Source organism: Phocoena phocoena, chromosome 16 (genome assembly GCF_963924675.1).
Source record: "Phocoena phocoena chromosome 16, mPhoPho1.1, whole genome shotgun sequence".
NCBI lineage: Eukaryota > Metazoa > Chordata > Mammalia > Artiodactyla > Phocoenidae > Phocoena > Phocoena phocoena.
Window position 1 is genome coordinate 32,363,980 of NC_089234.1, and position 130,063 is coordinate 32,494,042.

General features: G+C 37.9%; 1 protein-coding gene and 2 non-coding genes across 3 annotated transcripts; 1 reads left to right on the top strand and 2 right to left on the bottom strand.

The window, feature by feature from the left end:
- Positions 1-8,042: 8,042 nt before the first annotated feature.
- On the bottom strand, positions 8,043-102,130 carry TBC1D12 (TBC1 domain family member 12). Its single transcript, XM_065894192.1, has 13 exons — positions 101,064-102,130; positions 53,540-53,663; positions 33,376-33,491; positions 28,082-28,164; positions 27,618-27,735; positions 26,297-26,403; positions 20,075-20,155; positions 17,372-17,460; positions 16,401-16,472; positions 13,457-13,585; positions 13,088-13,197; positions 10,695-10,953; positions 8,043-9,930 (listed from the first exon to the last, which is right to left on the bottom strand). Exons 1-13 carry the CDS (start codon positions 102,002-102,004, stop codon positions 9,862-9,864), a joined length of 2,298 nt encoding a protein of 765 aa, XP_065750264.1. The 5' UTR covers positions 102,005-102,130; the 3' UTR covers positions 8,043-9,861.
- Positions 28,782-28,854, bottom strand: TRNAA-CGC (transfer RNA alanine (anticodon CGC)). Its single transcript has one exon. It is a non-coding gene; the product is annotated as a tRNA-Ala (tRNA).
- An 8,172-nt stretch (positions 102,131-110,302) lies between the features above and the next one.
- Positions 110,303-110,409, top strand: LOC136136754 (U6 spliceosomal RNA). The gene has a single exon (XR_010656689.1). It is a non-coding gene; the product is annotated as a U6 spliceosomal RNA (small nuclear RNA).
- Positions 110,410-130,063: the final 19,654 nt, after the last annotated feature.

Below are 130,063 nucleotides of genomic sequence, written 5' to 3' on the forward strand. Positions count from 1 at the left end.
GCAGTATCTGCTCTACAGACTTCGATGATCAACTCAAGGCCAACAACTTCCCTTCTGATTCCTCAGAGATCAAATGGGGAAGATTTATCCAAACACACGTGGGATGGAATTCAAGGCAATTTCATCTCATTCTCAAAGGACAGGAATCTCATCTAATATCTTAGCCCCACACTTGACACGAGTTGCACTGGGTGTTTCCGGACATGTTTGCCACTGTGCAGACCTCGAGAGTGGCTATGAAAAGTTTTGTTCATTCACTTTAAGGGTATACATTTAAATGTCATCTGGGTACCTGTAACTTTTCTAGGTGCTGTACAGCAGTGAACCAGGCAAAAGGATTCCTGTTGATATGGAACTCACCTTCCAGGAGTTGAGACAACTACATATATGTGAGAAATTCTCTGCAAAATATTAGAACAGAGTGGTGTGAGAGTAACTGGGTAGTTAGTTTAGACTGGGTAATCAGGTATCTGAGGAAGTGACAGACTTTTAAGCTGAGAACCAAATGTCAAGCAGCCAGCTAGTCCAGGGGAAGAATGGGCCAAGCAGAAGCTACAGCTAGGGCAAAGAGAATAAGGCAGGAATAAGCTTGGGTATGTTTTGAGTATCAGAAAAAGACCAGTATGATTGAAGCAGAGTTGACAAGAGGGTGTGGCACAAAAAATCAGAGGTAGACTGTCCAGATGAGCCACAAAATGCCGTCTTCTAGATTTCTTAATGGCTTCACCATCCACCCAATCAAAGAAGTGAAACAAAACAGTCAAAAAACAAAACCACTGCTCCCTCTTGCTTATATGGCCCCACTTCCTGCCTACCTCACAAAGTAAACAATGGCTACGAGACAGAACTCCCCTTCCAGACTCCCAACACCAAACTTACAAACCTACCTGCATCTGACACCTTTTCCACTTTCTCTCATGATATGCTCTGGATCCATCTCCCTGCAGCCTATTCAGGAACCTTAGATTATACATTACCCCATTTACTCTTTATTTCTTAAACCTCTACTGAATATTTTTCATTAGTACTTAAATACTTGAACACACACCAAAGTAACAAAGGAAATCAATGATTATGCATGGTCAAATTTAATGGACATCTCTCAGTCATCTCAACCTCATTGACACCTGACACTATTGATCACTTCTTTATGGAAACACATTTGGCCCTTGTTTTTTCTGACCCCCACACTCTCCTGATATTCCTATTTCTGACGTCTACTAGTTCATTCTCCTCTAGCCAATCTCTAAGTGTTGAACTTCTGAGTGAACCAGAAATGATCTGAGTTTCTAATTGTATAAGCTAATAAAAATATTTTAAATGAAAGGTAAGTTCACTAGGAATGGTCCAAAATAAAAACAATCTGATCATCCATATCTATCATGTGTAGTGCCAAGCGCTATTTTGGGCACTAGCAATTTGGAGGTAATAAAAGACAAGACAATCTTTCTGAACTCAGAGTTTACATTGTAGTGGAAACAATAGACAACTACATAAAATAATGTTAGCTAGTGGTAAGTAATAGATAACTGTAAAGAAATATGAAGTACGGTAAGGTCATGATACTGACAGAGGATGGGTAGAGAACAGTCTGACTCTGAGTAAACAGACATTAAGTAGAGACCTAAATGAGAAGATAATATAAACCATATGAAGACTTAGGCAAAGAATATTTCCAAAGGAAAAGTAAGAGTAAAAGCCCTTAGGTAGATAGGAAATTGGGAGATTGAGAAATTAGATCCACAGTGAAGTTAATAAGGTTGAGTGGCAGTTGAAATTGTAGAGATAGAGACTAGAATAAATAGGAACTTGTAATAAAAATTTGGATTTTTATTATGAGGAATGTCACTAGAGGGTCCTGACTAAGGAATAATAGGATTTGATTCACATGTTTAGAAGATCATAAAACATGCAGTCTAATTAAAAGTGTGATGAGAATTGTTTACTTTTTCAACGGCTCACGTAAGTGGCTTTAAAAATCAAATCAGAACTATTACCACTAAGTTATGACAAATTTACTGCATACACAATTTATTTAAAATCACTTGGTATAAATTAAGAATAAAACAAACCCTATCATTCAAACACTTTCCAATTTATTTTCACACTTTAAAGCCCAAACACAGGCATTCAAAGCATTTTACAATCTACAAAAGTTTTAATCAAGTTAATACTTCCCTTTCAAAGTTTTTTAAGAATATAGAAGCTAAAATTAAAAGCCTTGGGATTTATTTGATAATCAGAATACATCATGTACTTACAATATTGATTATCAATACTGCTTAGACCAAAAACATTTGAGGCTTCACTTTCTGCTTTTATACCATTTTGTATAGTGTTGTACATGAAGATGAAAAATGAGAACAAACGTATATACCCCATTGTTATCAATTTTATATACTCCTTCATGTCTATATTAATCATTTACACTTTTATTACAAAAATGATTTTTTCAAATATATTGCAATAGTACATGTCATTTTTACCTTAAATAAAATAATGGAAGTACTGTTTACTTAAACGTTCAAAAAATGAAGCACTTTAAAAATTTATTAATTTTGGCTGCGTTGGGTCTTCGTTGAGGACGTGGGCTTTCTCTAGTTGCGGCGAGCGGGGGCTACTCTTCGTTGTGGTGCGCGGGCTTCTCATTGCGGTGGCTTCTCTTGTTGCGGAGCACGGGCTCTAGGCGTGCGGGCTTCGGTAGTTGTGGCACATGGGCTCAGTAGTTGTGGCTCGCAGGCTCTAGAGCACAGGCTCAGTAGTTGTGGCACACGGGCTTAGTTGCTCCGTGGCATGTGGGATCTTCCCAGACCAGGGCTCGAACCCGTGTCCCCTGCATTGGCAGGCGGATTCCTAACCACTGTGCCACCAGGGAAGCCCGCAATGCAATTTTCGTAAAGTCAAATTTCCTTCTTGGAGTATTTTAGAAAATAAACCCAACTCACATAATAAAATGTACAAAATAAAACCTCAATTGGAACCAAGAGATCAATATGAATGGTAGAATGTTTATAAAGAAATGCAGTTTTGCTAACTTCCCAAGCCTTGTAACTTTATGTAGCCTATCAAAATATTGAGGCAGTGCTTGGCACATAATCAGGGCTTACCGAGTGTTCCTGCATTCATTCAAAGTACGAAGTAGCTCACTTCTGCAATTACACTCTTAGTAAATAAGCAATGTTTTTTATTGAAGCATAGTTGATGTACAGTCTTGTGTTAGTTTCAGATGTACAACAAAATGATTCAGTTATATATATATATATGTATATATATATTCTTTTTCAGATTCTTTTCCATTATAGATTATTAAAAGATATTCACTATAGTTCCCCATGCTATACAGTAGGTCCTTGTTGTTTATCCATTTTACGTATAGTAGTATATATCTGTTAATCCCAAACTCCTAATTTATCCTCCTCCCTTCCCCCTTTGGTAACCATAAGTCTGTTTTCTATGTCTGTGAGTCTATTTCTGTTTTATAAATAAGTTAATTTGTATCACTTTTTTTAGATTCCACATATAAGTGATATTATATGTATTTGTCTTTCTCCTTCTGATTTATTTCACTTAGTATGATAATCTCTAGGTCCATCCATGTTGCTACAAATGGCATTATTTCATTCTTTTTTATGGCTAATATTCCATTGTATACATATTCCACATCTTCTTTATCCATTCATCTGTCGATGGACATTTAGGTTGCTTCCATGTCTTGGCCATTGTAAATAGTGCTGCTATGAACATTGGAGTGCATGTATCTTTTCAAATTGAAGTTTTCATCTTTTCTGAATATATGCCCAGGAGTGGGATTGCTGGATCACATGGTAATTCTATTTTTAGTTTTTTAAGGAACCTCCATATTGTTCTCCATAGCAGTTATATCAATTTACATTCCCATCAACAGTGTAGGAGGGTTCCCTCTTCTCCACACCTTCTCCAGTATTTAATATTTGTAGACTTTTTGATGATGGCCATTCACACCTCATTGTAGTTTTGATTTGCATTTCTAGCAAACAATATTTTTAAAGGGCAAGGCTATCTTCTCTCTCTGAAGTGGCTAATTTCCCCGAAATAAAAAAAAAATTATTTTTAAATCTTTTAAAAAATTATTTTTCATTTTTACATGTTGTAAAACAGTGAAGTCCAAATTAATGGTCTTACCACTGTAGGGAAGCAAAATTTGTCACCCCAAAATGTGTCTCTTTGGCATGAGGATTAATTTAGCCTGATTATTTTTAAGAAACAGAAGACTCAGGAAGCTTTTCTTGTTACTGACCCCTTTACTGCCAAAAAGAATTTTGACAGAGGGCCTGTTCTGGAATAGAGCTAAGAATATGGACTAGGTGAGGTGGGGAACACTCGGCAGGGCCTAGAGATCAGAGTCCACTCAGTGTACTGCAAGGCCCAGCAAACATCTGTGTACCAAACATTTGCTTTTCATCTCCACATGCATTGCCTCCCCCTTTGGAGTCTCAAATCACTACCCCCCACATCCCCTTTTGTTTTCAGCTGAAGACAGTATTTAAGGTGAGGGTTTCAGTCATTTTGGTGAGTTACTCAGTTTTCCTGGTTCTCTCCCACAATACATGTTATTAAACTCTTGTCTTCTCCTGTTAATCTGTTAATGTGTCTCACGTCAATTTTTTTTTTTTTCTCTCATGTCAATTTAATTCTTAAACCTGCCAGAAAAACTTAGAAGGGTAGAGGAAAATTTCTTCCTCCCTGACACTACATTTGGAAATTCATATTTTGGACACGCTTCGACAAAATCAAAATAATATGAATTCAATACAAAAATCACTTTCCCCCCCAGAGGTAAGACCTTGTTTTCTCACACTATATATGTCAGATAAACTATAAAACAATCATGGCAAATTAAAATCTGATTTTCCATTGCTACCTCACATGATTTTTGCCTTTTATACCAATCTCTGCTGTCTGAATATGCTCATGAAATACAAAATAATTTTACCTTATCCAAACAAAAATAGGAAATGAAAAATCATAGTAAACCATATGGCATTTTAAGACAAATTATTCCATGATTATATGCTTTAGTATTATACCCTCCAACAATGTATACTCTAAAAAGCTGACTGTTCTAGATAAAAATAGCCTTAGTTCCTAAGCTACAATGAAAGCTGTTATCCTAAAGTCAGAGGCTTTGAAAATCTCAATGCCCTTTTGCCAATGCTACCTAACTTTTGTAGAGTCAAAAAATATACTCAAAAAATATATATATACTCAAACCAAATCTGTTGCCTTTCTTTACAATAACAATGAAATATCAGAAAGGGAAAAGTAAACAAAAAAATCCCTTTTAAAATCTCATTAAATAAATAAAATAAAATACTTAGGAATAAACCTGACCAAGGAGGTAAAAGACATATGCTGAGAACTATAAAACATTGATAAAGGAAACTGAAGATGATCAAAGAAATGGAAAGATATCCCATGCTCTTGGATTGGAAGAATTCATATGGTTAAAATCGCCATACTACCCAAAGCAATCTACAGTTTTAATGAGATCCCTATCAAATTACCCATGACATTTTTCACAGACTGAGAACAAATAATCCTAAAATTTATATGGAACCATAAAAGACACAGAATTGCCAAAGCAATCCTGAGGAAAAAGAGCAAAGCTGCAGGCAAAGTCCCAGACTTCAGACAATACTACTAAGCTACAGTAATCAAAACAGCATGGTATTGGCACAAAAACATACACATGGATCAATGGAACAGAATAGAGAGCCCAGAAATAAACCCATACAACTATGGTCAATTAATCTTTGACAAAGGAAGCAAGAATATACGATGGAGAAAAGACAGCCTCTTCTTCAACAAGTGGCATTGGGAAAATTGGACAGCTGTATGCAAATCAATGAAGTTAGAACACACCCTCACACCATACACAAAAATAAACTCAAAATAGCTTGAATACTTAAATATAAGACATGATACCATAAAACTCCTAGAAAAGAACATAGGCAAAACATTCTCTGACATAAATGGTACCAATGTTTTCTTAGGTCTCCCAAGGCACTAGAAATAAAAGCAAAAATAAACAAATGGGACCTAATCAAAACTTATAAGCTTTAGCACAGCAAAGGAAACCATTACCAAAAGAAAAAGACAACCTACAGACCGGGAGAAGATATTTGCAAATGATTCGACCTACAAGGGCTTAATTTCCAAAATATACAAACATCTCATACAACTCAATAACAAAAAAACAAGCAACCAAACCAAAAAATGGGCAGAAGATCTAAAGAGACATTTCTCCAAAGAAGACATACAGATGGCCAAAAGGCACATGAAAAGATGCTCAACATCACTAATGATCAGAGAAATGCAAATCAAAACTACAATGAGGTATCACGTCACACCAGTCAGAATGGCCATCATCATCAAAAAGTCTACAAATAGGGGACTTCCCTGGCAGTCCCGTGGTTAAGAATCTGCACTTCCACTGCAGGGGAAACGGGTTCGATCCCTGGTTGGGGAACTAAGATCCCACATGCCACACGGTGTGGCCAAAAAAAAAAAAAAAGTCTACAAATTATAAAGGCTGGAGAGGGTGTGGAGAAAAGGGAACCCTCCTACACTGCTGGTGGGAATGTAAATTGGTACAGCCACTATGGAGAACAGTATGGAGGTTCCTTAAAAAACTAAAAAGAGTTACCACATGATCCAGCAATCCCACTCCTGGACACAGATCTGGAGAAAACTCTAATTTGAAAAGATACATGCACCTCAATGTTCATAGCAGCACTGTTCACAATAGCCAAGACATGGAAGCAACCTAAATGTCCATCAACATGTGAGTGGATAAAGACGTGGTATATATACACAGTGGCATACTACTCAGACATAAAAAAGAATGAAATAATGCCATTTGCAGCAACATGGATGGACCTAGAAATTATACTAAGTGAAGTAAGTCAGAAGGAGAAAGACAAATACTATATGATACCACTTATATGTGGAATCTAAAATATGACACAAATGAACTTATTTACAAAACAGAAACAGACTCACAGACATAGAGAACAGACTTGTGGTTACCAAAGAGGAAAAGCCAGGGGGTGGTGGGTGGGAATAAATTAGGAGTTTGGGATTAGCAGATATAAACTATATATAAAACAGATAAACAACAAGGACCTGCTGTATAGCACAGGGAACTATATTCAGTATCTTGTAACAAGCCATAATGGAAAAGAATATGAAAAATATATATATATGTATGTATAGCTGAATTGAATCACCTTGCTGTACACCAGAAACTAACAAACATTGTAAATCAACTATACTTCAATTAAAAAAAAATATATGGAGCTTCCCTGGTGGCACAGTGGTTGAGATCTGCCTGCCAATGCAGGGGACGTGGGTGCGTGCCCCAGTCTGGGAAGATCCCACATGCCGCGGAGCGACTGGGCCTGTGAGCCATGGCCGCTGAGCCTGCGCGTCCGGAGCCTGTGCTCCGCAACAGGAGAGGCCACAACAGTGAGAGGCCCGCGTACCGCAAAAAAAAAAAAATATATATGTATTTACTCAAACCAACAACATTATATGAAGGTCATCACTGCAAAAGAAATCAACAAAAACTATGACTATGTTCTCTGACTTTAGAAAACTATGCTAGTTGCTGGAGTCTTCCAGTAGCATTTAAATAATACAATGTAGACCTGTGCTAAAAGGACAATGAAGTGAGAAATACTGATTAAATAGACAAACAAATACAACACCATATTAAATTTCACATTATCTTGAGGCTTTTAGGAAAGTTATTTTTTAATTGAAGATATACTTTAACCAAAAAAACTGTCATACAACTGACCATGTGAATAATGAGTAACTCCATACTGCATGTATAAGAGGTTCAAGGGAAAAGACAGTAAAAATATTTTAGCTGCCAGTACTGTCAGTCTCAAGAGGCTAAAGGCCCAGTGCAACCCAGGAAGAGAAATTTGGCAAAAAAGTTTATCCCCTTTTTATCTCCACATATAGTTAAATATCCCCAAAATAATGAAGACTCATTTCAAGTAATTACTCTGCTTACGAGTTTTATTTACACAGTAACTGTTAATAGTGGTTTTTAATAAATTCCTTGTATTTACATTTTATATACACATTTATATTTGAAAGGTAAAGAAACTGTACAATAATAAAAATGAGAAAAAGAAATACAGTAACTTAGGTCCAACTCTGGAAACAAATACACAAAAGTAAGATTAAGTTTAGGCAGGGAGTATAACCTCAATGAGATTACTGCCAGGGGTTACATTCCCTCTATCAGGGCCACCAATACCAAGGAAGTAGTTACCAGAGTTAAAATGTCATTCTAAAACCTATTAAGACCCTGGGTACTCCCTCAATATTTTACTACACTACTAGTTTCCACTAAGCAAGCTCCTAGGAGAGGAGTTAACTTCTGAGGGTTCCATTAGTGGTCCCTAGGCTAGAATGACCCATGGGGTAAAAATACATAGGTACCGTCTGGTCCCATACTCCTAAAGAGGCAGGTGCTACACTAACAAGGTTCTCAGGCTCGTTAGTTTGAAGACTATATACCATTAACAGAAATAGTGTGCTTAAGTGTTGTTTCAAACAAAATTGCAACATAAAAGCACACTATAAATCTAATTATTAACCAAATACCATTTTATATAGATATCACTCATGATAGTCAAGTGATTTATTTTAGGTTTAAGAATTAAACATATTATAATAAATTTAATGTCAATTTACTGATAATTAATCATTCCTTTATCCTAATATCATCAAAGTTACTCATTAGAAAAAAATTAATTTTACCTTTTACTGTTATTTCCTTTGATTAGAAAATTATACACAGTGTTTTACAAGTCATGGACTTGGCTACATATTAAGATTTCCAATTTCAAACTGGAATTAACAGATTTTGTTCCTACAGTGAAAGAATTTTAACTAACAAATTTAAAGTCTTGCCAAGTAGCATTCTAATTAAGAACTCTCAAAATTCATGACTTTTTACTCTTAACCAGTGAAAAACCTCATTTATATTTATGGACTTACTCCCCCCAAAAAGCCTTCAGTCCATTAAAGTGCAAAGAAATTTCTTCTACCAGTCAGCTTTCTTAAATTACTAGATGAACAATTTCTTAGACTAGAAACAGAGAGGCGAAAATGCTCTGAGTGATAGGAATTCCTTGAGGAAATGAAACAATTTCCTTTCAAAAACAAATAGACATGGTACTGTGGAAAAACACCTACACAAATGCTAAACAATCTCCTACCAATATTTCTAGTTCCCAGATAACCTCAATTTGCCCCAACCTGTGAGTGAAGATAAACAACTTCAGTGACGTAAATAATTTACAATCAACGTTGCTTATTCTTGGTCTATAATATCTTCAAATGTGTGGAACTGGAGATAATATCTGTACTAAGGTGTTTATTTCAAATAGTATTTTGGAAGTTAAAGTAGTATTTAACAATCCTGTTCTGACCTCCAAAGTGCTAATTGTTATGCTCCTCCTTTATGCTAATTGTTAAAAAAGAAAAGATGTAAAAATTTGAACTGTCTCCAAAGGTGTTAAAAAAATTTATTGCATTAAACTGTTCACTCCAAATTACGGAGCATGAACTAGCCATTTAAACTTTTTTCTTTGTAAAATGGCTCTCCCTATAAAATACATTTTTATTAATACTGTCAATAGGTACTCATTTACTTCAGCCATGGAATTCAAAATCATCGGTTTTCCAAGTCTTGATTCTTAGCTTTCTTCAACATTTTCTTCCATGCTGTTTACATAGGAAACAAAATACTTTTATCAAAACATTTTTTTAATATTGCAATTAGTCTGTTAATTTTGAAGATTAGCTTTTCAGAGCTGGACTATTATTCTTGTCTCCTTCTTTAATATCCTTCATCACAGATGCAAAGACCTGGAAATTATATAAAGTAAACATTAATCCTCAAAATAACTACCACGCAGATTAAAGAGATTTTAAAAACTATAGTTTATTAACATGAAACAGCTTTAGTATACATAACTCTGTCCCCTGAAAGACTGCCATTCTCAAATCCTCGTTTGTTTCAACCCAATTTTATGATATATAGTTAGATTCCAGTTTTCATCACTTGCCAAATATTATAAAATTACTGTTAAGTAACAAAACATCCTCTGGACCAATATTCTTATATTTTCATTTTCATAAGCAATAAAACTTGAGAGCTTATAATGCCTACTGGCTATCATTCATGGAGCAAGTGTTAACACTATTTTTTATGTCATTTAACTTTCGACTGCCAATATATTTGCTTCCCTAACAAGATTAAGCATCTAAAAAGTCAGGATCATACATTACATTCTTTCTATTGCAAACCCTTAGTACACATCAGGTGTTTAAAACAACTGTTGTCTATCTGAAATACCAAGGTAATTATACAATTGCCCTGGCAAATACATGACTATTGTAGGCTGTACTTCACTAAACTCATAAAATATTACTGGACTTACATAAAAATAAAGCCATAGTCTGGAGAGGTGAAAGCAGAGCAATTCGTTTTTTTTTTCAAAATCAAAAATTATTTTTGTAAGTTTTAAAAAAATTTAAGCACTAATATTTGAGAAATACATGACTTTTTGTTTTTACAAGAAATAAACTGCTTTTATACATCTATTACAAGTAGGAAAATGTCACTCTACCTGAGTCCATTTTTTGGTACTATTCTGCATCTGGATGGCTGCAATACAGGTGAACAGCTTTTCTGATGTGATATCTTCTGGCAATTTAGTTAGAAACTGTGCTATATGAATAAAGTCCATCTGTAGGAGAATATCTTCATATAGTCGGAGGATTCCTAATCCAGTCCTAAATAAAAATTCCTCCCCATCTCTGCAAAATACATCCCAGACTCGACAGGCCAGATCAAGTGGTAGTGATTTGCTATATAGTGTGAAGATCCTAAAATTAGGGGAAAAAAGTCATTGGAATTTTTCATTCATTTATTCATTCACTCATTAAGTATCTCTATATAAAAAGAACAGTGCTTAATTAGGGTGAAAAAGGCAAATAAGATATGGCTCCTTCGCTCAAAGAACGTGAGTAGTTGGAAATGAAGTAATAAATAACAAAAGTATGTGAATTTACAACCTTACGTCGAGATATGGCCTAATACAAACTAGAGTGGCAGAATAACCTCATGGTTAAGGTTATGGGCTCTAAAATCAGAATACCTGAGTTTGAATCTTAGATTTGCAACTTATTGGTTGTGTTACCTTGAGTAAGATACTCATCCTTGCTGTGCCTCAGTTTCCTCATTAGTAAACAAAATAAAATTACCTAACTCTCAGAATTGTTTTGAAAATTAAAGGAGTTAATAAATGTAAAGTATTTAGAATAGTGCCAGGCACATAAGAAATGCTCAATACAAGTTACTTCATACTACTGTATGAGGATACCAAGTACCATCTTTTAGTAACCTAAATACAAAACCATAAAGTCTGACTTTCCTCTTTTCTCTTTCCACAAACATCCACTGTTTTGTTTTCCCTTCACCGAACTTTACTTACTACTTCTTTTGGAGCATGTATACCCTCCAATAGAATCACCAAAATGGTTTTTCACATCCTTTCTGATAATGTTTGATCATGTAAGTCTTTATCCAGTGGTACTCTGGGGTAGCACTCTGGTTGAGGAAGTAGGGAGAGTAGGTGCTAGAGAACTTCTCTTGATGTTGCCTTGGCAAAGAAGGTACACATTTTTACAGACTGTGTTTATCTGAGGTACTGCTGATGAAACGTGCGTGAACAAGGAAACTAAAGGCTCTCCCACTAAAAAATGAAAAAAATTCCTTTTAGCACTGCCACTCATTTATTCCTCTTTTTTCTTGCACCACTGATCCTGGGATTCATATGTTATAAGCTCAACAGAGGCAGTGAAACAAAAATCCGTGTCTACTTCTTAAGTTATAAACACATTTAATTGCATAACAAAAAACATACTCTTGGTATTACAGAGAATACTAATTCACTGTTCAAAATGAGAAAGGGTACCAGTACTGCCTAGGGAGTTTCTAGTATACAGTACTCAATCAGTATTAATTCCATCCTGCTCCCTTTATCAATTGTGATTCTGCTTTGCCTCATGTTCACAGTCCTTAAGAGGGACAGTTGAGGAGTTTTTACCCCCCTTCTTTTACAGATTTACATATTTGATCTTGGTCCCTTGGGTCTCATATTATAAAACCCTCTCCCCATGATCTTGGGTCCTACTCAACAGAATTCTAATGTTCCTAATGGGAATGGAAGAGAATATACTGAAAAATAACTTAGGTTTTTTTTAAAGCCTAAATAAAAGAAACCTCAAACAACTGGAAAGATACTTGATCAATGCCATTATTAATTTATTTTTCCATACTAAAACAATATCATTTATGTGAAACCCACTGATGTTTCATGATTAGGATTTAAGGTTTAAATATTTCACATGTACTCCTAACAGTCTATCTTACGATCAACTGCTCCATCTCTTGGGCAAAGTTCACCCGCCCTCTCTATAATCGATTTTACTGCTCACCAGAGTCCTAGGCAAAATTTCCAAGTTAAAACAGAAGAGCTAGAATTGTAAAGTTGAAAAAAGACATTAGCACCTAAATAAGGCATCATTACTCGGTCAGAAAGCTGGATACGGCCTTGGAAAAAAACAAAGCCCTCGATAAAGAAACACTATCATAACTATCATAAGCCCTTGGTGTTAAGAATATAAAAGGAACAGCAAGTAACTCTTTCTGAGAGCTTACTATGTACCAGGCATTGAATGAGATAATCCATGCAAAACACTCTCACTACAACTCAAGATATAGATATTATTATTCCCATTTTATAGTTAGGAAACTGAAACACAAACTGAGGGATTCTGATTTCAACCCAGAGTCCATGCTCTTAATCACATGCCCCTCCACAAAAATATGTGAGTTTCTCTACATGTAAGCGAAGAGCTTTTTACATGTATGGTACTGTGCATGAAATTTACTCTAGGCAAAAAGTTACACTTTGTTTCCTTTTAATAGTTATATTTTACATATGTTATGACTTACCAGTCTATCAAGTATATGTCTGGTGTAAGACTGTAAGATTTGAAATGAAGAAACAGTTTGGAGAGATTTTCTTCAAAAAATACTTCAAACGTTGCAAAATATCTCAACATCTAAAGACAGAAATTTCAACAAAATTATTTAAGAGTACACTCTAGAAATAGAGAAAATAAATCCTTAATAGTAATAGAAAATCTGGCTTAACATCTCTGAGTCTTTTCATCAAGCATTCATAAAACTATAATAATTCAATGAAAAGCTTATTTTAGATCAGATTATCTTAGTCTTCTAATTACTGTTTTTCACTCCAAAAGGGCATTCAGACTATAGAAACTGTCAAAGAAAAACACAATTCATTCCAAATGTCCATACCATGCTGTGATCCACACGAAAAAACGCTAACTGGCATGGCTTATTCAGGAGATTTGCAAATGCAATGAAGGCATCTGCCTCTTCCAAGTTGAGAATGAGAACTGCTGCTATGAAGGACATCCCTTGGACCTTCAAAGGGAAAAGAAATTAATCAAAATGTGCTTACAATAATAATTCTATACAGTTTATTTTATTGTATTCCTGAAAAATTACAAAGTGACATTACAAAGTAGAATTAACCAAGTTTTTAAATTTCTTTTTATTTTCCAACAAAGGTAAATATAGAGAACCATTAAAAATTATGAAATCTCCCTGAATTTTACTTTTCTTTCTTGCTCATGTGGTTTAAAAAGTATTAGGGAAAATTTTGGAAAAAAGAAAAAAGTATCAGCTTTTACTTGCTACAAAAGTCTATCTCAGTATTCTACCTAGTTTTCATTTTCTCTCAGTTTGAAGTATTTCAGAGTATAAAACTCACAAAATTTAATGAAAATTAGGTGACTGTCTCCATTGTTATAACACATCTGTCTGCGGTAGAAAGTGAAGAACTAGAAGTAAAGAGATCTATGAGAAGTGCCGCTGAAATTCCAAGAAAGAAGAGGCTGTGGGGGTTAGGATAGTGAGGCTGGATTCCCGGAAGAGCAGCTGGAAAAATGAGGAAAAACCATTCTAAGATGGAAAAGACACGTCAGCAGAGACAAAGAGGGCCAGCACAGTTGGAACAAACGATTTACAATGGGATTAATGGGAAAAATTAGAAAAAGTAGGATGCATTTACAAATTATGAAAGGTCTTCAGTAAAAGGCTAAGCTATACAGATGTTTGCTTGTGAGTTACGAGCAGCTATTGCACATTTTTTAGCAGATAAGTAATTGGGAACTGCTGTTGTAAAAATATTCATTCTTTCATTAAAAAAACAGTTTACAGAGCACTTCTGGTAGAGATTTGTATAACAGACTTACACAGAGAGACCAGGAGAATAAAAGAGCAATACAGATTGGTGTCCTTGGTTATTTTAAATATAACTGGAATGTGAACCATTACCAAATTTTTACAATATATACTGAAGAAATTCCACAGATAAAACTTCTGTGTGATTTATTTATAGATTATGTATTATCCATTAATGCAGTTAAAAACCTATTTTATCAAACCACATCATGAAATATGTATTCCAATATAGTTTATACTACTCTTATCACATATTATAAAACAAGTCTGATTTGACTGACTGGCTTGCCAGTGAGGCTTGCCATCACCAATTAGGTTCTAAGGTGGTCATTTTACATAAATCCAATGAGCCAATAAATCTGTGTATTCTGTAGAGTATTAACGAAGAACTCGTTCATATATTTTTCTTTAAATGGATGATGACATATATAAACTCATTATGGTGTTAAAATTCTACTGGCTACACTTTTTAAAAGAAGTATGAGTTTTATTTTAAAATATCCATATTTAACAAGTGCTAAAAATTAAATCCTTTACAATTAAACTTATAATGAAAAAATTTAAATGAATGTCAACTTTAAAATGTGAAGGGGTTACATAATGTCTTTACAGTTCTATTACAGAACACATGAGCAAGAGGGATTCTTTGTTCAAATTTTACTTCCTTCATAAGGACATATCCTTTAATACTACAAGCTATTCCATACCCAAACCTTCACTTCCCCTCAACCCCTGCCATACTTTTTCCATAGCACTTATCACCTTTTAATATAACATATGATTTACTTATTTGTTGTTATTTATTGTCTGTCTCCTCCTTCTAAATTATAAGCATCAAAAAGGGGGCTTCCCTGGTGGCATGGTGGTTGAGAGTCCGCCTGCCGATGCAGGGGACACAGGTATGTGCCCTGGTCCGGGAAGATTCCACATGCCGCGGAACGGCTGGGCCCGTGAGCCATGGCCTCTGAGCCTGCACATCCAGAGCCTGTGCTCCGCAACGGGAGAGGCCACAACACTGAGAGGCCCGCGTACCGCAAAAAAAAAAAAAAGGGGGAAGGATCTTTCTTTTGTTCACTAAGGTGAACAAAATGCCTAGAACAAAGCCTGGCATATAGCAATAAGCACACAATAAATATTTGTTAAGTGGATCAATAAACAAATATACAAATGAACATGCAACAAAATAGGATAAATTGTACCACACAGCCACCCTATTGTGAGATCTCTAAAATTCTTCTATTTTAAGACAAAGGCAAGAAGATGAAGGTTTAATGATTTCTAGTTAAACATGACAAATTGAACATACAGTTTTCTTTGTTCCCTCCCAAATCCAACTAAAATAACAGTAAATAAAAAGATAAGTATTAACTTAGGAGGATGAAAAGAATGGAAAATAATATAAACAGTAGATAAAAGATGTCAACAGCATTTTAGAAATTTTAATTTAACTAAATGGAGAATGTTGAAACTAAAATATGTGCAGAGGAGGAAGCCAATAAGCAGCAAGCCAATTCAGCCAACAAAATCTGGAAAGCTCAGGAAGTGAAGTTATCAGGTTCCTCTAAAATTGAAAGGTAGGGCTAAAACTAGGATTGGTTGAAAATCTGTGAAAGGAGCAAATCCCCTCCTCTATCCTGTATGGACAGGTATCCATCTACCTTTCCCTCAACCTTGCAGAACATAGGAGGTTTATCTCTGAAGGGACAGTCAGGAAAAGGAGAGTTAGGGAGAAGGGGAGAAGGCACCACAGCAGGAACAATAAATAAAAGTTTACAAATTGAATGGTAAAATCCCCAGCTGCTCTCCGAGAAAGCTGGCTATCAGTCTCATAAGCCTCTGGTAGGAGATGGGACGATTCCTCTCCGGGTAAGTTAATATGACCAAGAAAAAAAAACATAAAGATACAGACATTTGGGAGCTAATACAACATAAGATATGAGATAAGAGAGATAAAATGTTTATATTCAAAAAGCAGACTGAAACAAATACTTACATAACCAACATCAGGTCTGTAACATGTATATGCCCCTAATATACTATGTAAGACATCATGATATGGGCCACCCTTAGAGGAGAGAAAAATGAAATGTCAAGCTATACAAATAACTGTATCTAAGTTAATTCTCAAAAAACATGTTAATAAACTTTACATTTCCTAAATGACTAGTTTTAGTCAGTATACTTTATCACTCCGCAAAGATGTTTTCTAAAGTATGAATAAAAAATATTTAATTATGGAAAACCAAAAAAGCCACATAAACTCACTTGATGGATGGATACAAGCTATGCAGTTTGTGTGCAATTTTAAAGATGTCTAAATTTGGTACAATAAAATTATAATGAAAATAGATTCTTTCATTTGCTATAATACAGTTTCAGCAAGAGAAAACCATCAAGCTACACGAAATTAAGTTTATTAATAATTTTAATCTTAATGGTAAAATTTTTAATCTCATTTTATCAATATAAAGATAGAAGAATTCCATGAATAAAGACTTGAGTCATATAGACATATAAAATGTAATCATTTCTCTCCTCATAAAATATAAACAACTTCATAACAGCCTCTGCACAAAAAATAAACTGTTTCTTCCTATTTCAATAGTATTATAATTATGAAAAATTTTAAAGTTTTGGAACAAACTTCTTTATATCTTAACAATATACTAGGCAAAAATGTTAAAATTTAAATATTTTACAGAATAGAAAGTGAAACAAAGAAATTAACTTCAGTGAAAACTCATCAAGTACCTTTATGTGCTATGTCAACTGCAATGCATTCAAACAGTGGAATAAAATAACAGAAATGCCTTTACTCTTTTCCTACTAGTTTTACATTTTTTATATAAAGGTCTACAATTTTTACAGTTTTGCCTTTTAAAAAATAAGAGTTATGCATTTAGAGAATTTGTTCCCTTGGATTAAAAAAAAATTAATTGTTACAAGCTGGTTAGAAACCCTTACCTTCTGAAAGATGTAGAGAGATGGGAATGTACGGGATATGTCCAACTTAATTAATTCCAGACTGGCCTCCCGATCAGCAACAGATACACCTGCATTTGCCAGTTAGATAAAATTGAAATGATTACTTGACTATACCAAGTTCAATCTTACCAACACAGAATGATCACACAGCATATATGTTACTTAAGGAAAGTTAAAAGCTGAAAAATTAAGAAATTTAAAGAAATGCCATATAGCTTTTACTGGAACTTAGAGCCTCTAATATGAAGAAAGTATCTATACACTTATCAGAAAGTTTTATGGTGCAAGATTTCTGCTTCTGGGTTTCACAGAAGGTAGGGGTAGGCTACTGCTGCCACAATAACAACTAGGAAAAAGAATGAATTTCAAATACCACTTGTTTTAAAAAAGGCATAAGAGGGACTTCCCGGGCGGTCCAGTGGTTAGGACTCCATGTTCTCACTGCTGAGGGCCAGGAAAGCAGTCTAAAGGATTTAAATCCCAGAAAGAAGAGCCTTCCCTTTCCTAGGTGAGTGGATACCAGTGGCCATTTTTCTTTCTAGGGGCATCTGCCAAGTCTCAGAATGGGCTCAGGATTGAGCCTCCATAGACAAAGGTACTCTGCTTAGGGAAAGAGAAACCAGAAGAGCTTTTCATGGCCACATAAGACTGATGTGACAGGAAGGATCTGGAGGAGCCTGAATGTATATCTGGTTTTACCCTGTGGGACTTTTGCTGAGTGCTAGTGTAGTGCAGAAGGCCAGGCTGGAAAGACATAATGAAATAACTCATAAGCACATGGCCCTTGGGAGAATGTCTCATTGAAGAGGGGAGCCTGTAGTCAAAATAGGACAGTTCGTCCTATCAACAAATTTGAAACCCAAGATTAACTAAGTCTATCTAAAGCTGTAATCTTGCCCAACCTAGCTCAGTTACTGACTGAATTGAGGCGATAACCCAATGGCCTAACAGAAAAGAGCACAATTCCTCTGTGGAAACACCAGCTTCAATTTACACCTTTTTTATTTATAATAACTAACATACAATTTAAACTTTTAAGATATGCAAAGAATCAGGAAAATATGACGTATAATCAAGGGAAAAACCAGCCAATAGAAGCAGACCTGCAGATGATCCAGGAATGGAATTAAACAAGGATATTAACTGCTATAAATATGTTAAAGAAAATAGAGAAAATGAGTGAGGAAATGTGTGGGATGGAAAGATAATTTCCACAGAAAAATAGAATCTATAAAAAGAACCAGGTAGACATTCTAGAATTATAAAGTGTAATTTCTGAAATTAAAGATATATATTGGATAAATAGGATATATTTAATAGACTGGATATAAAAGAAGAGAGGATTCATGAACTTGATTACAAAAATCATCTAAACTGACGCGCAGAAAGAAAAAGAATTTTAATAAATAGTATAAGAGACTTATGGGACACTGTTAAATGGTCTAAGATACATGTAATTGAAGTCCTAGAAGGAGAGGAAAGATGAGGCAGAAGTAATATTTGAAAAGATAATGGCCAAAAAAGTTTAATGACAAACTACAAATTATAAACACACAGGAAATAAGAAATCAGTAATTTAAACAGAACAGTTTTTCTGATTGAAACAATTCTTCATTTACATTTAATTTCTACTAAAATACAACTTTTACCATTTATTAATCATGACAAAATGTCTCTGAAGTAAATGCTCATAATTTTAATTCCTACGCTTCCAATATTTCATAAAAGTGAGTTTAAAACTCAGGCTGAGGCCCTGCCAATTAAAACTTCTTACATCTTCTTCCTTGAACTTTTAGTTTCCCACAAATAGCTGACATAGCTAACAGGTCTTGGGATGATACTTACATGAACCTTTCTGCCAATCAAATCTTCTTTCTAACCTTGTTTAGTCAATTTTCCCCACCATACTGTTCACTTTTCTAAATTAGAAAAAAGAGTATTCAAGGAATTTAACAGAGTTGTTTACATACTCATAGAAAACGACTATGAGATATGCACCATTTCTCTACCCTAAACCATGCTCATTTTTAGAGTTTTACTTATAGGGAAGAGAAAAATTTGCCTTCTATGAAGTAGAAAGAAAAGTGACTGGCAGATAAACAGCTCCCCATTATTCAAGGACAAGAAATATTTAAATAAATTTACCTAAATTTAATAAACTATGATGACAGGAAAAAAAAGTGTTCCTGTTTTCACCAAAATGATTAGGAAAAAAACCTGATGAGAGTGGAGGGAAAGATGAAGTCTATGTGTGAATTAAATGAACAAAGGTTAAGGCACAATAAGAATTATAAATAATACATTAGGGAGTGAATGAAAGTCAGTGAGAGTCAGGGGAGACAACAGGTCACAAGTGAGGTGTGCAGATCATCTATCTTTAAGTTAAGAGTTGGCCTAAAAATACTGTATCCCATTAGTCTTACTGTTGTGATTAAATCCTGGACTCTGGGGTTCAACAACCTGGGTTTACATTACAGCTTCACTGTTCCCAAGTTAAATACTCTGAGCCTCAGTTTCCTCTTATATCATTCAGTATAATACCATCTACTTAAAGGGTTATAACAGTAAAGGAGATAATGTATGTGAAGAATTACTAGTTCCTGATACACTGTAAAAATCACACTAGTATCTCAGCAACTGGATTTTGAGAAATTTTTATTAACCACAACAAAAAAATCACACCTTCTACATCATTCTCTGAATTTGTTTCACTGAAGCTTTTCCACCGTTCCTTTGCTCTTGAGAGGAAGATTTCATAAAGTTCTGGGGGGAAAAAAGAACAAAAATTCATAAATAATAGGAAAGAAATTTATTCTCATATTTTCTATTTTTACTCTTACTTAAAAATAAAGAGAAAAAATCCTATTATAAGGTCAGATTTTTCTTATGTAGCCGGCATCAAAAATGTGGCAAATTGAAGTACTTGATTCTACCAAAACTATTCATTACTCAACCAGAAAGATAGCAAAGAAAATACTGCAGAGTGGTCATCCAAATAGCTACAATATAGAATGAATGTTAAGAGGCAGGAAGAGATGCTTCTGCTGAAGAAGTATCACTGTAGAATAGCAGAGACATGATTTTCTTGGAGTCAGTCAGATCTAGATTCAAATTCCAGCTCTGTCACTTACTACCTGTGGGACTTCAAGAAAGGTACTTGATCACTCTGGAACTTGGCTTTCTTCATCTGTAAACCGGAGAAAAACACCACCTACTCATGGGGTTACTGATGCTTAAATAAGATAATTTACATACACCTCCTGACACCTTATAGACCCTCAATAAATGCAAATGCTACTTCTTGCTTTCCTTCTCTCTTGAAACTGGTTTCTCCATTATGATATTGCTATCTAAGGCTACCTAAGCTATCCAAAGCTACCAAACTTCACAAATTTCTCCAGAAGGCCTACATACAAAAATCTCAACCCTTATCTTTTTACTTTAATTGCCAAATCACTTTTTGAGACTACCACTCTGTGCTTCCATATACAGCATCTCATTAAAACTTCAAGAATAAAAGAAATTGAAAAATTTTCTCAATTCTCAAATTTTAATTGTTTCTACTTTCTATTATAGATATTTAAAAATACATAAAAATAGTAAATTTCCATGACAAAACAGCAAAAAGTACTTCTTGCCCAAATACCAACGTTTATATATTGCCCAAAATACCAAGAACATTTTTTACTTCAATTAATCTTTTTTTAAAAATGTATTTAGGGAATTCCCTGGTGGTCCATTGGTTAGAACTTGGCACTTTCACTGCTGAGGGTGTGGGTTCGATCCCTTGTTGGGGAACTAAGATACCACAAGCTGCAGAGCACGGCCAAAAAATTTTTTTAAATTAAAATATAAAACTAAAAAATGTATTTGTTTTTAAAGGTAATATATGAATGTGATTTTCTAAAATATTCAAACAGTACAAAACAGTATAGAGTGAAAAATAAATTTCCTTCCCTCCAATGCACTTTCTGCTTACCAAATCTCTAAAGATAAAAATATGCAAACACAAGCATATACATATATATTTTCCTTTGAAATAAAGTGGCAACATATTACATGCATTGATTTGCATCTTGCTTTATCACACTGGAAGTTGGTCCACATTAGTAGAATAAATCTACTTTAGGTTTGTGGGTTTTTTTTTAACAACTGCACAGTATCCCAATGTATGACTGTACCATATTAAGTATACATAATACTGGGTTGGCCAAAAAGTGCCTTTGGTTTTTAAGTAAAAATAAAAGACACATTTTTCATTTTCATCAAGAACTCTATTGAACAATGTATTCACCCTTTTGTTCCACTACCTTTTGCCATTTTTCAGGCAACTTCATAATTCCATCTTCCCAAAACTTTTAATCTTTTTGAGCAAAGAACTGTTCCAGGTGCCTTTAACAGTCTTCCAGGGAATTGAAATTTTTTCCATTAAGAGAATTTTGTAAAGACCTAAATGGAAATCCGAAGGTACAATGTCTGGTGAATATGGACGATGAATCAGAACTTCCCAGCCAAGCTGTAACAGTTTTTGCCTGGTCATCAAAGAAACATGCGGTCTTGCATTAGCCTGATGGAAGACTATGCGTTTTCTGTTGACTAATTCTGGATGCTTTTTGTTGAGTACCACTTTCACTTGGTCTAATTGGGAGCAGTACTTGTTGGAGTTAATCATTTCGTTTTCCAGAAGAAGCACATAATGGAGGACTCCCTTCCAATCCCACCATATACACAACATCACCTTCTTTGGATGAAGACTGGCCTTTGGTGTGGTTGGTGATAGTTCATTTCACTTGCCCCATGATCTGTTCTACATTATTGTATGGTATCCACTTTTCATCGCCTGTCACAATTTGTTTTAAAGGGAACTTTATTATGTACGTATGTATGTATGGCTGGGTCTTCGTTGCTGTGGGGGCTTTCTTTAGTTGTGGAGAGTGGGGGCTACTCTTCATTGCGGTGCACGGGCTTCTCATTGCGGTGGCTTCTCTTGTTGCAGAGCATGGGCTTTAGTAGTTGTAGCTCGCAGGCTCTAGGGCGCAGGCTCAGTAGTTGTGGTGTACGGGCTTAGTTGCTTTGCAGCCTGTGGGATCTACCCGGACCAGGGCACGAACTTGTGTCCCATGCATTGGCAGGTGGATTCTTAACCACTGTGCCACCAGGGAAGCCCCACAATTTGTTTTAAAAACATAACATTTTCATTACGTTTCAGTAGAGAATCGCATGTGGAAATATGGTCAAGGTTTTTTTTTTTTAGCTTAACGTATGTGGAAACCAAACATCAAAGTGATTCACATAACCAAACTGGTGCAAATGATTTTCAACGCTTGATTTGGATTTTTTGAGTATGCTGGCTATCTTCCTCGTGGTATAACATTCAATTGTTCTCAATTAACGTCTCAATTTGATTGTTATCAACTTCAACTGGTCTACCTGACCGTGGAGCATCGTCCAGTGAGAAATCTCCAGCACGAAACTTCACAAACCACTTTTTTTTTTTTTTCACAAACCACTTTTGACACGTTCGATCAATCAAAGCACCTCCTCCATACACTGCACACATCTTTTTTTTGCCATTTCAGCTGCATTTTTACCTTTCTTGAAATAATAAAGCATAATATGCCGAAAATGTTGGGATTTTTCTTCCATCTTCAATATTAAAATGGCTACACAAAAATTCACCAATTTTGATGTCTTTTTTAAAATTCACGCTGATATGACAGCTGTCACATACAATCTAACAAAAGTGTTTTGAATGAAGTTAAAGACAACTAAGTGCTATGTGCCATCTTACAGATAAAAACAAAAGAATCTTTTGGCCAACCCAATATATATACTAACAAGAACCAGATCATTATAAAATTGCTGACTTTTACATTTCAAATAGACTATTACTATTCTGACCCTTTCTCCCTTCTGTTCACTTCTTGTTACTACTCATGGTTTGGAAAGAAGAACTTTAAAAAGAACAAAAAACTTAAAATTTCTATTATTTATGCCCATCTCCATCAATGTTTTAATATAAGATGTAGATATAATCTTCAAATTTAGATATATAATTTTTTTGCAGTTCTTAGACTGAGGTTTGCACTTTTTCATTTCAAACCGATTCCAAGCTAGGAATTCCAGTTTCACTGTTCTACTCAAACTTCAAAACTGTCTTGGGAAAAAAAGGCTCATGAAATAAATACATCACTTTTGGAAGTCACAAAATTGATCCAATAATAAAAATGTAGCAATGCATTTCCAAACATCAAAGGATATCTCTTCACGGAAGAGTTACAGTGCTCATCTATAATAAGATAACCTGCATCTCAGTTCAATTTCATGCTTGACTGGGCATGTCACACATTTTATTCTGTATGTACAAACGTAGAGCTTGAAGCAGACTAAAGAAGTATCTTGGATTTGAGCAGAGAATACTTTGAGATCAGTGTATGTTTCATTTTCTTGTTTTCTGACAGTAATGATACTGTATGCATTCTCAGTAAATTTCACTTTCACTATAATTTGATATTCATCATCACAAATCACTGTTAGAACACTCCTTTGAGATAGCTAATTATCTTATCCCCATTTACAGATGAAGAAAACTAAGACCTCTAGATGTTAAGTAATTTGCCCAAGGTCACAAACCTAATACAGAGTGGAACCAAGATTTGAACCACATTTGACTGACTTTAGAACCCCTATTCTTAGTTACTATTCTCTAATGGTTATAAATTTCATGATTAAGACAAATACAACAGGAAGAGAGTCAAACTATTAGAGCCCCTAAAATAAACAAAGTTATCAAAACTAAATTTACTTCTGCTGAAATTTAGCTTTCTTCCCACCACTAATGAAAAAGAAGAGAATGAGTACCCATTTCACTCCTGAATACATAACTGTTTAGTAGAGAGAAGCTAAAATGACTGAAAATAAATGACCCAGTTATTTTACAAACCTTACAAATTTCAAGCTTAAAAAATAACTTTCTTATTAGAGAATCACAAAAGATTAATACCAACTTAACCAATGTTTTAATGTCTAAGTTGTCAGGATACCTAAAAGTGTAAAGCCAAAGTTCTCAAAAAAAAACCAAAACTGCAAACAAAACTTCAAATAGTCACCAATACTTCTTCATCTCACCTATATGCAAAACTGATTCCTAAAACTTTAACCAATACAATACCTTTTTTAGGCTTAATTTAAAACTCAATTCTTGCCCTAAATTCTAATTTTTTAAAAAAATTCTAATTTTTTAATTAAAGAACATGTCAAGTTAAAATGACATGTTCATTATAGGATTTTTGTGAAAATCAATTTTATAAACTATACATGATCATGCTATTCAAAGTTGGCATCACTTTTAAGACTAAAGATAAACATTTAGATTTTTGTTATAAATTCTGTACAACTATATATAATGCTGATTGCTGTAATGAATATCCTTGTAGAAAAGCTTTTGAAACCAATCCTGATTATTTATTTACTTAAAGTGTTAGAACTGGAATAAATCCATCAAAGGTTATATTTTTGGATGCTTTTGGTAAATATTTCTAAATTATTTTCAGTCATCCTCCATGTGGGTAATTTTCATTAATTTTAATCACTTTTGAGGAGTAAAAAAAGACAGGTACCTTGATGTTGTGTTTTTTGTTTTTATTTTTTGGCTGCACTGCATGCATGTGGGATTTTAGTTCCCTGACCAGGGATTGAACCTGCACCCCATACACTGGAACCCTGGAGCCTTAACCACTGGACCGAAGTCCTGATATTGTTTTAACATATACATCTCTGATTTAGCAATCACTAGGAAAATGGTTAAATAAGTTATACTATAGCCAAACCGTGGAATACAGTGCAGCTACAGGACATATAAGTGCCCCTTTTATGCACTGATATCGAGGGATGTTCAGATGGTTTGTGGGAAAAAATAAAAGGAAGAAAAAGAGAAGGCTTAAAAATTATCATATGTAGATGTACACTTCTTTATGTGCATAGAAAAAAGATCTGGAAGAACATACACCAAATTGCTAAATGCTACCTAGAGTAGGATCAAGAGCAGAATTTTGGGTGGAAGAGGGGGACGAAACATGCAGTTTGTACTTTACTATTGCTTGACTGTTTTTCAATAAATATGTAAATAAAAAATTTTAAGTAACAATGTATTATTTACATTATTATATTAGAGTCCCTAAGTCTTTCTGTGGTACCTTTATCTGACATTATCATTATCACTCAGACCATTTATTATCTTTTATTACTAATTATTTTACCCTACTGATAATATCCTTATTGTATGTAATTTTTTTTAGTTCATCAAAACTACACTACATTCTACTCCTATCTACATTTTACTCCTATGCGTAAAGGTTTTAAGAAACTTAAGAAAATAAAAACAATGAGAATCTTACTTCTTTTTGTTTTTTAAACTTTAAAATTTTTAAATAAAAAAATTCAAAATGACTGGTTTGGGTAGAAAGATAGGAAAAGAAATTTCTAGCTTTCCCTCAATATATGGTTTTTAAAAAAGAGGAAACTTTTCCACAACTATTTTATTTTTCCTTGTATATGTTTATTCACCTATTGTTACCTAGACCCAGAAGTTTGTTTGTTTTTTTTTGACCCAGAAGTTTTTGAAGTTACCCACGGTTAAGATATTTAGATGTCAAGATTATTATTGATGGTTGTAAACTAAAGGAAAACCCACAAACCTTATTTATATAATATGAAATATAGTAACTTACTTATTAAATCTTACCAGGTTTTAGAAGGGGGTAGGGAATGAAGCATGCTCTTAAAATGACACATATGGTATATGGCCATATATGGCCTTTTCAAATGACCAATCTACTAATCTGCTTTGGAACGCTGAAGATGGCTGTTTGCATGTGTGGGAGTAACTGAATATAGAATACAAACCAGGAGTGATATTTAGTTCATTTCCTACAGCTAGACTCCAAACTTTCCCACGGACACTAGGGGGCAATCCCTGCCACCACAATTCTCGAACTCTTCTTGTACTACGCCTAGAATTAAAGGGGGAGAAAAAAGGAGAAAGTTACTTTTTATACCAAAAACACTAGTTGCATGATGGTTTATCTAGTCTATGACCAAGTGACTACAGAACACAGAGAGTTAAGTATGCGATGCACTCTTTTCTTGGGTTCATGTATGTAGGCAAAAAAAGCCAAAAAATATATAGTAATTTAAAGGGAACTGCCTTCTACAACTGCCACTTATACTAAGGATACAATGAGAGAATCAGAAACATGGGGACAATTATGAAAAAAGAAGATAAAAGGAACATAAAAACGCATTGCCAATTCAGTACCAAAAACAAAATCACAACATATTTACTATGGGTAAAGCCCTAGTCTTTGAAAGGCAGCATAGTCTACTGAAAGAAGTGTGCGCTTTAAAATCAGATAGACTTGAGTTCAAATCTGGTTAACCATTACTTGTACAACCCTGGGCAAATCACTTAACCTCTCTGACTTTGAGCTTCCCTGTAAGATAAATGGGAGTAAAGGTTATAAGAATCAAATGTGATTACTTGTATAAAGAGCCTAATATAGTATCTGTCACACTGTGACAATATTCAACAAATTCCCAATGCACATCCTACACTAGGCATTGCAGAAGACATCTCCTACCGTCCAGTCTAGAGGAAAAATAAGGTATGTGTAAAAATACTGTCAAAAAATAAAAGGCAAAGTAAGGCAAGAAGTGTATTAGTCTCCAAGTATAATGAGACATCACAGAAGGGAAAGATCATATATATCTTACCATCTTGATTATGAGAGAAGCATATTAGAAGCCACTTTAATAGTTAACATTTAATAAATGCATATTACAATGAAGGTACACATTTAACATTTTCTTTGCCAAAAAACCTGCTATTACATCAATAGTGCATCTTGCAATAGATGGTATGTTAGAATTAAGAAAATATGGTAACTGAGGAAATTAGAAGTTTCATGGATCAACTAACATTTCAGATGGGACTCAAATGATAGGTAAAATTCTGACAGGCACAGAGGGTGGTCAGTAAGGGAAGTAGGCATTAGAGACAGGGATTTACAAAAGCAAAGCACAGAGATAAGCATGAAAGTTTTCAAACATTGGTTAATAGTATAATTTAGCTAAAACATAAGATACACGCTGGAAGTCATAAAAATACAAAATCGGAAACGAGACCTTTGGAGACAGACTGAAATTCAGGAAAAGTCTGCTTACTTACATTACTTCCCAATTGGGTAGTATTTCATTGATCCAAATTACCATTGCACTTGCAATGTTTTCTTCCTGTTTAAATCGTTCTTTCATTATTTTTTTTCTTTTATGTGCTTCTTTAATTTCTGTTTTAAACAAGTAAAAATTATTTCAGGAATAGATTCATGAATAATATCTTCATTTATAAATTAAGATACTAGTAGTCCCAGGTTTATGACACAATTACAGAGTCTCTCATAGATAGTCTGCTGCCTTTTTCCTCATAATAGTTTTGTAAAAGTACTTATAGAAAAACTGTGATTCTAGAATGACATTTTATTTCTCTTTAAGAACAAATTTAGTTAGAAAAATAAGAAATCAGCATCATCTTAAAGACAGGCTTGGTCAATTTCACCATGTTCCATCCTACTGAAATTCATTTCCTTTTGATACCAATAAATTAAATATACCAATTGGAGTTAAATTTTATACCTCGTTTTTTAGCCTCAGCCACCATCTCATCATATTCTTGTCGGTGACGTAAAGCTTCTTCCACAGATTTGGCAGGAAGATTTCTGAGGAAAAACAAATTTTACGTCAACTTTTAAAAGACTAACTTAAGTTTATTGACTTCTTTTCTTTTTATAGCTGGATACAAAGAATTTCTAACCCAACCTTCACATTTCATACATTAAGAAAGTATAAAGGGCTTCCCTGGTGGCGCAGTGGTTGAGAGTCTGCCTGCCGATGCAGGGGACACGGGTTCGTGTCCCGGTCCGGGAAGATCCCACATGCCGCGGAGAGGCTGGGCCCGTGAGCCATGGCCACGGCCACTGAGCCTGCGCGTCCGGAGCCTGTGCTCCGCAACAGGAGAGGCCACAACAGTGAGAGGCCCAAGTACCACAAAAAAAAAAAAAAAGAAAAAGTATAAGGTTGAAAAGAACTCTGCATCTTAGAAAGGAATCAGAATCCAGGTTGCTAATATTTGTTATACATTTGTGTGTATATAAATTTATATAACATATATATTTGTTTATATATCATTTAAACATGTCCAATTTTAGCCAATAATCCTAGGTTATTTGTTAAACCCACTTACTATAGTTTTTTATTTTAGTCAACTTTTTTTTTTTTCAATATTTATTTATTTATTTGGCTGGGTCAGGTCTTAGTTGCAGCCTGAGGGATCTATTTCCCTGACCAGGGATCGAACCCAGGCCCCCTGCATTGCGAGTGCGGAGTCTTAACCACTGGACCACCAGGGAAATCCCTAGTCAACTTTTTTGAGGTATAATTTCACACAATAAAACGGACAAACATGTTTTAAGAGTACTGTTTGTTGAGTTTTGACAAATTTATATACCTGTGCAAACAACAGACCAATCAAGATATAGAATGTTCCTATCATTCCAGGAAGTTTCTTTTTGACCCCTTTACACTTAGTACTTACCTACCTCCTACCTTAAGCAATCACATATCTGATTTCTATCAATACAGATTAGTCACTTGCCTTTAAAGAATTTTGTATAGATTCTTTTGTGCCTGGCTTCTTTTGCTCAGCATATATATATATATATATATATATATATATATATATATATATATATATATATATATAGTTTTACGTTTTTATTGGAGTATAATTGCTTTACAATGGTATGTTAGTTTCTGCTTTATAACAAAGCGAATCAGTTATACATATACATATATCCCCATATCTCTTCCCTCTTGCGTCTCCCTCCCTCCCACCCTCCTTATCCCACCCTTCTAGCTGGTCACAAAGCACCGAGTTGATCTCCCTGTGCTATGCGACTGCTTCCCAATAGCTATCTATTTTACATTTGGTAGTGTATATATGTCCATATATACACTCTACCACTCTCTCACTTTGTCCCAGCTTACCCTTCCCCCTCCCCGTGTCCTTAAGTCCATTCTCTAGTAGGTCTGTGTCTTTATTCCTGTCTTGCCCCTAGGTTCTTCATGACTTTTTTTTTTTTTTCAGATTCCATATATACGTGTTAGCATATGGTATTTGTTTTTCTCTTTCTAACTTACTTCACTCTGTATGACAGACTCTAGGTCCATCCACCTCAGTACAAATAACTCAATTTCGTTTCTTTTTATGGCTCAGCATATTTTTGATATTCATCCACGCTGTTCTGTGTATTAGTAATGTATTCCTTTTAATTGGTGAATAATGTTCCATTTATCTATGTGGATGGACATTTAGATTGTTTCCAGTTAGGTGCTACTATGAATAAAAACTACTATAAATATTCATTTCAAGTGTGGCTATCTGCATTCATTTCTCTTGGTAAATACCTAAGAGCAGAATTCCTAGATCATAATGTAAGTGCAGGTATATTTTTATAACAAAAAATGCTTTCCACTTTACTAGAGATTTAAGATACCATTCTGAATAAAAACTTGATAATCAGTTACTTGTATACACCATATTTTGGTTTATAAACTAAATCACAGAGGCAGTGATTTAGATACATGACTATGCAAGAAGAAACACATTTGAATATTACCATATCCAAATATGTCATAATAAGGTCCAGTTTTTGGAATTAGATTTTTAAATTATTTTCAACAGGCTAGGTGGAAAAGGTATGTGACAAACTTTCAAATTATACATTCTACTTCTTCTCTTCTGGAGTTAGATTCCTCAGGTATGTTGTAGCAGGGAGGAATAAAGGTTAAGATTTCTGTTTCAGGCCATAATGGAATAAGAGAGATCAGGTTTATCCTCTTGTCTTAATTAATTAGAAAAATGAGTTAAATATATTAAACAACAGTTTTTAAGATAATTGGACAACAGGCAGCACAAGACAGTAGTCCTTATGAGAAAGGAAATAAACAAGGAAACCCTGCAAATGCCTGACCTAACAGCCTGTTTCCAGGTCTCAGTGGTAGGAGAGAGTGCCAAAACAGAGCCCACCAGTCTTGCTGAGTTGAGGAAATAGAGTTTGAAGTTGGGGAGTTCAGGACAGCCAGAATTTGCATAACAGAGTACCAGAGAGAAGGGAGCTGCAGAGGCTTTGCCTGAACACTGCCCTACGGACGCGTGTAATTAAACTATGGTGGCCAGGGAAAGAAACACAAGAAATAGGCAGAACAATCTCAAAATGAACTGGACTGACCCGTCAAAGTAGAAAGACCTCCTAAGAGACAGGGTATCAGATAGAGTCCTTAGGGTATTGCCTCAGTAGTGAGGATAAATTAGCCTTAAACTAAAGGCTGTTCTGGAAGCACCCTAACAATGCTTATATCAAAAGGATCAAACCAATTCCAAATAACTTAATTGCATACCAAACCAAAAAAATATTTAAAGGAATAAAAGAAAGTCCAATATCCAACCATGTAAAAATACAATAGCTGGTATCCAATAAAAATTACCAGGGATGCAAAGAAACAGGAAAATACAAACCATAATGAGAAAAGAAATCAATCAGCAGAAATGTCAGAGAACAGGATTATAAATCAAGGACGATAAAACTGCTGCTATAAATATACTCAAGAAGGTAGAAGAAAGCAGGAGCATGATAAGAGAAACTCAAGATCCAAATCAAATGCCTACAGATGAGAATTTCTAAAATGATAAATTCCAAAGATGGGACTGACAGCAAATTACATACTGCAGAAGAAAAAAATATAAGTGAACTTTAAGATATAATAATATAAAACTATACAAAATGAAATAGACAGAAAGAATACCCCCCCAAAACCACAAATGAGCTATGGGACATGGAAAAATATCAAGTAACATGTTTAATGGACATCTCAGAAGAAAGGAGGGAGGGCAGAACAAAAAACTGTTGAAGAAACGAAGGCTAAAATTTTTCCAAAATCGATACAAAACTATAAATGCACAGACACATTAAGCTCAATGAAACCCAAACAGATGGAACATGAGAAAACCATACCAAAGCAACCGTAATCTAATTTATGAAAATCACATAAAGGAAAGTCTTAAAAGCATTCAGAAAGTAAAAGAATTCACTGAAGGCTGAAGAAGTCAACATAGACATGAAAGAAAGGAAAAAGCCTTACTCTTAAAGGATTATGTAGGTGAGGGACCTCCCTGGTGGTCCAGTGGTAAAGAATCCGCCTTCCAGGAACTTCCCTGGTGGCGCAGTGGTTAAGAATCTGCCTGCCAATGCAGGGGACACGGGTTCGATCCCTGGTCTGGGAAGATCCCACAGGCCGCGGAGCAACTAAGCCTGTGTGCCACAACTATTCAAGCTCCCGCGCCTAGAGCCCATACTCTGCAACAAGAGAAGCCACTGCAATGAGAAACCCGCACACCACAATGAAGAGCAGCCCCGGCTCGCCTCAACTAGAGAAAGCTGGCACGCAGCAACAAAGACCCGATGCAGCCAAAAAAAAAAATATATATATATATATATATATAATATAAATATAAATAAATAAATAAATAAATATATATATATATAAAGAATCCACCTTCCAATGCAGGGGATACAGGTTCGATCCCTAGTCAGGGAATTAAGATTCCCCATGCCGCAGGGCAAGTAAGCCCGTGCACCACAACTAAAGAGCCCGCGCACTGCAACTACCAAGCCTGTGCTCTCTGGAGCTTGCATGCCACAATGAAGAACCTGCGTGCTGCAACAAAAGATCACACGTGCCGCAACTAAGACCTGATGTAGCTAAATAAATAAATATTTTTAAAAAGAATATATTCTTTTTTTTTGTTTGTTTTTTTTAAGAACATATTCTTAATAACAGTAAACCAACTGGTTGACAGTCAGTAGTTGCATGGCATAAAAGGCAAAAAGGACAGGGCTTCCCTGGTGGCGCAGTGGTTGAGAGTCCGCTGCCAATGCAGGGGACACGGGTTCGTGCCCCGGTCTGGGAAGATCCCACATGCCGTGGAGTAGCTGGGCCCGTGAGCCATGGCCGCTGAGCCTGTGCTCCGCAATGGGAGAGGCCACAACAGTGAGAGGCCCGCGTACCGCAAAAAAAAAAAAAAAAAAAAAAAAAAGGAAAAAAGGACAAATACATCATAAGTGCATATTAAATGTCAAGAAAAGAAAAATAACTGCTCTATCACGTGACGATAAGGCAGGGGGGTGTACTGGCAAAATAAATGAAAAGGATTAAGCAGTACAAACCTTCAGTTATATAATAAGCCACAACGATGTAATAAACAGCATAAGGAATATGGTCAATAATATTGCAATAACTTTATATTGGGAGGGTTGGTTACTGGATTTATTGTGATCATTTCACAATGTATGTAAATGTCAAATAGTTATGTAGTAGTATGAGTAGACAAAAATATACTTATGCAGCGACTTTTCCAATTTTCAGTTTGTATTATTAAATCTGTATCATTAAAGATATTATGCTATAATACAGAATACATACAATTCATACATTAATTTGGTAAAAAGATGAGGTAGACAAAAAAAGTCACTTTTTTTTCCCCTGAAACATAATACTGTACATCAACTATGTTTCAGTTAAAAAAAAAAAAGATAAGGCAGAGGAAGGTTGAAATAGGAACAGATATAAAACGCCAAGATTTTATGTTTCATACACTGGGTCATAGAGATTTCTAGAAAATATGCATAAAGCTTGGAGATCAATAATTTTTCCCTATTAGTGTTAGGATTCATCTCTGGGATTAAAAATAATTTTCCCTAACAAACCCATTTCTTTATCTAATTTCTTGGTATCTTTTAAATGAAATAATAATAAGAAAAATTAAAGTTTAAAATTCAAACAGTGTGCCTGATGATCACTAAAATACTTACGATGGTCGATCCTCAAGAATCAGGGCAGTGGTAGAGAGTGGCTCAAATTCAAAATTCTTTCTTCTTGAAGACTGAGGTGGTGGTTTACAGGTTCTCCCTGTTCGTGCTTCATATTCCTAGAGTAGACAAAAATATACATATGCAGCAACTAACTTTTCCAATTTGCAGTTTGCATTATTAAATCTGTATCATTAAAGATATTATGCTATAATAAGGTATACAATTCATACATTAATTTGGTAAAAAGATTAGGTAGACAAAAAAAGTCACTTTTTTCCCCCTGAAGCAATATAAACTATGAATTTATATTATATGTAAAGTATGAAAGTATGTTCAAAGAGGAGAAGATATAAATGTACTAGATTAATTAGGTAAGGTTTTAGAAAGATATTCCTGCTTACTTTCTATGATATCAGTTATCCAAGTCCAGCTTTTAATAATCTACAGCAGATAAGCCTACTTTCTAAACGTTCAGCCAAGATCAATGATGGAAATATTGACACAAGAAATAGGTAATCCTGTTGTAATGCTCTGAAGATCTCTCTCAAGGGTGACACTGAACCTCTAATCAAACACCGGTTTTTGATTTCAACCTACTCTGAATCTAACTACTATAAATCTACCTACTTACTCTAAATTGAAACAATAATTCACCAACATAACTTACCCAAAAATACAGCCAAAGACTGTCAAATACTTCACTAAAATTAAAAGACTATTACTACAGTATTTTTCTCATTCAATTGAATTGATAATTCTCTTAAAAGAAGTGAAGTTAATTTAACATGATATGTTTTTGGTGAACACATTTAAATTTCCACATTTGAGCATATTTTTCATAAATGTTCATAAGCTTCTGCTGAAATTTATTTCTAGAAATTTGCAAACGATCAGTAACAAGATTATGGCTTGTAATTTCCAGAACCCACATTTTCCCCTTTCTAAAAAAAAAAAAAAGTCAAGCTAGTGTGTGATCACCTCCAGATAACAAATATATTTGCCATGACATTCTCCAAGATTACTCAGTGATTTCATGAGTAGATATGCAAGCCTACTGGCTTCTAGAGAAGACATTAATTTAAATGAAGAAAATTAAATGCACTTAAAGTGGTCAAATGTTTCACTTACTAACTAGCAGCTTTCCTACCATGGCCTATAATTCTTTTATTAATATTATCTCTTCTAACTCAAAGACTGTTTCTCCCTACCGAATCTGACAGTTGCAAAATATGAACTGATGATTCCATCCCTCTTAAAAATCTGATAATCTTGTTGAAGATTCATCTTATTGATATCACATTTAAAAAGTTTATGTTGTCTTAGTCATTTTCTATAAACTTCAAGCTTACTTTATGGTTCCTGCCACTGTTTGTAATGGTTTGTACTATTGTTTTATAACTGTCTTTAGTTTTACATCTCCCTTTCCATCTAATAAATCTATGCTGTTAATCTGAGAGTTCCTTTGCATGACTGCATTGGAGTTTTAGAGACTTCTTTCTCAAATTATTTAGAACTGTGTATGTTCATTTTTATTAATTCCCATTTCAAAGAACTGCATAGTCTTTCAGTGTCAAAAGCCATGGGGTCACTCATTCCCTTTTCTCTTTCGAAATTTTCTTTCCTAATATCTAGGATATACATGTAATTATGATCAATGTTTCTTTTCTTTATTACAACTCAAGTATAACAAATCCACGTTCCTGCTAATGTTTTTCTTATTAAAAACCATAGAAGCTAAATACATATGAGGTTTGTTATCTTAAACAGCACTTTGTTTTCCTACAATGTGACCAGGTCTCACTGCCAGACAGAACGCGATGAATACTATCCAATAAAGCATGTTCCATGCAAACAAATGCCAGTACATGGACAGCAAAATAAAACTATATTTGCCAAATAACTTAAGGTGTTCTTCTAACATGATTAAAATTACAAATTATATTAGAAGTAGTAAAATATTAAATATCAGTATTTTCAAAATTAATCACAAAGTGATATCAAATACATTTAGGCAAATGTATCAGACTACAGGACTAATATTCCATATATTTAGCTAACTGTGGTCTCTGTTTGACCAAGAGGCTCACAGCACCAATCAGAGACTCCACTTCTCTACTACTCTCTCAGCTATGCCCTCCTCCATGTGTGGGCTTCATCTGGAGGTTGGCTTGCTGCTCAGAGAAATGACTGTAGCAAAGCCAGTTGTCACATCCTCATAGCATAACTTTCGAAGATCCTCTAGTTGCTCTTCCAATAATAACTCTCACAAAATACAAAGAAAGCATCCTTCCTGGAAGGTCCCAGGAAACACCCCATTCAACACGCAATCACAATGACCTGAAAAATAAGCTTTATCAATGAGTTAAAGTTAATTAGGGCCTATCCCTATAGGTGAGGAAAATCACATAATTCTTAGATGAGTCGAAGGCAATAGAAAACAGTGTTCAAGTTATTGATAAGTAGTTGATATACATAATAAGACTTCATTTAAAAATACAACCAAATAATATCTCATGGGAGAAATTCCTGAAGTCATTTTCACTTTAAATCCATGTGGGTCATGTCATAAAAATTCCCTGTATATTCCTTCCATAGAAGTTTAATAAAGAACAAAAAATTGAAAATTTTATAAGTTATAAAAAAACTTTACAATATTAAAAAGCAATTGGAAATATCATAGTCCAAGGAAATCAGTAAATAATGCTAGCTATAGCAAATCACTGTTTGAAAATATCACATCGATCTACCTCATTTCCTGCCAACAAAGGTCAGTTGTTGTTTGGCTGGTTTATTTCTTGGCCATGTCGCGCGGCAAGTGTGGTCTTAGTTTCCCAACCAGAGATTGAACCCAGGCCCTCGGCAGTGAAAGCGCATAGTATTAACCTCTGGACCGCCAGGGAATTCCAAAGGTCAGTTTTAACTGACTTATTTTCATAAGTTGTTGGGAGCTACCTACCAAAGGTTAAGAGGCATTTAGTTTTCCTTTTAACTTAGGGAACGTATTTTTATGGGGTATTGTAATGAAGCCTGTTTCTTTTTTTTTAAATATTTATTTATTTAGTTTTGGCTGTGTTGGCTCTTCGTTTCTGTGCGAGGGCTTTCTCTAGTTGTGGCAAGTGGGGGCCGCTCTTCATCGCGGTGCGCGGGCCTCTATCGCGGCCTCTCTTGTTGCGGAGCACAGGCTCCGGACGCGCAGGCCCAGCGGCCGTGGCTCACGGGCCCAGACGCTCCGCGGCACGTGGGATCCTCCCCGAGTGGGACACGAACCCGTGTCCCCTGCATCGGCAGGCGGACTCTCAACCACTGCGCCACCAGGGAAGCCCTGTTTCTTTTTTTAATTTAACTTATTCTTCATCTTCCACTCAAAATATTGTTCTATGGCATGTTTACTTTAACTGGGGTAACTAGAACAGAAGGTGAAACCAGCGCTAGGGGCAGGCTGGCAAATATCTGTAGGATAATTTATTCTAGCTACTGTAAGAAAATTTGAGTCAAACGGGCAATTAATTCTAAGTCTGATCAAAAGATGGTTGGCAATTGCTGTCATCTCCACAAGCATAAAGTAGAAAAAATTACTTACAATTCCAAGGCAAAGAAATACTGGATTCACATAAACGAAAAAGATGTTTTTCCTCAAAATAATCTCTTAGAAAAGAGAAAACACATTTGCTTAACAACATCTCATTTTATGGGTGCTTTCTCTCTATTAATTTGAACAGCAAAACACTATTTGGAGAAGGTGCATTACCCTGAAACTATCTCAGTCAACACTAGTTTGGAAGGTGACATTTTTTCTATAATTTAAAAAAATAAATTTATTTATTTTATTTATTTATTTTTGGCTGCATTGGGTCTTCGTTGTTGCGCACAGGCTTTCTCTAGTTGCGGCAAGTGGGGGCTACTCTTCGTTGTGCTGCGCGGGCTTCTCACTGCTATGACTTCTTGTTGCAGAGCATGGGCTCTAGGCGCATCGGCTTCAGTAGTTGTGGCACACGGGCTCACTAGTTGTGGCTTGCGGGCTCTAGAGCACAGGCTCAGTAGTGTGGTGCACGGGCTTGGTTGCTCCGTGGCATGTGGGATCTTCCCGGACCAGGGCTCGAACCCATGTCTCCTGTATTGGCAGGCAGATTCTTAACCACTGCGCCACCAGGGAGGCCCCTGGAAGGTGATTTTTTTTTAAATAGGTTTTTTTGTTGTGGCTTTGTTAAATTGGAGAAGGAAAGGAAGAAAATGGACATAAAGTAGTGAAGGATTCCCAGAGGTATAACCATTCAATTGCAAACTATCATAAAGAGCCTTTTAAACATTACCTTAAAGAACAATACAGGAAGAGATTAGGTTGTAGAGATCTCAATTTTATACTTATAGAATAAATAAAAGAAAAAATGTAATGCATCTGGAAACCTGTGGCTTGAGACAAAATTTTAGTAACAAGATAATACACTTAAAAAGCACTATATCTCCTGCAACTTTGACGCAAGTGAAGATGATGTGCTCTGGGGTTAAAGACCACAAAAGTGGTCAGTGATGCTGAACATACTGACATCAAAGATGTATGCAAACAGATCTGAATAAAAAGACACTATTTCTTAATATATTATTATATATGTGAATTGAATATGTAATTAGAAACAAGTAAGTATTTGGTTTTCATCTACATTCCTAAAACTAATATATACATGTTGGACAAAAAAAATTCTTCAGAAAGATAGGTAGATTCCCACTTGGTGGACTGGGTAATTCATACCAACTTTCTTGCTGAAAACCACCTCTGGGATCCCAAAGGGGCAACAAACAAGGTGAGCCTATCGATCACCCCATTATTATGCATGGGGGCAGTTCTGGACATCCAGTGCAGGAAGGGAAAACTTGAAGAAAGCCTGGCTGTTAGTTGGAATGGTCAAGGGGGGCCAGAATTTGTGGGCCAGAGTAGCAGAAAAGCACTCCATTGAGAAAGAGCTCCAGAAATCTGCACAGGAGTCCTCTTGAGTCTTTAGCTGAATACCAAACTGCACATGTGTAAGGCGAAACACTACAAGGCTGGGCAAAAAACAACTTCTGGGGAAAGAACAATTACTGTGGATGGTAAGCAAAACAGTTTCCAGAGCTCACCTACGGCTGAGAAGTATTCATATTCCCACCAAACAGAATGGAAAGTCTTCACTGAATACATAGGATATTCAGGAGAGACCTGAATGTTCAGACTCACCTGAAACTATGCAAGTCAGAAGACAATGGAAAAACCTTTAAATTGCTGGAAGAAAAAAAATAATAAAATAATGGGGGAAAAAGCCTGTTGATTTAGGATCCTATACCAAAAAAATATATCTATCTTTGAAAAATAAAAGCATAATAAAAATGTTTTCAGACAAACAAAACCTGAGAGAATCTGTTGTCAGTGGACCTGCTCTGTATTTTAAAGGAAATCTTTCAGGCAGAAAGAATACATCATATGAAAACATGAACCTACACAAAGAAATAAAAAGCACCAAAAATAATAAATATGGAAAACATTTTAGAAAAGACATAAATAAGAGACAAAAATATAAAAGTCATTTTTAAAAGGATATCTGACTACTTAAAGCAAAAATAATACCAGTGTATTGAAGGGCTTACAGCACAAAATCAGAAGGGAGAGAAAGACAGTATACTGTTGTAACGTTATTACATTATGCTCAAAGTGGTATAACATTATTTGAGCATAGATTGTGATAAAGATAAATATCATAAGCCCTACTGCAGCAGTTCTCAACAGTGTCCCAGAGATGGTTTCATGAGGTTTGCAAAGTCAAAACTATAGTCCTAATAGTGCTAATAGTTTGTCAATGTGTTGACATTAGCACTAATTTTGATAAAGCAATATTTTTTATTTTTTGCGGTACACGGGCCTCTCAGTGTTGTGGCCTCTCCCCTTGCGGAGCACAGGCTCCGGACGCGCAGGCTCAGCAGCCATGGCTCACGGGCCCAGCCGCTCCGCGGCATGTGGGATCTTCCCGGACTGGGGCGCGAACCCGTGTCCCCTGCATCGGCAGGCGGACTCTCAACCACTGCGCCACCAGGGAAACCCCTAAAGCAATATTGAATAAAACTGTTGATGCCCTAGCACAAATCAAGGCAGAGACACCAAACTGTACTACTAATCACTGTGTTCTTCATGACATGCACTCACAGTTTAAAAAAAAAGGGGGGGGGGAGGGGGGAAGGGATGGCCAATTTCACTTTTTAAGTGAATTAATAAATATTTCATCCTTTCAGTTTTAATTCTGGGTACAGTAGTAATTGACAAGACAATCCCCATAAACAAGAACTCTTTGAGATCCTTCATACCCAGAATCCAAAGCAGTTGTAAAAATAAAACGTTTGAGAACTGTTGGCCAAGAGCAACCACTGAAAAACTATAACAAAGGTATATTGAATAAGCTAACAGTGGAGATAAAATGGAGTACTAAAAAACTCATTTAATCCAAAAGAGGGCAGGAAATGAGATAAAAAGAAACAAAGACCAGATGGGACAATTTGAAAAGAAGTAGCAAGATAGTAAATTTAAAACAAGTCATACCAATAACTGACACTCCATTTAAAAAGAAGAGAGTATTAGACTGCCTACATAGACCCAAATATAAGCTACATACAAAAAAAAAACACTTTAAATATGAAGATGGATAAAAAGTAAATGGATAGAAGAATAAATATCATGTAAACACTAAGTGAAAGCAAGCTTCAGTGGCTAAATTAAAGTTAGACCAAAACTTCATAATAAGAACCATTACCAGAGCAAAAAAGACACTACGTTAATGGTAAAAAAGTCAATTCATTTAGAAGACATAAATATGAAGCTTCAAAACAAAAAGAGAAAAAAAAAAGCAAAAGGAGAAATAGCCAAGTAGATTATGGTGGACACTTTATTACTCCTCTCTCAGTAATTCACAGAACAAATAGAAAATCAGCAAAAGTATACAAGACTTGAACAACACTATCATCTAACATGACCTAATTGACATTTATACAACACTAACCCAACATCAGCAGAATGTACACATTCTTTTCAAGGACACAAGGAACATTCCCTAAGACAAGCTATATCTAGGACATAAAATAAGTCTCAATATATTGAAAAAGACTAAAATTTTATAATGTATACTGTATGAGCATAATGGAATTAAATTATAAATTATTTACAGAAACATCTGGGAAAATTCTAAAATATTTGAAAATTAAAACAACACACTTCCAAAGAATCATGACAAAAGAAATAAGAGAGAAAATATTTTGAATCGAATGAAAATTCTGAAACTTGTAAAATGCAGCTAAAGCATAGTTAGAGGGAAATGTATAGTTTAATCCACATATTAAAAAGACAAAGGGTCTAAAATCAATGATCCACCTTAAAAACTAGAAAAAACAAATTTGAACCAAGAGGAAAGTAAATAATAAAGACCAAAAATAAATGAGATAGAAACAGAGAAACAGGTAAAAATCAGTGAAACAAAAGAGGTATACGGTTTTTTTTTTTTGCGGTACGCGGGCCTCTCACTGTTGTGGCCTCTCCCATTGCGGAGCACAGGCTCCGGACGCGCAGGCTCAGCGCCCATGGCTCACGGGCCCAGCCGCTCCGCAGCACGTGGGATCTTCCCAGACCGGGGCACCAACCCATGTCCCCTGCATCGGCAGGCGGACTCTCAACCACTGTGCCACCAGGGAAGCCCCCTGAGGTATACGTTTTTAAAGATCAGTAAAACTGATAACTTCTGGCAAAACTGATCAAGAAAAAAGAATACACAATTTCTAAAATCAGGAATGTATGAGAGATAATCTGTATCCATATCACATAACCAGTAGACATTAAAAGGATAATAACAGATTATTAACAATTTTTTTCCAATAAATCCAACAACAGAGGTGAAATGTAAAAATCTCTTAAAAGACGTAAGTTAACCAAGTCTGACTCAAGAAAAAATAGAAACAAAAATAAACTCAAAATGGGTTAAAGACCTAAATGTAAGGCCAGATACTATAAAACTCTTGGAGGAAAACATAGGCAGAACACTCTATGACATAAATCACAGCAAGATCATTTTTGACCCACCTCCTAGAGAAATGGAAATAAAAACAAAAATAAACAAATGAGACCTAATGAAACTTAAAAGCTTTTGCACAGGAAGGAAAAGGAAACCATAAACAAGAGGAAAAGACTACCCTCAGAATGGGAGAAAATAATTTGCAAACGAAGCAACTGACAAAGGATTAATCTCCAAAATATACAAGCAGCCCATGCAGTTCAATATCAAAAAACAAACAACCCAATCCAAAAATGGGCAGAAGACCTAAATAGACATTTCTCCAAAGAAGACATACAGATGGCCAACAAACACATGAAAAGGTGCTCAACATCACTAAACATTAGAGAAATGCAAATCAAAACCACAATGAGGTATCACCTCACATGGGTCAGAATGGCCATCATCAACAAATCTAGAAACAATAAATGCTGGAGAGGGTGTAGAGAAAAGGGAACCCTCCTGCACTGTTGGTGGGAATGTAAATTGACAGCCACTATGGAGAACACTATGGAGGTTCCTTAAAAAACTAAAAATAGAACTACCATATGACCAAGCAATCGCACTCCTGGGCATATACCCTAAGAAAACCATAATTCAAAAAGATACAATGTTCATTGTAGCACAGTTTACAATAGCCAGGATATGGAAACAACCTAAATGTCCATCGACAGATGAATGGATAAAGAAGATGTGGCACATATACAATGGAATATTACTCAGCCATAAAAAGGAACAAAATTGAGTTACTTGTAGTGAGGTGGATGGACCTAGAGTCTGTCATACAGAGTGAAGTAAATCAGAAAGAGAAAAACAAATACCGTATGCTAATGCAGATATATGGAATCTAAAAAAAACAGTACTGATGAACCTAGTGGCAGGGCAGGAATAAAGACGCAGATGTAGAGAACAGACTTGAGGATGCAGGGGGGGAATGGGAAGCTGGGACGAAGTGATAGAGCAGCATTGACATATATACACTACCAAATGTGAAATGGATGGCTAGTGGGCAGATCAACTCGACACTTTGTGATGACCTAGAGGGCTGGCATAGGGAGGGTGGGAAGGAGGCTCAAGAGGGAGGGGATATGGGGATATATGTATACATATAGCTGATTCACTTTGTTCTATAGCAGAAACTAACACAACATTGTAAAGCAATTATACTCCAATCAAGATATGGGAAAAAAAGAAAAAACAGAAAATGTCATACCCCTATATCAATTAAAATATTAAGTTTATAATTAAAAAGCTATTCAACAATAAAAACGAAAGCCCCTGCATACTCGGTTTTTAAAAAATATTTATTTATTTGGCTACACCAGGTCTTAGTTGTGGCAGGCAGGAGCTTCGCTGTAGCATGCGTATCTTTTTTTTTTTTTAGGTGCAGCACGCGGGATCTTCAGGATCTTCATTGCAGCATGCGGGATCTACTTCCCTGATCAGGGATCGAAATTGGGCCCCCTGCATTAGGAGCGTGGAGTCTTAACCACTGGACCACCAGGGAAGTCTCCCCTGCATACCTGGTTTATGCCAGTAATTCTCAATAGGGGTAGACTTTGGCCCCAGGGAATATGTGGCAACATCTAGAGACATTTTTGGTTGCCACGACTGTGAGGGGATGCTACTGGCATCTACTGGGCAGAGGCCAGGGATGCTGCTAAATCCTTCACTGCACAGGAAAGGCCCCCAAGAACAAAAATTACAAGACCTAAAATATCAATAGCACTGAGGTTGAGAAATCTTGGCTTAGATAATTTCACTGTCAAGTTTCATCAAACATTTAAGGAAGAAAAAATACTAATTCTACACAGATTCTTTTAGAACGGAGACGAAGAAAAAAACTCTCAATTCATTCAATGATTTCAGCATTATCCCAATACCAAAATCAGACAAAGATATTAAAAGAAATTTACAGACCATTATCTCAAATGAAAATGGAAGCAAAAATCCTTAACAAAGTATTATCATTTCAACTTTTGTTTTCTGCTCCAGCACATAAGAAGCTTAAAAGCTGCCAACCCACTCCAATAAGTAAAAAGCTGAACAAACTAAAAAAATCAACAACTCTTCTTAGATTCCTCAGAGAAATGAGGTCACAGGGCAAACTGCTGCCCCAAAATTAGAGAAATAGACAGGTGGATATAGAGAATCACAACCTACCAGGGCAGAAACCTATGAAGAAACCTCTGTGGGAAGCAATGCCAGGGTAGGAAAACCTGAACTGTAATTGACAAATTGCTAGAGGCTCAATGTCCACAGGTCTGAGAGCTGAGACTCCAAGAGATCCCAGACCCACATACTTTTGCAAGTTTTACCTCCAGGAACTCTATCAGGTACTCACAGTGCATGTCAGAGAAAAATCTCCTTGTGCTTCCAGCAGTAGGAGGGGAAAAGGAACTTTTTTTAAAAAAAAGATTTAATTTTATTTATTTTTGGCTGCATTGGTCTTCATTGCTGCGTGTGGGCTTTCTCTAGTTGCAGCAAGCAACTAGAGAGAAAATGGAGTAGAAGCATATTTGAAGGAATGATAACCAGGAATTTCTATACATTAATGTCAACACCAATCCACAGATCATGAAGTTCAGAACACAAAATTTGGCAGGAAACATGCCCAAATAACTATATGTAGGCATAACATATTTAAACTGCAGAAAATCAAAGATTGAAAAAAAAATCTTGAAAGAAGCCAGAGGTGAAAAAAATTCCTTCCCTATACAAAAGCAAAGATAACAATTACATTCAACTTCTCAGAAACCATACAAGCAAGGAGAGAGTACAGAGAAATATTTAAAGTGTTGAGAGAAAAAATGCAAAACCCTCAAATTCTGTACCCTATGAAATTATCCTTCAAAAAAAAAAGAAGAAAAAAAGACTTTTCCAAACAAACAAAAAATTGAGAGAATTTGTTGCCAACAGATCTGCCTTGCAAGATCTATTAAAAGAAGCTCTTCAGAGAGAGGGAAAATGACACGTCAGAAACTTTTATCTACATCTAGAAAGAAAGAGCATCAGAAAGAAATACATGAAGGTAAAATAAAAATTTTATTTTTATTATTCTTAACTGATCCAACAGATAACAGTTTGTTCAAAATAATAATGATATATTCAGTTACATGTGTGTGTGTGTGTGTGTGTGTGAGAGCATGCTCATGTATAAGTGAAATGAATGACAGCAAAGACACAAGGGATGGAAGGAAGGAATATTTTGTTATTATAAAGTACTTGCACTACACAAGAAGTGGTAAATGTTATCAGCAAAGACACAAGGGATGGAAGGAAGGAATATTTTGTTATTATAAAGTACTTGCACTACACAAGAAGTGGTAAATGTTATTTTAAAGTGGGCTTAGATTAGCTGTAAATGCATATTACAAACTCTAGGATGGGGGGAGGAAGGGAAAGGAGAGAGGGAGAGGGAAAGCAGACACAAACTACAAATATCATAAATGAAAGAGGGGACCTCACTACAGATCTGATGTACGTTAAAGTAATATTATGAACAATCAGATGCCCATAAATTTGATAACTTAGATGAAATGGATAAATTCCTTAAAGACACAATCTGTTAAAACTCACAGAAGAAAGAGACAATCCGAACAGTCCTGTTATCTATTTAAAAAATTGAATCAACAATTATACCCCCAATAAAGCTGGAAAAAATGAAAGGAAGAAGGGAGAAAGGGAGGGAGAGAAGGAGGGAAGGAGGAAGGGAAAGAAGGAAGGAGGAAAGGAATTGTGTTGATGATTAATTACCTTCCAAAAGAGAAAGCAGTTTGGCTCAGATGGCTTCACCAGCGAATTTTAAGAAACATTTAAGGAAGAAATTATACCAATTCCCTATGATCTCTTCCAGAAGACAGAAGCAGAGGAATACTTCCTAATTTAATCAATGAAGCCAGCATTACCCTAATATTAAAACAGGCAAAGACATTAAAAGAAAACTACAGAACAATACCTCAGAAACATAGCTGCTAACATCCTCAATGAAATATTTGCAAATCGAATCAAATAATGTATAAAAAGGATTATAAACCATGACCAAGTGGGATTTATCCCATGTCTGCAAGGCTGGCTCAACATCTGACAATCAATTAATGTAATCCATCACATCAATAAGCTAAGAAAGAAAAATCACAAGACCATATCAATACAGAAAAAGCATTTGACAAAATTCAACTCATTCATGACAAAAACCCTCATTAAAGAAGGAATATAGGGGTACTTCTCAACTTGATAAAGCACATCTACAAAAAACCTATAGCTAATATTATATCTAATGGTGAGAAACTCTAAGTTTTCTAAGATCAGGAACAAGGCAAGGATGTCCCCTCCCACCACTACTTGTCAACATTGTATGGGAAGTCCTAGCTAATGCAACAAGACAAGGAAACACGAGGTATACTGATTGGAAAAGAAAACAATAAAACTGTTTTTGTTTTCAGATGCCATGGCTTGTCTGTGTAGAAAATCTGAAAGAACAGTCAAAAAAACTCCTGTAACTAATAAGCAATTACAGCAACGTTGCAGGATGTTAGGAAAGTCAATTGCTTTCCTATATACCAGCTATAAAAAATGGAATTTGAGGGCTTCCCTGGTGGCGCAGTGGTTGAGAGTCCACCTGCCGATGCAGAGGACATGGGTTCGTGCCCCGGTCCGGGAAGATCCCACATGCCGCGGAGCAGCTGGGCCCATGAGCCATGGCCGCTGAGCCTGTGCGTCTGTAGCCTGTGCTCCACAACGGGAGAGGCCACAACAGTGAGAGGCCCGTGTACCGCAAAAAAAAAAAAAAAAAAAAAATGGAATTTGAAATTTAAAACACATTAGTATTTCCATTAGCATCCCCCAAAATGAAATACTTAGATACAAATCTGACAAAATATATACAATATCTACATGAGGAAAATTACAAAACTCAGATAAAAGATACCAAAGAAGAACTAACTAAAGGAAGAGACAGTCCATGTTCATGGATAGGAAGAGTCAGGATTACCAAGATGTCAGTTCTTCCAAACTTGATCTACAAATTTAACACAATCCCAATCAAAATCCCAGCAAGTAACTTTGTGGATACTGACAAAGTGATTCTAAAGTTTATATGTAGAGACAAAAGACCCAGAATAGCAAACTCAGTATTGAAGAAGAAGAATAAAGTTGGAGGACTGACACTACCCGACTTCAAGACTTACTGTGAAGCTACAGTAATCAATACAGGGCAGTGTTGACAAAATACTAGACAAAGAAGTCAATGGAACAGAACAGACAGCCCAGAAACAGTTCCACATAAACACAGTCAACTGATCTTTGACAAAGGAGCAGAGGCAATAAAATGGAGCAAAGGTAGTCTTTTCAACAAATGGCGTGGAGCAAGTGGACATCCACATGCAAAAAAATGGATCTAGACATAGAACTTACACTCTTCACAGATATTAACTCAAAATGGATTATAGACCTAAATGTAAAACAAAAAAACTATAAAACTATAGAAGACAGGAGAAAACCTAGATTACTTTTGGTATGGTGATGACTTTATTTAGATACAACACCAAAGGCACAATCCATTAAAGAAATAATTGAGAAGCAGGGCTTGATAAAAATTAAAAACCTCTACTCTGTGAAAGACACTGTCAAGAGAATGAGAAGACCAGATATGGAATGGGAGGAAATACTTGCAAAAGATACATCTGATAAAGGACTGTTATACTAAATATACAAAGAACTCTTAAAACTCTATTGAGTTCTGTTTTTATTATTATAAGAAAATGAACGATCCAATTAAAAATGGCAAAAGATCAGAAAAGACCTCAGTAAATAACATACACAGATGACAAGTAAACATATGAAAATATGTTCTAGTTCATGTTCATTCACAATTGCAAATTAAAACAATCAGATATGACTACACACCTATTAAAATGGTCAAAATTCAAAACACTGACAGCACCAAATACTGGTGAAGATGTGGAACAACAGGAATGCTCATTCATCGCTGGTGGGAATGCAAAATGGTACAGTCACTTTGGAAGACAGTTTGGCTGTTTCTTACAAAATTAAAATACCATCTGATTCAGCAACCAGCCTCCTTGGTATTTACCCAAAAGAAATGAAAACTTACACCCACAAAAATACTTACAACAGATGTTTATAGCAGCTTTATTCACTGTTGATAAAACTTGGAAGTAACCAAGATGTACTTCAAATTGTTTTCTACATATGATGTTTCAAATATACATCCAGCACCCAAGCAAAGGTAACCAGGCACACACAGAGATAAAATAGCATCTGCTAACAAAAACTAGCGGAATCAATATTCAATATAAACAGACCTATAGAATTTCCAGACATTGGAATTATCAGACACAGGCTATAAAAACTATACTTACTATGTTTAAGGAGATAAAGGCCAAGCTTGAAATTTCAGCAGGGAACTGTAAACTGCAAAAAGTGATATAGCAGATTTGAAAAAGAAACAACCAGAAACACAAGAATTGAAAAACACAAAACTGACATTAAGAACTCAAGGTAAAGAGCTGAGGGATCTGTATTTTTAACACATTCCCTACATAATCCACTATGTTTGAGAACCAGAATCATAGACTACTACAATAAATCTTAATGTCCTTGTTTGCAAACCCACTCTTTTCTAATTTAACTTCTACAATGCCTCCAGAATTTTTCCAGTATATGAATTTGATGCCTCAGTGCCTTATTTCAAAGTATTTTGGTTAAAACCCAACTTTCTAACCTTGTGGCTAAGGACCTTCACCATCTACCCTACTTCCCTGAAATACTGACCTAAAATTGAGCTAAACAAGTCTGGTGCTTTCCTGCTTGTTCATTCAATTTTCTCTATCTGGAATGTCTTTCCCCATCTTGTCTACCTGGTGGACTCCTACTAGTATACTTCATAACACAGAAACTGCATGTCATCCTGAGCAGAATTAATCACTCTTTCATCTCTACTCTCATACTTTGGTTCACAACTGTATTGCAGCACTCACTACACTATATTAAAACCATATATGAACCTTCCCCCTCCTTCCTACAGTTATGCTAGAATAACTGAAAGGCTAGGACTTATATTTATCTATTTCCCAAGAACCTGAACCATGCTTATGGTATTATACACAGTCAATGTATGTTGAATAAATTACACATTCATTGAAATGAAAGCCAGACAATCTTTGAGAAGAATCTAGGATCAATTAAAGAATTTTGTCCTTCAAGTTCTACTAGAGAAAAGGTTTAGAGCTTGCTAACACGAGGTCACAGAGTAAGTCGGTCACAGAATGGTATCCTACCACATTCTGATGCCTTGGGCTCTGTATCTAAAGGGATTCACCAGAAAGAAGGTGTACTAGGAGGGAATGTGAGAAAAGATCAGTCTATCGGTTCAAACGGAGGGTGGCAGGAGTCTTTGAACAGCTTCTTGAAGTAAAATATGGAGTCTTGGGAGAAGAAAGACTAGAATAGGAGTTTCTCTTTTAAAGACAATGTAAAAGCCAAAATAGCCTAACGTGTATACAGAGTGACTCAACTTTTGAGTTTCAGTGGACAGTGAGAACACTCTTCCTAAAGGGGTTAGTGCTTTATTCTTTTTGTTTTCTTTACCTAATTTAACCTTCTTTCTTAAGGCTCACACTTCTCCCCTCTCCCCGAAGCACAGGCCCAGAGCTGTTATAAAGTCGTCTCTCAATCTCCAGACCACACAAATTAACATTTATGAAATAAATTTATTCATACATAGGAAAGACATAATAATTTATCATTAACTATAAATAAGGAACACACATGCGGCTAGAAAGGTAATTATTCACTACCTTTTCAAGGTGACAATACATTAGGTAAATAAAGGTGAAAAAACATGCAAGTGTGTTAACAGTTTTAAGGACTTATCAAAAACAAACTCTGAACATAGTCCAGCCCCTCCACAATTTAACAATGAAGGAAGTAGCTCATTTATTGCAGTGCTCACTCAAATTTTACACCAAAGGTATCCATATTTAAGCATAACTAAAACCAACAAACTGTTTTCAAGTATCCTAATGCTACATACACCAATAAAGTTAGTAACCAGAAAATTAAGCTCTACACTTGCAAAGTGTTATATATTTACTGCTCACAAAGCACGTGTATTCTAGTCCTTTCCACAGCGCTATTGTTCCTGAAGTTAACAATTCAAAATCAAAGGCTTAATTGAGCAGCGTGACCTATCCTACTTTTAGACAATTTGAAATGCTCAGATTAAGAAATCAGTTAGTGCCTTAAAACTTTTTTCCTTGCCTGCCAAAAGATATCTGAAAGTGATTCAACCACGCAACTAAAACATCACTCAGAAAGACGAGTGATGAAAAACATGAAATATCATCTAAGTACTCCAATCTAATTTCCTCATAATGAAAAAGATGCCAATATAAAAACAGTGCCAAACAAAAAAATCACTTTCTACTGAAAGACTGTCAGTTTGACATAAATAGAGTATACTCAATCTAGTATGCAATCATGTTACAATTATACATAACATGGTGCATTTGAAATAATTCTCACTTGCAGTTTGGAGGTCATAAGACAAACTATGTAGCTGTATTCCAACTTCAGCCTATTAATTTAGAAAAACCAAAAACTTAGGTCAATTGAACTACAATATAACTGAAATACTATTTATAATCAATAGATGCAATTTTTAACATGGCTCACCAACTGGTTCAAATGGCCACAAGCAGGAATTTCACACCTGCAAGAGAACACATGTGATAATCCTCATAAAATAATATTATGAATATTCATGTGAGTTGGGAATTGACTGTCAAGTTAAATGTCAAATTTGAGTTGGTCTGACTTTGTTATTACCCTAAAATGATGTTTATGTTTCTTTACTGTTAACATGGAAAGCACTAAAACTGATCAGACCTTTAATAAAATTTACAAGAATAAAACTTTAAAAAATATTTAACCTACAAGTATCTTTCACTATTGGACTTCATATCTCTGAAAAATCTACAGGTACAAAACACATAAAGTAAGGCAAAAAAAAATTTATATATAGTAATATTTTGTTCGTGGAAAAAAAATAACACCATATATGTAAAAACATACACACATGAAAATAATTGTGTTTTCCATACAAAAATTGAATTTTAAAAGGCCTAAAATTATGAAGGGAAAGTAAAATGAGACATATCGCCCTATGTTTTATATTTTATAGAGAACATAATCGTGTTATTTGTGCAATTAACAATAGAAGAAAAAGATGGTAAGTCAAACACTACTTTACTCTATAGTTTGGTTTATAATCTTATAGGTGTCTTTCTACTAGAAAAAAATTCTGGCTCCCAAACATATACTCATCCTTAAGAATATGGCAACTCCTTTCTGAATATTTGCTTAATAAAATAATTATCCTATAAAATACTACTACTCCTCTAATATTCTAACAAATTTTACTGTTTCGCCATTCAATAAGCAAGTGAGGCATCTTTAGGAAGGTCAAAGGAATCTTTTTTCCTTAGTACTTCTAGCACTGCCTTACCGTTTCAGGCAGTTTTACACTGGAATACTATCTTCATATTCTGTAGCCTTAACAGCTTAAGACCTTATCCTAAAACATGACAGATGTGTCTTAACACTCTTCACGGTTTTACTCTTAACATCATTTTAAATTTCTCATTCCAAACATATAACACACATTTGAAAGGAGTAGATAGATGGTCAAGGATCTCAAATGTAGTTTTATATTGATAATATTTTACAGAGTTTAGAAATCAGGGCTGTAAAAAAATGTTTTCAAGTGGGAACAGAAACAGAAAGTTATAACTTTACCATTACCAATAAAAGAAAATCATGCCCACTTTTAAAATGACAATTGCAGTGAAGAGAACAGCAAAGTGAGACAAATGTGGAGTAGAGGACACAAACAGTAGGGAAAGAGAAAGCAGAAAAGGAGAGGCAGAAACATATTCCATCACATGGTGAAAGAGATACATATTTTTGAATGTGGAAAACGGTCAGAGGAACAATGACTTCGCTATCCATCACAGCCCCCCAAAAACAAACAGAACCATGAAAAAGGCACCAAAATACACATTAGCACCTACACACAAATGAAAACTCAAAAATTAAAAGAAGCAGCTGGGAGAAATCATCATGTGTAAAAGGCCAGAAAAGGGACAGAGGATAGAAACTGCATTTCAACTCACTCCTTCTTCCCATATGAAAATGAGTTGTTTTTTCCTGACCACTAATCAAATTTTCAAACAACATATATATAAAAAGGAGAGAGGAGGTGAGGCCTTGGCTTTCCAAAATGAAAACAGCACATTAAAGGCACAGACATATTGGTAAACAGATAATTATCCACTAGTAATTTATTTAGACATCTATGGTAAGAAAATATCACAGAATATTAGTTTACATAAAGATATTAAAGTATATGCACAAGCATATTTCAGGTAAACTATCATAAAGTCAAGAATACAAACCTTCAATAGCAAGACCACTGTTTTTGCCTCTAGAGGGCAAACTTGGTCTTCTGAAAGACTTCACGAAAAAAGAGTTAATGTCCAGATAGCAAAGATTCCCAAACTTTTCATGGATTAACAGTAACCTTAGTGTCTCAGTAATTTTTTCTTGGTGCCCCCTAAACCAACAGAAATCCTTAAACATTCTGTTTAATAAGTATTTATGTCCAACAATTAAGTGAAGATTTATGTCCTAGCACTTAGTAATAACCACTTGAAAAAATAGTACACATAAATTAAAAGAAAAACATTTTATTGCATTCTTAAATAACCACAATTAATTACTAATTGGGCATGTGTGCCTTTTGTGCACTGTGCAATTTCACAAACCTTGAAATCAGATTGGATACCATCACCTTCATTCCCTGTTCCACACTGATTTTTGCACAGTATCTGATTTTTATCATAGCAAACTAGGAAAAACCAGATTCACAAGGATACGATGCCACAGAAAATAATACATTGCCATTTAATGTTGAAATTGTGTACTACCTCAAGCTATCAGTCTGCACCATATCCAGCAGATGTGTAGCATCACTGAGTTTGCCATGGTTCCCCCCTGCGTTAGCTGCAGCACATGGGGTGCCCTAGGCACACAGCTTGGGAATCATAGCACTACAGTTTTAAGTCTCAGCAACATATAAACTGGTCACTATTTTAATTACTTGTAAATAAAACTAACTATAACAAAGCTTTCAAAGATCTAAAAATTATGTTCTCATTTACTTGGGAAACCCATTTTTCTTTTGAGCAATAAAAAGAACACTATTAAAAAAAAAAAAGAACACTATTAAATACTTAAAGGAATGTATTTTTTCCAATTTGAATGATGATTATTGCTTTAATGTGATTATTTTTATAAATGCCGGCTGTGCTAAATTTGATAAATTACAACTGGAAGGAGAGAAATAGGAAATTTATTATAGTATCTCCTGAGAAACAGCTTCTCTAAAATTAAAAATGCTACAAATTGATACAGTCTCACTGCATTCCAGTCTCACTTATCTCCTAGTACTGAGAAGCACAAGCTCAGGAGTCAAACAAGATCTGAAATTCTTAAGAACTCAAGAATATGGATATTAAAACAGAGAACAGAAGAACTGGCTCCTAAATTACTAGAAACAGACTATACACCCGCCCTCTCACAAAGTCCTTGGTTAAGACAGAAAACCAGAAAAGTGACCAAGGAAAGAGTTCGACCTCAAAATCTACTCGGTTTTCACTTTATGCTGCTTTATCAGTTCACAACTACCCATTATCTGTAAAATCTGTGCCGCTGGCAAATCCTACCATGTTCAGCTAGAAGTCAAAGTCTGTGGTGACAATGGTTTGCTAAGGAAAAACAAAAGCTATCCAAGGAATGACTAGGAAACAAAATCAATGTTCTATGACTGTAAAGAATTTTCACAACCATAAAAGATAACTGAAAATATGTCATGCTTTAATAAAAAGTTAAAGTTACTACAAATATCTATAGTCCCAAAATTTTACATGTTAAAAAGAAAAAGGAATGAAAATAGAATATGGTTAATTATCTAGAAAAGAATATCTGAAAAGCAAGACAAACCACATGGCTACATTAGTACTTACCTGCTGAATGATTTTGGAAGTTTTCTGAAGATTCTCTCTGGGAGGGACTTTACCAAATAATTTCCAACCAGGAGCACTATGTACAACTGACTTGAGTTCCTTTGTTCTTTTCGGAAAAAGGTTTCTGAAACACAGAAAAGTTACATGAATTGTGTTTCTGGTAACCAGGGAACTACTTAATAATAATTTTTAAAGTACGCTTATCCTCAAGACAAATACAAAATACCTTTAAATAAAATTATTTCTACTACTTATACTACTGACTATTAGACTAACAAGACTCACTTAAGACTACCTGGCTTATAAAGAAATATTAGAAGAATCATCAACAGAGATATTAGAGAGATAAACAAATTGGGAGAAAAATGACAGCTGTAAATAAAATGTAAATATTTGCTTTGAGTTAGCTACAAAGTGTACTAGAATTGACTATACATATACTTGACAATAAAAGCCAAGAATCTGAGAACAAAAAAGTTAAAGAGAACTTATATAAAACAGGTAAAGGATTAAGTAATACCATCTTTGGGGAAAATACTATTTAATTATTCTCAGCAATAATTTGTTATTGCTTGAAATAAAAGGGTATCTACTGAGCCTCTATCCCTATAATATATGTATATGCAAGTTGTTTTTCCTAGGACAGGTATGCACAAGAAAAGCTTACTGCAAAAACATCAATATGTAACCTAGTAAGAAACTATCTCTCACTGAGAATCTAAAAAAAAAAAAAGAATCTGCACAAGGATCAAGGATTTTACCTATTATCTCCATCCCCTTACCAACCAAATTAAGTATCTACTGCACATGTAAGCAGGAATGATATTCAAAATATGTATACATCAATATAGCATGCCAGGGCACCATGAACCAATCAGAAAGGTACAATGAATCCAACTGAATATAAAGCCTTCATATAAGGTGTGATATAAATATTCATTAAGAAAATTTTAAATTTTCACATACAGTTACAAACAGTCACAAAGTATTTGAAAGCCCAAATAACTCAGGCTTTCGAACTATCATATAAATATATCTGTTCTTAAAAGTACATTATTGTGATAAGAAGGGGGTAAGTTTTTAATGCATAACGTTAAGGCTGTTCTTCAAGTTTAGAAAGGTATCAACGGACTCCTACAAAAGAATATGGGTTAATCAATAATAAGTTAAAGAAACACTCTCACTTCCTTGGGTGTGCAATGGAAGTGAACTGATGACAATTTAGAGTAATTTCTGCTTAGGATACTCTAGAGGTTTCATCTCTGAGACCACATATAGAGACTCAATTCTCTATAAGATCTCTAAGTTGGAGGTTTTCAGTAATGATTATACTGAGGACTGGTATATTTATAGTAAAATTTCAAGCCTCAAACGATGGCCTATTAATTTAAACACTATTTGATATCTTATGTGCTGCTCATCAATTTATTGCCTTATAGCTCTATATTCACCTTGCAATATATGCTCTGTGACAACATGGAATTCCTTTGAGCATTTCTCCTTTCAAAATAAACATGAGGCTGTTAAGCTTACTCAATAGAGGGCACTAAAGGGACACCACAGAAGAAAGGGGCTCTGCTCTCCTGTGGCTTCCAGCTGATGCAGAGTGGGTCAGTGGTTTGGGTATGAGGATATCCAGTAGAACTCTGCTCAGTCACATGCCCAGAACATTAAGTCCCTGAGCAAACTTACAGCCTCAGCAACTCAACCTGCAGATGGCTTTCCTGAAGTCTTATTAACATGTAAACTGGCATCCAAAGGCTTCCTGCCAGCACTGATGCACCAATTCCCTCTGTAGGCCCCACACAGCTCACTTGTACTCCCCAGACAGTTCTCATCAAGCCATGCTTCCTTCACAAGCCTCTATATGGCCTGCCTACACACCAAAGCTTTGCCATCCAACCATGCTAAACACAGGAGAAAAACTTTGTCACCATGGTTTATGCAAAGGATTCTTGAATGTGACATTGAGCTTAAACCTAAACATCTGCACTTCAAAAGACATCACTGATGCAAAATAAAGCAGTAGAAAGACCTAGAATTCAATCCCTCCACCAAAGTAAAAACTGAGACGGAAAGAGCAATTGGAATCAACCATTTTAGAGCTACAGTACCTTATCAGACACTTAAAACAACCAAGAGAGTGTGTGAAAGGAGAGGCTGTTGATCTTTCCTAAGTTAACAGCATGTGTGAACCAACTACCATCCCCCATTCCTCAGCTCCTCCCTCCTGTAGTTGTGGGGATAGCAGCCCACTGGCTCCAGGAGCAATAGTTTATGGAACAGGCAGCAGCAGCTTCCATTGGTGGTATCTAACAGAATATTAAAAGAGAACTCTTTTTGTCCCTTTTCTTGATCCAGACATTTAAGGAAATCTTTGTCAGGTCACCAGCTAACTGCAGTAATAAGAGAACAGAAACTTGCAACCACACACAAAAAGGATTACACACTTTGCAAAAACAGTTTGGAAATAACACAAACAGATGACTCCAGCCCTTAATGAGCAAAAATCAGCAATCACTAAGAAGTGAGAGAACAGATTTACATAGTTACCACATTATAATACTTAGAATGTCTAGGTCTCAACAAAAAAATTACAATACATAGTAAGAAAGAGCAAAGTATGGACAATTCACAGGAAGAAGAATTTGGCAAAAACCATTCCCGAGGAAGCTGAGACAATGAGATTACTAGTCTAAGATGTTAAATCAACTGTCATAAATATTCTTGATGAGCTGAAGGAAACCATGGACAAAGAACTAAAGGAAATCAAGGGGGGAAATGTAGAACAAAATGAGAATATCATTAAAGAGACAGAATTATACAAAGGAACCAAACAGAAATTCTGGAGCTGAAAAGTAGAATAAAATTAAAAATTCACTATAGCAAACATGAAGGTAAGACAATTGAACTTACTGAACTTATCAATTATTCCTAAGTGAATTCAGGAGCACAAAGAAAAAAGAATGAATAAAAATGAGCAGAGTCATGTACTATAAGAGTGCCAGAAGCAGAAGAGAAAAACAAAGGGGCAGAAAAAATTTTGAAGAAATAATGGCTAAAAACTTCTCAAATATGATGAAAGATACAAATCTACGCAACCAAGAAACTCAACAAACTCCAAGCAGAATAAACTCAAGGAGCTATACTCTGAGACACATTATGGTCAAACTGTCAAAAGACAAAGGGAGAATTCTGAAAGCATCAAGAGAGAAGCGACTATCAAAAACAAGGTATCCTCAATAAGATTAACACCCAATTTCTCATCAGACACCATGGGAGTCAGAAGGTGTCAGGCTGACATAATTTAAAGTTCTGAAAGGAAAAAAAAACTATCAACTGAGAATTCTATATACAGCAAATCTATCCTTCAAGAATGAAGGAGAGGGCTTCCCTGGTGGCGCAGTGGTTGAGAGTCCGCCTGCTGATGCGGGGGACACGGGTTTGTGCCCCAGTCCAGGAGGATCCCACATGCTGTGGAGCAGCTGGGCCTGTGGGCCATGGCCACTGAGCCTGCGTGTCTGGAGCCTGTGCTCCACGACGGAAGAGGCCACAGCAGTGAGAAGCCCGTGTACCACAAAAAAAAAAAAAGAATGAAGGAGAAATGAAGATATTTCTAGATAAACAAAAGTTAAGGGAGTTCATTCCTAACAGATCGCCCTACAAGAAATGTTAGGAGTTCTTCAGAGTGAAATGAAAAGTCAAAGCCATAAGAAGAGATAACATTGGTAAAATTAACTACATAGGTAAATGTCAAAGCCAGTATTATTGTACTTTTTTGTCTGTAACTCCACATTTTTCCTATGTGATTTAAGAGGTAAATGAATAAAATAACCTTTACAAATTTATGTTGTTGGGCACACAATGTATAAACATGTAATCTCTGACAATAACAATATAAAGGAGAAGGAACAGAGATGTACAGTAGCATAGTGTTTGTACACTAATGAAACTAGCTTATATGCTAATGAAATGAATTTGGTATTATTCAAACTAGGTTGTCTTAAGTTTAAGATGCTAACTGTAATCCCTAAAGTTACCACTAATAACTTCAAAATATACATAAAAGAAGGGAATCAAAATGGTATACTAAAAAGACTCAACTAGGGCTTCCCTGGTGGGTGCAGTGGTTAAGAATCTGCCTGCCAATGCAGGGGACATGGGTTTGAGCTCTGGTCTGGGAAGATCCCACATGCCGTGGAGCAACTAAGCCCCTGTGCCACAACTACTGAGCCTGTGTTCTAGAGCCCGTGATTCACAACTACTGAAGCCCACATGCCTAGAGCCTGTGCTCTGCAACAAGAGAAGCTACCGCAATGAGAAGCCCGTGCACCACAACAAAAAGTAGTCCCCAATCACTGCAACTAGAGAAAGCCTGAGCGCAGCAACGAAGACCCAACACAAGCCAAAAATAAATAAATAAATTTATTTAAAAAATTAAAAACTCAACTAAATACAAAAAGTGATAATGGAGAAACTGAGGAACATAAAACAAAAAGCTAAATGGCAGAAGTAAATCCTTTCTCATCAACAATGAATTTAAATATAAATTGATTATACTCTCCTATTAAAAGGAGAGTGACTGGCAAACTGGATTAAAAATACTATATGGTGTCTACAAGAGATTCATTTTAGATAAAAAGAATACAAAGAGGTTGAAAGTAAAAGGATGGAAAATTATATTGAAAGCAAACAGTAACCAAAAGAAAGCTGGAGTGGCTATATTATTGTCATACAAAATAGATGTTAAGTCAAAAAGGTTACAAGAGGCAAAAGAGAACATTATATGTTGGAGGAAGAAAAGTTTAATCCAGTAAGAAGATGCAGCTATTATAAATATATGCACACCTAACAACAGAGCTCCAAAATATATGAAGAAAAATTGATGATACTGAAGGAAGAAACAGACAGTTCTACAATGATAACTGGAGACTTCAGTACCCTACTTTTTTTTTTTTTTTTTTTTGTGGTACGTGGGCCTCTCACTGTTGTGGCCTTTCCCGTTGAGGAGTACAGGCTCCGGACGTGCAGGCCCAGCGACCATGGCTCACGGGCCCAACCGCTCCACGGCATGTGGGATCTTCCCGGACCAGGGCATGAACCCACATCCCCTGCATCAGCAGGCCACTACGCCACCAGGGAAGCCCTATAGTACCCTACTTTTTATAATAAAACAACCAGACAGATCAAAAAGGAAATAGAAGACTTAAACATTATAAATCAATTAGGCCTAATAGGCATACACAGGGCATCCCACTCAACAACAATAAAATACAAATTCTCAAGGCCACATGGAATATTTTCCAGGATGAACTATATGTTAATGCAGAAATATTATAGTAAGTTTTAAAAAATTAAAATCACACAAAGTGTCTTTTCCAACCAGAATAAAATGAAACTATAAATCAATAACAGGAAGAAAACTGGAAAATTCACAAATACGTGGAAATTAAACAACATAGTCTTTTTTTTTTTTTTTTTTTCTTCAGATTTTGGCCACACCCTGCAGCATGTGGGATCTTAGTTCCCTGACCAGGGATCAAACCCACGCCTCCTGCATTGGAAGGCAGAGTCTTAACCAGTGGACTGCCGGGTAAGTCCCTAAACAACACAGTCTTAAATAACCAATAGGTCAATGAAGAAATCATAAATTAGAAAACACCTGAGATGAACTGAAATGGAAATACAACATAGCAAAACTTGCGAGATACAGCAAAGGCAATGTTAAGAGGTAATTTTATAGTTGTGAACACCTACATTTAAAAAGAGCCATACCTCATATCAATAATCTAACTGCAGCCCTGAAAAAAACTAGAAAAAGAAGAGCAAACTAAACTTAAAGCTAGCAGAAGGAAGGAAATAATAAGGATCAGAGTGGACAAAATGAAATAGAGAATTGAAAAACAATAGGAAAAAATTTTAAGCAAGTTCTTTGCAAAGATCAACAAAGTTGACAAACTTAGCTAGACTGACTAAGAAAAAAAGGGAAGATTCAAATTGCTAAAAGCGGAAATGAAAGTGGGACATTACTATGAATAAGAAGTATATGGGGGCTTCCCTGGTGGCACAGTGGTTGAGAGTCCGCCTGCCGATGCAGGGGACATGGGTTCGTGCCCCAGTCCGGGAAGATCCCACATACCGCAGAGCGGCTGGGCCCGTGAGCCATGGCCACTGAGCCTGCGTGTCCGGAGCCTGTGCTCTGCAACGGGATAGGCCACAACAGTGAGAGGCCCACGTACCGCAAAAAAAAAAAAAAGAAAAAAAAGAAGTATATGAATACTATGAACAACTGTTCACAAACAAATCAAATAACTTAGGTGAAATGGAAAAATTCCTAGAAATATACACATAATACCAAAACTGACTCAAGAAACAGAAAATCTAAATAGACTTATAAGTAAGGAGATTGACTCAACAATCAAAAACCTCCTAACCAAGAAAAGCTGAGGACCAGATGGCTTCACTGGTGAAATCTAACAAATACTGAAAGAATACCAATTTTTCTCAAACTCTTCTAAAAAACTGAAGAGGAGAGGAGTTACATAGTTTTCCTGGGTCTCTCCCATGTATACATATTATTAAATTTTTGTTTGATTTTCTGTTAATCTCTCATGTCAATTTAATTCTTAGATCAGCCAGAGGAACTCAGAAAGGTAGAGGAAAATTTCTTCCTCCCCCACAGCTCCTTCAAGATTGTTTTAATGTTTTTCCCACTCATCTTTTGTATATTCTTTTTTAAAAAAATTTATTTAATTTATTTATTTTGGCTGCATTGGATCTTCGTTGCTGCCCACGGGCTTTCTATAGCTGCGGGAGCAGGGGCTACTCTTCATTGCGGTGTGCAGGCTTCTCAATGCGGTGGCTTCTCTTGTTGTGGAGCACGGGCTCTAGGCACAAGGGCTCAGTAGTTGTGGCTTGCGGGTTCTAGAGCACAGGCTCAGTAGTTGTGGCTCACGGGCTTAGTTGCTCCGTGGCATGTGGGATCTTCCTGGATCAGGGCTTGAACCTATGTCCCCTGCATTGGCAGGCAGATTCTTAACCACTGCGCCACCAGGGAAGCCCTGTATATTCTTGCTATGTTTATTTCTAGTATTTTATTTCTACTGATATTGAAAAATGGTACCTTCTCTTCCATATATCTACTAATGGTTGCTGTACATATAATAGCTATTAACTTTTGTATTTTAGCTTTATATCCTATTACTTTATTGAATTATCTTACTTTCCACTTACTCTCATGGATTATATGGGAACATATTCATATTACCTGAAAATAAAAGGTTTTTTACTCTTTACAAGTCTTTCAATCTAATGTTGTCATTGTGCTAGCTAATACCTTCAATACAATCTGAAAACAGTATGGTGAAAGTGGATTCATTTTCTTGTTAACTTTAAGGGAATCCCTCCAAAAAAAACAAAAACAGAAACAAAAAACCCCCAAAAACAAAAAACTAAAGAGCAGAGAACACTTCCTAACTCATTCTACGAGGTCAGCATCACCCTGATACAAAGCCATACAAGGACACTAGGAAAAGAAAACTACAGACCAAATTCCTCAAAAATCCTCACCAAATACCAACATACAGAATTCAGCAGCTATTATAAGGATTATACACCATGACCAAGTGGCACTTATCCCCAAAATGCAAGGGTAGCTCAACATACTAAAATTAATCAAGGTAATTCATCATAGTAATAGAATAATGGGTAAAACCATATGATCATCTCCATTGACGTAGAAAAAACATTTGACAAAATCTGACACTCTTTCATGACAAAAACACTCAATAAACCAGGAATAGAAGGGAATTTCCTCAACATGCTAAAGACCATATATGAAAAGTCCACAGTTATCATCATACACAGCGATGAAGGACTGAAAGCTTTTCCCCTAAGATCAAGAACAAGGCAGGGATGTCCGCTTTTGCCAATTCTACTCAACATAGTAATAGAGCAATCAGGCAAAAAAAGAATAAAAGGCAACCAAATTGGAAAGGAAGATGTAAAGTTATCTCTTTTCAGAGATGACATGATCTTATATGTAGAAAATCTTAAAGAATTCACATCAAAAAACTGTTAAGAGCTAATTTGTGAATTCAGCAAAGTTACAGAAACACACAAAATAGGGTTGTGTTTCTATACACTAGCATGAACAACCCAAAAAAGAAATTAAGAAAACAATTCCTTTTACAATAGCATCAAAAAGAATAGAATACTTAGTATTAAATTTAAGCAAGGAAGTGAAAGATTTCTACACCAGAAACTATAAAACCCTGCAAAAAGAAACTGAACAAGACCTAAAAAAAAGGGAAAGCATCCCATGTTCATAGACTGGAAGACCTTATATTGTTAACACTTATATTATTGACACTACCACTCAAAGCAATATACAGATTCAGTATAATACCAATCAAAATCCCAATAGCATTTTTTGCAAACACAGAAAAACCCATCCTAAAATTTATAAAGAATATCAACGTATCTCAAATAGTCAAAACAATCTTTAAAAGGAACACAAATTTGGAGTATTCACATTTCTTGATTTCAAAACTTACTACAAAGCTACAGTAATCAAAACCTTGTGGTACTGGCAAAAGGACAGACATACAGACTAACAGAATAAAATAGCACAGAAATAAACTCTCACAAATGTGGTCAACTGACTGTCAACAAGTGTGTCAAGGCAATTTAATGGGGAAAGGACAGTCTTCAAAGAAATGGTGCTGAGAAAACTGGATATCCACATGCAAAAGAATGAAGTTGGATCCTTACCTTATAAACAAAAATTATCTCAAAATATATCAAAGAACTAAATTTAAGTGCCAAAACTGTACAATTCTTAGAAGAAAATGTATAGGCAACTCCTCATTATCTTGGATTCAGCAATGATTTCTTATTTAAGCATGGTACCAAAAGCACAGGCAACAAAAGAAAAAAATAAATTGGACTTCATTAAAAATTTTGTGCATCAGAGGACACCATAAGAGAGTGAAAAGACAACTCACAGGAGAAAATAATTGCAAATCATATACTGGATAAGGGTCTAGTATCCAGAATATCCAAAGAGCTCTTACAACTTAAAAAAAGAAAATCCAATTAAAAAATGGGCAAAGGACTTGAATAGACATTTCTCCAAAGAAAATCTATAAATGGCCATTAAACACACTTGAAAAAAATACTCTATTGAGTGTATTCATCAGTCATTAGGAAAATGCAAATCAAAACCACAATTAGGGACTTCCCTGACAGTCCAGTGGTTAAGACTCCACTGGAGGGGGCACGGGTTCAATCCCTGATTGGGGAACTAAGATTCCCCCATGCCGCGTGGTGCAGCCAAAAAAAAAAAAAGGTGCTGCAAGGATTCAGGAAAACAGAACCCCTGGTGGGCACATGAAATGGTGCAGCCACTATGGAAAACATTTCCGCAGTTGCTCAAAATGTTAAACACAGAATTTCTATGTGACCCAGCATTTCTACTACTAGGTATAGACCCAAAAGAACTGAAAACAGGTGTTCAAACAAAAATATGTACACCCATGTCCATTGCTGCATTATTCACAGTAGACAAAAGGTGAAAATAACCCAAGTGTCCATCAACAGATAACTGAATAAACAAAATGTGGCATATACTTATGTTATGGACTGAATTCTGTCTCCCCCAAATTCGTATGTTGAAACTCTTAACTCTCAGTCCCTCAGAAGGTGACTGCATTTTGAGATAGGGCCTTTAAAGAAGTAATTTTTATTTTATTATTATTTTAAAAATTATTTTATTTATTTTTGGCTGCATTGGGTCTTCGTTGCTGTGCGTGGGTTTTCTCTAGTTGCGGCGAGCGGGGGCGACTCTTTGTTGCGGTGCGTGGGCTTCTCATTGCAGTGGCTTCTCTTGTTGCAGAGCATGGGCTCTAGGCGCACGGGCTTCAGTAGTTGTGGCTCGTGGGTTCTAGAGCACAGGCTCAGTAGTTGTGGCCCACAGGCTTAGCTGCTCCGCTGCATGTGGGATCTTCCCGGACCAGTACTTAAACCCGTGTCTCCTGCATTGGCAGGTGGATTCTTAACCATTGCACCACCAGGGGAGCCCAGTAATTAAGTTTTAATGAGATCATATGGGTAGGCTCTTCCAATCTGATTGGTGTACTTAAAAAAGAGGAAGAAACACCAGGGAGGTACAGCAAACAAAACAAGGTCATGTGAGGACACGAGAGAAGGCAGCCATTCACAACCTAGTAGAAAGGCCTCAGAGAAAACTAAACCTTCAAACACTTTGATCTTAGACTTTCAGCCTCCAGAACTATAAGAAATAAAATTTCTGTTGTTTAAACCACCCAATCTCTGTATGTTTTTATGGCAGTCCCAGCAAAATAACACAGCATACAACAGAATATTATTCAGCCATAAAAAGAAATGAAGTTATGATACATGTATGAATGAACCTTGAAAACACTGCACTAAATGAAATAAGCCAGATAAAAAGGAACTAATATAATTCCACGTATGTAGTATATCTAGAATAGGCACATTCAGAGAAAAAGAAAGTAGAATAGAAGTTACCAGGGGCTGGGAAAAAAGGGAGAATGAGGAGTTCTTGCTTAATGGGTATCTGTGTGGGATGATGAATAGTTCTGGAAATGGATAATGGTCATAGATGTACACACTCTGAGTGTACTTAATGCCACTGAACTGCACAGTTGTACATTAAAATATGGTTAAAATGATAAGTTGTATATTTTACAATTAAAAAAGACATCGTTAAGAAAGTAACAACATAAGCCAAAGATTGAGAGAAAATATTTGCACCACATACATCTGAGAAAAAACTTCTGTCCAGACAGTATAAAGAACTCTTACAGCTCCATAAGACAGACAACCCAGTTAAAAAACAGAAAGAGATCTGAATAGACAGTTTACCAAAGAAGATAAATTAAAAACTAGTAAATCACATGAAAAGTTGTTCAACATCACTAGTCATCAGGGAAATGCAAATCAAAACCACGAGATACCACCTCACACCTCAAAAATAGCTATAATAAAAAAACACAGACAATATGAAGTATGAAGAAAAACAACCTTATACTCTGCTGGTGAGAATGTTAAATGGTGCAGCCATTTTGGAAAACAATTTGGCAGGGTTTTTTTTTTTTAAGTTAAACATAAATTTACCATACAACCAAACAATTCCACTCCTAGGTATCTACCCAAGAGAAGTGAAAACATAAACCTGCACAAAGGCTTGCACAGGAATGTTAACTGCAGCATTATTCATAATAGCCAAAATGTAAACACAAGCTAGTATCCATTAACTACTGAATGTATAAAACAAAATGTGATATATCCATGTAATGAAACACTATTTAGGCAATAAAAAGGAATGGGACGACTGGTACATGCTACAATGTGGATGAACTCAAAAATGTTGTGCTCAATGAAAGAAGTTAGATGTATAAGACTGTATACTGTATAATTCTATTTATATAAACTGTGAAGAAATGGCTAATCTATAGAGACAGAAAGTAGATCAGTGGGGATGAGAATGGAAATTGACTGCAAATGGACACAAAGGATCTCTTTGGTGTGATGGAAATGTTCTACAACTACACTGTTGTACGGTGGTGATAGTTGCATGACTGTATAAATTCAATGATAAATATTGAATTCTACACTTAATGGGTGAATTTTACGGTATATAAACTATACCCCTACAAAGCTGCTAATTAAAAGACTATTAGACTAATAATCAGAGTATTAACACTGCCAAAAGTTGGTCTTCTGTCAAGTTTAGTAAAAAAGACAAAATTTTCAGGAGATTTAGTCCAAAAAAGACAACAGAAATAAATTAGGAACAAAGAAAAAGGTATAAAATTTTTTTTTTTTTTTTTTTTGGCTGTGTTGGGTCTTCACTGCTGTGCACGGGAGTTTTCTAGTTGTGGTGAGCAGGGGCTACTCTTCGTTGCGGTGCATAGGCTTCTCATTGTGGTGGCTTCTCTTGCTGCAGAGCATGGGCTCTAGGTGTGTGGGCTTTAGCAGCTGCAGCATGCGGGCTCAGTAGTTGTGGCTCACAGGCTCTAGAGCGCAGGCTCAGTAGTTGTGGTGCACGGGCTTAGTTGCTCTGCCGCATGTGGGATCTTCCAGGACCAGGGCTCGAACCCGTGTTCCCTGCATTGGCAGGCGGATTCCCAACCCCTGCACCACAAGGGAAGCCCTACAGTAAAAATTTTAAAGGCAAGAGAATACTATGAACAATTTTTTGCCAATAATTTAGAACATTCTGACAAAATGGACAGGTTTATGGAAAAATATGACTTACCAAAACAGACTCAGAAGAAATAGAAAATACCAGCAGTCCCAAACTATTTGAAAAACTGAAACAATAGTTAAAACCTCCCACCCCCACCCCCCCAAAAAAAATCAGGCATGGGCTTCCCAGGTGGCATAGTGGTTGAGAGTCCGCCTGCCGAGGCAGGGGACACGGGTTCGTGCCCCGGTCCGGGAAGATCCCACATGCCGCGGAGCGGCTGGGCCCGTGAGCCATGGCCGCTGAGTCTGCGCATCCGGAGCCTGTGCTCCGCAACGGGAGAGGCCACAACAGTGAGAGGCCCGCGTACCGCAAAAAAAAAAAAAAAAAAAAAAATCAGGCATGAAAAGCTTTACATGAAAGTTCTACCAAATTTTTAAGATAGATATTGTACCAATATTGTATAAAATATTTTAGTGAATAAAAGAGAGAACAATCCTTAATTAAGTTTGTAAAGCCAATGGCAAACACAGACAAGAACAGCTTAGGAGAGTAAAATTACAGAATAATCTAACTCATGAACATAGAAACAAAAGTCCTAAACAAAATATTGGCAAACTAAATATAATCTTGTATAACATAGATAAATACATCATGACTAGGTTGGATTTACCTCAGGAATGCAAAGGTAGTCAAACATTACAAGGTCTTAAATGTTCTTCAATACATGAACAGAAAAAAAGAGAAAAATTGTATGATAACTTCAATAAATGCAGCGGAAAAAAGATGGTAAAATTAAATATTTCATTCATGATAGAAACTTTTGTAAAAGACCTAGAACTTCCTTAACTTAATAAATGACACCTACTAAAAACCTACAGTAAATGTCATTCTTAATAAAATGCCAGGAACATATTCTTTTGAAATCAGGAATAAGACAAGGATGCCACTATCCCCACTTCTACTCAACACTGTCCTGAAAATCTTAGTGCAATAAGCAAGAAAGAGAAATAAAAGGTATAAGGATTGGAAAAGAAGAGCAAAACTCATCATTCACGAAAACATGAAAGTTTGTATTAAAGACTCAAGAATCTATCATCAAATTAGTTTAGCAAATGGTTAGCTGTAAGATCAAAAAACAAAACCCAATGGACGCAACTAGAGATCATCATACTCAGTGAAGTCAGTCAGAAAGAGAAAGACAAATACCATATGATATCACTTATGTGTGGAATCTAAAATATGGCACAACTGAACCTATCTATGAAACAGACTCACAGACACGGAGAACTGACTTGCGGTTGCCAAAGGGGAGGAGGGGAGGGAAAGGGATGGACTGGGAATTTGGTGTTGGTAGATGCAAACTATTACATTTAGAATGGATAAACAACAAGGTCCTACTGTATAGCACAGGGAACTATATCTAATCTCTTGGGATAAACCATAATGGAAAAGAATGTTAAAAATAAGAACGTCTCTATGTGTACAACTGAGTTACTGTGCTGTACAGCAGAGATTGGCACAGCACTGTAAATCAACCAAACTTCAATTTAAAAAAAAAAACAAACCAATTTTGACTTTGTATACATCAACAACAGCTAGGAATGAAAAAGCCCAAGGAGATATAATAGCAACAAAATATAAAGTATCTGGGAATAAGTCTAACTGAAGTTTTCTAAGACCTTTATGGAGAAAAGATACAATCATCCTGAAACACATTTTTAAAAGACCTAATCAAATAGACAGCTTATATTTACAGAAAGGAAGATGTTATCATAAAACTATCAATTCTCCCCAAATTTATCTATAGATTCCATGCAATCCCCATCATAAGTCCAACAAGGTATTTGAAGAACCTGAAAAAACAACTTTAAAATTTATATTAAAGACTAAAAGGCCAAAAATAGCCAAGACACTTTGAAGAAGAAAAGGGTAAGGCTGACTTACCTTACCAGATATTCAAATTTATTAAGACTATCATTTTTAAGATAGCATGGTATTGGCCCAGGGATAAAGAAACTGATCAATGGAATAAAGAATACACAACTCAGAAACACACCCAAGCATAAATGGAAACAGGCAGTAATGCAGATCAGTAAGCAAAGGATAGATCATCTAATAAGTGGTGCTGGGACCTTTGGCTATCAATGTGGGGAAAAGGAAATTGGATCCCTACCACACATAAGAGTCAGTTTTCAATAGATTAAATAGTTATAGCAAACTTCTAAAAGTTGTAGAAATACAGGAGGATATTTTTATAATCTCACAGTAGAGAAGAATCTAAAAGCAAGACCCAAAAGCACTAATCATTTTTAAAAACTGGATAAAAATCACCAACATTAAAATTAAGAACTTCTGTTCAAAGGCACTATAGAGAAAGTATACAAATTTGGAGGAGAAACTCCAAAACACATAATGACAAATGATTTGTATACAGAAAATAAAAGAACTCCAACTAATCATTTTCATAAAAGACAAACTAATAGAAAAACAGATAAAAGCTATTGCACAAAGAGGGGAAACAAACAACAAATAAAGAAACCTATCGAAAGATATTTAGCCTCATTGGTAATAAGTGAGCTCACAAACTAAAACTAGAATAACATTTTATGTACACTGGACTGGCAAAAACTAAGAAATCTGATACCAAATTTAGATGGAAAGGAACACTGCGAGGAATTTACATTGATGTAATCACACTTGTTCCAGTTGCATACACTACACTACCATCTAGGATTATACTTCTAGCTACAGACTCTAGAGAAAGTTCTGGACATGTGCACTAGAAGACATATAAAAGAACAGTCAAGGCAACACTGTTCAAAAGAGCAAAAACCTTTTAACAATTCTAAGACCCACGGACAGAAGAATAGAAAACTTAAATTGTGCTGTATTAGTAAATGTAATATTATTCCACAGTGAAAATGAACCAAAGCTAAATCCATCAACATAGATGAATCTTAAAAACAAAATGCTGAGTTTAATAACAAGGGCTGGGTGTGGGGGGGGGAGGGGGATGGGACAAGATGCAGAGTTCACACAGTATATCACTTTTATAAAGCTCAAAAACAATCCAATAATAACAAAAATAATGTGGCAAAAATTATTCCTTAAAACACCAAGGGAATTCAGGACAGTTGCTACATAGTAGGGGTGAGCAGGATAGTAAGACACTCACAGGTAGTATATATTCAACAGCAGTGTTGATAATGTTCTATTTCTGAGATTGGGCAAAGGGTTCACTAATGCATACTGTGTATCACAATTCACATGTCTGTTTCATATTTTCTTTTGTATGTGTCAAAAAAATCCCCACCAGTTTTTATTAAGTTATATAAACCTAATGTCCCAAGTGGAACTCCCTTGTAACTGAAGAGCACTAACTAAAACAATTAAAAGATCTCATATCCTTAATCTTCCACTGAGGAGCTATAAAGTTAGCCTTTTCCTACAGTGTGAGGCATCCACTTCTGCCACAAGCTTAGGTATACTTATTTGGGCCAAAGTTAATAAACATTTCAGATTTTAACCACTCCTCTTAGAGTCAATTCACATTTGTATATAAATTTGTCTTCATCATATTGAGGTATTTTAGTCAGAAGCCTCACACTAACAATTTAGCTCTTGGAGGCTGGGTGGGGGGAGTCTACAATGAACAACCAGTTTTGTTTGTTTTTCACAGCTACCACCAACTCCAATCATTGATGAGAATCAGATCTCTAATTACAATCTTAACTGTTTCAGATCTAAAGACCTATAAATTAGTCTGCGGACACACCACCATGAACGCACCCGATCTCGTCTAAAAACCTATAAATTGCTTGTCTCCTCACAACAATGCATGAACAAGGTAGTGCTTGTCAGGTGAAAAAAACAGCATTTCATTCTCTAGAATTGAGGGGGTACATGTATAATTAATTAAAGCAGGGTAACCATAAAGTAAAAGAACATAGCATTTTTTTTCAAACTCAGGGAAGCACAACTTCAAAGAATGTGACCTGGCTGAGAACACAGACAAAGCAACAGAATGAGGAGACCACAAATATAAGATGCAATTATACCAAAGGACAGTGATAACCACAGATCAGAAAACTCATGTGCAGAGTTTTACAAGGAGGCTTTGGGGGTGGTTATGTCTATACCTTTACTTACATTTAGATACTGTAACCACTACCAAACATATTCTCATTTGAAAAACTAGAGGCTATACATATCAATACTGTACATTATACCTCTATAAGTTACAAAACAGAACTCTTTAAAAATCACAGCCAAGGGGCTTCCGTGGTGGCGCCGTGGTTAAGAATCTGCCTGCCAATGCAGGGGACATGGGTTCGAGCCTATGTGGGAAGATCCCACATGCCGCAGAGCAACTAAGCGTGTGCGCCACAACTACTGAGCCTGTGCTCTAGAGCCTGCAAGCCACAACTACTGAGCCCACACGCCACAATTACTGAAGCCCAAGTGCCTAGAGCCCGTGCTCCACAACAAGAGAAGCCACCGCAAAGAGTAGCCCTCGCTCACTGCAACTAGATAAAGACTGTGCACAGCAACGAAGACCCAATGCCATAAATAAAGTCACAGCCAAAATGCCAAATACACACCAATTTTTGAGTAAAGACTCTTAGAAATTATTCTGCATCATTAAAAAAAAAGTTATGTATGTATGTGTTTATGTGCAAAATTAATTTACAAGAATATTTTGGACTTCCAAAGTTAAAATCAAGGAATACTAACTACTTAAATCAAACAACAGTAGGTCTTTCAATGGATGTAGTTTCTGAAGAATTTTGCTATGACTGGCAGGGATACAAAGGAAAAAAGCAAAAAACAAATAGATGGCCTCCACAATAAAAAGTGTGGTTCCAATATGTATTATAGCACAATATTACAACGATGAGAAGTTCAGAATGAAGTTCTGAATGAAGTTCAGAATGAAGTTTAAATTCTCAGTAAGTCATAAAAGCAAACCAAAGCTAAATACCTTATATTTACATGTCCAGTAACCTTGGTTATTATAAGAGATTTCCTTAAAGGAAATACGAACTCACAGGTATCCAATTGCAAAGAAAGGCTACCAGATAATGTTTCACATTAATTTCTTATGCCACTAAGAAATTTTGGATTGGGTTTTCAGGTTATCCCTTGCCACAAAAACTATTTATAATGTAGCTAAATGGCATATACATCTGCAATGAAAAATTTTAAATATTGTTACAAATACACAGAATTATACTAAAACAGCATTACAGATCAAATGGGTTTCTACTCGTTAGACTACAAAGAGAATCACCACTTTATTAAATCTTAAGGGGAAAACACAATGAAAAGGTACATAAATAGGCTAAAAATGTGCCATACTCTGTCCTTCTTCTTATGCCCAATCCTTTGTCCCTCCTAATCCACCATCAGGGGACTGGTCAAGTTGAGGTCTCAATACAAATAAATGTGTAGGACTAGATTCCTCCTCATCACCTTTTCAAACCAAAGAGTCTCTCTCTCTCTCTCTCTCTCCCTCCCCTCCCTCCCGCTCTCTCCCTCCCCTCCCTCCCGCTCTCTCCCTCCCTCCCTCCTCCACCCCTTTTTCCCATCCCCCACCCCCCAAGACAGTCAAAGTTTTTAAATTTAAATCAACACTAAAGGTTTCTTTGCAAAACAAACTAAATGTGTTCAAGCACCCACACCTGAAAGAGGACAATTCTTTCTCTCTGAATTCTGGAGGTACAGCTGGACTGTATGAATGAGACTTACACGGCAGTGTTGGGAGAGAGGGTCATTCATTCTGTCCGTTTCACGTTTCAGGGGAAAGGCAGGGCAGAGGGCCACTCCTAGCTTCTCTTTTCCCCCTTATCCATCCCCAGTTGAGGGGATAAAATTCTGGTGACAGACATCGCTGCCAAACAGCAGAGAAGATACAGTCTGCTCTACTTTTCTAATAGGCAGGTCATTTCCTCTGCACCCCTCTGCCCCCCACCTCCACAGGAAAGGCCTGCTGTGCTAGTGACTAGCTGGATACATTTAATTCAGTTGAAGAATTAGGAGGCACACTGCACCCAAAGGCATGTCTTTCAACCCAGATTTCATGAGTATGATGTTTTGACGTCCTATTTGTCTGTGTCCATATCTTTTTCTCAACTGATTCCAAACCCAGATGGGCTGATAAACAGGTGTTCTCCCCAAACCCCCAAAAGTCAAGTTTTTATAAGCTGAAAGGTGTCTTATTGCTTCAGATATACTGGAAATATTAAAAACTATGTTTTCTAGTTCAGGTTTGTTTTTTTTTTTTCATTCTGTGACACATTTTGTCAGTATATATAAGGAATAGGGAATGGTAGTGATAATCCATCTTTCCCCCATTAAAGTCACTCTCCACTCCAAATCAACACTATGTTCACATACGCAACGATCTACACACACAGAGATACAAACACACTATCTTCCATTCTCTCCACTAACTTGTGTCCACTCTTCATAACAAAAAGAAATTGAGAAAATCTGTTGTACCAGTTAAGAAACAGCACTAGTTGAGAAACAGCAGTTCAATGTTTCTATATTGCTGAAAACATAAAGAAAAAAAGAGACACACCAAGAAAAAACTGATGCGGGGATTAGAAGAGAAAGAGGAAGGAAGGAAAAGGGCCAAGCCTTCTCTTTAGTGGTTTTTATAATAAAGGTTGATGAATGGCTCTTGATTGTTAATACCTGTTAATACTTGCTTCACTTATCTGTGTCTGTTTCATTTTTCTAAGATTTCTTCATTTCTTTTACCGCACTGAAAGAGTTACAGATGATATAAGAGAGTCAGACCTCTTGCATACTACACCTTATTAAAGGATAAAGCTAACCAAAAAGGGGCAAAACTTACTCACACCATGTAAGTTCTCTGCTCCTCATTTCTAAAGTAGAATCTCCAGTACTTGGGTCTTTAAGAATTGGCAAACCTACTTATATATCTGAGTAAAAGACATTTAAACTCCATATTTTCTCAGATTGTGGAATCTGACACAGCTACAGAAAACTCTGACTACCTAATCCTGAACCTTCTTACTGCCAACAATACTGTCACCTCTAACAAAACAAAACAAAAAACACTGTTTTTGCCTAACATTTACATATATATGACTATTTTAACATTTTAGATTCATCAGATAAATTCTAATCATCACTTAAATGTAGTTGTACATTAAAAAGAGGTTAGAATACTTTTCCAAACAGGAAAAAATTCAACTTTAATCAAGAGAGTAAAATCAGCTTGAAAAACTAGAAATCATAATCTGATCTTCAAACTCTGTCTCAGCAGAAGTTGGACCTCTGAAAACACAGCAGCTTCCTGGACTTCGTACTTAAGTTTCCCCAAAGTATAACAGAAGGCCAAAAATAAAACATTATCTAGTGAACATGGAATGCCACAGTTGACTACATAATTAATTCAAAGAAGTATAAGTACTGTCTCTTTAAAACGCGGTACTTTGGCTACCCTTGAGTATTTTGGATTAAAGATCTGGCATGAAGATTACTTACATTCTTTCCAAACCTCAATCATTTTTCACTTGAAAAAGACTTTCAGCTGACTATATGCAAAAAAAAAAAAAGTGGTTTTTTTGCTTTGTTTTGTTTTTTGCCAGATAGGTTTTTTTTTTAATTCCAAGAATTTTCTTTTTCAGGTCATTTCTGGATTTTATCTTTGTCATTATTACAAATCCTAAAAATCAAAAAATAATAGAGAATTTTATTTAATACACACTGCTTAATTAACCTAAGTATTGCCATAGATCAGGACTATCAGAAAAGGACAGAATTCAGTATCATTTATTCTTTGTCAAAAAACCCCAGAATTTCAATGCTGAAAGTAAGGTTATAATTTTTTTTAAGTACTTCAGAGCTGCCAGGGGCCTCAGACAGTAACCAAGTCAAAGGTTCGTCATCAAGAATCAGTGAACCTGGGACTTCCCTGGTGATGCAGTGGTTAAGAATTCGCCTGCCAGTGCAGGGGACACGGGTTCGAGCCCTGGTCCGGGAAGATTCCACATGCCGCAGAGCAACTGAGCCCGTGCGCCACAACTAACTAAGCCTGCGCTCTAGAGCCCGTGCGCCACAACTACCGAGCTCACGTACCACAACTACTGAAGCCCATGCACCTAGAGCCCGTGCTCTTCAACGAGAAGCCACTGCAATGAAAAGCCCACGCACCACAACAAAGCGTAGCCCCCGCTCGCCGCAACTAGAGAAAGCCTGTGCGCAGCAAGGAAAACCCAACGCAGCCTAAAAGAAAAAGAATCAATGAATCTACATGAACGGCTAGAGGAGGTCCATGAGCCTCCTCAAACTATATGCACAATTTGAAGTAAATGATGTACTCATGAACATTTTTCTTGGGCAACTGTCTATAGCTTTCATCAAATGCTCCAACTATTCAATGTGCCACCCCACCACCCCCAAGAAAGGTTCACGAGCCATTTCCCAAGGTCACATCAATAGTAAGTGTTGGAGCCAGATCTCTTCACACAGTTCCTCTTCTTTTAGGTCACATCAATAGTTAAGCACTGGAGCCAGATCTCTTCGCACAGTTCCTCTTCTTTTTAATCACACTTATCTTGTTCATGTCCTCCACAGAACAATCAAGACACAAGAGCTTCACAACTATGCCTATTCTCTTTCATCCTACACATTGCCAAAATGCTTCTTGATATTCATTTAAACAGTTCAAATACATAAATTATTTTCTTCTTTCTCCTGTGTTCATGTCAGCAAGTTACCTTATGGTATGTCTTATTTCTTTTAGTAAATAAATTTCAGGCAATATCTTATTGATAGAGATCTTTTTATTCTTTTGTTGCATGGGAAAACACAATTGAATACAATTAAGGGGGGGAAGGTAATTATAAAAATATTCTTGCTTTTCTGCTACATACTAATTACATCATGTATCAAAGGACTCATGAAGAGGAACTCCGTTGCTCTAAGCCTAGTGTAGTACCTAAGACATTCAGAGGAAAGCCAGAAACCGCTAGAACAAAAGAGGAAGGATACAGTTAAGAATGTTTAGGAACATGAGCAGTAACAAGGAACAACATCAGCAAAATATGAGCAACATATTCCAGTCACCAGGAGGTAAGACATCTTTTAACCTCTAAGAGAAAGTTTGGGGGACTTCCCTGGTAATTCAGTGGTTAGGAATCGGCGCTCTCACTGCCATAGCCCTGGGTTCAATCCCTGGTCAGGGAATTAAGATCCTGCAAGCTGTGCAGCGTGACCAAAAAATTAAAAAAGAGAGAAAGCTGGGAAAGAAAAGCAAGATAACAGATAATGATGAATAAAATTAACCACATGTGAATACTTATCCATTAATGCCTCTTATATAAATAAAACTATGTTAGTGTTTTTGTTTACAATAAAAGATATCTTTTCATGTATTTAATCTTCATAATCAATACACGGTTCTGGGGGGGTGATAAAAATGTTCTAAAATTGTGGTGATGGTTGCGCAACTGTGAACTGAGTAAAAATCACTGAATTGTACACTTTAAATGGACGAGTTGTATGGTATGTGAATTATATCTCAAAAAAGCTATTTTTTTAAGTGAAAAAAAATCAAAAGTGACAATATGTATAAAGAAAAGTAAGACCAAGTGGGATGTATTTCAAGAACACAAGGCTCATTCAATACTCAAAAGTCAATCAATGGAATAATAGCATCAATAGTGAGTCATCTGGACAGAGAGGGGTAGGATGATGGAAGAGTAAGACGCGGAGATCACCTTCCTCCCCACAGATACATCAGAAATACATCTACATGTGGAACAACTCCTACAGAACACCTACTGAACGCTGGCAGAAGACCTCAGACCTCCCAAAAGGCAAGAAAACTCCCCACGTACCTGCGTAGGGCAAAAGAAAAAAGAATAAACAGAGACAAAAGAATAGGGATAGGACCTGCACCAGTGGGAGGGAGCCGTGAAGGAGGAAAGGTTTCCACACACTAGAAGCCCCTTCGTGGGCAGAGACTGCAGGTGGCGGAGCTGGGGAGCTTCGGAGCCGCAGTGGAGAGCACAGCAACAGGGGTGCGGAGGGCAAAGCGGAGAGATTCCCGCACAGAGGATCGGTGCGGACCGGCACTCACCAGCCTGAGAAGGTGGTCTGCTCACCTGCCGGCGGCGTGAACACCGCCGCCAGTCGGTGGGGTTAGTGCACCATGGCTAGCCGGGAGGGAGTCCGGGAAAAAGTCTGGACCTGCCAAAAGGCAAGAGACTTTTTCTTCCCTCTTTGTTTCCTGGTGTGCGAGGAGAGGGGATTCAGAGTGCTGCTTAAAGGAGCTCCAGAGATGGGCGCGAGACGCGGCTAACAGTGCAGACCACAGAGACGGGCATGAGATGCTAAGGCTGCTGCTGCCGCCACCAAGAAGCCTGTGTGCAAGCACAGGTCACTCTCCACACCTCCCTTCCAGGGAGCCTGTGCAGCCCGCCACTGCCAGGGTCCCGGGATCCAGGGACAACTTCCCTGGGAGAACGCACGGCGCACCTCAGGCTGGTGCAACGTCATGCTGGCCTCTGCCGCCGCAGGCTCACCCCGCACTCCGTGCCCCTCCCTCCCCTGGCCTGAGTGAACCAGAGCCCCCGAATCAGTGGCTCCTTTAACCCTGTCCTGTCTGAGCGAAGAACAGATGCCCTCTGGCGACCTACACGCAGAGGCGGGGACAAATCCAAAGCTGAATGCTGGGAGCTGTGAGAACAAAGAAGAGAAAGGGAAATCTCTCCCAGCAGCTTCAGGAGCAGCGGATTAAATCTCCACAATCAACCTGATGTACCCTGCATCTGTGGAATACCTGAATAGACAAAGAATCATCCCAAATTGAGGAGGTGGACTTTGAGAGCAAGATTTATTATTTTTTCCCTTTTTCCTCTTTTAGTGAGTGTGTATGTGTATGCTTCTGTGTAAGATTTTGTCTGTATAGCTTTGCTTTCACCATTTGTCCTAGGGTTCTATCCGCCCGTTTTTTTTTACTTAAAAAAATTTTTTTTTCTTAATAATTTTTTTTTATTTTAATTATTTTATTTTACCTTACTTTATTTTCTTTTATCCTCTTTCTCTTTCTTTCTTCTTCCTTCCTTCCTTTCCTTTCCTTCCTTCCTTCCTTCCTTTCTTTTCCTTTCCTTTCCTTTCCTTCCTTCCTTCCTTCCTTTCCTTTCCTTCCTTCCTTCCTTCTCTCCCTTTTATTCTGAGCCATGTGGATGAAAGGCTCTTGGTGCTCCAGCCAGGAGTCAGTGCTGTGCCTCTGAGGTGGAAGAGCCAACTTCAGGACACTGGTCCACAAGAGACCTCCCAGCTCCACAATAATATCAAATGGCGAAAATCTCCCAGAGATCTCCATCTCAACACCAACACCCAGCTTCACTCAACGACCAGCAAACTACAGTGCTGGACACCCTATGCCAAACAACTAGCAAGACGGAACACAACCCCACCCATTATCAGAGAGGCTGCCTAAAATCATAAGTCCACAGACACCCCAAAACACACCACCAGACGTGGACCTGCCCACCAGAAAGACAAGATCCAGCCTCATCCACCAGAACACAGGCACTAGTACCCTCCACCAGGAAGCCTACACAACCCACTGAACCAACCTTAGCCACTGGGGACAGACACCAAAAACAACGGGAACTACGAACCTGCAGCCTGCAAAAAGGAGACCCCAAACACAGTAAGATAAGCAAAATGAGAAGACAGAAAAACACACAGCAGATGAAGGAGCAAGATAAAAATCCACCAGCCCTAACAAATGAAGAGGAAATAGGCAGTCAACCTGAAAAAGAATTCAGAATAATAATAGTGAAGATGACCCAAAATCTTGAAAATAGAATAGAGAAAATGCAAGAAATATTTAACAAGGACCTAGAAGAACTAAAGATGAAACAAGCAATGATGAACAACACAATAAATGAAATTAAAAATACTCTAGAAGAGATCAATAGCAGAAAAACTGAGGCAGAAGAACGGATAAGTGACCAGGAAGATAGAATAGTGGAAATAACTACTGCAGAGCAGAATAAAGAAAAAAGAATTAAAAGAACTGAGGACAGTCTCAGAGACCTCTGGGACAAAATTAAGTGCACCAACATTCGAATTATTGGGGTTCCAGAAGAAGAAGAGAAAAAGAAAGGGACTGAGAAAATATTTGAAGAGATTATAGTTGAAAACTTCCCTAATATGGGAAAGGAAATAGTTAATCAAGTCCAGGAAGCACAGAGAGTCCCATACAGGATAAATCCAAGGAGAAACACACCAAGACACATATTAATCAAACTGTCAAAAAATTAAATACAAAGAAAAAGTATTAAAAGCAGCAAGAGAAAAACAACAAATAACACACAAGGGAATCCCCATAAGGTTAACAGCTGATCTTTCAGCAGAAATCTGCAAGCCAGAAGGGACTGGCAGGACATGTTTAAAGTGATGAAGAAGAAAAACCTACAACCAAGATTACTCTACCCAGCTAGGATCTCATTCAGATTTGATGGTGAAATTAAAACCTTTCCAGACAAGCAAAAGCTGAGAGTTCAGCACCACCAAACCAGCTTTACAACAAATGCTAAAGGATCTTCTCTAGGCAAGAAACACAAGAGAAGGAAAAAACCTATAATAAGAAACCCAGAACAATTAAGAAAATGGTAATAGGAACATACATATTGATAATTACCTTAAATGTAAATGGATTAAATGCTCCCACCAAAAGACATAGACTGGCTGAATGGATACAAAAACAAGACCCATATATATGCTGTCTACAAGAGACCCACTTCAGACCTAGAGACACATACAGACTGAAAGTGAGGGGATGGAAAAAGATATTCCATGCAAATGGAAACCAAAAGAAAGCTGGAGTAGCAATTCTCATATCAGACAAAATAGACTTTAAAATAAAGACTATTACAAGAGACAAAGAAGGACACTACATAATGATCAAGGGATCAAACCAAGGAGAAGATATAACAACTGTAAATATTTATGCACCCAACATAGGAGCACCTCAATACATAAGGCAAATACTAACAGCCATAAAAGGGGAAATCGACAGTAACACATTCATAGTAGGGGACTTTAACACCCCACTTTCACCAATGGACATATCATCCAAAATGAAAATGAATAAGGAAACACAAGCTTTAAATGATACATTAAACAATATGGACTTAATTGATATTTATAGGACATTCCATCCAAAAACAACAGAATACACATTCTTCTCAAGTGCTCATGGAACATTCTCCAGGATAGATCATATCTTGGGTCACAAATCAAGCCTTGGTAAATTTAAGAAAATTGAAATTGTATCAAGTAACTTTTCGGACCACAACGCTATGAGACTAGATATCAATTACAGGAAAAGATCTGTAAAAAATACAAACACATGGAGGCTAAACAATACACTACTTAATAACGAAGTGATCACTGAAGAAATCAAAGAGGAAATCAAGAAATACCTAGAAACAAATGACAATGGAGACATGACGACCCAAAACCTATGGGATGCAACAAAAGCAGTTCTAAGAGGGAAGTTTATAGCAATACAATCCTACCTTAAGAAACAGGAAACATCTCGAATAAACAACCTAACCTTGCACCTAAAGCAATTAGAGAAAGAAGAACAAAAAACCCCCAAAGTTAGCAGAAGGAAAGAAATCATAAAGACCAGATCAGAAATAAATGAAAAAGAAATGAAGGAAACGATAGCAAAGATCAATAAAACTAAAAGTTGGTTCTTTGAGAAGATAAACAAAATTGATAAACCATTAGCCAGACTCATCAAGGAAAAAAGGGAGAAGACTCAAATCAATAGAATTAGAAATGAAAAAGGAGAAGTAACAACTGACACTGCAGAAATACAAAAGATCATGAGAGCTTACTACAAGCAACTCTATGCCAATAAAATGGACAACCTGGAAGAAATAGACAAATTCTTAGAAAAGCACAGCCTGCCAAGACTGAATCAGGAAGAAACAGAAAATATGAACAGACCAATCACAGGCACTGAATTTGAAACTGTGATTAAAAATCTTCCAACAAACAAAAGCCGAGGACCAGATGGCTTCACAGGCGAATTCTATCAAACATTTAGAGAAGAGCTAATACCTATCCTTCTCAAACTCTTCCAAAATATAGCAGAGGGAGGACCATTCCCAAACTCATTTTACGAGGCCATCATCACCCTGATACCAAAACCAGACAAGGATGTCACAAAGAAAGAAAACTACAGGCCAATATCGCTGATGAACATAGATGCAAAAATCCTCAACAAAATACTAGCAAACAGAATCCAACAACACATTAAAAGGATCATACACCATGATCAAGTAGGGTTTATTCCAGGAATGCAAGGATTCTTCAATATATGCAAATCAAACAATGTGATACACCATATTAACAAATTGAAGGAGAAAAACCATATGGTCATCTCAATAGATGCAGAGAAAGCTTTCGACAAAATTCAACACCCATTTATGATAAAAATGTTCCAGAAAGTAGGCATAGAAGGAACTTTTCTCAACATAATAAAGGCCATATATGACAAATTGACAGCCAACATCATCCTCAATGGTGAAAAACTGAAACCATTTCCACTAAGATCAGGAACAAGACAAGGTTGCCCACTCTCACCACTCTTACTCAACATAGTTTTGGAAGTTTTAGCCACAGCAATCAGAGAAGAAAGGAAAATAAAAGGAATCCAAATCGGAAAAGAAGACGTAAAGCTGTCACTGTTTGCAGATGACATGATACTTTACATTGAGAATCCTAAAGATGCTACCAGAAAACTACTAGAGCTAATCAATGAATTTGGTAAAGTAGCAGGATACAAAATTAATGCACAGAAATCTCTGGCATTCCTATACACTAATGATGAAAAATCTGAAAGTGAAATAAAGAAAACACTCCCGTTTACCACTGCAACAAAAAGAATAAAATATCTAGGAATAAACCTACCTAAGGAGACAAAAGACCTGTATGCAGAAAATTATAAGACACTGATGAAAGAAATCAAAGATGATACAAATAGATGGAGAGATATACCATGTTCTTGGATTGGAAGAATCAACCTTGTGAAAATGACTCTACTACCCAAAGCAATCTACAGATTCAATGCAATCCCTATCAAACTACCACTGGCATTTTTCACAGAACTAGAACAAAAAATTTCACAATTTGTATAGAAACACCAAAGACCCCGAATAGCCAAAGCAATCTTGAGAATGAAAAACGGAGCTGGAGGTATCAGGCTCCCTGACTTCAGACTATACTACAAGGCTACAGTAATCAAGATAGTATGGTACTGGCACAAAAACAGAAAGATAGATCAATGGAACAGGATAGAAAGCCCAGAGATAAACCCACGCACATATGGTCACCTTATCTTTGATAAAGGAGGCAGGAATGTACAGTGGAGAAAGGACAGCCTCTTCAATAAGTGGTGCTGGGAAAACTGGACAGGTACATGTAAAAGTATGAGATTGGATCACTCTCTAACACCATACACAAAAATAAGCTCAAAATGGATTAAAGGCCTAAATGTAAGGCCAGAAACTATCAAATTCTTAGAGGAAAACATAGGCAGAACACTCTACGACATAAATCACAGCAAGATCCTTTTGACCTACCTCCTAGAGAAATGGAAATAAAAACAAAAATAAACAAATGGGACCCACCTCCTAGAGAAATGGAAATAAAAACTAAAATAAACAAATGGGACCTAATGAAACTGCAAAGCTTTTGCACAGGAAGGAAAAGGAACCATAAACAAGACCAAAAGACAACCCTCAGAATGGGAGAAAATATTTGCAAACGAAGCAACTGACAAAGGATTAATCTCCAAAATTTACAAGCAGCTCATGCAGCTCAATAACAAAAAAATAAACAACCCAATCCAAAAATGGGCAGAAGATCTAAATAGACATTTCTCCAAAGAAGATATACAGACTGCCAACAAACACATGAAAGAATGCTCAACATCATTAATCATTAGGGAAATGCAAATCAAAACTACAATGAGATATCATCTCACACCAGTCAGAATGGCCATCATCCAAAAAATCTATAAACAATAAATGCTGGAGAGGGTGTGGAGAAAAGGGAACACTCTTGCACTGCTGGTGGGAATGTGAATTGGTACAGCCACTATGGAGAACAGTATGGAGGTTCCTTAAAAAACTACAAATAGAACTACCATATGACCCAGCAATCCCACTACTGGACATATACCCTGAGAAAACCATAATTCAAAAAGAGTCATGTATCAAAATGTTCATTGCAGTTCTATTTACAATAGCCAAGATATGGAAACAACCTAAGTGTCCATCATCAGATGAATGGATAAAGAAGATGTGGCACATATATACAATGGAATATTAGCCATAAAAAGAAACGAAATTGAGCTATTTGTAATGAGGTGGATGGACCTAGAGTCTGTCATACAGAGTGAAGTAAGTCAGAAAAAGAAAGACAAATACTGTATGCTAACAGATATATATGGAATTTAAGAAAAAAAAATGTCATGAAGAACCTAGGGGTAAGACAGGAATAAAGACACAGACCTACTAGAAAATGAACTTGAGGATATGGAGGGGTAAGGGTAAGCTGGGACAAAGTGAGAGAGTGGCATGGACATACATACACTACCAAACGTAAAACAGATAGCTAGTGGGAAGCAGCCGCATAGCATAGGGAGATCAGCTCGGTGCTTTGTGACCACCTAGAGGGGTGGGATAGGGAGGGTGGGAGGGAGTGAGACACAAGAGGGAAGAGATATGGAAACATATGTATGTGTATAACTGATTCACTTTGTTATAAAGTAGAAACTAACACACCATTGTACAGCAATTATACTCCAATAAAGATGTTTTAAAAATTACAAAAAAGTCAATCGATGGACACACCACTGTAAAACAATTATACTCCAATAAAGATGTTTAAAAAAAATAGTCAATCAATGTAATTCACCATCTTAACAGTCTAAAGAAGAAAAAACACATGATCCTATCAACTTATGCATTTAATAATACCCTAAATCCATTCTTGATTAAAATAAATAAACAGAAAACTAGGACTAGAAGTTCTCTGGCCTAGTTAAGGGCATCTACAAAAATAACCTACAGCCAACATCATACTTAAATGTGAAAGACCAAATGTGTTGAAGATTGGAAACAAGGTAAGAATGTTTGCTCTCATCACTCCCCTCAAAATCATAATGAAAATCCTAGCCAGTACAGTAAGGGAAGAAAAATAATTGTTTCAGATTGGAAAGGGAAAAATTAAATTTTTGCTATTTGCAGACAACACTATTGTCTACATATTCAATCCCATGGAATCCACAGAAAAGCTCCCAGATAGGAACTAAGTTTACCAGGGTTACAGGGTATAAGGCAAACAAAAATCAGTCGTATTTCTATATAGTACTAGCAGTGAATAATTAGAAACTGAAATTAAAAAAAATATATTATTTACAACAGCTCCAAAAAATATTAAATATTTAGATATGAATCTAAGAAAACATGAGCAGGATGTGTATGCTGAAAGCTACAAAACTCTGATAAAGGAAATTTAAAAAGACCAAAATTATAAACAGAGAAATATACTGTGTTCCAGGTATGGAAGATTCAACACAGTAAAGATGTTAATTCTCCCCAAGTTAATTAACAAAGATTATCTGTAAATATAGATAAGCTGATTCTAAAATTGATGTAGCAAGGCAAAGGAAGTAGAATAGCCAAAACGATTTTGAAAATTTATCTAGTTGTCATTTTCTGCATTAGAATGTGAGCTCTACGAAGTTGCCACTGCATTAGACTGTGAGCTCTGTGTTCACCATTGTATCCTAGTGCTGTGCTTGCACACATTAATGAAAGTCTGCTAATTTGGGGGCTACAGAGAAAAAAAGAACTGCTGTCCTCAAATTAGCTGTCTTATCCCTTTATGGCTGCTATAACAACAACAACAAAAAAAAACATAGATTTGGTGGTTTATAAACAAAAGAAACTTCTTTCTCACAGTTATGGAGGCTGGGGAAGTTTAAGATCAAGGCGCTGGCAGATTCAGTGTCTGCTAAGAGATGGCTTCCTGGTTCACAGACTGTAGTTTTTTCGCTGTGTCCTCACATGGCAGAAGGCACAAGAGAGCTCTCTGGGCCTCTTTTATAAGGGCACTAATCCCATTCATGAGGTCTCCACACTCATGACCTAAGCACCTGCCAAAGGCTCCACCTCCAAATAGTATCACACTGGGGATCAGGTTTCAACATATGAATTTTAGGGGGGACACAAACATTCAGTCTATAACACTAGTCTAATGGAAGAGTGCAGTCTGGGGAGCTATTATTTCTATGAAGCTTTCTCCCCATAAGCCATTTCTTCTATAAATCATTCTCTCCTTATACTTTTCACTTTCTATCTTAAATAGTGATCTGAATGCTACTTTTAAACTATAAGTGCATTAAGAAGAGGATCTGTATAACTTTCACAGTACCCCACATATAAGGTATTTAAACACTCAGTAAATTTTTATTTTTTAAACTAACACAATAAAAATTGGCTGTCTTTATTTTGGCATACAGTCCTACAAGTTTTACCACATGTATAGATTTGTGTAACTACCACCACAGTCGAGTTAATGAACACTTGGATCACCCCGAAAAAACTCCATCATGTTACCTCTTTGTCGTTACCCCTCCCTCCACTGGCAACCTCTGTAAAGCACTGAAATGAGCCGGAAGATGGACTTACAAGCCAGGTTCAGTGCCAGAGGAATAAATATTGCTTCCGTCATCTCATGCTCCCTGCTAGTATCAACATCGTAAGCATTTATGTTTGCAATGTGATCATCACTGGCTTTACCAGAAAGGCTTTATTCTAGCTCCTTCTTTTCCTGCTATACAGTCTGTGCTCAAATATGCTTGTTGAATGAACAAGGGAGTATTCAGACAAAGAGAAAATTAGAGGAGGAGAATGACATATATCTCATTCTGGCTAGAATAAACTTCAAAGCACAAGCAGAAAAGAATAGAGCATTTCATTTCTTGCCCCCAAATCCTTAAACCTCTCTAATATCTATGGAAAAGTTTTAATTTTTTATCCTAGCATTAAAGACTCGTTATAATTTGGACCCAAATTATTTTTCCAACATTATTTCCTACTACCCTTTTTACAACTAGGAGAAATACATGTGGCTTTAGCATACCTGCAACCCACTCCCCACTTCGACAGTGCCTTTGCCCCAATCCTGACTGAAGCAGTAGCCCAAAGTGGCCATATTTGCATCTCATGGTCTTGACCCTCAGTCAGTACTGATTAAATTGGACTGCTGATAAAACATGGACAAATTCATATGTAGGCTGAGACAATCAGATTCCCAGGATTTTTAAACAGAAGACTTAGAGATCAAGTCAAATGACGGTAAATGCTTGAACTGATAAATCATGTACAGTTGGGACAGCTGTATAGGGCTTTTGCAGGTAGAAACCATGCACTAAACAGCCTAGAGGCAGAAAAGAGATGAGAAAAACCAAGCATCCCCCGAAAGGCAGAGAAACCATTATTCCAGGTACTCTGTAGCCCGGGTATACTTTATTTTCTATCTTCAGAATGTGCACAAGATGCCTACTACATGCCTACAATAAATCCTCCTTCACTTAAGGTAGCTTAAGTTGGCTTCTGTTCCTTAAAACTAATTAACTCTAACATATTAACCAAACTGTACTCTTTTTCACACATTCCCTACTTTCTTGCCTCTATGCTCTGGATAGCCACATATACATCTTACCTTTTATAGTAAAAACTAAGTTGGTAACACATACTTAGAACTGTAATATACCAAATTTAAAACATTTCTAATATGGGGATATATGTATACATATAGCTGACTCACTTTGTTATACAACAATGTAAAGCAATTATACTCCAATAATGATGTTAAAAAAACCCAAAACATTTCTACTTTTGTGCATCAAATGACACTATCAAGAAAGTATAAAGACAAGCCATAGAATAGGAGAAAATACATAATTTGTTTCACTAATTAGAAAAGCAAAAGAAAATATTTTACTTCACAAGTAGAAAAAGTATACTTCAAAACTGTCAATGGCATTAAGGCAATACTTATAAAGTTCAACATTTCTTTTACATTATAACATTGCCGGTTACAGATGCTGTATTATGGATTTCACCACAACCTATATAAGTCAGTCCTTTAAATATGGACTGTTTTGCAAACACCCTGTTAAAAAGAGTTGTAGTCTTCACCAAAATTGATACAGCTGTGCCTACTCAAAGATGACCAAATTCAAGGGTGACAGACCGCCAAGTCACTGACTTTATTTAATCCTTCAGAAGAGTACCAGAGGTGAAATCATTTATGCTTGTTTACACTAACCTCAACTATTTACACATTATGTGTCTAAATAATTTGCCTGGGCATGAATCTATTACATCTAGAATATTAGAGTACTTACTATAGTTAACATACAAGTGAACTTGCTTAGTTGGCTTCCTAATGTATTTCAGCTACAACTCCCCTTCAACGTTCAATTCTTCAGTCCTATCTTACGTTGGCCCAGCTGATTTCTCTCCTACAGAAACATCCCTCAGAGAAAGGTACCAAAAATACTTTGAGAAATGATACTATTACTTCCAAAGTGATCACTCCAAAGGTTCCAATCATTTGAGTATGTAAGTTCTCGCACTTTTTAAAAAGTTTTTAATCCAATAAATCTTTGTGTTCCTATATATGGCTCCATATATATGGTTCATATATATGGCTCTATGTCTCTTTGCAAAGACAAAAGAGCAAAAAAGACGTTTCATATCTGCAGAGAGTTTGCATCTTAGTAGAAAAGACACATACATACAAGTAATTATGGAAGTCTCAATACTTTGTCTTTACCTCACTCAATCCTCAAAAATGGGTGATGGGTATACTTCCTCCATCCACTTTTATGAAGCAATGTATAGAACTTGTGCATTGGACATACAGACTTGATTTTACCACTTTATTCTCTCAGGGTTTTCCCTGAAATCGTTTCCCTTCTGCTCCACAACAACTACAAACTACTAGGTATAAAATAAATAAGATACAAGTATGTAGGGTACAGTACAGGGAATATAGCCAATATTAATAACTTTATTTATTTTTTATAAATTTATTTATTTATATATCTATTTTTGGCTGCGTTGGGTCCTGGTTGCTGCGTGTGGGCTTTCTTTAGTTGTGGCGAGAGGGGGCTACTCTTCCTTGCGGTGCGCGGGCTTCTCATTGCGGTGGCTTCTCTTGTTGCGGAGCATGGGCTCTAGGCGCACGGGCTTCAGTAGTTGTGGCACACGGGCTCAGTAGTTGTGGCACACGGGCTCAGTAGTTGTGGCTCGCGGGCTCTAGAGCTCAGGCTCAGTAGTTGTGGCGCATGGGCTTAGTTGCTCCGTGGCATGTGGGAGCTTCCCGGACCAGGGCTTGAACCCGTGTCTCCTGCATTGGCAGGTGGATTCTTAACCACTGCACCACCAGCGAAGCCCTATAGTAACTTTAAATGGAGTACAATCTATGTTGTACACCTGAAATTAGTATAATACTGTAAATCAACTATGCTTGAATTTAGGGGGGGGGGAAACTGGCCTAACAACTATTCTGGCTCTTTTCTCCCCTAATCAAATTCCTTACAAAACATGGTAGACATAATTTTTCACATCACTCTCCATTTTCGTATCATCCCACTTCCCTCAGAAACAAAAATCAGATTCAAAGTTTACCTTCATTAAAGCTTCACAAAAAAGCTACTGGTCTAAGCATATGTCACTGAATCTGTTAGCTACCCCTTCTGACAGGGACTGAATTTAATGTAGTTTACATGAATAATCTGGATATCACACTTTAATAAAGAGCCTGACAAGTACAGGTAAACTACCACAAATGTATCCAAGCCCCAGTTTCTCAAGTCCCAAAACATCTGCTACACTGCTACAAGAGTCACTGTTCTAAAATGCAATCCTAAGCATGTTGCCCTTGTTTTAAAAACCCATCGAACGGTCCTATGGACTGCCAACTCTCACAGAATCTATTCAAAATGCTTAGTTCTGTCACATAAACTCCCTCATAATTTAGACCCAACCTTTGTGCCTCGGTTTTTGACACTCTACCTCACCTGCCCTATGGTGAGGTCATACTAATAAGTCTCTACAGTTCCAAAAGTGCTGTGCTATTTCATGTATAATTCTGCCTATGCTGTTGTATGCCTGTACTGGCTTCACCCTCATTCCAATCCAAACCCTCCTCATTGGTATTAAAAAAACAACAAAAAACCAAGCATTTATGTCTCATCTACTGTGAAGAGTTCCCTAACATCTCATCCCAAAGTTAATCACTCCTTCTTCAGTGCTGCTAATGTACCTTTGCATTTTCTTTTATAACACTAATCAGGTAATATGGTAAGTACTGATTTATATGACTCTCCCATCTTAAGTTTGTTAATAAAATATTTTTAATCTAATTTCCTTAATGTCTCATATATATATATACACACACATATATATGTATTAAAAATGGGGCTCAGTAGCATCTGTTGAAAGAATAAATGGTAAGAAAATCATAAACTAGCTCATAAGAATTGTATATGCTTAGCTGAGAGGATCCAAAAACAAAAAAAAGATTCGGTAGCAATCTTATGAATTGTAATTATGTAAAAGAACTGACTTGTTCTTTGTGGCTTTAAAGGGCAAATTAGGACCAGGAACATTACAAAGAGATACACTGTGCTATGACATAAAGAACCTTCTAACAATTAATACCCTCAATAGGCTGCATTGAGGAAATTGAGCTCCTTGTTAGTGAAAAAATTGAAGCAGAGGCTAAACCACATCTATTAGGTGCCTAAACTCTCTAAAGAGGCAAACACTTAGCGCTGGGGTTGTTGTTATTTTTGTTTTGTTGACATTTTGCTCCTCTGACCACCTAGAAGTACTTCCTGAATTGAAGGTATACATGATAGAACCTATCTTCTCCTGACCAAGGTAACTGTCTTTTTTTCCACTGGGTGTTATGACGTTTCCATCAAATGGACAACTAAATCAAAAGATTTTGGTGGTCTCATACAAGAGCAAAACAATCTTACCTCCTCATTAAAATGCATAGCTAGTTATTATTTTAATCAAGAACATTTTATAGTGGTTACCTTCTAAAATTTTTTCTTCATGCAGTATAATTCTCAGTTATTTTATTAGTATAACCAATTTTGAAAGTTAATCCCTGTCCTAGTACTGTATTCTCGACAGCATTAATGTGCTTCTGGAAGTATATCACAAAGATGGACATCACCCTCTAGTTATATGTGCAGTTATTGTGCTGGTTACCCTATATAATAATTGTCTATCAAAAGCTTTATATTTTAAAAAATTATTTATTTATTTATTTTTTGCGGTACACGGGCCTCTCACTGTTGTGGCCTCTCCCGTTGCGGAGCACAGACTCCGGACGCGCAGGCTCAGCGGCCATGGCTCACGGGCCTAGCCGCTCCGCGGCATGTGGGATCTTCCCGGAGTGGGGCACGAACCCGTGTCCCATGCCTCAGCAGGCGGACTCTCAACCACTGCACCACCAGGGAAGCCCCAAAAGCTTTATTTTATTAGTCTTTAGATAACAAATTTTAGTGCTCAACACCCAATTAAGAATCACAACAAACCTTCTGTTTTCCAAACAACACCCAACCCCCCACTGGTACTAATTTTAGGTAGTACCAATGAAGTTAAAAAGTCAATTCAGCAGGGGTGGGGTGAGGAGTGTCAAGGACCATGTAAGCAAAAAAGCAACTTAAATTTTATCACTTTTCAAAAACACAGAAACTACTTATTCAATTGAGACCTTTTACCGATTTAAAACTTTAATAACTTACTTCAAAACTTAAATTTCTACACAATATATCTTCCTGATAATGAACAATTTTCTTCTCATGGGTGAGAGATTTAAATTGTTTACTAGATTTACCATGGTGCTTGTAGGAGAAGTTTGCCTTTTAGCACTTGAACTCAAGTAAGAATACATTCTGTAAAATTGTATATTGCATTTATCTTACACTTTGATACATGCACTTTTTAATACATGAATCTATCATACTAACAACCTAAACTTTTAAAGTCTAAATTAAACCTGATATACACAACCTGTCATTAAAAAATATTTCTGTTGCAGGATATAACCTGTTAAGAAGCCATGAGGGAATGGGGATACTAGGGAAGTTAAGAAGAAGAGGCACAGCAGCTATCTTTAAGAAGTTGCCAGAAACATCCACAAGACATTGAAGTAAGCAGAATAGAAAAATAAATATGTAAATAATCTGTGCCAATACTCTGAAGCCCACAGGCCAAAGTACAGAGCTAACTTCCAGCTAACATTTATTCTCTCCAGAAATTTTTCTCTATACAAACCTCTTCAAACTCATTCTCTAACAGTCTCTCTCTAACAGAACCTCCACACCCTCCCAATTTTATCTTCTTTCTTACCACCTTAACTGGAATAGTATAGAAACAAAGTATTTATCTTTAGTTTTATTTTATATTCCCTGTCCTGCTTTTAGAAAGCAGGTAATATGAGCATTTTATGTTTTTCTAATAATGACAACAAAAACCAATAAACTGTTATAGTCTTTGAATAACTTTTCCCTGGGACAGCACAGAAAAGTATTTCCCGTCCTAGACTAGAAAATGACTACAAACAGTCTAGATGAAAACCAGATTTGGAAATTCTAAATAATGCCCAGGGTATGACGGGGAGTTGTATATTACAGTATTGGGGAAAATATGAGAACACAGCACAGAATTTGATTTCAAAACTATCATGTTCAGTTCCAAACTTAAAATGTTTTAATCTGTGTGAGGTTAGAGACGGGCAGAAGGAAATATTTTTTAACCAAGAAATGTATCCCAAAGTAAAATTCATATTAAAAAGAAACTGAAAAGCAAAATTCAAAGGTAAATTAAACGCATTACCAAGTTTACTCTCAAACTAGCTCTAAGTAGGAACGTAACTTATAGCTTGGTTTCCTAGGTAAACTTCTCTTAATTGCAGGAAAGAGCCTGCTGAAAACCCAGACAGTCACATGGTTTTTCATTTCTTTCTTGTTTTGGCCACAGAAATAAGAAGTGCAAGAAAGGCTGAAGCAGCAAATTCTGGAGGGGAATAAGCCATGTACAACATGCAGGAGTTTTTCTTAAAGGCATGGCAACTACCCAGCAGGAAGACAGGAAATTAATACCCTTTTTGATAAACTATAAATAAGGAGAAGTAAAGTTATGACTCCATGTTGAAGAGACCTGAGTAAGGTTTTGTGAGTTAAAGTTTTTCACAGAACATGTAAGCATGGCTATCTAAACTACATAAAATGAAAGCAAAAGACCTTTCCCACTAATAAAGAGGAAACTAAGATTTAATTAGGTAGAGACAGTTTCTTAACCTAGTGAAAGTTAGCAAAATACTTCTACATTTGTTTTTTAAAAATTATTAATTAATTAATTTTTTGGCTGTGTTGGGTCTTCGTTTCTGTGCGAGGGCTTTCTCTAGTTGCGGCAAGCGGGGGCCACTCTTCATCGCGGTGCGCGGGCCTTTCACTGTCACGGCCTCTCTTGTTGCAGGGCACAGGCTCCAGACGTGCAGGCTCAGTAGTTGTGGCTCACGGGCCTAGTTGCTCTGTGGCGTGTGGGATCCTCCCAGACCAGGACTCGAACCCATGTCCCCTGCACTGGCAGGCAGATTCTCAACCACTGCGCCACCAAGGAAGCCCCTACATTTGTTTTTATACCTGTTTACTACTTTATCTCTATTTATACTCACCAATTACATAGTACCTAAACATGACCCAATTTTAAATCAATACAGCAATCTAAACTATAAATGTTATGTTGTACCTTCTTTCAGTTATTACCTGAGGAGACCTGCCTATCGATAATTTCAGCTGACACCTGAACGCAGGGACTACGGGGACCTACCCTCCACACAGACAAAAATCCCAGTATAATTTTACAGTCTGCCCTCCTTACCTGTGGTTCTGCATCCAGGGATTCAATTAACAGAAGACGGTGTAGGACTGTAGTATTTACTATTGAAAAAAATCCACATATAAGTGGACCCACGCAGTTCAAACCCCTGTTTTTCAAGGGTCAAATGTATTTCATTAATTCTAGTGTGGGAACCACCTGCATCAGAATCACTTGAGAATCTCTGTTAAATACGTGGATTCGTAAGAGGCCCCACCCAAGACCTACTAAATCTAAAAGGGGACTCAAGGAATGTGCATTCTTAACTCCCCACAGCCCCACACCACAGGTGATTTTAAGCACTAACGTTTAATGATTACCGTCCTAGGGTCTAAGCAACTAGCAACCACCACTCCCTGGGGACAACGTTTAGTGTAGCTAACAGGGTTCCTAGGAATAAATAAGCCACCTCAGAAAGGATTGGCTTTCCCTTTCTGAATAATACATTCATAGATGGGTAACAGCTGTATCATCTCAAAATCTCCAAATGTCTTCACTTTTCCTCAAAGCTTTCCTACCACAAAATACTAAGTATGAAATGTATGAGTAAGCCAAGTTAAACATTTCATGAATTTAAACTTACAAGGTTGTTTCTGCCTGTCGTAAAAGTTCCTTAAAACAATAAAAGATGCAAACATTTTAATCTTTCTCAACATTCCCTCCTTTCAGTTTCTTCTCAGATCTGCTTTTTAGGCAAAGCTTCACTACTTCTGGAAATTTTATATCACTACACCAGAGTCCATTTTGACACCCATCCAATCCCAATACAAATTATTTTAAAATCTGCTACAGAAACTGTGCAATGTTTCTTCAGGGAGTACACAAAAAATTCATTCCAGTCTCTCCCTTTCTTTAAACCAGTTGATTTCAGTGATGAAGTTGGGGAAGGGACTGTGGAGGTCTTCTGTGGTATGAATAACATTTGAATCCTCACTATATACCAAATAATAAATACAAGGCGCTTAGTATATTATCTCATTTAACCCTCATGACAATCCCATGTGATAGGTATCACTATTACCCCCATTTTATGGATGAGTTGCCTAAGGTCCAGAGAGGTCAAGTAACTTGTCCATAATTGAACAGCTAGTAAGCATATTCAAAGCCAGGCAGTCCAACTCCACAACCAGCATCTTTTTTTATTTTTTCGCGGTACGCAGGCCTCTCACAGTTGTGGCCTCTCCCGTTGCGGAGCACAGGCTCCAGACGCGCAGGCTCAGCGGCCATGGCTCACGGGCTCAGCCGCTCCGCGGCATGTGGGATCCTCCCGGACCGGGGAATGAACCCATGTCCCCTGCATCGGCAGGTGGACTCTCAACCACTGCGCCACCAGGGAAGCCCACACAACCAGCATCTTTAACCACTACATTATATCCTACAGTTTGAAGATGCCACCTGCCAAAAGCAAGTCCCCTGAGTCCAACTAAGTAGGGGTTGTGGATTCTGAAGAATCCAATTTTTTTTAAAATGTGCTTTTAGGTGATTCTGAAGTACAGCAAAGGCTAGGAACAGTCCTCCCAAGTGGAACACTGGCAAACTTTGAGAAATAACTCATGGTCTGGAAGTTAAAAGTCTCAAATTCCAGTTCATTGATTAACTAGAATTTACTTATTACCCTATTCCTACTCCAAATAAATTTTAAAGAAAAAAAAATCTAGAATTTTCTAAAGAAAAAAAATGAGAGCTGCTGGTCTGTCCTCTCTGCATATGGGAAACTAAACAAAGATCATTGATGTTTAGCATGATTACTCTGAGGCAGAGTTAGACCTTTACCAAAGAAAATGTTCAAGGTAGAATTTAGAGTTGAAGGGGATATTTCTATCTCTGGCAACCTTCTCATTTTACAGATGAAAAAACATGCTGTTTTTTAAAGCATCCTCTTTAACTTGGTTCACATTTGTAGTATTTAGCCAACAAATATTTGAGGTCTACAACAGTGACTGCAAGAGAACTGTGCAATATCACAGTGTACTGGAGCTGAAAGGGACTCTGAATCTCCTAATTTCACAGATGGGTAAACTGAACTCTAGAAATTTAATGATTTGCCCAAGATCACACAATTATTTAATGGTAGAAGAAAAGACACTACCTAGGACAAAAGCCAAGTTTCTTATTTCTCAAGACAATAGTATTTTCACTACACCAAAAGCTATGTTTTTGCTCATAAACTTTTTTCTTTTTGCTGTACGCGGGCCTCTCACTGTTGTGGCCACTCCCGTTGCGGAGCACAGGTTCCAGACGTGCAGGCTCAGCGGCCATGGCTCACGGGCCCAGCCGTTCCGCGGCATGTGGGATCCTCCCCGACCGGGGCACGAACCTGTGTCCCCTGCATTGGCAGGCGGACTCTCAACCACTGCGCCACCAGGGAAGCTCCATAAACTTCTTATAATTCACAGAAATCAATGTATTAGCTCCAAACCCTGGCAATCATATCTATGTCTAGTTCTGATTTTTTTTTATTCATTAACTATCTGACTCTGGGCAAATGAGTATAAAATAAAAAAATAAACCTTACCCTTTAGGTCACAGGAATATTTCAAGAATCTAAAAAAAACCTTACAGGGTTTCCCTGGTGGCGCAGTGGTTGAGAGTCCGCCTGCCGATGCTAGGGGACACGGGTTTGTGCCCCGGTCCGGGAAGATCCTACACGCCGCGGAGAGGCTGGGCCCGTGAGCCATGGCCGCTGAGCCTGCGCATCCGGAGCCTGTGCTCCACAATGGGAGAGGCCACAACAGTGAGAGGCCCGCGTACAGCAAAACAAAACAAAACAAACAACAAAAAAACTTATAACAAATAGGTACTGGTTGTTAAATCTAGTAAATGTTGCTCCAAATAGTCTGAACTGAAAAGTTTTAAAAACCATTGCTCTAGATCACCTGAAGAACAACTCATTACCATGTCTAACTCATTTCCAATACTAAATTAATACCATCTTACTAGGTGATGGCTAGCAAATAAAAGTTGTGACAAATGTACCACAGTTATGTGATGCTGCCAACATAGGGAACTGGGTGAGGCGTATGCCAGAATTCTCTGTAGTACTGTTGCAACTTTTCTGTAAATATAAAACTATTCTTAAACAAAAAATATTTTAAAAAATGAAAAGTAAATCTCTATGCCCATTTTGAACAGTTCAGAAAATTTCTACCAAACAAGTTAACTCCAAGTTAACATTCACACAATAGCCTGCTTTGCTTATTGGGGCTTAGTGTTAAAATGTTAATTTAGTTTAGCACTTCAAAATAATATGTTTGGGGACTTCCCTGGTGGCGCAGTGGTTAAGAATCCGCCTGCCAATGCATGGGACACGGGTTCGAGCCCTGGTCTGGGAGGATCTCACACGCCGCAGAGCAGCTAAGCCCGTGCGCCACAACTACTGAGCCTGCGCGCCTAGAGCCCGTGCTCCGCAACAAGAAGCCACCGCAATGAGAAGCCCGCACACCGCAACGAAGAGTAGCCCCCGCTCGCCACAACTAGAGAAAGCCTGCACGCAGCAATGAAGACCCAAAACAGTCAAAAATAAATAAAGTAATTAATTAAAAACAAAAAGCAAAATAATATGTTTGGGCGATTAAAACTACCTTAGTCCCCCAAAATTGGAGTTTCCTAGTACTTTCTAGCTAATTTATAGTCAGATGATCACATCTCTAACCATGAAGTCCTTGAACCAATGCTGGATTTCCAATTGTTTAGTATAGATATCTAGGTTTTTGCAGTTGGTTGGTTTCTTTAAGAAAATACTGGATCTGAGAGGGGAAAAAGGGTCAGAAACAGGGGAAAGATACAAAAGACTCTTCAGCCATTAGCTCCTCAATCTAATAATATCATGATGGGTAGCTTCACAACACTAAAGGACCCTTATTTTTATTCTAGAGCAACTGATTACACATTCTTTCCAGCTTTTCTAAAATTTTAAACACTGTAATTATATTAATATACAGATATTAATATATAAGTAATGTCCAAGAGAGTTTCATTAGTGAGACAAATACTTTAGCCTTTATTTTTACAATCTCTTGTAGTAACAAAAATTTCATGTTTACAGCAAGATATTTCTTCATTCTCCTTATAATCACACCACACCTGTTTTAAAGAACTGCTTGTTTTGGGGAGCTATAAAAATCTCTTAAAACTTATCAGAAGTTTGATATTTTGCCTTTTCTTTATTGAGATGTTAAAGAAGGGAGTTTTTGAGAAACTGGTCTTAAAACTGTAGTTAAACAAATAAAGGAGCCCTATCTGATGGAGTCAATGATGGCTCAGTCAGGTGAATAATGATTTCATCAACTACTGTTCACCAACTAAATTCTGAGTAGGAGAGAAAATTTTATTGTTTCTGAGAAGCTTAAATTAAGGAACATTATAACTGTTAGAAAGTTTTTATTCTCAATATCATAACAAAAAGTATATTCTCAACAATTTTCATATTGGGGAGATTGGGACTGCCTACATATGAAAAGAAATCACTAAATGAGCCTTTCTAGTCTTCCCTGTTCGGCTACTCATAATAAAAAGAGCTCCGTGAAAATAATTTTGTGCAACAATGTTTAGGAAGTTTCAGAGTCGATAATTACCGGGAAAGCTACATGAATCTCTATGTTCCAGAATCTATAAAATCAATCTATAAAGGTCTACATAGATTCCACAATCTATAAAGTCTATCTTTTCAGATAAAAGAAAAAAAACCTTCGGTATTTTCCCCCCCTACCTTAGCTATGCCCTTTTAAGCCACTGAATTCTTATGATTCATCTTGAAAATTTTGTAAAAAACTATCAACACTACCAGGAGACACAGATAGATACTTGCGTGTTTCTAAACAACAGTAACTGCCAGTGCAATCCAAACAAGCCTCAAAAGTATTAAACAGCCTTTAAAAAATTTTTATTTTATATTAGAATATAGTTGATTAACAATGTTGTGTTAGTTTCAGGTACAGCAAAGTGATTTAGTTATACACATACATGTATCTACCCTTTTTCAAATTCTTTTCCCATTTAGGTTACTACAGAATATTGAGGAGATTTCCCTATGCTAGTAGGGTCCTTCGTTATCTATTTTAAATATAGCAGTGTGTACTTGTCAATCCCAAACTCCCAATCTATTTATTTAAAAGGTTTTTAAAAATACACCTATTAAGAGTGTATTGACTTAAAGAATAAACCACTGTAGTCTGAAAACAATTAAGACATGAATTTGCTTAAAGGACACATAAAAATGGTTTAAAGCTACTTCACTTTCAAAACAGAATAATAAACAGATCCTTGAGAAACGAAGGCTAGCCTGAAAACACAAGAGATTTGCTTTTAAGCTTTCATCTTCTCACTGCTAAGTTGGTGATAGTGGCAGTAGTGGTACTCACCCAGCATTTCAAAACTTTTATAGACAGGAAAGGGCTAAGGATCTAAAGGAATGTTACTTCTAGGCCTCCCGTAATCAAGTCACCATAAACACAGAGAGATGCCCGAGTGAAGCTAGGGCAAGCCCCCAACAGGGACTGAAATAGAACTCACCTCATCTAGAAGGGAGGGCAAGCAGGAGATGATGAGAGCTGTCCCATCCTGGACCAAATGCCTTTTTCTCCTACATGGTTTCTACCCTACTCAATGAAGCCCCTGTCGATGATATGTCTTGATTGAACATATTTTTGTAGTAATAGATATGCTGCTATAAAATGGTCCCCTCTCTTTACTTGTAAAAGGTTAAAACAAACATGAAACTATTCTTTCAAACTATTTCTGTTATAATTTTTTTGCCCAGTTAAGAGAAAGAGAGGAAGTGGAAAGGAGAAGGGAATGATGGAGATAATCAGGCGGGAAGGAAAAGAGTCACAGGTAAACAGAAGTTATAATCAAATTCCTGGACTGAAAATCAGAAATCCTGGTTCCTAATCCCAGCTCTGCTATTAGCTAACTAAACTCCTCTCTTTAGACAGTGAGATTCCTCACCAAAAAATGAAGTGAGGGAAGGGGCTGCACCAAGAACAGGAATACATCCTAGAACAAGATATCCCCAAAGGAAGGCCTCATCTGGGTTTCAGAATTGAGAATGACAACTGTGCACAGGAAGAAAAACCACTCTTAGGTTGTAGGGATAAGGGAAATTTCTGATTAAATCATTCTCTTCAGGGATGGACGATTTGTTCAAAATTACACTACCTAGAGAGGAGTAAAAACAGAGAGTCTGTGCAAGTTTTCACTTCAACACAATCTGAATGGGATTCTTCATACTAGCACTAGGTACTGTAGATTCAGAAATGAACATCACAGTCTCTGCCTTTAAGGTGTTCAGAATCCAGTTAAGGCTTTGACTAAATGCTAAGAGAAAAATTATGCCTCTGTCTGATTCTGCTCTTTCCCAAGAATGTTAAATGAAGCAAGCAATGATGCTTAGAATCTTTTTTTTTTTTTTTTTTTTGCGGTACGCGGGCCTCTCACCCATGTGGCCTCTCCCGCCGCGGAGCACAGGCTCCGGACGGGCAGGCTCAGCGGCCATGGCTCACAGGTCCCGCCGCTCCGCGGCATATGGGATCTTCCCGGACCGGGGCACGAACCTGCATCCCCTGCATCGGCAGGCGGACTCTCAACCACTGCACCACCAGGGAAGCCCGATGCTTAGAATCTTGACATTCAAATCTCAAAAATGAAGCTTATAGAAATTAACTTCAGGGCTTCCCTGGTGGCACAGTGGTTGAGAGTCCGCCTGCCGATGCAGGCGACGCGGGTTCATGCCCCGGTCTGGGAAGATCCCACATGCCGCGGAGTGGCTGGGCCCGTGAGCCATGGCCGCTGAGCCTGCGCGTCTGGAGCCTGTACTCCGCTACGGGAGAGGCCACAACAGTGAGAGGCCCGCATACCGCAAAAAATAAATAACTAAATAATAAATAAATAAATAAAATAAAATGCCTAAAAAAAAAAAAAAAAGAAATTAACTTCAGGGGACCTAAGTTTACTGATTTCTTACCCAGTGCTCTGCTACATGTGAAAAGTATATCATACGAATGTCAACTACCATGCTAATTAAAGTCCTATTAGTCTACAGGTTAAAGAAATTTTCTAAATTATATAAAAATTCCTGCCTACTGTCAATAATATGAAAGCCTCTTATAACAGATTTGCCTTATTATTTGAATATTGCAATACATATATAATGTATCTGTCTTCAAACTTAATCCCCACTGGCCTGCACTCCACCTCCAAGTCAGGGACCAAGCAAGTACTCTGGGTATACTGGTCGAATTAGTGCTCTCCACAGCCCCTTTCAGGTGTAAAACTGCCTGACAGGGCTTCCCTGGTGGCACAGTGGCTAAGAACCCGCCTGCCACTGCAGGGGACAAGGGTTCGAGCCCTGGTCTGGGAAGATCCCACATGCCGCGGAGCAACTAAGTCCGTGCGCCACAACTACTTAGCCTGCGCTCTACAACCCGTGAGCCACAACTACCGAAGCCTGTGCGCCTAGAGCCCGTGCTCCACAGCCAGAGAAGCCACCGCAATGAGAAGCCCATGCACCTCAACCAAGAGTAGCCCCTGCTCACGGCAACTAGAGAAAGCCCCCGCGCAGTAACAAAGACCCAACACAGCCAAAAATAAATAAATTAATTAATTAAAAAGCACTTAAGGTGTGTTAAGTTTTTTTACTTGTAACCCTGTGGAACTTTTGGGTGTTTATTGGTCATGTTTTTATGTCAGCTGTCAGGCAGTTTTATTTATTTATTTATTATTTTTGGCTGCGTTGGGTCTTCATTATGGTGTGCGGGCTTCTCATTGTGGTGGCTTCTCTTGTTGCAGAACACGGGCTCTAGGCATGCGGGCTTCAGTAGTTGTGGCACACAGGCTCAGTAGTTGTGGCTGGCGGGCTCTAGAGCGCAGACTCGGCAGCTGTGGTGCATCGGCTTCACTGCTCCGCGTCATGTGGGATTCTCCCCCGGCCAGGGCTCGAACTTGTGTCCCCTACATTGGCAGGCGGATTCCTAACCACTGCACCACCAGGAAAGCCCCCTTAAGTGCATTTAAAATATTGCCACTACAAGCTTTAAGTATATCTTTGCAATTGTAGGCACAAATACAGATCTCACTACTATATATGTTGTCCTATGAGTAACACATAATTAGGATTTCCCAATCTTGATTTAAACAACTTCATAATTTATTCGTAAATTTATACAAGCAGGAAAAATAAGTTAATAACGTAGAAAAAGGAGTAAGAAATATTAATCAGAAAACTGTGCCTGTGTGTCTACAAATATGCACACTAACTGTATAATCCTCTAAAACTTGAGTCGCATTCCTTATTTCTTTTACTTCTGGTTTTTGTCAAGATCCCTAAAAAGGGAACAAAAACACAAGAGAAAGGAGAAAGAACTTTGAAAGGGAGGGTTTTATAAGTTGGGAATACTTTCCTGTTTTCCTAGAGACTTAAAAAAAAATAAGCGTGTCAAAATGTGACCCAAAAGAAATTGCTTTTTCATTAATGTACATTAAAATGACATTAATGAATAATAACGACATATTGATCCCTATCAAAGTCCCACTCTGAACCCTGCAGTGTCCAGCACCGTAATTTAATTTCAAGAATAGCAGGTCAAATCACATATACAACACCATAAAAAATTAAAAAGAAGATGCTTTAAAAAGGTAGAGGCCTATCTGGTAAAAGGAAAGAGGGATTTTTCTACATAAAGCGCCATAATAATTTGGCTTAAAGGCCGGTATCAAATTCTAAACACCAAACTGACGGCATTTTAATAAAAGCCACTGAAACAAGCTGTTAAAGGCTATGAAACACAACCGCCTCTACTTTCAAGAATTCCCAAACTACTTGAATGGGTTTAGACTCCACGCAAATAGCTCTCCAAAATGACTTCCCTTTCTCTTTCACAACCGCACCCGTACACACGCACCGCACCGCACCGCCACCCGCCCCTAATTCTTTGTAGTACATGGGGACGAGGAAGGTGGTCTGTTTTTCCGGAAGAGGGAAAACTGTAGGTAAGGCACTAGCACGCCGGCCTGAAAACACAGAAACCAGGTGTGAATGGCAGGTAGACCGTCCAGCGGACAAGGGAACAGAAAGCCTGGCTCCCCGCGCTCACAACTTCTCCGATACACAATTCAGACCTAGTTCCTCTTCCCCCGGTGAAAAATCAAAGCTCAATCCGGACGCCAGAGAGAGCCTCCACGCCGCTCTCCGCCAGCTCCCGGCCCGAGCCCTCCCCGAACCCCGGCGCAGTCTGCGCTGTACCTGGCGAAGAAGTCGGCGAAGCCGCCGCTCCGTCGAGCCCGGGCCGAGGTCCCCGCGGGGCCCTGCTCCGCGGCAGGCGAGGGCACCGGCGGCCCCGACGGCGGCAGGTGGTCGCGGGCGCTCTGGTGGCGGCTCACCTCGAATGTGTTCCGAGAGTTCAAGTGAACGTCGGAGAAAACGAGGCGCGACTCGGCGCCGGCGCCTCCGCTAGTCCTCTCGGCCGAGGTGACCGGCGACGCGCCCTCCTCGGGACCCTCGGGGCCGGCTCCCGGCTGCTCCAAGTCCTCGCTGCCACTGCCACTGCTGGCCGGACTGCCCCCCGAGCCGCTGCCCGCATCCTCGGGCCTTTCGGCGTCCGCCGCCGCCAGGCAGCAGCTCCGCAGCGGGTCCTCGAGCGGCGCGGCCCAGTCGGACGGGCTGCCCGCGCCGTCCGCGCCCTCGTCGCCAGGCCCCTCCGGGCGGAGGCGGCGGTGGCGCGGCTCCCGGCCGCCGGCGCGGGCCAGGTCGCGATAGTCTGGGCCCGGCAGAAAGCCCGAGTCCCCGTTGGTCATGCCTCCGTGTCGCGCCGCGCGGACATCCGCCGCTTCCGCGCCGCGGTGCTTGGAGCCCGCGTCCGGCGGGCAGGCGTCCGAGTGCGGGGCTGCGGAGCGCGGCAGAACGCGGGGCTGGCCGGCGGGGAGCGGACAGTAGCACAGCCCGGGCTCCAGCTGCCCCCCGGTCTCCGCGAGATAACGCTTAAGGAGCTGCTGAGGCGGCGGCGTCTCCTCCTCCTCTTCTTCCTCCTCCTGCTCCTCCGGAGTCTCCACAGCGCCGGCGCCTCCGCCAAAGCCGTCCGTGGCCCGAATCATCTTCCCGTCCAGGCCTGCGGGCTCGGGCGCCGGCACAGGGAGCAACTTGGGGTTTCTTCCCGAGCAGGTTCCGGCATCCTCCGGACCCACCATCTGGGGCCGGGTGAGCGCCACCCTAGGAGGTACGGGCTCGGTCCGGGAAGAGCCCTGAGTGCTGGGGCAGCAGCGGCTGCCGCCGCACCGTTCCCAGACCCGCCCCTCCCTCCCGGGAATTCGGGCTGTTGCGGGAGGGCGGGCACACGCCTGGGCTAGCGCACGCGCAAAAGCCAGACCGGTCAAGCCCCGACCTGGAGATTCCACGAACCATAGAGACGGTAGCTAGAGAGACCCGCTCCGTGACACTCCAACTGCCAATCTGGGATCCGGCGTCTGGATGACGGAGGCTGGTTGGCCCACGCGGAACGTGACTGTCCTTACAGAAGCACGGGTATGGCTCGCTTAGCAAAAATTCACTTGACGTACTTAATTTATGGGAGTAGAATACAGTATGTTAGATGTTAAGTCCTTCCAGCTCTAATTGGTCGCTAGTCGACTTTACACTTTTATATCCACTGATCCATTGCCACAATTTAGGGTTTCTTCGCCTCCGGTCAAAACTCTTCCTTCTCCACTTCATCTTCCCCAATACTACCAAAGTTATCTTTCTTATCTAGGACCACGTTTCATCACATCACCCTCTCTTAAAGATTTCCATTATCACTTAAGGAGAAAGAGGAAGTAGAGTCGGGCAGAGAGGGCTACTGAAATAATTCCAGCACCCCATGAAAATGGATTAAAATGGGGTAATAAGCAATGAATGGAAATGAAGTGTAGAAATCACCAGATGTGATAATTGATCAGATATAAGGAGTGACTGAAGAGGGAGGAACCAGCCAAATTACTACAAAACTCTTGAGACTGAAACTGATGTGGTTTGAAGAAATAGGGACTTGGATTGGAAATAACTTGATTAATAGGAGAAATATATCTGGTAAAGTAAGAATATCCAGCATATAGAGTTCTAAATCTTGGGTTACGGCTTCGGTTTAGAGACGCAGATTGAAGAGTCATCTACATAATGCAACTAGGTGAGTCATGAGTAACATCATCTAGGAAGAAAGACTAAAGATGGAGGTGGGACAGAGACTCAAAGGTGTCGCTATTTCAGGATGGACAAATAAGCTGTATTGCGAGGGATTAAAGAGGCACTAGTTGTGGATAAAATGAACTGGCAAATATAGACAGCTCATTCTAGAAGTATATCAATGAAAGGACAGTAGTAGGAGAATGGAGAATTAGAGGAAGCAGCATTGTCAAGCCTTTAAAATATATATACGCACACACAAGAGTGAATGTAACCTATATATGGGTACTAAAATGTGTAAATAAAATGGTCATCCATGTACCTAGCACCCAGTTTAAGAAATGTCAAGTGTCTTTTATAATGAGCATTTTTCAAGGCCCTAAGTAAAAACTAAGTGGATAGGGCATAGTTAGCAATACATTTAGTATCAAGATCTTTCAGAAGAAATGACCTCCAAGACACAGGTGGAAAAGCTAATACAGGAAAAGAGAAAATATTTGCAATTCATATATATAAGGGTCTACTATCCAGAATATGTAAAGAACTCAACTACAAGAAGACAAACAACCCAATTTAAAAATGAGTAAAGGGGCTTCCCCGGTGGTGCAGTGGTTAAGAATCCACCTGCCAAAGCAGGAGACATGGGATCCAGCCCTGGTCCAGGAAGATCCCACATGCCGCGGAGCAACTAAGCCCATGCGCCACAACTACTGAGCCTGTGCTCTAGATACCACACGCCACAACTACTGAGCCCACGTGCCACAACTACTGAAGCCCGCGAGCCTAGAGCCCGTGCTCTGCAACAAGAGAAGCCACCGCAATGAGAAGCCCGTGCGCCGTAACGAAGAGTAGCCCTCGCTCACCGCAACTAGAGAAAAGCCCACGCGCAGCAACGGAGACCCAACGCAGCCAAAAATAAATAAATAAATAAACAAATATGAGTAAAGAACTTGACCAGACATTTCTCTGAAGAAGATATGCTAATAGCTGTTAATAAGCATATGAAGTGATGCTCAACATAATTAATCACCAGGGGAATGCAAATCAAAACCTCAGTGAGATAGCACTCACACCCACTAGGAGGACTATAATCAAAAAAGTCGAAAATAACAGGTGTTGTAGAGGATGTGGAGAAAGTGGAACCCTCACACATTGCTGGTAGAAATGTAAAATGGTATAGCTGCTGTGAAAATGTTTAGTTGTTCCTCAGTAACATAGAATTACCATATGACCCAGCAATTCTACTCCTAGGTATATACCCAAAAGAATTGAAAACAGATGTTCAAACAAAAACTTGTACATGAATGTTCACAGCTGCACTATTCATAAAAAACAAATGATGGAAGCAACCGAAATGTCCATCAATAGAGGAGTGGATAAACAGAATGTGATATATACACACAACAGGCTATTAGCCATAAAAAGGAATTAAGTACCAATACATGCTACAAAGTGGATGAATCTCAAAAACACTATGCTAAGTAAAAGGAGCCTGACACAAAAGGTCACATATTATATAATTCCATTTATATGAACTGTCCAGAATAGGTAAATCCATAGAGAAAGAAAGCAGATTGGAGATTGTCAATGGCTGGGGAAACGGGAAAAATAGGGCAGGAATGCCTCATGGATATGGGGTTTTCTTTTGTGTGATGAACATGTTTTAGAACAAGATACAGGTGGTGGTTGCATGACACTGTGAATGTACTAAATGCCATTGAATTGCACTTTTTTTTTTTTTAGTTTAGTTTTGGCTGCGTTGGGTCTTCATTGCTGCGCATGGGCGTTCTCTAGTTGCTGAGAGCGGGGGCTACTCTTCGATGCGGTTCGCGGGCTTCTCATTGCGATGGCTTCTCTTGTTGCAGAGCACAGGCTCTAGGCGCGTGGGCTTCAGTAGTTGCAGCACGCAGGCTCAGTAGTTGTGGCCCATGGGCTCTAGAGTGCAGGCTCAGTAGTTGTGGCGCACGGGCTTAGTTGCTCTGCGGCATGTGGGATCTTCCCAGACCAGGGCTCGAACCCATGTCCCCTGCATTGGCAGGCGGATTCTTAACCACTGTGCCACCAGGGAAATCCCAAATTGCACGGGTTTTTTTTTTTGTTGTTTATTTAAGACCCATTTATTCTCTAGTTCTGCCCACACGGAGACACCCTCCTTGAAAAGGCGTTAAATCCTTCCGTTCACTGCAATACCTTGTGCTGAAAACACGTGTTCCAAGGTTTCAACTACGAGATCCACATTCTTAAAGCACTGATTCTTAAACCTCATCTAGATTTCTCCCCTTGGATAGGGGGAGATGACCCAAACACACCGAAGAACAGCTCAGGACTGTGGGCTCTGCTCGCCCAGAAGACTTTGCAGCTCCCCTGACCACTCGGCTGGAGCCAGGATTAAGGCCCTGAGACGAGGGGCACCTGCTGGGCTGCTGCCACCGCCACCGGCCCCCAACTCCTGTCCTCTTCACTAGGCTGGCTGTTACCTCTAGTTTCCCTGGAGTTTGGGGATTCCAGATGGTCTCTGCTCCCACTTCTGTATCACGCCTGCTGCCTCAGCACTGCTGATCCACACAAAAGTTATTTGATAAGCCTGCAGGTTCTTTTTCATCAGAGGACATTCCCAAGGCCATGACTTCCCCCGGCTCCCCACTGCCCTTGCCCGCAGACTGGACGTGTGTGGCCACCGTGCTGAGTCGGGCACAACCCCCTGGCTCCACCCCGGCGCACTCTCCTGGAGAAGCGAGGACTGTGCCCTGGGTTCATCAGCAGGATCTGTCTTGAAGCCAGTCCTAGAGTGACAAGAGCCACACCTGCAGGTCTATTCCACTGACCAGCCGCACAGGACCGAGCTGGGCCCACGGACCTTGGTCTGGATTGTGTTGGCTGGTCATTCTTGCCTAGGTTCACAGGCCAACAGCCGCCGTCCTTCCTCTCCTGCTCATCACTGCACCAGTGGCTCACTCCTACCTGCTGCTGTCACACGCCTGGCAACCTCGTGTTCCGGGGCCAGCCAAGAACTGAGACCCCAGCAGGCCCCTAGTTCCCAGTAGGCAAAGTCCCCATTAGACTACTGCTGCCTAGCCGTGTTCTCGAGGCTTCAGAGCCGGGAAAGTGCGGAGAGCATGGCAAGCCGCCGCGCCCCCAGCCCTGGACCCGCGATGCTCCACCGAGGCGCCGGAACCTCGCCGTACCCCGCCCCCCCCAACACAAGAGACCTCTGCGCCCGCCTGTCCCGCGGACCCGGGTGCGCCTCTGGCCACCGCGACCCAGGACGGAAGCGCGGGGCGCGGGGCTCGGCCGGCGGCGGGCGCTGGGGCGGGCGGGGACCCGGGCTCTGGCCCCGAGGCCGCGCGGACCCGCCAGCCCCACCTCCTTCCCCGCCGCCTGGAAAAAGCTAAAATTGCACGTTTTCAAATGGCTTTATTTTATGTGAATTTCACCCCAATAAAAAAATTTAATGTAGGAGATATCTAGACATAAGTATAGCTGTACGATGATAAAGATGAGGGTAGCTAAGAGAATCTAATCTCAATCGTTTGTCTTTTCAACCTTTTTCCTCTATGCCTAGAGAATTTAACCTTGCAATTTTCTTCCTGCTGTCAAACCTCCCCTAACTTGTTAACTTATTTTTTTCAAGCAACCACTCTATTTCTTCCTCTGTGAAATCATACTCTTTTAAAAATAGTTTCTTCAAATTGTTTATTTTGTTCAACTCCTTTCTCTCCCACGGTCAATAGAAGAAGGTTTTATGAACCATAATAGCCCATACAACCCTTCTATTTTATCAGTGCAGACTTCAAAATTGACACATTTATATTTTGTAACTTTGTCTACAGTAATATGTATTGCATAATAAACAATGATAGTGGTTCTTCTTAGTGATTATATGTCCCACTTTCAACAATAAAACTTTCCAACTTATCTGATAAGTAGTATCATATCCTATCTTACAAAGAAAAAAAAAAAATCTTCTTTCAAGGTGTAGCATATCCTTTCTGTGGTCCTTAAGGGTCTGACATCAAAATCTTTTGATACCATATTACATTACTACAACTCAGGCATAAATAATATATCCTGGTACAGTCCTATAAATCAGATGAAATCATTATGATGAGAAGGCATATTCTTAATCTCTGCTGTAAAATATTAATTAATATTAATTAATATTAAAATATAAAAATCTATTGGTATACTTGGATTCTTACATTTCTGAGAAATTTGACTTTCACAGAAGTTCTCAAAACACATGTAATTAGGGTTTCCCTGGTGGCACAGTGGTTAAGAATCTGCCTGCTACTGCAGGAATACGGGTTTGAGCCTGGTCTGGGAAGATCCCACATGCTGTGGAGCAACTAAGCCCATGCGCCACAACTACTGAGCCTGCACTCTAGAGCCCACGAGCCACAACTACTGAGCCCACGTGCCACAATTACTGAAACCTGCGCACCTAGAGCCCGTGCTCTGCAATATGAGAAGCCATTGCAATGAGAAGCCTGCGCACTGCAACGAAGAGTAGCCCCCGCTTGCCGCAGCTAGAGAAAAGCTCGTGCGCAGCAACGAAGACACAACGCAGCCAAACATAAAATAAATAATATTTTTTTTAAAAAAAGAATTTCCTTCCTTAAAAAAAAACACGTAATTAGTCATATTCTATGTGTATGACCCAATTCTCGTTATTGAAGAGTGAAGAATGGTACCATTATCCCATACTATTATTTTGCTACAATTGTACTCAAGGAGAGTACGAAGGCCTCCAAAAAAGACCTCAAAGCTCCTCTTTCTTTAATCAACTTTTTTCTTGTTACACTGGATTTCCAAATGGCATTCGAAAGCTTAACCTTCTATCGTGTGAAATCCCCATCAGCAACGCCCACATACACTTGTCCTCACTTAGCTGCGCATTAGCAGCAACATTTAGGGAGCTTTTTTTTAAATGCTGATGTCTGGGCCATACCCAAGACAAATTCAGTCAATATCTCTGGAGGAGGAGCCTTTACACTAGTATTAAAAGCCACTCAAGTCATTCTAATTTATAGCCAAGGTTGGAAAATGCTGCCTTATACCTATAACCTATCTCTCTCCTTCCCTGAACAAGTGAGCTGCTTTAAAAAGATGTTTACACATTGTGCACCTCCAGATGTGATACCCAGAGAAGGATACAGTGTGGCCGAGGATGTACAACCTCAGTCTAATCACACAAAATCATCAGATGAACTTGAAATGAGGAAAATTCTATTTTAAAAAATGAAATGGGGGGTACTCTATTCTTCAAAAAAAGGCAGTATCATAGAAGGCAAATAAAAGCTGTGGACAGGCTTGAGATTAAATAAAATTAAAACAATATGACAAGTACATGCAATACCTGCCCCTAAACTGGGTTTTGTATTAGGTAGAGAAAAGGAAAACATTCTATGAAGGACTTTATTAGATCATCTGACACAATTGTCATAAGCAACGAAGAGTAGCCCCCGCTTGCTGCAGCTAGAGAAAAGCTCTATTTTTTTTCCATAAATTTATTTATTTATTTAATTTATTTTTGGCTGCGTTGGGTCTTTGTTGTTGCCCGCGGGCTTTCTCTAGTTGCAGCAAGCAGGGGCTGCTCTTTGTTGTGGTGCACAGGTTCTAGGCGCACGGGCTCAGTAGTTGTGGCTTGCAGGCTCTAGAGCGCAGGCTTAGGCTCAGTAGTTGTGGTGCATGGACTTAGTTGCTCCGCGGCATGTGGGATCTTCCCGGGCCAGGGATTGAACCCATGTCCCTTGTATTGGCAGGCGGATTCTTAACCACTTCGCCACCAGGGAAGTCGCTGCACAGTGTATTAAGTAAAGGTGTCAATGTAAAAATTGATATTTATAATTAACAATTGCTATATTCTGTAAGAAAATATTTCTGCTCTTAGGAACTGTACACTAGAGTATTTGGGATAAAAGGCCATGATATACGTAATTTACCCTCAAATGATTTAGAAAAAAAAATTATGCATGCACACACACACAGAACAAGGGATAAAGTAAATGGGATAAAATGTTAACAGTGGATAAACAACAAGGTCCTATTGCATAGCACAGGGAACATATTCAGTATCCTGTGATAAACCATGATGGAAAAGAATGTGAAAAAAGAATAAATATATGGACACCAAGTCACTTTGCTTAACACAACATTGTAAACTATACTTCAGTAAAATTTTCTAAAATGTTAACGGTAGGCAAATCTGGAAAAGATATGTGTTCTTTGTACTATTTTATGTTTATTGCTTTTTGTAAGTTTATTTCCAAAAAATACCGTTTTAAAGATTTCTCTATTTTCTCACTCGTCACCTGCCCTCCCCCCGCCCCAATTTACTCCATTCTAGCTTCTGTCCACAATTCTTTACCCTCATCAATGACTTCCCTGTCCCTAATTTAAGGAAAAAATGTCAGTCTCTATCTTGCTTGATCTTTCAACAGCATTCATTCTGTTAATCACTCCCTCCATTTTGAAACACTCTTTCACCTGGCTTTCAGCCTTTTAAAAGAAACACTCTTTTTCCTCAGTTTTGCTTATTCTATTGTTGCCATACTCTCTTAGTTTTCCTCCTACCTCTTTGGCCACTACTTCTCAGTCTCCTCAAGGGAAGAGAGAATTCTTCCTTTTTAGCTGAAATTTCCTAATGGAATAGTTCTGAACCCTCTTTTCTTCTTATTCAACCCCCTTTACCCTCGGCAATCTCATGATTTAGATGATCATCTATAAACTGAGGACTCTCGAATTTGTTATCTACAGCTCCAACATTATAATCCAAATGCCTTCTTGATACTTACATGTAGATATTTTTAGACATCATAAACATAACATGACTGAGTCTTTCCTAGCTTTCTTCCAGCATTCTCCATCTTTATACATACCACCACCCTCCACTCAGTTTCTCCAGGTCCTATATGCCAACTGTGTACCCAATATATCTGCTTGGTAGTCTCAAAGTCACCTTGATCCCAGTATGTCCAAGTCTAAACTTATAATTGCCTTCTCCAAATCTGCTCCTATTATAATATTCCATATCTCACCAAATGACAGTACTTTAGTTCACACACCTAAAACCCAAGAGTCATCCTTGATACCTCCCTCTTTCTTACTCCTTATCCAGGTGTAGTGGGTTGAATTGTGTCCCCCCAAAAGATATATACAAGTCCTAACCGCAAGTACCTGTCAATGTGACTTTATTTAGAAAAGGGTCTTTGTAGATATAATTAAGATAAGGCTCCCCAAATGAGATAATCCTGGATTAGACATACTCCCTCTCCTAACAGAGCTAATAAATAGGTGTGATGGATGTCATTATAAAAGAAAAAAGAGGAGTGCTCACTTTGGCAGCACATATACTAAAATTGGAATGATACAGAGCAGATCAGCATGGCCCCTGTGCAAGGATGACATGCAAATTCATGAAGTGTTCCATATTTTGGGGAGGGATAAATAAGGAGTTCAGGTTTAACATATACAAACTACTATATACAAAATAGATAATCAACAAGGACCTACTGTATAGTGCAAGGAACTCTACTTAATATTCTGTAATAACCTACATGGGAAAAGAATCTGAAGAAGAATGAATATATGTATATGTATAACTGAATCACTTAGCTGTACACGTGAAACTAATACAACATTGTAAACCAACTATACTCCAATATAAAATAAAAATTAAATTAAAAAAATCAAATAGTGGGGGAAAAAAAGAAAGAAGAAGAGAAGACATGGAGTGTCTCCATGTCTCCACATGGAGACACTGGGAAGAAGGCCATGTGAAGATGGAGGAGGAGATTGGAGTGAGGCATCTATAAGCCAAAGGAACCCAAAGGATTGCTGATGGTGCCATCAATTAGGAGAGAGGCATGAAGTGAATTCTCTTGCAGAGGCTTCAGAAGAAACCAACTCTGCCAACATCTTGATTTCAGACTTCTGGTCTCCAGAATTGTGAGAGAATAAATTTATATTGTTTTAAACGACCAAATCTGTGGCCGTTTGTTATCACAGCCTTAGAAGGCTAATGTACCAACTAGTCACTAAAGTCTGTTTGTTTTACCCTCCTAAATATCTTTTTTTTAATTATATAATACAATGTTATCCACTGTAGCTCACCATGTTTTACATCAGAGCTTCTGAAATTAGACAGCTGAGAGACCCGTACAAACTTTCAGCTATAAGATGGATAAGGTCTAAGGATATAATGTAAATATCCTCTAAATGTACTCACTTTACACTCTGTCTACCCACCCAGACTAAGTTACTATCATCTCTTTCCTGGGTGACAGAATTACCCTCCAAATGGTCTCTCCACATTCACTTGGGGCCACATTCAAACATTTTCCCATGCTGCAACCAAAGTACTTTTTTTTTAAGATTTTTTTTTAATGTGGACCATTTTTAAAGTTTTTATTGAATTTGTTACAATATTGTTCCGTTTTATGTTTTGGTTTTTTGGCTGTGAGGCATGTGGGTTCTTAGCTCACCAACCAGGGATCGAACCCGCACCCCCTGCATTGGAAGGCGAAGTCTTAACCCCTGGACCTGCAGGAAGTCTTGCCGGAGTACTTTTTAATAAACACACATCTGATCATGTCACTGCCCTGCTTTTTTAGTCACCTTTATATTAACCTTTCAACTTTTTAAAAGAAACACTTTTTCCTTAGGTTTCATTTCTCTATTGTCTCTATTTTTTTCTCCTACATTTTGGCTGTTTCTTCTAAGTACTCTTTGGGAGGGTTCCTCTTCCTTAATCTAAATGTAAGTGGCTTCCTATTCTCTTAAGGCCAGAGACAAAATCTTTTTCATGACCTACAAAGCTCTTCATGGTCTGTCTACCTATCTAGTCTCCCCTCCCACTTCTCTCCTAAACTCCCTGAACTTCTGTTGTGTTGGTCTTCTTTTTGTCATAGTTACTACAAAGCTCCTTGTGCAAGCTTCTATATCTAGGTTGTTCTCCATGATGACCTGGGTCTGTGTTATGCTGATTTTTATCTGCCTCTCCAATCTCATCTCTCATTTCCTTTCTCCTCACTCAGCATTTTTCACATCAACTTTTCCCTGTTTCTGAAATTATGTGCTCAGCCCCTTCTCCTTAAGGGTCTTCGTGCATGTTGGTCCCCCTGCCTAGAAGACTCTTCCCCACCTTGTTAACCTGATTAATGCCTATGCTTTTTCGGGACTCAGTTTTTTTTTTTTTTTTTTTTTTTTGCGGTACGCGGGCCTCTCACTGTTGTGGCCTCTCCCGTTGCGGAGCACAGGCTCCGGACGCGCAGGCTCAGCGGCCATGGCTCACGGGCCCAGCCGCTCCGCGGCATGTGGGATCTTCCCGGACCGGGGCACGAACCCGCGTCCCCTGCATCGGCAGGCGGACTCTCAACCACTGCGCCACCAGGGAAGCCCGGGACTCAGTTTTAATGTCACCTCCTCAGAGAAGCCTTCTCTGATCTCCACTCCAATTGTTTAGACTCCAGTTATATGCTTTCATAGCACCTTTTTTCTTTGTAGTCAGTATCACAGCTATAATTTTATATGTATATATATATAAATATATTTGGTTGGCATTTGTACACACACACACACACACACATACACACACACACTACACTACAAGCTCTATGAGGGGAGGGAGTATGGCTGTTTTGTTCACCTTCTTAGCAATAGTATCAACCACAGTGCCAAGCACATAGTGGCAATAAACATTTATTAAAAGACTACATGAATAAATGGGTGAATAAAACTACGATCAAATATGTGTCTAGTTTCCAGGAAATTCCCAACTCAACAGATTAAGCATATCTATGATCCTCAAGACCATAATCCAAAAACTGCCTGATGCTGATTCGTATTTACACTCTTAAACACATGCAATTTCATTGTCCATGGATGAACGTTTAACCTAAAGATGGTTCGTTTTGTATGAGTATGCACTAGTGAAACCTAAAATAACTATAGGTTGTCCTCACTATATACAGATCTGAAAGCTGAGTCTTTGATGACAAACTGACTAAACAAAATTGTGGTATGTCCATTTGAAAATTGGCTGACAAGATGTGGAATAAATTTGGTATCAAAATCCAAATAAAGTTCTGTAAAACAATCTTCTGTGTGCCTATGTGACTTGGATTGCTGCTGAAATCATCCTCAACTTCCACAAATGATTTAAATTCCATGCATGCCTGGTAAAGCCTCAGCCAGTAAGAGAAGGTGACTAGGACTAAGGTTGTGGGTTATAGTTAGATAACAAGTATTGAGAATATGTGTATTGCAGATTAACCAGAAGGGTGAGACACATGTGGGAAATGAATGATAGTAAGATCACAAAGCAGCTGCTGTTTGGTAAACCACAGCAGGCCAGCCACAAACCAAGAGACTGATGAGATGCTCTAGAAATACATACTGATCCTTTGGGGAAGCAAACTGATACCACATATCAAGAGGCACTGCAATCCTACTCCTGGGAATCTGTCATAAGGAAATAATTCAAGAGAGTAAAATAAAGGCTATAAAAAGATGCCTGTAACAAAATGCTTAATAGTTAAAAATTAGAAATTACTTAAATTGTCAATAATATGGGAAGTGTAGGAAAAACTAGGTATATCAGTGAAATATTATGAAGATAATTAAAATGATAGAAATACAGAAATATGGGAAAATTTTACAAAATAATATTAAATAAAAGGTAGAGACACACAATTGCATATCATAATTATAATGACATATAAAATCTGCATCTCTAGCTTGATAATGGTCAAAAAGGATAGATATGAAAAGAGAATGATGGAGTTTTCTGGATTTTTATACTTCCTTTTATGATATTTTAAAATTGATTAAATGGCAATTCTTTAAAAGAATAGTCTGAAAAGCACTTCCAAATACATGTCATAGCTATGAATTGTGAAGAAGCAAGAGTTGCAAGTATTTTTTACGCTGCAAGAGGGCATTCAGCTACATTTGGAGAAAAAAGCATCTACAAGCCTACATTTAAAAACTATGCACAGACTTACAAAAACAATGACCTGTTCTGCAAATAGTTGGTACTGCTAGAATCAAATGAGAGTTTTTACATAAATTCACTATAAGGAGGACTAACATTTGTTAAGTGTTAGTATTTTCAGAAACGTTTGGGGCCAGACCTGAAGTAGGTTAAATATTTCTCATTTTTTCAGTGATGTCTGTATTTTGATAACAAAAGTATAACAGGAAGCCATTTTGCAATAAAACATAAACAGAAAAATCTTTAAAAAGCCACAATCCCTCTACCCAGCACTAATCAAATTCAATACTAATTGAATACTCTTTTATAGATAATTTAATTTGCTGTGTTGTTTCCTAATCTGTGGATGAAAATAAGCGTATTTAACCAACCCCATTATTGGACATTTTGATGTCTCCCAATTGTTTACTGTTATAAACACTGCTGCAGTTTGATTCATTGTATATAAATATCTACATATCTTTGGCTATTTTCTGAGGAAAATTGATCAGAAATGGAATAATAGGGGAAATCATATAAATATACATTTTATTTTTTTATTAGACTTGAAAGCCAAAGATTTTGCTTTCCTTTACATGTTTTTTTCCTATGTCCAATTAAATCTCCTTTCTATCCATTAAATTCTCATCCATTATCCAAAACCCAGCTTTGGGACTTCCATGGTGGCACAGTGGTTAGGAATCTGCCTGCCAATGCAGGGGATACGGGTTTGAGCCCTGGTCCAGGAAGATCCCACATGCCATGGAGCAATGAAGCCTGTGCACCACAACTACTGAAGTCCGTGCGCCAAAACTACTGAAGCCCACACGCCACAACTACTGAAGCCCACGCACCACAACTACTGAAACCCACGCACCTAGAGCCCGCGCTCTGCAACAAGAGAGGCCACCGCAATGAGAAGCCCGCGCACCGCAATGAAGAGTAGCCCCCGCTGGCTGCAGCTAGAGAAAGCTCGCTGTAGCAACGAAGACCCAATGCAGCCAAAAATAAATAAATAAATAAATAAATAAATGTATACAAAACCCAGCTTTAAGCTCTATTTTCCAAGACAATTTCAGTGAGTACTCCAATGTCCACTGATCTCCCACATCTTGTACTTTTACTTATTTTGAAATAATTTGAGACTTAACAAAAATTTGCAAAAACAGCACAAGTTATTTCCATACGCTCTTCATTTAGATTCCCCAAATATTAATATCTAACATAACCACAATACAATTATCAAAATAATGGGGCTTCCCTGGTGGCGCAGTGGTTGAGAGTCCGCCTGCCGATGCAGGGGATGCGGGTTCGTGCCCCAGTCCGGGAGGATCCCACATGCCGCGGAGCGGCTGGGCCCGTGAGCCATGGCCGCTGAGCCTGCGCGTCCGGAGCCTGTGCTCTGCAGCGGGAGGGGCCACCACAGTGAGAGGCCCGCGTACCGCAAAAAAAAAAAAAAAGAAAAAGGAAACATTGCTATCATATTATTACCTAATCTACAGACCTTACCTAAATATTTCATTTTGTCCCACTAATGTGCTTGATCTGGTGCAGGATCAAGCATTCCTTTTAGTTTTCATGTCTCCTTCTACCCCTCCAATGCAGGACAGTTTCTCAGTCTTTCTTTGTCTTTCATGACCTCAGGGCTAACTCAGGGCACAGGGCCCTACCCTGCACATTTGATTTAATACTGTTATTGTTGTCTTGAAATTCTTCATCATTTTTAAAGAAATTTTGAAAATTTCACATTTGAATTTTACCAGGGCTCTGTAAATTATGTAGCTGATTCTGAATGACCTTGATACTTTTGAAGAAGATTGGCCAGTTGTTTTATAAGATCCCTCAGTTTAGGTTTGGTTTCATTGTTTCCTCATAATTCAATTCAGGTTATACATTTTTAGTAAGAATACTACCGAAGTGATGTTGTGTTCTCATGCGTTGCAGCAGGAGGCGCATAATACTGGTTTATCCCAATACTTGTGATATTAACTTTAATAATTTAGTCAAGATGATGCCTTCCAGTTTTCTGCACTGTGAAGTCACTGTTTGGTCCTTTGATACACATTTTCAAATTGCTTTGTGAAAAGGTTGTACAGTTTTACATTCCCTACCAGCATTGCGTGTAAGCGCCCATCTTCCCGAAACCTCACCAAAGATAGATTATATCTCTTTAAAAAACTCCCCAACTTTATATCAGTAAAAGGACTTCTCTTAATTATTTCTAACTACTTTTCTTTGAAAAGTACTACTGGACTTCCCTGGTGGCACAGTGGTTAAGAATCTGCCTGCCAATGCAGGGGACACGGGTTCAAGCCCTGGTTCGGGAAGATCCCACATGCTGCGGAGCAGCTAAGCCTGTGGGCCACAACTACTGAGCCAGTGCTCTAGAGCCCGTGAGCCACAACTACTGAGCCCACGTGCCACAACTACTGAAGCCCACGTGCCTAGAGCCCGTGCTCTGCAACAAGAGAAGCCACCACAACGAGAAGCCTGCACACTGCAATGAAGATAACCCCCACTCGCCGCAACTAGAGAAAGCCCAAGCACAGCAACGAAGGCCCAATGCAGCCATAAATAAACAAATTTATTAAAAAAAAAAAAAGAAAGAAAAGTACTACTAATGAAGCTGGACCTCCCTCCTCCACCCCACCCCACTCCCATATTAGCCATTTACATTTCTTCTTTTGAGACTAAGTCAAAAATTTCTTTGTCCAACCTGCTTGTAGTCCACCTTAGTGATTAGATAGTCCTAAGAAATATTTGTGAGTTGAAAGGGGATCATGGAGAAGTATACAGATTATGGGCATAGGGTTTTAAATGTTTAGGAAAAGTAAACAGAAACTTCCTTTAGAAGATGACAATTATCTCTAGTATACAACTGTGTGTTGTAAATTCCTGAAGGGGAATGTGATAAACTGGATCTGGATCTAGGCTACTGGGGGAAAGGAGAACCCCAGTGGCTTACTCACAATGGATGTGTTAAGAATAAAAGGGATACAGGAGAAAATAGAATTGAATAGAAGATTCTAGGATGCTCTGTTGGAGACCAGTGGGGATGAGGTAATCATAAAACAGAAAACCTCTGATAATTGAGTTATCCTGATGATCCAGCTGGCATGACTTAGTCAAATCAAGTATGTGCATAACCTATGACCTGGCAATTCCACTCCTGGTTATACCCTTCAAAGGAATTTCTCACTCGTCCCTAAGAGGATATGTTAGAGGATGCTCATTAAAGTGTGCCAGTGTTGTTGTTGCTGTTCTTGTGTGAGGTGGAAAAGAACTGGAGACAATCCTGAATTGGAGTAAATATATAATAACCAAGATGAAGAACTATGTAACAAATAGTAACAACAGATTAGATATACAAAGAGCATGATTAGTATACACGGATATACACAGAACAACTATGTTAAAAACAGTGCCAAGTGAAAAAGAAACGAGAATAATAGTACAATATCATTTACATAAGTTAATAACACATACATAGAAAACAAATATACCTTTTTCAAGAACATGAATTTTAAAAATGTGTATTAAAATGGTTACATATGGAAGAGAGAAAGGAATTGCTAAAAGGGGATAAAACTGAGTATACTGATAAATAAAAAATGTAACAGGGGACTTCCCTGGTGGTGCGGTGGTTAAAAATCGACCTGCCAATGCAGAGGACATGGGTTCGAGTCCTGATCCAGGAAGATCCCACATGCCACAGAGAAACTAAGCCCACACATGCCACAACTACTGAGCCTGTGCTCTAGAGCCCGTGAGGCACAACTACTGAGCCCACATGCCACAACTACTGAAGCCCGCGTGCCTAGAGCCAATGTTCCACAGCAAGAGAAGCCACCGCAACGAGAAGCCCACACACTGCAACGAAGAGTAGCCCCTGCTCACTGTAACTAGAGAAAGCCTGTGTGCAGCAACGAAGACCGAATGCAGCCAAAAATAAATAAATAAAATTTAAAAATCTTAAAAAAAAAATGTAACTGAGAGTCTTTGCATGGATGAATGATGATAATGTGTCAAGAACTGAGGAAGGTGTTAACTCTCTGCATTAAAAGAATACGAAAGAAATAAGGGAAGGAAGGAAAGAAAGAAAAGAAAGAATGGAAGAAAGTAAGAAGAAAAAAAGAAAAAGCAAGAGAGCAAACTGACCAGTAATAAGCCTCTGCTCCCTTGGATCACAGGGCTTTGCATATGCTGTTTCCATTTGCTAAAAATTCTAATCATGACCACCACCACACACAGACACACACACACACGCACAGAGTTAATTCCTCTTTCCTTCAGATCTCAGCTCAGTCATCATTTCTTTAGTAAAAGCCTCCTATGACCTCTCTGATGAGGCCACAACATCCCCCTATTATTAATATAATAGGTCTTAACACTGTATACTCTCTTTTTTGGCACTAATTACAACAAAACGTTTTAGAATTAGAAACCTTTACATTTATTTGTGTGGTTCTTTGATTAATATCTGCTTCCCACTAGTAGACCAAAGCCCAACAAGGGCAGGGATGGTATCATTTTCTCGTTCTCATGCCCTGACACTGGCTGATAGAGAGTAAGAGGCCAGTTAATATTTGTTACATAAGTGAATTAATAAAAGGGTAAATGAATGAACTGACAAGAATAAAGATTGGAAAAGAGAAAGTGGAAGAACTATGAAAATACCCTCACAGAAGGTCTTGAAATTATTTACCATAAAGAAGGAGGGACTGTTTCTTAATTTTACCACACCTTTTGCATGCCAGGTGCTATACACCATATCACTAACAGGTAAGAATTGTTATCCTCATTTTATTTTTTTATTTACTTATTTTTGGCTGCATTGGGTCTTCGTTGCTGCACGTGGGCTTTCTCTAGTTGTGGTGAGCAGGGGCTACTCTTTGTTGTGGTGTGCGGCCTTCTCATTGTGGTGGCTCCTCTTGTGGAGCACGGGCTCTAGGCATGCAGGCTTTAGTAATTGTGGCACGTGGGCTCAGTAGTTGTGGCTCACGGACTCTAGAGTGAAGGCTCAGTAGTTGGGGTGCACGGGCTTAGTTGCTCCGTGGCATGTGGGATCTTCCCGGACCAGGGCTCGAACCTATGTCCCCTGCATTGGCAGGTGGGTTCTTAACCACTGCGCCACCAGGGAACCCCCCCCCATTTTAAAAGGTAGTTAAAAACTAAGTCTTTCTGCCCTCAATGTTCATGCTTTTTTCCATATACCATTTAGGATGTGGGGATTGAGAGAAACTGGAAAAGGGGAATATTCACCAAGAGTGCTGAATAGAAGGGAAAGGAAAAAAGAGATGGAGAGAAAACAAGGGTTTAGCAGAATGCAAGGGGATACTAAGCTAAAAAGGGAGATAGCTACCAAAACACTACTTTTGACCTAAAGCCAAAAGTGATTGATCTGAAAGCAGTTCACCCTTGGGATGGAGAGTAAGAATAGGCTGAACTAGAGTAGAAGCAAGAAGTACTACAATTCTACAGCCTGTGGAAGGAAAACCACATTCACAGAAAGATAGACAAAATGAAAAGGCAGAGGACTCTGTACCAGATGAAGGAACAAGATAAAATCCCAGAAAAACAACTAAATGAAGTGGAGATAGGCAACCTTCCAGAAAAAGAATTCAGAATAATGATAGTGAAGATGATCCAGGACCTCAGAAAAACAATGGAGGCAAAGACTGAGAAGATGCAAGAAATATTTAACAAAGACCTAGAAGAATTAAAGAACAAACATCTAGAAGAATTAAAGAGCAAACAAACAGAGATGAACAATACAATAACTGAAATGAAAAATACAGTAGAAAGAATCAGTAGCAGAATAACTGAGGCAGAAGAACGGATAAGTGCCCTGGAAGACAGAATGGTGGAATTCACTGCTGCGGAACAGAATAAAGAAAACAGAATGAAAAGAAATGAAGACAGCCTAAGACACCTCTGGGACAACATTAAACACAACAATGTTCACATTATAGGGGTCCCACAAGGAGAAGGGAGAGAGAAAGGACCCAAAAAAATACTTGAAGAGATTATAGTTGAAAACTTCCCTAACATGGGCAAGGAAATAGCAACCCACGTCCAGGAAGTGCAGAGAGTCACAGGCAGGATAAACCCAAGAAGAAACATACCGAGACACATAGTAATCAAATTGACAAAAATTAAAGACAAAGAAAAATTATTGAAAGTAACAAGGGAAAAATGACAAAAAACATACAAAGGAACTCCCATAAGGTTAACAGCTGATTTCTCGGCAGAAACTCTACAAGCCAGACGGGAGTGGCATGATATACTTAAAGTGATGAAACGGAAGAACCAACAACCAAGATTACTCTACCCAGCAAGGATCTCATTCAGATTTGATGGAGAAATCAAAAGCTTTACAGAAAAGCAAAAGCTAAGAGAATTCAGCACCACCAAACCAGCTCTACAACAAATGCTAAAGGAACTTCTCTAAGTGGGAAATAAAAGAGAAGAAAAGGACCTACAAAAACAAACCCATAACAATTAAGAAAATGGTAATAAGAACATACATATCAATAATTACTTTAAATGTGAATGGATTAAATGCTCCAACCAAAAGACACAGGCTTGCTGAATGGATACAAAAACAAGACCCATATATATGCTGTCTACAAGAGACCCACTTCAGACCTAGGAACACATACAGACTGAAAGTGAGGGGATGGAAAAAGATATTTCCATGCAAATGGAAATCAAAAGAAAGCTGGAGTACCAATACTTATATCAGATAAAATAGACTTTAAAATAAAGAATGTTACAAGAGACAAGGAAGGACACTACATAATGATCAAGGGATCAATCCAAGAAGAAGATACAACAATTATAAATATATATGCACCCAACATAGGAGCACCTCAATACATAAGGCAACTGCTAAGAATTATAAAAGAGAAAATTGACAGTAACACAATAATAGTGGGGGACGTTAACACCTCACTTACACCAATGGTCTGATCATTCAGAAAAAAAATTAATAAGGAAACACAAGCTTTAAATGACACAATAGACCAGACAGATTTAATTGATATTTATAGCACATTCCATCCAAAAACAGCAGATTACAGTTTCTTCTCAAGTGCTCATGGAACATTCTCCAGGATAGATCACATCTTGGGTCACAAATCAAGCTTGGTAAATTTAAGAAAATTAAAATCATATCAAGCATCTTTTCCAACCACAACGCTATAAGATTAGAAGTCAATTACAGGGAAAACATGTAAAAAACACAAACATACATAGACTAAACAATACGTTATTAAATAACTAAGAGATCACTTAAGAAATCAAAGAGGAAATCAAAAAATACCTAGAGACAAATGACAATGAAAACACAACGATCCAAACCTATGGGACACAGCAAAAGCAGTTCTAAGAGGGAAGTTTATAGCAATACAACCTACCTCAAGAAACAAGAAAAATCTCAAATAAACAATCTAATCTTACACCTAAAGGAACTAGAGAAAGAAGAACAAATAAAACCCAAAGTTAGTAGAAGGAAAGAATTCATAAAGATCAGAACAGAAATAAATGAAATAGAAACAAAGAAAACAATAGCAAAGATCAATAAAACTAAAAGCTGGTTCTTTGAGAAAATAAACAAAACTGATAAACTTTAGCCAGACTCGTCAAGAAAAAGAGGGAGAGAACTCGAATCAATAAAATTAGAAATGAAAAAGGAGAAGTTACAACGGAAACTGCAGAAATACAAAGCATCCTAAGAGACTACTACAAGCAACTCTATGCCAATAAAATGGACAACCTGGAAGAAATGGACAAATTCTTAGAAAGATATAACCTTCCAAGACTGAACCAGGAAGAAAAAGAAAATATGAACAGACCAATCACAAGTAATGAAATTGAAACTGTGATTAAAAATCTTCCAACAAACAAAAGTCCAGGATCAGATGGCTTCATGAGTGAATTCTATCAAACATTTAAAGAAGAGCTAACACCAATCCTTCTCAAACTCTTCCAAAAATTGCAGAGGAAGGAACACTCTCAAACTCATGCTATGAGGACACCATCACCCTGACAGCAAAACCAGACAAAGATACTACACAAAAAGAAAATTACAGACCAATATCACTGATGAATATAGATGTAAAAATCCTCAACAAAATACTAGCAAACAGAATCCAACAACACATTAAAAGGATCATACACCATGATCAAGTGGGATATATCCCAGGGATGCAAGGAATTCTTCAATATACGCAAATCAATCAATGTGATACACCATATTAACAAATTGAAGGATAAAAACCATATGATCATCTCAATAGATGCAGAAAAAGCTTTTGACAAAATTCAACACCCATTTATGATAAAAACTCTCCAGAAAGTGGGCATAGAGGGCACCTACCTCAACAGAATAAAGGCCATATACGACAAACCCACAGCAAACATCATTCTCAATGGTGAAAAACTGAAAGCATTTCCTCTAAGATCAGGAATGAGACAAGGATGTCCACTCTCGCCACTATTTTTCAATATAGTTTTGGAAGTCCTAGCCATGGCAATCAGAGAAGAAAAAGAAATAAAAGGAATCCAAATAGGAAAAGAAGAAGTAAAACTGTCACTGTTTGCAGATGACATGGTACTATACATAGAGAATCCTAAAGATATCATCAGAAAACTACTAGAGCTGATCAATGAATTTGGTAAGGTTGCAGGATACAAAATTAATGCACAGAAATCTCTTGCATTCCTATACACTAACAACGAAAGATCAGAAAGAGAAATGAAGGAAACAATCCCATTCACCATTGCCACAAAAAGAATAAAATACCTAGGAATAAACCTACCTAAGGAGGTAAAAGACCTGTACTCAGAAAACTATAAGACACTGATGAAAGAAATCAAAGATGACACAAACAGATGGAGAGATATACCATGTTCTTGGATTGGAAGAATCAATATTGTGAAAATGATTATGCTACCCAAAGCAATCTACAGAGTCAGCGCAATCCCTATCAAATTACCAGTGGCATTTTTTACAGAAGTAGAACAAAAAATCTTAAAACTTGTATGGAGACACAAAAGACCCGAATAGCCAAAGTGGCCTTTAGGGAAAAAAACGGAGCTGGAGGAATAAGACTCCCTGACTTCAGACTATACTACAAAGCTACAGTAATCAAGACAATATGGTACTGGCACAAAAACAGAAATATAGATCAATGGAACAGGATAGAAAGCCCAGAGATAAACCCACGCACCTATGGTCAACTAATCTATGACAAAGGAGGCAAGGATATACAGTGGAGAAAAGACAGCCTCTTCAATAAGTAGTGCTGGGAAAACTGGACAGCTACATATAAAAGAATGAAGTTAGAACACTCCCTAACACCATACACAAAAATAAACTCAAAATGGATTAGAGACCTAAATGTAAGACCAGACACTATAAAACTCTTAGAGGAAAACATAGGAAGAACACCCTTTGACATAAATCACAGCAAAATCTTTTTTGATCCACCTCGTGGAGTAATGGAAATAAAAAAAATAAATAAACAAATGAGACCTAAAGAAACTTAAAAGCTTTTGCAAAGCAAAGGAAACTACAAACAAGACGAAAAGACAACCCTCAGAATGGGAGAAAATATTTGCAAATGAATCAACGGACAAAGGATTAAGCTCCAAAATATATAAAGAGCTCATGCAGCTCAATATGAGAAAAACAAACAATCTAATCAAAAAATGGGCAGGGGCTTCCCTGGTGGCGCAGTGGTTGAGAGTCCGCCTGCCGATGCAGGGGACACGGGTTCGTGCCCCGGTCCAGGAAGATCCCACATGCCGTGGAGCGGCTGGGCCCATGAGCCATGGCCACTGAGCCTGCGCATCCGGAGCCTGTGCCCCGCTACGGGAGAGGCCCTCTTACCACAAAAAAAAAAAAAAAAAAAAAAAAAAAGGGCAGAAGACTTAAATAGACATTTCTCCAAAGAAGACATACAGATGGCCAAGAAGCACATGAAAAGCTGCTCAACATCACTAATTATTAGAGAAATGCAAATCAAAACTACCATGAGGTATCACCTCACAACAGTTAGAAGGGGCATCATCAGAAAATCTACAAACAACAAATGCTGGAGAGGGTGTGGACAAAAGGGAACCCTCTTGCACTGTTGGTGGGAATGTAAATTGATGTAGTCACTATGGAGAACAGTATGGAGGTTCCTTAAAAAACTAAAAATAGAATTGCCATATGACCCAGCAATCCCACTACTGGGCATATACCCAGAGAAAACCATAATTCAAAAAGACACATGCACCCCAATGTTCATTGCAGCACTATTTACAATAGCCAGGTCATGGAAGCAACCTAAATGCCCATTGACAGATGAATGGATAAAGAAGATGTGGCATATATATACAATGGAATATTACTCAGCCATAAAAAGGAACAAAATTGGGTCATTTGTAGAGACATGGATGGGTCTAGAGACTGTCATACAGAGTGAAGTAAGTCAGGAAGAGAAAAACAAATATTGTATATTAATGCACATATGTGGAACCTAGAAAAATGGTACAGATGAACTGGTTTGCAGGTCAGAAATAGAGACACAGATGTAGAGAACAAACATATGGACACCAACGGAGGATAGAGGCGGGGGGGTGGGTGGTGGCGTGATGAATTGGGAGATTGGGATTGACATACATACACTAACATGTATAAAATAGATAACTAATAAGAACCTGCTGTATAAAAAATAAATAAAATAAAATTTAAAAATTCAAAAAAAAAAAAAAAAAAGAACAGGCTGAACTAATATGCAGTGCCATCCTGAGATTTAAAATCTAGATGCATGGGTCTCACATTTCAAGCGTCTTTAGGGACCGGTAAGGCTGATGGATATCAGACAACAGGAAGTAGTGGGGCCTGTGGGGGAACCAAGACTGAATAATGAGTGTATGCCCCACCTAAAGGCATTTAAAAATCAGTGAAAACTATCACACAAACACACACAATTTTAACCAAACAAAACTATTCCTCTGGCAGAGTCTGGCCCATGAGCCTCTAGTTTGTGCCCCTGTGACTGCTCTAAATTCTAGAAAAGAGCTGACCATGTCAAAGAAATAAGTAACAGAAAACATCCAGAAGAGCCATAGTAATCAAAATCTACAACAAGCAAATGGGGTATATAAATTTATACCTAGAATTCATCTTAATTCATCAGTTAAATTTAATCCAAAAAAACAGTAAATATTTATTGATTATTTGTAGATACAAAGTAATGACCTAAGTGTCTGGGGTTAAAAGATGGAATATGTTACTACTTCTGTACTTTGGTATTTAGTTCTCAGTTCGGGTCCCACAGGTTTTATGAATGGGCAGTTACACAGGTTACAGGTTACAAAATAACCTTTATTGTCTGCTCAGTAGAAAAATCAGTCCCTCATGCTGTCCATTGCATGCATGTCCATTCAGCTTTAAACCTATCATAGTCATGTAATGTCCTGTATCCTAAAATTGTCTCTTGTCTATCTATATAAAAATTCTGATTTCTTTAGTCTTTGGTGATAATAACTTGTGTTTGAATTCCAATGCCTACTCAGGTCCCAGTAAAGATGCTCAATAAATATTCACTTAACCCAAAACTAATGTTTTTGAAATATGTCCACACATATTTTGATATTTTGTCTTCAAAAAAGTGAACTCTGGGAATTCCCTGGCAGTCCAGTGGTTAGAAATCCACGCTTTCACTGCTGAGGGCATAGGTTCAATCCCTGGTCAGGGAACTAAGATCCCACAAGACACACGGTGCAGCCAAAGAAAAAAGAAAAAAGTGAACTCTAACTCCACTATCATTAGGAGTGGTCTGAATTAAGTGACTCACTTTTAATAAACTGAACAGTGGAAGTGATGACTTCCAAGACTAGATCTTAAAAAGGCAGAGTTTTCCTCTTGCTCTCTTGGACAACTTGCTCTAAGGGGAAGCCAGTTGCTGTGTCATGAAGACATTCAAGCAGCCCTATGGTAGTGAGAAACTGAAGCTTGCTGCCAACGGCCAGTAAGGAACTGATGCTTCTTGCCAAGAGCCGTATGAGTGAGCCATCTTAGAAGTTAATCCTTGAGCCTCAGTTAAGTCTTCATACGACTGCAGCCTTGACCAACAGCTAGATTGCAACTTCCAGAACCAGAACCATCCTGATAAACCACTCCTAAACTCCAGACCCACAGACACTATGTGAAATAATAAATGCTTATTATTGCTTTAAGTTGTTAACTTTTAGGGTAATTTGTTAAGCAGAAAGATAACTCATACGCCTACTGAAATTATCATCATGTTATGACATACACGCGTCTTATGTCTAAAACCTAGCTGTTTTGGAGCCTCTTTCACTTACCTCCTTCCCCTCCTCCACTTCCCATTTTTGCCACCTCCAGAAGCCACCCATTCCCCTTTTTCTGAATATTAAAAAGTCCTAAATAGAATATTAAAAAGTCATTTTGCTCCTAATGGGCCCAAGAGAGGGATTGCTCAGGGTCAGATCTTTATCTTCTTTCTAATGTGAAAGATGTTGGAGGAGATATTTTGGATCATCCAGACCTCTCATCAATCTATTCATAAATATCCACTTAGTTCAGTTATGTATCCATTTATTCACCCGAGAGGATTTTAATTATAATCAGCAGTGTCAGCTTGGAAAATGAAGGAAAGCAATCAGAAGCATAAACAGGTCTTCGGAGTGTATGTGGATATGCCCATAAGTGGAAGTATTTTCAGACTTGTGACCAGGGGAAGGACTTGACCTTTGGTGATAGATGGAGTAGAAAATATTACAATAGGCAGGGGTAGCATTGTGAGAGGTGTGAAAATGATATACAGGATACCTTAGATGTTAGTTTCATTCTATAGTCTCTTCCCTGCTCAGTATACTTCCCAGCAGCTTTAGCACAGAGGCTGAGACAATGTGTCCTTGTTTTACAGAACATTGTTTTACAGACAGCTCCTAGCAGAGTCTGGTACAGAGAGGAGAGTGGGCAACTATTGCTGCCAAAGGGAGTATCAGAAACTGGACATGACTTTGTGCATGGAAACTACTTCCCCTTCCCCACAGATTTTTGAAAGCAATGAATAAATAAAGAGTGGCTCTGAACAGCCAATGCAAGTAAAGAAAGAGGAAATGTCAGGTCTTAGAAGTTTATCAACAAAAGTCTTAAATAGAAAAGAATACCTATCACAGCCCTAGGAAAATCCCTCTTTAATTGTTTCCTGATCTATATTATTGCAGATTAGAGAAAAAAAGCTTAAGGTATTTGATCTCTTTTGCTGAAAACCACTCCCACTGGTGGGACTGGCATCTTATTACATTTCTCACCTGATATAACAATGAGTTGACTACACTATAGTATCTAATCCTCAGATTTATTAACTTAAAATGGAGCCAATATTTATCTCATAAGATTATTGAGGATAAAGTAAGATAATTATATTTAGGGAAATATAAAAAGTGCTTCATAAGTGATAATTGTCTTAGGTTGGGGGTCCCCAAATCTGACCCTGAGTCAAGGTGTTATGAGTTGAATTGTGTGCCCCATAAAAGATATTAAAATTCGCATCCCTGGTACCTATAAATGTGACCTTATTTGGAAATAGGGTCTTTGCACATGTAATTAAGTTGTGATATGGTCATCAGAGTGGGTTCTTGATCCAATATAACCAGTGTTCTTATATGAGGGGAAGACAGCCACGTGAAGACACAGAGACACAGGGAGGATGCTATGTAAAGATGGAGGCAGAGACTGGAGTGATGCATTTACAAACCAAAGAATGCCATGGATTGTCAGCCATCACCAGAAGCTAGGAGAGATGCATGGAATAGACTTTCCCTCAGAGCCCTGAACAGGAACCAATCGCACCAACACCTTTACTGTATTTCCAACTTCTGGCCTCCAGAACTGTGAGAGAATAAACTTCTGTTGTTTTAAGCCACACAATTTATGGTACTTTGTTACAGCAGCTCCAGGAAACTAATACACAAGGATTTGAGAGTATGTGGTTTATCTTGAAGGAGAGACCTGGAACCACTGATAGCAGAGTGGGGAAGTGAGACTGGGGAGAGAAGGCCAGTAACAGAGTGGGCTGATGGGTAAGTTACCTCTGCAGGTGGGGCTCAGCCCTTTTGTAGACTCCTGGAGACAGTGTGGAAGATGCCTCAGAGTTGTCCTACTTCTCAGGAGTGAGGACATTGGTATACTTATTAGTATAAATGTCGGTATATTAGTGTTCTATGGCCGCTGTAACAAATCACAAATTTGGTGGCTGAAAACAACAGAAACTTATTCTCTCACAGGTCTAGGGGTCAGAAGTCCGAAATCAGTATCCCTGGAATCATGCAGTCAGCAGGGTCACCCTCCCTCTAGAGGCTCTAGGGGAGAATCTGCTCCTTGCCTCTTCCCCCTTCTGATGGCTGCTGGCACTCCTTGACTTGTTGCTTCAACACTACACTCTCTGCCTCTGTGGCAACGTCTCCTCCTCTTCTGTGTGAAATCTCTCTCTGCCTAGCCCGTAAGAATACATGTGATTGCATTTAGGGCCCACTTGGACACTCAAGAATCATCTCCCCATCCCAAGATCCTTAATCATACCTTTGGCTCTACAACATAAAATTCAACAGTTTCAGGGCCTGATATCTTCAGAGGACATTTTCCAGCCTGCCACAGGTAGTATATGTATATATCCTTCAGCTTCCATTTGTCATTGGTTGAAGGCTGCTCTCAGGGGTGAAAATTCCTTGGCACTTCTGTCCTGTCCTGCAGGGGTTGAGAAAAACTCAGGTGAAAAGTTGCAAGCTCTTGCAGAGGACTTCTTTCCGGCATGTATGGAGGAAGTGCTGAGAGGATGTCAATGGGATGACAACAACAACATCTGCTACGTTATTATTTTTTGTTATTATTTAGGTTTTTGGTTAATTTTAAATTGAATAATTAATCATTAGTTCTAATTATGGTTATTAGCTATTTTAGCCTAATTTTCTGATGATGCACAATATAAATTATTTGCACTATCTGAACTTAGAAAATATTATCCCACCTACCTGAACTTTGTCATTTCTACAAAGGTCCACTTAAATATACATTGCTCTGTCCTTTCCTCCAAAGCAGCTTTCTTTTATCGTTTTTCTTTTTTTTAGCACCTGTGCAATCTCTTATTAACCTCTATTTGGTCATGCATAATTATCTTTCTCAACTATATATATATATTTCTCAACTATATTTTAGCATTGACGAAGGTAGAGGAATGACATGTATATTTTCAAATTCTTGATGCTGCGATTTGGGAGACTTATAATTATAATCTGGTACCTTTAGTAATTTTTCATAAGGAAATACGAAGCATCTACTTTGAACATATTACATGCTTTTAGTTTCTTCAAGGTCCCTTCTTATAACATATACATTATCTTGTGGGACAGGAAACTGTGAAGCCTTATTGTACTTTGCCCACTTAGTGACAGTTTTCAAACCAGTTTGTTTATAGAAAACAGAACTGTAATATGGTGAATGGCCGAGAAATCCCTGGCTTATTTCTAAAGATCTCTGGAATATCAGGATTCTGGCTGTGGGTAAATGAATGAAATAGGCAATGTTGGAAGAGGTACAAGTGAAAAATATAGTTTCATTTTGAACATGGTGATCTGAAGTTCCATGGTTATCTTCTGGAGATGTCCAGGAGGTAGGTGGTTACATGACTGAAGCTTGAGGGAGAGATATGGACCAGATGAAAGATTTAGGAATCTCTTTGCATTAGGTAGATGGATGAGATCACACCAGAAGAGCAAGTAGAACATAAAGAGAAGTAGAAAAGTGGGCCTGGTACTTCCCTGGTGGTGCAGTGGCAAAGAATCCTCCTGCCAATGCAGGGGACATGGGTTCGAGCCCTAGTCCGGGAAGATCCCACATGCCATGGAGCAACTAAGCCCATGCACCACAACTACTGAGCCTGCACTCTAGAGACCATGAGCCACAACTACTGAGCCCGTGAGCCACAACTACTGAAGCCCACACACCTAGAGCCCGTACTCCGCAATAAGAGAAGCCACCGCAATGAGAAGCCCGCGCACCGCAACGAAGAGTAGCCCCCGCTCGCTGCAGCTA

Excerpts from the sequence above, each read along its gene's own strand:
- TBC1D12 (XM_065894192.1), bottom strand. The coding sequence starts at position 102,004 with ATGGTGGGTCCGGAGGATGCCGGAACCTGCTCGGGAAGAAACCCCAAG. Across the intron at positions 28,165-33,375 it reads ATTCTTGAGGATCGACCATC|AAATCTTCCTGCCAAATCTG; the intron begins GTAAGTATTTTA and ends GTTTTTCCTCAG. Across the intron at positions 17,461-20,074 it reads TTCAGAGAATGATGTAGAAG|GTGTATCTGTTGCTGATCGG; the intron begins GTGTGATTTTTT and ends TGGCAAATGCAG.